This window comes from Lissotriton helveticus, chromosome 2_1 (genome assembly GCF_964261635.1).
Source record: "Lissotriton helveticus chromosome 2_1, aLisHel1.1, whole genome shotgun sequence".
Taxonomy (NCBI): Eukaryota; Metazoa; Chordata; class Amphibia; order Caudata; family Salamandridae; genus Lissotriton; species Lissotriton helveticus.
In genome coordinates, this window is record NC_136059.1 from 1,685,182,719 (window position 1) to 1,685,304,614 (window position 121,896).

A 121,896-nucleotide genomic window follows, 5' to 3' on the forward strand; every position below is an offset into this window, starting at 1 on the left:
CCTCAGAATTCGATGAACAGCTTTGACCAACAGAATAATGCGTCGTCCAGGTCAGCTCAGTACTATACTGACGACTATTACACCAAACACGAAAATGAGGGTAACGATTGCTAGGACAGCCATGGACAAAGAGAGGGAGTTATTTCAGTTCCAGTAGATCAGAATGGACCTTATGTCAAGGTAATTACGTCAGGAGTGTCAGAGCCATTTCTGCTGGATACTGGTGCTACAAAAAGTTCTATCATGCACTCGAAACTTCCTGGCGCACCTTTGTCTGGCGAAATGAATGTTTCAGTAGGTTTCTCTGGCGCCCCTGTTAGAAACCCGATCTCCAGTCCTGTATCTCTTTCTATTGGCCCATGCGAAGTAGAAGCACCCCTCATTTTGACAACAGGTTGCGGTGAAAATTTGTTAGGCTTGGATTTGCTAAAAAGGTTATATGCGACTTTGTACTGTTCACCATTGGGAGTACAACTTACTTTAGGTAAGAAAGTCATTTCTCCAATGTATGTGTCAAAAGAAAATATTGCAACTGAATTGTCATCACTTCCTGATATACTTTGGGCTAATGGCTCTAATGATGTAGGTCGTTTGGAGATAGCACCGTATGTCATAACATTGAAAGCCAACGTTAGGTTGCCACGCATTCCCCAATACAAAATATCTAGCGAATGTGAAAAGGCGTTATTGACGATTGTTTATGACCTGATTGATAAGGATGTCATTGAAGAAACGACAGGAAATGTTTGTAACAGTCCAGTCTTACCGGTTTTAAAGCGTACGGATCCTTCACAGCCCCCTGTGTATAGGTTCGTGATCGACCTCAGAGAAGTGAACAAGATAGTTATCCCACAGTTTCCAGTTGTCCCCGACATTACTGCTTTATTGACGATGGTGCCAGCTTCAGCAAATTGGTTCTCGGTGTTTGACCTGAAGAACGCTTTCTTCAGCATCCCGATTGCTGAGGAGAGTAGAGATATTTTCGGATTTAATTTAGGAGGACGAAGTTTCCGCTTCAAGTGCGCTCCTCAAGGCTATTGCGAAAGCCCATCAATATTCAGTCAGGCCCTGAAAACACAACTAGACACGATTGTTCTACCGAATGGTTCAACTCTGATTCAGTACGTAGACGATCTGCTGATCGCTGCAGACACTGAAGAGATTTGCAAGAAAGCTACGTTATCATTATTGCATCACTTATGTGACATGAAGCACAAAGTCTCTCTCTCCAAACTACAATTTTGCCGACAAGAAGTAACCTACCTAGGTCACATCTTGTCGAAGGAGGGAAGGAGACTGACACCAGAAAGAATACAGGCAATTGCAGAACTGAGTGCCCCAAGAACACAGAGAGATGTTCGAGCTTTCTTGGGCATTACATCGTACTGTAGACAATGGATACCGAATTTCTCACTACTAGCTAAACCCTTGCTGGCACTACTCTGTAAAGACACGCCAAATCCTATGCCTTGGTCTGAAGATTGCCAGACGAGTTTCCACGAGTTGCGTGATGCATTGTGTTCGGCTCCTGTGTTGGGAAACCCCAACTACAGTAAGCCTTTTACATTATATGTCCATGAGAAGGAAGGTTGTGCATTATCAGTTTTAACACAACATTTTGGGGACAGACAGCGCCCATGCGCGTATTTTTCGGCAACTCTAGACCCTGTGGCTAAAGCCCTACCAAGTTGTCTGAGGGCTACCGCCGCAGCAGCTGTCTGCATCCGGCAATCCGCTGGATTAGTCATGAATAATACTCTGATCGTTATGGTTCCGCATGCAGTAGACATTTTACTAAACAGGACGAAGACACAACACCTTACCAGCGCTCGACTATCCAGTTACGAACTTACGCTGCTAGCAAGTCACATCCACATAAAGAGGTGCGATACACTGAATCCCGCAACGTTATTACCCATTCCGACAGAAACAGACAAGATTGATAACCATGACTGCTGTTTTAGTACAGAAGAAGAGACAAAAGGGAGAGTAGACTTACAGGACACTCCCCTTCCTGAATGCAACGATACTTTATGGGTTGATGGTTCATGTTTCAAGCTGCCGAATGGTGATACGACTGCCGCATATGCCGTAACGACATTACACACCATTATAGAGACCGCGCGCATTTCCCATAATTCTGCACAAGCTGCAGAGCTAATTGCGCTTACCAGAGCATGTGTAATAGCGAAAGGAAAGCGAGTGAATGTGTACACTGACAGCCAATACGCCTTTGGTGTGGCTCACAGTTTTGGGAGATTGTGGCGTGAACGTGGGTTTCTTACATCACATGGTGCAAAGATACAACATGGTCAGCTAGTTAATGAACTCCTCCAGTCACTGACCTTGCCACTACAAGTTGCCATTGTAAAATGCAGTGCACACAAAAAGATTCAGGATGATGTTGGCCGCGGGAATGCATTTGCAGACGAGGTTGCAAAAGAGACTGCAAGGAACACAATGAGTCGAATGTATGTTGTAGGTCCCGCTAGATGGATTACTGATGTAGGAATGTGTGAGGACACCATCGAAAGCGTGAAATCTATACAAGCCGAGGCAACTGAGAAAGAGGTGAATGAATGGAGAGAAAGTAAGGGTAGGTTAGATGCGAATGGTTGTTGGGTCGAATTGTCAGAACACCAGCGATGGCTATTACCTAACGCATATGTACTTGCAGTAGTAACAATGGCTCATGGATTTGCGCACATCAGTTCGAAAGGAATCTGTAAAGTATTGGCCCCAGTATGGCAAAACAGCAATATCCCGAAATATGCAGAGAATGTGGTCAGAAACTGTATGGTATGTTTGAAGTACAATCCCGGTAGGGGAACCCCAACTCCAGCTGGTCATTTTGCGCCTCCAACGTATCCGTTCGAGGTTTTGCAGCTCGATTTCATTCACATGGAGAGATGCAACAATCTGAAGTATGTGCTCGTTGTTGTTTGCGCTTTTTCCAGGTGGGTGGAAGCGTACCCCCTTAAGGACAATACTGCCTTGTCAACTGCCAAAGCTCTTGTCAAAGAGTTCTTCCCGAGATTCGGCATGCCTAGAATCGTCTGGAGTGATAATGGAAGTGAATTCGTAGGACGCGTGATGAAGAGAGTGTGTGCATGTTTAGGCATACAACAAAAATTCCACTCTGCGAATCACCCCCAATCAGCTGGATTGGTAGAGTGCTACAATGGCACTTTAAAGCTCAAATTAGCCAAGATCCAAGCCTGTACAGGTCTTAAATGGCCTGACGCCTTGCCTCTGGCACTCTTGTCAACCAGAATGACAGTCCATTCCAGGTTAGGACTTAGCCCCCATGAGATAGTGTTTGGCCGCCCAGCCAACATCTGGGGCGTGCCAAGACCAAACAAACTCAGCGAAATAGAGCACCCCGTACTGCTTGACTATTTGTGCGAATTGACAACTAAATTGCGTGTTTTACACCAACAGGTTCACAGTTCCTCTCCACCAGCCTCTGACGATCCAGGTCACTCCATCGCACCCGGCACGTGGGTCTTGGTGCGGAATTTCCAGCGCACAAACAAGGGACAGCCGAGGTGGACCGGACCTTACCTGGTACTTCTTTCCACGAGATCAGCGGTTTGGGTGGAAGGCAAAAAGAACTGGGTGCACGGGACCCATTGTAAACGGGTCCCTCTGCCCCTTCCATACGACCGGTGGGTCAACGAAGGAATTGCCGACTCCGAGACAGAATCCATACCTCGCTTCATCCCTTTCAGCGATGCACGTTTAAAAGAAACTGGTACCGAAAAGGAGAGTGATCATATTTTACAAGGACTTGTGCCACCGTCTATGCAGTTGGACACTACCGAACCTGAGACATTGTTTGAAGACCACACCGTACCTGGGAAACAACAATATAATCTAAGGTCAAGACAAAGAGACTAATAAAAAAAAAAAACGAATGTGATTTTCCCTTCCCCCAAGAACTATTTTTGATTTTCAGCTCTCTCTCACTCTCAGGAAACTTGCTCATTTTTGATTTTCGAACCGCCATCCGGTTCTGCTGCTAGGGTCGCGGTTGAAGGCTGGGGAGTGCAACTGGGGACGTCTAGGTCAACGGTTCTGGTTGGTCCAAGGGAGTTACCCCGGACTGAACAGAGCGCACTCCCTGGCAGAACCAACCTACCACCGCGGGCAGCAACTAGAGGATGGAGTTTCCTAGGGTAAAGAGACCTACCAGACTCCCGAACATTGAAAGACAACTATGCACTGTACTGGCCAAAAGAAGGTTTTTGATAACATGTATTTTAATGTTGTGTAGCATAACGATGTTTTTAACTGGTTATACTCTATTCGTATTCCAAGTTACTTTTTCAAATGACACCCGGCCACAGCCTCCTCCTACTATCTCTCCACACTACTTTCACCCTCTACCTGAACACGAGTCTGCCAGAAGACTCGAATTTGTAAATAACTCATTCATTCGACTTCTACACCAACACCAGTCCATAATGAACACGTCGAACTGTTGGATATGTGGACTCATGCCACACACAACGGATAAGGGTATCCCATACTTCATCCTGCCTTTCAGTTATTATGGTTCTCTGTGGGCTTTCCAGACCATGTTCCTATTCGCCCTAGAACCATACCCGACCCGTTCTACTGAAAGTGATTCCAGTAACAAGGCACTAATAGCAGGGATAAGAAATATGAGTAGAGAGTTCGACACCTATCTTACGATTCCCAAAGATGAACTCACTCCGTACACTCGTTGGAACGTAACTAAATATGGGGTTTACCTGAGTAAGAGCCAGACAGCAAAGAAATCCCGCCCAGTTTGGATAGTACCCAACCGAGGTCACTTATGTTTACAAGGTATCGGCAGGGATCCCAAAGCACAATTAGGAAAGAGTATATGCACGGAAACCTATGTGTTCGCTTCCCGAACTTCCCCTATACTATTAGCAGCCAAAGGCACGTATTTCGTCTGCCATGACCAAGCTTACACCTGGTTGCCCCCTGACTTCTCAGGTACATGCTTTATCGCATTTCTGCTGCCTCCCACCTACACGGCCAGAGCAGATTACCATCGGACAAGGACAGCTAGCGGTGTCGTGAGTAAAGACAACACCGCGGGTCAGGAATTCGCTGACTTCGCAAAGGGTTTTCTGCCATTTTGGGGGCCTATGGTGAACAGCAGGAATATTCGCCAGTTATCGAGGATAGTTGAATCCGCCGTGATTACAACGGCCGGAGCTCTTGGCAAATTGACGACCGAACTTCAGTCGGATCGACTTATGACCCTTCAGAACCGAGTTGCCCTAGATATCATACTCGCCGATCGTGGTGGTGTGTGTAGAGTGATCCAATCCAGTTGTTGCATTTTCATCCCTGATAACGCACCGACAGTGTACCAGGCCATCTCTAAGTTACACGAGATATCTGGTTCCCTTCACGTAGAAAAAGGGGACTGGTCCTTACTAGGGTGGTTCTGGGGACTGATCGCTACCTGGGGATGGAAAACACTGATCTTCATTGGGATGATCTTAGCACTTCTGTTTATGTTCTGCCTGTGTGTACAGTGCGCTCCTGCATTATGTGGCCTCTGTGCTACCTCATGTGTACGGAAGCCTGTGTCAAGGGACGAACTGAGCAACAGAATGATGCTACAGCAGCATCTCCACGAATTCCTTCATACAGACTTAGACTCGGATTAACACAAATTATTGCCTTATATGAGGGCAAAAGGAGGGTCTGTGGTTCTGAAATTCTGGACCCTACCGTTGTCCCGGTATCGAGGTCCGATACCCGTATCCCGAAACATCAACGTACCAGGACGAATTTGGTATCGACGAACCGATAATGATTAGGACATCATTCCTATGCATTTGCATCATGATCGAGACATGCTAACACCCCCGAATCGTAGTTTCCGTCCCGACCCCTCAGACACCATTTTGTAAACGGTATCCATCTTGTGTCTTGCCCTCATGATAAGTCAATTAAAGGTCGAGCTTGATCTAAAAGGACACGTCCACCTTCCCTGACTTCCCCCTGACCTGTCCCAACTGACTCCCTTGCCTCCAGCCAAACCTGTTTGGGCAGCTCCTCGCCCAGTGGCCAAACACGATAGCATCAATGCACAACATACCACAAACCATTCACCTCTTACAGATCATGTTTTCTACACACATACACACCTGTCCACGCTCCCTGTTTATGGCCAGTTTTATGACTAGGAGGTGCCTTCTTTTATTGGGGTTTCACCGATATCTGATGGGAGTTCCGGGCCTGGCTAGGTAATCTATCACGAATTGGACATCTAAAATACGGGCTTGCCTACATGACTTCGCTCTTTTGTATTATTGTAGAAATATGTATATAGCCATATCATAAACTCAAGAATTCTTGCTTGCAGCTATTATTTTCGTATATAAGGAGAAGGCTGGTTCTGTAAAAACGAACAGTCTCCTGAGAACACATGACCCGTGCTTGTCGTGCTTCTAGGACACCTGTTACTTGGTAGCTATCAATAAAACTTGATCTCTGACTGCGACTAGAAGACTCCGTGTTTCTGTGGTCCGAAACAAGGGGGAACTCAGAGGTCTTCGGGTGTTATTCCCTGACACCACCGGGTTCTTAAAAACCCGGCACCTCATCCTTTGTTACAGCGTTTGCTGCTGGAAAGTTTATCCATGAATAGAATACCTCTGTCTGCCGATATTCGTGTGCTTCAATTACGAATATGACTGTACCACCTCTCCGTGTCAGCCCATTTTCTATAAGTTTGAAAGTTATAGATTTCCTTATGTTGACCGGGATGAGTTTTGCATCCGGGTCTTGCTGTAGGAGACTGTTGTCAGCCGCTAGGAGTTGAGCTGCTATTCTAGCTGTCTCCCTTTCTTCTTCAGCTTGTGACATTCTAATGTCAAGAAAGTTATTTTATTTATTTGCAGATCAGGTTTCTATGGAAACAAAGATTAGATGCACAATATTTTGGAACAGTGTATCCTTCAACGTTGAATAAACCAAGAACCATACATAGGAGTCTCCTCCTACTAAGTTTGGCGGATATAACCTTTCACCCACTCCAGACGTCTTTGGAGTATTAGGGGGAAAAAAGGGGTCTGTGTGAAAAAGCACGACTGAGTTACTCTAATGTCTTACGTTAGATTTATCGCCTATCCAAACAGTTGGGCGCCATGTAGTGTAGTTCCTATTATCCCAATAGGCTCTGCGCATTGGAATAATATCTTCAATAGTATAGACGTAGGACAGAGGTTAACTAGGTCTTCTACTGTCGATATTAGACTTAAAGTTTTAATGTTTGCCAGCTAGCTCAGAGTTCACTAGAAACTTTCTCGAATAGACAAGGAGGAGTTTAACCTCCCTGGATAGACAAGAAGGGATTTAGTTTCTGACAACCATAGAACATCACAACTTTGCTCTCCCCTAATCAAGAGTGTATCTCTAGAGTCGTGTGAAAACAAAAGACAACTTATTTTACTCAGTCAGTTCAGTGCATTCTTAGTTTCACCAGATTGTAGAGAAAAGGAAGAGACGGGCGTGTTCAATAAAAAGATGTTATTTATTGATCAGTCTCTTTTATCATACAAGAGAAATGAATCGCTATAATTGCAATACTTATTGTTAAGTAAAGTGCATACAGTAATAACAGAATTATAAAATAATACTGTAAAAGCATTGATATGGTTTCTTAGCCATATGATACTTAAAATGGATAAAATAGATACATACATATATACATTGACTAATCGTACTCAACTGGTGCTTCTAACTACGCCTACCCCAATGTACCTGACCTAAGCCTAATACGTGGGCGGGAGTAGATAAGTAGCAGTTTAAGTTAAGTTTGCTTTGCCAAGGGTCTGCTTCAGGAATTCTCTGTAAGGGGTTATTCAGTTCAGTACCTGGGATTTAGAAGGCTGGAGGGCTGGTATCTCTATCTCAGGTCTTGATATCCCAGCTGCCTGCAAGAGCGGCTGGAAGCGCCGGAGCTGGATTTCTCGGCAGGAGAAAAGGCAGCGTCTCTCTCTCAGCGCGTCAGAAAGGAGGGGCAGCGTCTGTGGGCTTCGCTGTCAGCTGGGCTCCTCGGCAAGTCTCGCTGCTCCAATCTTGTCACCACCTCGTGTGTTTGCTTAAGGCAATGTCGGTATTATTTATACCTGAAAGGTGCCGAGATTGACGTAAGGATGGACATAAATACGTCAATAAGGATGTTATACGAAGCTGGTCGTTCGCACATTCTTTACTGAAGTTCTCGGCTAAATCAAAACAATGGCTGTGGGGATTTCCCAGGTCGTGGTAGGTTTGATTTGTTTTGAGAACACCGTATGCCTATTAGGGGGCTGGAGAAATAGTGCTTGCCTAATGAGATGGCATGCGCTATGACCTAATCAGATAACGGGCTTCTGTGCCTTTGTGTGGCTAATCAGATAACGGGTTTCTGTGCAGTTGAATGGCTGCTAGTTAATTATTAACCAGACAAGGGTCAGAAATAGGGGGATCGATACAGTACCCATAGTAAATACATCACAAGTGCAGCAAGTTTCTTTGAAACTGGAGCGTTGATATCTGGCATGGACCCACCTCCGGTGGTGCATGCAACCCGTCGTGAAGAGTGCAGCTGTGCCTTAAGGTGGACTAGGGAGCAAAGTATCATTTACATGGCGTCTTGCACCACCTGAAGGGAATCCTGGCATGTAACGTCGATATCGTCGACAGTCATAAAGACTGTTGGAGTTATTGCTATCTACTGACACCTGTGTGACTTGCTGAGAACCCTGACGGTTTGACGAGGGGTCCCGCCAGATAACCGTCACCACAGCGTAAATGGCCAGAACAGGAGGATGTGTGTGTGTGCTTTGGAGGTGCCCATCTGGGAGCGCAATATGAAAAAGAACATTGACATTGGCATATAGTTAAAGAACTAAATATTGAAAATGCCGAAGTATGCTGGTAATATGTAAAATCTGAAATAGGGCATTGCCATTGGCCCATGATCATCTAGTACTCTCTCCTGTTTCTGTGCAGGGACCAATGAAGATCCAGGTATGAACTTAAAAGCACAATCATGCCAGTGACGTATTATTTATGAAGCAAGCAGAAGAAGGCATACAACCGAAACGCGTCCTTGCAAATAAAGTTGTTTAAAAGGGACCCTGTGAGTGCATGTTTCTTTGAAACTGGAGCGTTGGGATATATATATATATATATATATAATATACATTTTATATATTATATATATATATATATATATATATATATATATATATATATATATATATATATATATATATATATATATATATATATTTTATGGCTATGCAAAAAACGGGACAGCCCAGATATAGAAGACTAAAGGAGTTAGTCCTACTTTTATGTCTGGCCTGTCCGGTTTTTGATTCTCAAATTCTGGTCACAATATGCGAAGGCGTTTTCTTCTGACTGATAAAATAACCTGTTGACAACTCTACTGCATCCAGGGAGTTTACTACAAGCACCTGAAATCTTACCCCAGAAGGATGCTGGCAGTGGTATTACCACAGAACCAGGCGCGGTGCGTCCATTGGGGCGGGGGTCGTAGCCCCCCCCGCCCGCAGCTCCCTCGGCGTCTTTGAACTTAAGTAAACTCTCAGTTTACTTAAGTTTAAAGACGCCGAGGGAGAACTGACAATCATGTCAGTCAACATGACGCCGGACCGCCCGGTCCGCGTCATGTTGACTAACATGATTGTCAGACCAGTGGGGGGCAACAGGCATCAGCACAACACAAGTGCGCATGAGTGGGGACGGAGGGCACCGTGCCTACTCATGCGCACTTGTGTTTTGACCTGTTTTGACCTGTTTGCGCATGCCCATTAGGAGCTGGGCGTGCTACGGGCGTGCTACGGGCGAAGAATAGCCATGCCCTGGCGCTGCCAGGATTGGCTTAGAGGGGCTGTACATTTGGTGGTGATCCTGCCTCCCGTCTGTGTGTGGAGGCGCTGCGCTCCCTCATCACACAAAATGTCCCACTGCGAGGAGGGTTAAGGGTAAAGAAGGGGACCGTTCATGTATAACCATAATTATTTAAAAAACCACAGACCCTCCTGTGATGTAACGTAGAATGTATTGCCTTAACATCAGAGCGTGGAAGGCTGTGTTTCTATGTTTACATCAGTACTGTCAAGAACAATCTGCACCTGGGGTTTCACAGCTGGCGAGCTGTTCTCTCTGCGGTTTGATTGGCTGGTACCAGGGCTATTGTTTCAGTAATAAATCCACGAACTGAAGAGTCCACCTATCCAATAAGTATCTTTTAGGCGTTTGCAGGACATAAACCTGGCCTGAGGAGCGGTGAATCGCTTTACATAATGAAAGAAGAGATATGCAAAGCGAGTAGTCTCAAATATAATGACACCAAGTCAAAGGGAAATCCCTGGGGTATGCTCGTTTGCTTAATATTTATCAACCATGGCAGTTACACTCGAGTATTAGTCCCGCGAGTTGCAGTACTCTATTATACTATAGTGTCAAAATAATAATAATTTCCACAGAGAAATAAAGTTTGTTAACACTCTATTAAAATAAAGGGCGATATTTATTTTTCCATACAACAATACACAAAAAGTAATGTTTAAAATTTCAAAGCAATATTCTTTGAAAAGTAAAAAAACATACAATCAATATCTCACGTGTTCAATAATTAAAAATACAAAACAGAATGGTACATATATCCCACACTCGTAATTCATCAACAATAAAACAAGATATCACAAAAATACATTATAAAATCAAAACCCCTATTATAACTATGGCTCATGGATATTTTTGCCACTATAGATTACTAGATCCAATAGCCTATGATTACTTTCACTTTTGTACACCACTGTGACCAAACAATTTGTATATATACATCCAGTGTGTACTGGGCTTCCCTTGGATTCTCAGATTTACAAAATGCGTCGACACGTTTCGGTGCAGTACATCTGATATTGTGGCACCTTCCTCAGGACTTCTTGTTAGGGGTTTCCTGTGTCAAGAAGATTTCGAGTTTTGGTTGCTCTATTTGGGGGACAAAGCAATATGTCAGTATCCGTTTTCTTTGAGATTATATACTATTCTACATTCATCGGTTATCTCTGTTACTTGAGTTTAACCTCTACAGGGAATACTCATATACCTCTGTATCATATAGTACGGGAATTCTTCCTTTTAGCTCTAGACTTGTCGTGGCAAATACCATGTCCCATGTTCTAATACAGTAAAAATGATGTGTTATCTCTCACAGATAGTGTCACATTCTATTTCCTGCTATAGTGCTTAAGCATTTGAACCATTGTCTAAAATAGACAGTATTCCCTCCAAATTCATTTCACTGTGGGAACCATTACCATGGGTAATCCAGGTACATAGGGAGTGGTTGAGATAACCCCAGTGAAACCATAGTACTCCAACCTCTGTCAACAGGGTACTGCCCCCACCCGGCGATATGGATATGGCGAGGTGGTGTATCTAATCCCAGCCCCTATGACGTGCTGTATACCGTCACCAGTCTCTTAAAGTTATTGCCCGATAAGAGACATCTATCTTTGGTCAGGGACTGATTGTGCGACGGATAACCCAAATACTTCAATGGTATAGAATAACCTGACAAGGGTTCTAGTATTCTCACCTTTAAATAGTGGGGCACCCTCTCTCGTGTAATCGCTCAAATATAATGATACATTGGGGCAAGTAGGAAGGTGGGGGCACGGAATGTTAGGGCCACTGTTTGGTTTTAAAGTGACCATAGCTTATTTTTATGACATGAAAAATACAAATACACTGCGGCACCCGCTGGTTGATATCAGGCACAGCAACCTGCCGGGGATACTGGTGGATGGGGGAGGGAGAGGGGGGGTGGTCCTGGTGGCTACGAGAATGGATGAATTGAATTCTATTGATGAAGGGTAGATGGATGAATGTCATGTGGGAGAGTTTGAATTCATGGCTGCAGGTGGATGGGTGAACGTCATGGATGCAGGTGGATGGATGAATGTCATGGATGCAGGATGGATGGATGAATGTCATTGATTCAGGATGGATGGATGAATGTCATTGATTCAGGATGGATGGATGAATGTAATGGATTCAGGATGGATAGATGGATGTCATTGATGGATGGATGAATCATGGATGCAGGATGGATGGATGAATGTCATTGATGCAGGATGGATGGATGTCATGGATTCAGGATGGATGGATGAATGTCATTGATTCAGGATGGATGAATCATGGATTCAGGATAGATGAATGAATGTCATAGATGCAGGATGGATGGATGAATCATGGATGCAGGATGGATGGATGAATGTCATTGATGCAGGATGGATGGATGAATGTCATTGATTCAGGATGGATAGATGGATGGATGAATCATGGATTCAGGATGGATGGATGAATGTCATGGATTCAGGATGGATGGATAAATGTCATGGATTCAGGATGGATGGATGAATGTCCTTGATTCAGGATGGATAGATGGATGGATGAATCATGGATGCAGGATGGATGGATGAATGTCATTGATGCAGGATGGATGGATGAATGTCATGGATTCAGGATGGATGGATGAATGTCATTGATTCAGGATGGATAAATGGATGGATGAATCATGGATGCAGGATGGATGGATGAATGTCATTGATTCAGGATGGATAAATGGATGGATGAATCATGGATGCAAGATGGATGGATGAATGTAATTGATGCAGGATGGATGGATGAATCATGGATGCAGGATGGATGGATGAATGTCATAGATGCAGGATGGATGGATGAATCATGGATGCAGGATGGATGGATGAATGTCATGGATGCAGGATGGATGGATGTCATGGATTCAGGATGGATGGATGAATGTCATTGATTCAGGATGGCTAGATGGATGGATGAATCATGGATGCAGGATGGATGGATGAATGTCATGGATGCAGGATGGATGGATGTCATGGATTCAGGATGGATGGATGAATGTCATTGATTCAGGATGGATAGATGGATGGATGAATCATGGATGCAGGATGGATGGATGAATGTCATTGATGCAGGATGGATGGATGTCATGGATTCAGGATGGATGGATGAATGTCATTGATTCAGGATGGATAGATGGATAGATGAAAGATGGATAGATGAATCATGAATGCAGGATGGATGGATGAATGTCATTGATGCAGGATGGATGGATGTCATGGATTCAGGATGGATGGATGTGGTGGAAGTGTAATTAGAAGGTATGCTCCGCTCGCTCGCTACATGCCGCTCATCCTGAACTTTTACGGCGCACCACTTTCAAATGTCACCAACCGCCCCTGCACAGAACTCATCATTTTCAATGAGGCCAGTAACTCCTGTTACTGGGGCCATTATAATTAACGGGCTACTCGTAAAGGAGGCCATATAAGGGTGTCACTGTTTTCTTAGCTGCCCAGGCCAGCAATTTCAACTTGACGTTGTGGTGTACACCAACACGGCCTGAATGTACGCTTAAGCCATCATGACAACCGGAAGCACTTGCTACCATCAGGTGCCTACCACATATGTATGTTTACCAGGCAGTAAGCGCAGGTACCAAGTGATAAAATATGTAAATAATACGTTGGTACCCCCATGGATTAACCCACCAGAAATGCCACAATATATTATAGCTGACATGCGCCTCCACTGATGATACACCTAAACAAACGTCATTAGATTCACACAACCTAATGACATTTACAGTCCAACCCAGATTACCCAAAGGCGCTGCTATGCCATAGCAACGGCAGATTGGTCGCTATACATGGGCTTATTGACAGTAATTGCAGCTGGCTACCTACAAAGGGTTAAATGCGAGCCCTGCCATTCGACAGGACCTTCCCCCTCAGAGTGCAGTATAAATTGGCGGGAGACGCTAGCATCCAAAAACTCATTACTGCCTGAAGGCAAACGCCGGCAGATACGCAAAACTCACCGCTGCCCTGATGGCATAACAGCCTCGGCAAGCACCTAAAACCCGCTCACTGCCGGCTGGCATTAGCCGCGGCAGGCACCCAAACCTCAACACTAACAGAAGGATCTACACGGACAAAGACGAGACTCTCGAAGGAAACATGCTGACAATTCTGCAAACACTACTGACCGCTACCCGCGGCCCATCACTGAGCTGACCATGTGATGCAACCTCAACTGTGACAAAGCGTCACACACCAATAAGACAACCTAAACAGCGACTACAAAATTCCAAACGAATATGGAGTAATGAGGCTATTGCCTCGGTATCCAAAAACTCACCACTGTCAGAAGGTATCTGACAGGAGAAGACAAGAAACAGGCTGGCTGCCTCGGTTGAAGCGCAGAGCAGAGCGCTCAGGCGGGGAAAGGCGGCCAAAACACAGTGGAAAAGATGAAAACCGTGGTACTATTTACAGCTGCCCTGGTGTGCTTTTCCTGCTTCGCGGGTAAGTCCTTCATTTTTTCTAAATCTATAACAGTTATAAATGAAAGGGTAGGAGTAGCTGGTTAGCTAGAGGAAAGTAGTACATTTAGCTTAAGGCAGAATATGCCATGGTGATACTTTATTTGACGAACTCGTGTGATATGGTGACAAATTTTCAACTATGCCCCATTTGTCGGATGTGTTTGTGTGTGTGTGTGTGGGGGGGGGGGGGGGGTATTCTTCCCTAGAAAAAACTGTACGAAAGAACTTGTTCATACATCTGTTGCTGTTCTGACCTTTCTTTGACTGCACATATATGTCAATTTGACTGAACATGCATGGTTCACATTCTGTCCACATGATTTGACCAGATTGTGTCTGTGTCAGTGCTTACTCTGGATGGTGATAATTTGTTTGGAGCTCAAATACAAAATGGGAACTTAGTCTAATAAAATAAACGTGAACACAATTTCAACTCACAGCCACATAGTTTGGCGTGAAAACCAACGGGGGAAAAAATTGTGCCGCACCGGATTTATCAAGATGCATGTTCCGAAGATGTGATTGGCCACTATTGCGCTAACAAAACTATTTTATTGCAACACTAAAAGTTGAGCAAATGGACAAAGGTGACACCGTGGTGGCTTGCTTGAGATTTGTACTCCTTTCAACTTGTAGACAACTGAACAAGCATAAGTCATAGATAATGTATAATTTTGTGAAAAGTACATCCATTACACATGGGCATAACACTTAATATTCTGTTTGCCCCTCGGTTGCACCCAGTTTTAGTTTGATTTATTTTTTATTAATTAAAGGTCAGGTCACACTATTAGTAGATCTCGCCTGGCCAATGGGCGTTTGCCCTTTTCACACTCTGTTCTCCCATTTGCATAGGCAATAAGAAGTTGGTGCTCCGAGCAGAGGTAGAAGTGAGCGGGATCTGATGGGGTACGACATGCCCGTACATTTTTAAAACAGTGCCCCTACTTTTTATTAAAAAAACAACCATCCCAGGACGGTTAATCCTGACATTTGTGATACCTCTGTTGTAGAGGAGGGGAAATACAGACAGCTAAACAAGAAACAAGGGCCATATGTATCAAGCCAAATTGAATTCGCAAACGCCGAAATTCGCAGAATTTCGGCGTTTGCGAATGCAATTTGGACTAATGGTATGTATCAAGTAAATCTGCTTGAAAAATAAGGAATTGCAAAAATTGCGATTCCTTATCTTGCGATTGCATTTAAGGAATCGCAAATTTTGCGATTCCTTAAATGCAATGTAAGAAGCCAATAAAAATAGCTAATTGGCCTTAAGGAATCGCAAATTACCACCAACTTCTAGTTGGTGGTAAGTTGCGATTTCCTTTGAAAATGCATATTTTTTCATTTTTCAAAGTGCCATGTGACACACATACATGCCCTTAGGGCATGTATGTGCGCCACATGTGCACCTATGCAGATTTCAGGGGTGCAACAGGGTGTCCTTTAGACACTCCTGCACCCTTGAAAATATTCACAATTTGCGATTCGCTAATTGCGAATCGCACATTTCCCCTTCATTTCTATGGGCCTCCTGGCCCATACAAATGAATGGGAAATTATTCCTTAATTGCGATTAGCAATTTGCTAATCGCAATTAAGGAATCTTAAGAAATCGCTAAAAAGAAGCCAATTTCTACATACATACCATTTTGCGATTTCTAAATAGCGATTCCTTAAAAATCGCTATTTAGGAATCGCAAAACGGAATGTTGATACATATGGCCCAATCTTTTTGCAGGGGTGCCTGCTGCCTGAAAGAAATGAAAATGTGCACATTTGGTTAATTTGAAAATATAAAGGCTGCTTGGAAGCCAGAAATAATTTATTTGGAGTCACTTGAAGCTTGGTGATGATTCTTTTTGTGAGGTATTGTGAGGTGATCAACTGTGTCTCTGGTCCTCAGATGACCTTGAGGGGCATCAAGTCTGTCACAGAGCGATATTGGATACCCTCTTGTCAATTAATGGCTACAAGTGATGTTCGTTACCCTCCCAGGAGAGACAGCCAAATCATCGAGTAGAAAAGTCATGTAAGAGACAGCTTAATAGCCCCTGGACAGTAGAGCAATGCTAGATCACAAGGGGATAGTGTTACTTCTGTTTATATCAACAGCGTCATTGTCACGTTACATGTGGCAAATATGGCGCTATACTCAAATTTCCAGTTCTCTCATTGCAGCTGGTCTTTGTGCAGCGCAGTGTTGCGCGATTCTTAGTAAAACTTCTCCTTCATGATTGCAGATAGGGAGTGTTTAAGTGGCTTCAGGAAGGAACAAGATTTAGAGGACATTCTGCCCATTTAATGAGTGGAATAGCCTGGGGATTGTAAGCAAATGGCTCTTTTGCATGTCCAACTCCATTTTTCTGGCCTGATACTGCTGATGTTAACCCCTTCCATGCGTCGGATGGCCCCCGGACGTCCGACGTCACAGTGGGCGTGTGCGGAGGAAGACCGGGGTCCATCTGAACCCCGCCCACTCAATAAATCACCAGCAACGCAGCGCAATTCGCGCCGTGGTCAAGGTGTTAAGACTGTACATGGATAACCTGCTAACCAGGACCAAGTACAGGTGTTCTAATCCTTAAAAACATGCCAAATTGGCTATAATCCCTGATTGGGATATCTAACTTACCTATAAGTCCCTACCATATGGTACCAAGTGTTCCTTGTGCTAGTAAGTTAAATGTCACTAGTGGACTACAGAACTTATTTGTAACAATATTTACTGTACCATGTATTGTATCACCATTACAGTAAACATTTAACACGTGGCTCCAGACTGCCGATGCAAACTGGATGTGCAGTTTTTAAACTACCATGTCTATTATTCATAATAATTAGGTCACCCCTAAGATAGGCCTTAAATGCTCTTTAGGTAGGGTGCACAGTACTTTAAAGTAGAACATGTATGTTTAATATTTTACATGCTCTAGCAATGAAAAACCTCCAAAGTCCTGTTTCCCTGCAGCAAGACTGTCTCATCCACAGTCTAACACTGGTTCACTCTATTACATTTAATAACTGCTAAATTCAGTTTGTGAGTATATTTTTGTGTTGTACAGGAAGATTGGCGCTCAGGCTAAGTTATGCGTCTGTGTGATAAATTGCGTGTATGTACGGTGCCAACCGGTCGAGGGAACACACCTTGAAACCCCCGCATGTATTTGAGTCCAGAAGCCAACAATTTCAAAGCAAAACACAGTCCAGGGCACAGGTAATGAGTGTCAAAATTAGTTCCGTACGATATAGTTAACCATACAGGATGTTAGATCCACACCGGATGAGTAGTTTCACGTGTGTTTAATCAATCAGAAATGTGCGAGAAACCAGCCGACACGTGTTTCGTCACATGTGGGAGTGATCCTGTGACTTCTTCAGGGCTGAAATGGCGTAGTTGGGATGATGGTCCTATATCCGGTGATAATTCCATCCCAGCTAAGTCATGTGCTCTGGATGCGGAGTAATGAGGAGGGTCGGGCGGGTGTCGAGCCAACCTGGTAGCCGGTAAACATTGACAAACCGGCTTGCTGAGGCGCTCCAGGGGAGCTGGAAGGATGAGTATGTCTCCAGGTGCAGACCTAGAGGTGTGTAGGTCAGTCTATTTCCGGCCGTGAAGGGTTCCGCAGCCTGAACACTGGACTGCCTCCCTCCACTTTCATTCCATGGAACCCTTCAAGACCGCATATAGATGGACCTACGCACCTCTAGGTCCGCACCTCGAGGCCCACTCATCCTTCCAGCTCCCCTGGAGCGCCTCAGCAAGCCGGTTCGTGAATGTTCACCGGCTACCGGGTTGGCTCGACACGCGCCCGACCTTCCTCATTACTCCTCATCCGGAGCACATGACCTATCACCGGCTACATGACCATCATCCCAACTACGCCATTTCAGCCCTGAAGAAGTCATGGGATCAAACTCACATGGGACGAAACACGTGTCGGCTGGTTTCTCGCACATTTCTGATTGATTAAACACTGCTCATTTGTGATACCTCTGTTGTAGAGGAAGGGAAATACAGACAGCTAAACAAGAAACAAGGGCCATATGTATCAAGCCAAATTATTTCGGCGTTTGCGAATGCAATTTGGACTAATGGTATGTATCAAGTAAATCTGCTTGAAAAATAAGGAATTGCAAAAATTGCGTTTCCTTATCTTGCGATTGCATTTAAGGAATCGCAAATTTTGCGATTCCTTAAATGCAATGTAAGAAGCCAATAAAAATAGCTAATTGGCCTTAAGGAATCGCAAATTACCACCAACTTCTAGTTGGTGGTAAGTTGCGATTTCCTTTGAAAATGCATATTTTTTCATTTTTCAAAGTGCCATGTGACACACATCCATGCCCTTAGGGCATGTATGTGCGCCACATGCGCACCTATGCAGATTTCAGGGGTGCAACAGGGTGTCCTTTGGACACTCCTGCACCCTTGAAAATATTCACAATTTGCGATTAGCTAATTGCGAATCGCACATTTCCCCTTCATTCCTATGGGCCTCCTGGCCCATACAAATGAATGGGAAATTATTCCTTAATTGCGATTAGCAATTTGCTAATCGCAATTAAGGAATCTTAAGAAATCGCTAAAAAGAAGCCAATTTCTACATACATACCATTTTGCGATTTCTAAATAGCGATTCCTTAAAAATCGCTATTTAGGAATCGCAAAACGGAATGTTGATACATATGGCCCAATCTTTTTGCAGGGGTGCCTGCTGCCTGAAAGAAATGAAAATGTGCACATTTGGTTAATTTGAAAATATAAAGGCTGCTTGGAAGCCAGAAATAATTTATTTGGAGTCACTTGAAGCTTGGTGATGATTCTTTTTGTGAGGTATTGTAAGGTGATCAACTGAGCTGTGGGGTGTGTGGTTTTAATGTATAGTTATAACATATATTTGAAGCAGGCACATTCTACAAAGTAATGAGATCTATATTTTGGAAGTAACATTTTTATCTGAAATGTAATTCTTTTTGCACACTGTGTTGCAGCGTATCTTATACGGTGTGTAATGCAAGGGTGGAAGCAAAACTGTACCCCAATATTCCGGACATCACAAAATGTAAACACCCCAAAATGTCACCTGTGCCCGTTCTCCCATTATAAGAAATTGCTCTAAAAGGCAGCCTTCTCAATATCAATTTAGCAGAGTAGCAAAAGCAAGCAACTCCGATCACTCAATAATTGAGTTCTAGATCAAGGAAAAGATAAAGGATTTATTGCAAAAATTTAGAAAACAAGCAATACAAAATAAATGCCATAAAGGCTCAAAATGCAGAGCTATACAGAATAGTCATAAATCAGTATATTTTCAAAAAGAGCGGAAAAATCAGAAAAGTGTAGAAGAGCACATTCTCAGTAACATAGGAAGTCTTCTGTGGGTTACCCCCAAATCCATGTGTTCTTCTACACAATTCTTGCATAATAAATAAGTAAAACAGCTATTCCTGGTGTGGCCGTAAGTAACAACTCTTTAGCAAATAGCAAGTGTGGACTGTGGCTCTCTAGTCACAGACACAGATATCAGTAGTGATCACAATAACAAATAGAGGTTTCACAATATACAATAATTTATTTATCGCTGATTATTTTAACTTGCATTAATTGTTAATTTAGGGTGTGTTTCATTTATAAGCAGTTAACTGAAGGTATAGTTGTGGAATCGTTTGGTCTTTTTTAGCCTCATCTTTGCTCCCATCCTGACGCTCACTGAACCTATCCCCATTGCACTCAGGATCACAGTACCCTGTTTAATGCACTTCAACAACTGACTCCGAACTGCAAAACGGTTTTGGTGCAACATTCGCATATATTTTTGGTTCAAAATACTTTTGCACACAAAAGTTGATTGTATCTATGTTGTGGGGTGAAGTGCTGCCATAATCTTGCAAGCACTTTCACAAACATTTAGGAAATTTGAAAAATTTAGGAAATGTGGACCTGATTCTGGTTGGAAATATTGCTTAGAAAAAATAGACATTTATTTAAATTTAGGAAATGTGCAGCAGTTAAAATAAAGTACACCACAGTAAGCCAGAAGATTTTAGCTCGACCTGCAGGCACACTATGAACCTAAATGTAATTCTAGTGTTTGCATCATTATACTGTGTAAAGCCAACATGTCTTTAGTTAAAGGGTTATGCTATGTTCACTGATTGTGAATCCTAATGTCTCTGGTCCTCAGATGACCTTGAGGGGCATCAAGTCTGTCACAGAGCTATATTGGATACCCTCTTGTCAATTAATGGCTACAAGTGATGTTCGTTACCCTCCCAGGAGAGACAGCCAAATCATCGAGTAGAAAAGTCATGTAAGATACAGCTTAATAGCCCCTGGACAGTAGAGCAATGCTAGATCACAAGGGGATATTGTTACTTCTGTTTCTATCAACAGCGTCATTGTCACGTTACATGTGGCAAATATGGCGCTATACTCAAATTTCCAGTTCTCTCATTGCAGCTGGTCTTTGTGCAGCGCAGTGTTGCGCGATTCTTAGTAAAACTTCTCCTTCATGATTGCAGATAGGGAGTGTTTGAGTGGCTTCAGGAAGGAACAAGGTTTAGAGGACATTCTGCCCATTTAATGAGTGGAATAGCCTGGGGATTGTAAGCAAATGGCTCTTTTTGCATGTCCAACTCCATTTTTCTGGCTTGTTACTGCTGATGTTAACCCTTTCCATGTGTCGGACGGCCCCCGGATGTCCGACGTCACAGTGGGCGTGTACGGAGGACGACCGGGGCCCATCTGAACCCCGCCCACTCAATAAATCACCAGCAACGCAGCGTAATTCGTGCCGTGGTCAAGGTGTTAAGACTCTGTACATGGGTAACCTGCTAACCAGGACCAAGTACAGGTGTTCTGATCCTTAAAAACATGCCAAATTGGCTATAATCCCTGATTGGCATATTTAACTTACCTATAAGTCCCTACCATATGGTACCAAGTGTTCCTTGAGCTAGTAAGTTAAATGTCACTAGTGGACTACAGAACTTATTTGTAACAATATTTACTGTACCATGTATTGTATCACCATTACAGTAAACATTTAACATGTGGCTCCAGACTGCCGATGCAAACTGGATGTGCAGTTTTTAAACTGCCATGTCTATTATTCATAATAAAGCATTTTTGACAGGCCCAAGCCTTCCTTTTTATACCTTTAGGTCACCCCTAAGATAGGCCTTAAATGCTCATTAGGTTGGGTGCACAGTACTTTAAAGTAGAACATGTATGTTTAATATTTTACATGCTCTTGCAATGAAAAACCTCAAAAGTCCTGTTTCCCTGCAGCAAGACTGTCTTATCCACAGGCTAACACTGGTTCACTCTATTACATTTAATAACTGCTAAATTCAGTTTGGGAGTAGATTTTTGTGTTGTACAGGAAGATTGGCGCTCAGGCTAAGTTATGCGTCTGTGTGATAAATTGCGTATATGTACGGTGCCAAGCGGACGAGGGAATACACCTTGAAACCCCCGTATGTATGTGAGTCCAGAAACCCACAATTTCAAAGCAAAACACAGTCCAGGGCACACATAATGAGTGTCAAAATTAGTTCCGTACGATATAGTTAACTATACAGGATGGTAGATCCACACCGGGTGAGTAATTTCACGTGTGTTTAATCAATCAGAAATGTGCGAGAAACCAGCCGGCACGTGTTTCGTCGCATGTGGGAGTGATCCTGTGACTTCTTCAGGGCTGAAATGACGTAGTTGGGATGATGGTCATATAGCCGGTGATAATTCCAACCCAGCTAGGTCATGTGCTCCAGATGAGGAGTAATGAGGAGGGTCGGGCGGGTGTCGGCAAGCGAGAAGGCACCAGTGTTCCTGCAGCTCATCTCTTCATATAGGCGATCCACAGTGACTTCGGTGTACCCGCCGGCCACGCCTGAACACTGGACTGCCTCCCTCCACTTTCATTCCGCGGAACCCTTCAAGACCGCATATAGATGGACCTACACAACTCTAGGTCTGGTTTAGAGTGACCTGAGGGGGTAATACCTCAATTCCATAGCCACACCCAGGGGTGGGCACAAAGAGCTCTTCACAGAGGATGTAAGGTTCGACCACGTTGGTTTTCGGTGGAGAAGTGCAGTGTGGGGTTTTTTGCAGTTAGGCAAACAGCAACTGCTGCATAAGTGGATAGGGTTGCCCCTGGGAATAGGGAGGGGCTAGAGTCATCCCCCACCCATATGCTAGTGCCAGTCATTAATATGGCAACACTGGGCAACTTTTTCAGAACACTGCTGAACCTTTGCAAGACAGAGAAATTCCTGCACCTGCTGTTGAGACCCATGAGGAGAACCCTAATGGTTGGCCCTGCTCCCACTTGTACCAGGACAAAAAGGTGGACTCCAAGGGCCATTTGGCTGACCTTCTGTTAAGCTACAGGTACACAAAATCTGCAAGAAGCCTTTTCCTGGAGGAGCCCAGCTTACCAGTTTAAATTGCACCAGCTGTGGACATTGCTGCAGGATTCCCCTGGCGTGAGTCCTGACCCCCCCAAGTGCTGTTCCTGAAGTCCTGATTTCTTTGGCTGGCGTCAGAGTGTTACTCCTCATGCCTAACTTTAAAAGTGGGAACTTCTTGACAAATTTTCTTCAAGTGAACTGGCGTCAAAGTTGCATTGATGACTTTGAATACCTTGCTGGCTCCAGCCTTCAGCCTTGCTCCGCTCAGAAATTCCGAGCTCTAGAGAGGCGTTGATAACCAACTGCCAACAATCGACATCCGATCGATGTCAAGGTTCATTTTGGCATGAATCATGAACTTCTCCAACCTGAAGCCTTAACCCATTTTGTTGACGATTGCATTGGGACACTGTTCTACTGCACACAGTTGAGCCCTGCTTCAGGTTCAATCTGCTGCCTTCGTGGCCAACGAACCGATTGATGACCTGTCAATGTCCAGAACAGTTTCTAAGAAACTAAAGTAACTCTTTGACCAGGATAACCCAGTCCCTGTATCTAACCAGTGATCAACCATGGTCGGCTTCAACTTCTGACTTTTCCCTGGTCTACCACGATCAATAACTGCAGTTGGCGTTGGTGCTTTTTGGAGCTCTTTTCTTTTCAAACTTAAAAAATGTATAACACCTGTTCCACTTATTGTATTTTTGTCATCATGATGTCCCTTTTATCATTAAAATATTCTCTAATGTTATAAATTGGAGTGGGATTTTTATTGTAGTGTGTTTTAGACTTTTTAATGGTTTTGGTACTTTTAATGCTTTACACATTTTTTAAGTTAAGCCTAACTGTTCTGTGCCATAGCTAGTTGAGGTTGAGCTCACGTTTAAATTACTAAAACCTTTACTGGATTGAATAAGAACAGTAACATTAGTTCTTGTGGTGGACTACCATTCACCCCAATGAATAATCCACTTTCTCACAGTGTTCCATACCTTTATGGCTTGTGCAGAGTACTATGAGATGTTTTTCCACTACTGATGTACAGTGAGGTATGGTGGTTGCTAACTGAAGTGTCCAGTTATCATGGCATTTGGACAGCTTATTTGGAAGAACTTATGACCAATACTACATACTACTCTTTGAGTGATACAAAATGCAGTGAAAATTATGTGGCAAGCAAATTGTACGGCAGGCGCAGTGGTGCGTAGTTATGTGTTCCTTTAATTCAAGATGAAACAAAAAGATAACATAGCTACTACATTTTGGACACAGTGCAGTCTGAAGTATGTAGACCAAAAGATCAAGATATTGTCTATTTGCTTAGTCTAGACATGACAGAACAAGCTCACTTATAATTATGATTCAGTGTCAGTGTCAAATAAGCTTTATTCGAAATCACATAGTGAGTCATAAAAGCTACAGAATTATTACATTGTCTAAGTTTAAAAACATTTCAAAAATACATAGGAACACATGGATAAAAAACTAAGAGAAACATCCTTCTATTATCAGTAAAATATCTACAACAGCTTCCTACATCTAATAACAGCCAGTAAAAACCGTGACAATACTTCACATATCAACAATCTGGGAGGGATTGCAGGTAAATAAAAGCTGGTCAGCATTGAACAAAACCAAGCGGTTTTAACAGGGGCTTAATGAAACTATTCCTCAAATCTGAGTAATATTTGCAGAAAAAGAGAATATGCATGGTACTCTGCATAGATGCTTTATCACATGGGCATATCACTGGTTCATGCAGCCAGTTGTTGGAGGTAGGGAAACAGGTTAAATGATGAAAAATGTTCAGCCGAACCCATGTCAAAACAAATCTATGATGCAGATTATATACATTAACTTGACACAGTTGCATATCGTAGCTGGTAGAGATCAGTTGATTCTTCAAAACAGAGGGTTTATTAATCTCAGAGGATAACCTCAATTACTCTAGTAACGAGTAGCATTTTATTTTTGAGTCAATCCTCTACAATAAAACGGCTATAATAATGATGATTCCTTGTGGGAACATGAGGAGACGAGGCTTGCCTTAGTGTTTTCAGGTGGAAGAATCATTTTTTTTTTTTGTAAAAGTAGATTTTATTAGTTTTGCAAAGAAGAATAAAAGTAAGACATACAAAGAAGCAGCACTGTTACAGCAATATAGACAGGAGCTCTTAAGAGCCTCAAGGGCAACCTATGAAGCCTCTCATAGCAGCAAATCCCAGGAAGCGAAAGAGTCTGTAATGACGTCGCTGGGAGAGTCCAACCAGCAGGCGCCACTTAATGTTCCTGTCGCATGTTCCTCGAGGAGGGGAAGCTGCCTATGAAGTGTCACAAAGTATATGTAAGCGTATAGAGTCCATCCTCCGCGCCGCAGTGCCGCAATAAAGAAACCAAAAGCCCCCCAACTCCCCCCCATCCTCCCGTCCCCAAGGCCCCCCTCCCCTCCCCCCCCCCCCGGGTGGTAGCGCCAACCTGCATCACATCACACAGTACATACTCAGCATTCGTGCGGTTAGACTTGGAAGAGATGAAGTACCCTCAGGGCCGGTGGACAGACAGCCGAAGGCAGACCCTTCGACAAAAATCTTACCAAGGGTCCCCAGCGGAACATAAAGTTCTTAAAGTTGCCCACAAAGATGTCCGCCATTCTCTCCATGCTCATCAGCCTCCATAACTTTGCATGCCATAATGATATTGCCGGGCCGTCGGTTTCTTCCAAGCCGCAGCTAGCTTTAATTTAGCTGCCCCCAAGCACAACCACATAATTCGTTTATCTGCGGTCGTCTGATGGTCCAACTGTGGGTCGCGAAGACCCAGCACTACAAAGGATAGCGAATCCGGGATCGGATACCCCAACATATCCTTGATGTGAGATAGGATTTCGGCCCAGAACGGTCTAATAATCGGACAGTCCCACCAGATGTGACGAAAGTCACCCAGAAGACCGCAGCCCCTCCAGCAGCGATCCGTAGTCGCCGGAAATATACGATGAAGTTTGGAGGGGTAGAGATACCAGTCGAACATGGTCTTGAAGTGGGCATCTCGCAAGTCCGCCAAGTGGTTGTGAGACTGAATGTCGCGCCAGAGAGCCCTCCATTCCGTCTCTGCTATGTCCCTACCCAACTGAGTCTCCCAATGGTCCATATAGCGAGGACGAGGAGAAGTCATAGTGTCAAGCAAAAGTTTATATAAGAAGGAGATCGTACCCTTCATTGTGGAAGTTCGCAGTAAGAAAGCTTCGAATTGCGAAGGGGGTCTCGTCGCAGCCTCTCTCAGCCCAGGTGAAGTTGCCCAGTGGATCAGTTGGGCATACCGATATCGTTCCTCGGGTGGCAGGCCATAATCCCGCATGCAATTTGCAAAGGTGAGGGGCACCATGCCATGAAAGAGATGCGTCAGGGCCCTACAGCCTCCCTCCCTCCATGGTCGGAAGGGTCCCTCCTGGAGTGCCGGCGGGAAAGCCGGATTGAAGTGCAAAGGAGTGAAGGGGGAGGGGAACGTCGTCCAGCGGTCGTCCCCCGTTACCGTGTCCCATACTTTTAGGACTGTGCTCGTGGGCGTGCTGATGTACGCATTTTTAGGCCTATCGGATTTGGGCTTCCATGCCAGGTCCCAAATCGCCCGTCCTGCCACACTTCTGTCCATGTGCAGCCAGTGTTTGTCAGATTCTTGCTGTGACCACTCCACCAACACCCTCAGCTGCGCTGCCTTATAGTACAGGTGCAGGTCCGGGAGGCCCACACCCCCTTTCTCTCTCGGGCGCCGCAGAATCACGTAAGAGAGGCGCGCTCGCCCGCCTTGCCATATGAATTTCAGGAGGAGAGTCTTCAGTCGTCGGAAGAAATCCACCTCCATCGGTATTGGGAGGGCCTGGAATAGGTACAGGAATCTCGGAAGGAGGACCATTTTGACGGCGTGGATCCGACCGAGCCAAATTATGAATTTCGGCTTCCATTTGTTCAATTCCCCTCGCACCGCTTGCAACATGGACGGAAAGTTTGCTGCGAAAAGGGAGCCTACAGAAGGTGTCAGGCGAACCCCCAGATATAGCAGAGAGGTCGTCGCCCACGACAATGGCGTAAGCGACCGTAGGCCCTCGACCTCAGCCGGCGGGAGCGTCAGGTTTAAGATATAGGACTTATCAAAATTGACTCTGAAGCCAGCCACTGCTTCATATTCAGATAGCAGAGTATGTATGTGCGGCAGGGAGTGTGCCGGGTCCCCAACTGAGAGGAGAACGTCATCTGCGAAAAGGGAGATTTTATGTTGTTCCCCCGAAAAGGGGAGACCCTGTATCTGTTCCCTTTCTCGCAGCGCAATGGCAAGAGGCTCGATACTTAAGGCAAAGAGCAGCGGCGAGAGGGGGCAACCCTGTCTTGTACCCCTGGTGTGAGCAAAACTAGCGGATCGATGACCGTTTACCATCACCCTGGAGCAAGGGTTGCTATAATTCGCTCGTATCATGGTGAGAAATTGGCGCGAAAAACCAAAGGCCTCCAAAGTGCGGAACAGAAAAGCCCAGTCCACTCGATCGAAGGCCTTCTCCGCATCCAACACCGCCGGAAGGCGAAACCTCGTGGCTTTCTCAATGAGGTGAATCACCCTCCGCAAATTATCGCGTGTTTGACGTCCCTTGATAAACCCAGATTGGTCCGGGTGGATAATGGCCGGCATCAGATCCCGAAGCCGGTGTGCAAGGATTGCGGAATATAACTTGGCATCCACGTTGAGAAGGGCGGTAGGACGAACAGCAGGACGGGTCCTTCCCTGGTTTAGGGATTACCGAAATCTTGGCCTCGGCCATAGAGTTCGAGGAGCGTCCCGAGGTAGCCATTTCGTTAAAGAGTGGTACTAAAAACTCGCAAAGCTCCGTAGCGAAAGATTTATAAAATAGCGCCGTGTAGCCGTCCGGCCCAGGAGCCTTGTGAAGCTTAAGGTCCCCGATGGCCTCCATCACCTCCTCTCTAGAGATAGGGGCTGCTAGTAGGTCGTTCCATTCTTTCGACACCTTTGGTATGGGAAGGTCCGTCAAGAATCGATCCTGCGCCGCCTGGTCCAGGGAGTCACCCCTGTACAGCACCTCATAGAACCGTCCGAAAAGGCGTGCCTTGTCAGGATCGCCATGGTGAAGCGCACCGGAGGGGTCCCGAATGCCTCCCACATATTCCCTTTCCCGTTTATCACGCAATTGGCGCGCCAGATGGCTACCTATCTTATTACCCTGAGAATAGGAAGTGCGACGCAGCCGGAGCAGCGTAAGCTCAGCACGGTTAGCATAGTGCGCCTTCAATTTACCCCTAACCGCGGTCAGCGGTCTCAGAGTAAGCCGAGACGGATTGGCCTTGTGGGCCCGCTCCAATGTGGTCAGCTCCGCTTCAAGGTCCTCCCGTTCCTTCCTCCGCAATCGATTAAGGCTGGCGTTAAGATGCAGGCACGTGCCCCTTATGGAGGCCTTACAGGCATCCCAGGTATTAAAGAGGGAGGTATCTGAGATCGGATTGAGGGCGTGAAACTCCCTCAGAGCTTTACGCAGTTCCCTACAGGAGGTATCATCCCGTACGAGTGCCGGCGGGAAATACCAATTCTTCACACCGTCTCCCCCGGACGGCCAGAGAAGCGTCAGGACCAATAAGCTGTGATCCGAGACGGAAAGGGGGAAAACACTAGCTGCTCGAATATCCCCTCGAAGCGCTTGGCTCGCAAAAATATGGTCAAGTCTAGAGTAGGAGTGATGGACATGTGAGAAAAACGTATAGTCGCGGGATTGGGGATGCAGGGCTCTCCAGCTGTCAATCAAGCCTAGGTCACCAATCAATTCCTGAGTCTCCAATGAAAACACTCCCGCTCCCGCCCTCTGCACCCGCGAGCTATCTAAGGCCCCATCCCACACCATATTAAAGTCACCCATCAGCACTACCAGCCCTTCAACAAAGTCCCCCGCTCTATCCAACAGGTCTCGGAGAAAGGCATTTTGCCCCGAATTGGGGACATACACCACTACAAAGGTGCATTTCACCCCACCAAGCACCCCCTTAACCATGAGCCACCTCCCGTCCTTGTCACCGCTAATCTCTAAAGGCTGAAAATGTAATGAAGCTCGAAAGAGAAGTGCCACTCCCCTATGTTTGGTGGAGGCAGAAGCCCTATAAATCAGTGGGAAGTGCCTATGACGCAGTCGAAGCTCATCCTTACGTGCCAGGTGAGTTTCTTGGAGCCCCACAACATCCAAACTGTGATCAGTAATGTATTTCCAAATCTTTTGGCGTTTTTGGGGGGAGTTAAGACCTTTGACGTTCCACGTCCCTATACTAAGCGGCATACTGGGATACCTCACCCACCATAAGCCAACCATTGCCAACCATTGCTAACATCTCCTCGTCCCACCTCCCACCAAGAAGCCCATTCTCTCGGTCCAACTGACCCCCCACCACCATGGCTCCATAGAACTGTGAAGTCTTGCTAAGGGGCAACAATACGTCATCAGGAGTACACTTCACCCAGTTGACCAGAGCCCGGCTACACATTCCAGTTGGGAACCCTAAGAGGTCAGCCATACAGATGAAAAAGCACCATATATAATCACACCAGGCACTACCACCCCCCACACCCCCCATCCCCTTCCCAACCAGACCCCCCCAACAGTTCCCACAACCCCCCTCCCATCCCAATCCCCAGACCAAAAACAAACAAAGATAGAGATACTCAACAGGCTCAACGATGCGTCCCATCAATCAATCAATCAGGAGTTTGTTAAAGCGCGACTACTCACCCGTAAGGGTCTCAAGGCGCTAGGGGTGGGGGGGTTGGGGGAGTGCAGGTTCCATTCCATCAAGGAGGGGGTCTGTCGAAGAGCCAGGTTTTGAGGTTTCTTGCGAAGATGGGGAGCGATGTTGTCTGTCTGAGGTGGAGCGGAAGGGCGTTCCATGCTTTGGCCGCGAGGAAGGAGAAGGAGCGGCCTCCCGATCTGGTCTTTCTGGTGCGGGGGACCACAGCGTAGGAAAGCTGGGCTGATCGTAGGGTCCTTTGGGGTGCGTGGAATTTGAGTCCGCTGTTCAGGTATGCTGGTCCGGTGCCGTGGAGGGCCTTGTGTGCGTGGGTGAGCATCTTAAAGGTGATTCTCGCCTCGACGGGGAGCCAGTGGAGTGTGCGCAGGTGCTGGGAGATGTGGCAGTGTTTTGGCAGGTTGAGGACCAGTCTTGCGGCGGCGTTCTGGATGTTCTGTAGCTTGCGGATGAGGTTTTTGTTTATTCCGGCGTAGAGTGCGTTGCCGTAGTCGAGTCTGCTGGTGACCAGGGCGTGAGTGACTGTCTTTCGGTGTTCGAGGGGGATCCATTTGAAGGTCTTACGAAGGAGGCGGAGGGTGTGGAAGCAGGAAGATGAGACAGAGTTGATCTGGCGGTCCATTTTGAGCTCGGAGTCCAGGATGATTCCCAGGTTGCGTGTGTGGTCTGTGGGGGTTGGCGGGTTTCCGAGGGCGGTGGGCCACCAGGTGTCACTCCAGGCGTCGGGGTTTGGGCCCATGATGAGTACTTCTGTTTTGTTGGTGTTTAGTTGTAGGCAGCTGTTTTTCATCCATTTGGCGACGGCTTCCATGCCTTCTCGAAAGTTGCGTCTGGAGGTGTTGGGCTCGTTGGATAGGGAGAGGATGAGCTGGGTGTCATCTGCATATGACACGATGTTGAGTCCGTAGGTTCTGACGATGGGGGCAAGTGGAGCCATGTAGACGTTGAAGAGCGTCGGGCTGAGGGAGGAGCCCTGGGGGACTCCGCAGGTGATAGGTGTGGGGTCCGAGAGGAAAGGGGGGAGTCTGACCCGCTGCGTCCTGCTGGAGAGGAAGGAGCAGATCCAGTCGAGGGCCTTGTCCTGGATTCCTGCATCGTAGAGTCTGCGTATTAGGGTGCGGTGGGAGACTGTGTCGAACGCCGCTGATAGGTCGAGGAGGATGAGGGCTACTGTTTCTCCTTTGTCCAGTAAGGTGCGGATGTCGTCTGTTGCGGCGAGGAGGGCGGTTTCCGTACTGTGGTTTTTTCTGAAGCCGGATTGGGAGGAGTCGAGGATGTTGTGTTCTTCAATGAATGTGGCGAGTTGGCTGTTGATGGCTTTCTCGATTACTTTCGCTGGGAACGGGAGCAGGGAGATGGGTCTGTAGTTTTTGAGGTCGGTGGGGTCCGCTGAGGGTTTCTTTAGGAGGGGGTTGACCTCGGCGTGTTTCCAGTCGTCGGGGAATGAGGCGGTCACCAGGGAGCGGTTGATGGTTTGGCGGAGCATGGGTGCGATGGTGTTGGCGGCTCTGTTGAAGATGTGGTGGGGGCAGGGGTCCGTGGGGGCCCCTGAGTGGATTGACTTCATTGTCTTCAGTGTGTCTTCGGTGGTGAGTGCTGTCCAGTCATCAATCGCTGGTTTCCGGGTGTCGGGGGTGGTTGGTGAGGGTTCAGTGTGTTGGTTGTCTTCGTCGAAGTTGTCGTAGATGCTCTTGATTTTGTGGTGGAAAAAGATGCTGAGTTTGTCGCAGAGGTCTTGTGAGGGAGGGATGTCGGTAGACTCGCTGGTGGGTTGGGCGAACTCCTTGATGATGCTGAAGAGTTCTTTGCTGTTGTGTGCGTGGGTGGAGATTCTGTCTTCAATCGCTTTTTTCCTCGTTTCTCTGATGAGTTGATGGTGGGCGTTGGTGGCGGCTCTGAAGTTGTTGTGGGCTTCTGTGGATTTGGTGTTTCTCCAGGCCTTTTCGAGGCGGCGGCATGTGCGCCTGGACTCTCGAAGTTCGGTGGTAAACCATCTGGCTTTCTTGGCACGGGTATTGTTGTTTTTCTTGAGGGGGGCTATGGTGTTGGTGCTGTCCGAGATCCATCTATGCAGGGTTCGGGCTGCGGTGTTGGGGTCGTCGTTTTCCGCGATGGTTGGGGTGGAGTTGTTGAGTGAGGAGGTGAGCTGGTCATCGGTGATTTTGGTCCAGTTTCTTTGTGGAAGCAGGTGCTGGTGTCTGTGGATGGTGGGTGTTCTGAAGGTGAAGTGGACGCAACGATGGTCGGTCCATGGGAGTTTGGTGGTGTGGCTGAAGGTGATGGAGTTTCCTGTAGTGAAGAGGGGGTCGAGGGTGTGTCCTGCTGAGTGCGTGGGCTCGGTCACAATCTGGCGGAGTCCAATGTTGTGGAGGTTGTCCAGGAGGGATGTGGTGTTGGGGTCCAGTTGATTGTCGAGGTGGAAGTTGAGGTCTCCCAGCAGGGTGTAGTTGGTGGATGCGATGGCCTGCAGGGAGATAATGTCCGTAATGGAGTTGGCGAAGGGTCCGCGGGGTCCAGGGGGTCGGTAGATGAGGGTTCCTCGGAGGGCGGCGGTGGGGCTGGCCAGTATCTTGAAGTGAAGGTGTTCCATCAGTTCTGTGGACTCGTCAGAGAGTGTGCTCAGGCGGAGGCTGGATTTGTGGATGATGGCGATTCCTCCTCCTGGGTGGATGGGGCGGTCCTTCCTGGAGATCTTGTATCCTTGGGGGATGGCGATGGCGATGTCCGGTCCCGAGGTGGTGTTGGTCCAGGTTTCGGTGAAGAATGCTACGTCTGGGGTTGTGCTGTCGAGGAGGTCCCAGATTTCTGTGGCGTGTTTGTGGAGGGATCGGATGTTGAGGAGGATGCATTGCAGGGTCTTCGGTTCGGTTGTGTTCTTGTGGGCGGGTTGTGCTGGATCCGTGTTCTTGGCGGTGCTGCAGGTGTGCCGGCAGCGGTGACAGCTGAAGGGTCCATGGGTGTCGGCTGGTGATGCTAGCTTGCAGTTGTTGTTGCAGCCTGGGTTGAGTGCGTGGAGTGCTGCTGGGTCGTAGCGTTGGCGGGGCGGAGGTCCAGGGTTCCTGGTGCTGGTCGCGGATGGGTCGCAGACGAGCGCAGACGTGCTTGCCTTTGACGCACCTTCGGTGCACCAGCGGCGCGCCCGCAGCCCGCGGCCGCACAGCGGCCGCGCAGTGGCCGCCATTAAGTAGGGGTCGGGAGGGCTGGACAGCTGGGAGGCGGGAGCGGGGAGGGGAGCTGGATTAGGCCGGTCGTGCTGGGGGGGGGGAGGGGCCGCGGGGGCAGCAGCGGCAGGGAAAGGTAAAGGGAGGAAAGAAGGGATAAAGAAAAAAGGGAGAATAAGCAGAAATAAGGCACAAAAGAGCAGAGATGCAGAAAAGAGCAGAAAGGAGAAAGATAGAAAGGGTAAAAAAACGAGTGAAAACGGGTGAAGGAGCAGAGGGAGAGAAAGGGAAAATGGGCAAAAATAAGGCACAAAAGAGCAGAGGTGCAGAAAGGTGAAAGATAGAAAGGGAAAAAAACGAGTGAAAACGAGTGAAGGAGCAGAGGGAGAGAAAGGGAAATGGGCAGAAATAAGGCGCAAAAGAGCAGAGGTGCAGAAAGATGAAAGATAGAAAGGGGAGAAAAAGGAGTGAAGGAGCAGAAAGAAAGAAAGTAGACAGAGGTCCACTGGACCACCAGGGATGAGGCGCAGGGAAACCTGCGGGTGGAGGAGGGCCTCGATCACCAACACTCAAGAGTGCAGGGGCAGGGGCACCTCACTTAATGGTGGAGCTGCGAGGGTGGGAGATCAATTTCACTGACAATGAGTCAGTGGTCTTGCTCGCCTGTCCCCGCAGTGGCCGCCATTAAGTAGGGGTCGGGGAGGGCTGGACAGCTGGGAGGCGGGAGCGGGGAGGGGAGCTGGATTGGGCCGGTCGTGCTGGGGGGGGAGGGGCCGCGGGGGCAGCAGCGGCGGGGAAAGGTAAAGGGAGGAAAGAAGGGATAAAGAAAAAAGGGAGAATAAGCAGAAATAAGGCACAAAAGAGCAGAGATGCAGAAAAGAGCAGAAAGGAGAAAGATAGAAAGGGTAAAAAAACGAGTGAAAACGGGTGAAGGAGCAGAGGGAGAGAAAGGGAAAATGGGCAAAAATAAGGCACAAAAGAGCAGAGGTGCAGAAAGGTGAAAGATAGAAAGGGAAAAAAAAGAGTGAAAACGAGTGAAGGAGCAGAGGGAGAGAAAGGGAAATGGGCAGAAATAAGGTGCAAAAGAGCAGAGGTGCAGAAAGATGAAAGATAGAAAGGGGAGAAAAAGGAGTGAAGGAGCAGAAAGAAAGAAAGTAGACAGAGGTCCACTGGACCACCAGGGATGAGGCGCAGGGAAACCTGCGGGTGGAGGAGGGCCTCGATCACCAACACTCAAGAGTGCAGGGGCAGGGGCACCTCACTTAATGGTGGAGCTGCGAGGGTGGGAGAGCAATTTCACTGACAATGAGTCAGTGGTCTTGCTCGCCTGTCCCCGCAGTGGCCGCCATTAAGTAGGGGTCGGGGAGGGCTGGACAGCTGGGAGGCGGGAGCGGGGAGGGGAGCTGGATTGGGCCGGTCGTGCTGGGGGGGGAGGGGCCGCGGGGGCAGCAGCGGCGGGGAAAGGTAAAGGGAGGAAAGAAGGGATAAAGAAAAAAGGGAGAATAAGCAGAAATAAGGCACAAAAGAGCAGAGATGCAGAAAAGAGCAGAAAGGAGAAAGATAGAAAGGGTAAAAAAACGAGTGAAAACGGGTGAAGGAGCAGAGGGAGAGAAAGGGAAAATGGGCAAAAATAAGGCACAAAAGAGCAGAGGTGCAGAAAGGTGAAAGATAGAAAGGGAAAAAAAACGAGTGAAAACGAGTGAAGGAGCAGAGGGAGAGAAAGGGAAATGGGCAGAAATAAGGCGCAAAAGAGCAGAGGTGCAGAAAGATGAAAGATAGAAAGGGGAGAAAAAGGAGTGAAGGAGCAGAAAGAAAGAAAGTAGACAGAGGTCCACTGGACCACCAGGGATGAGGCGCAGGGAAACCTGCGGGTGGAGGAGGGCCTCGATCACCAACACTCAAGAGTGCAGGGGCAGGGGCACCTCACTTAATGGTGGAGCTGCGAGGGTGGGAGAGCAATTTCACTGACAATGAGTCCCAGAACAGTGCAGCGCACCGTGAAGTCACTGGAAGGGGGGTGGAAGACCTCAGGAGGGTCTCCCAGGGCCTCGGTCCGGGGCGTCTTCTCACAAAGTACTTGCATACCCACGGAACCAAAGAACGCGGGCCCCTCCGGCACCTTAAGGCCTGCATCACTCAAGTCAGGCCGCTCCAGAGCTCTGCTGCGAAGACGTCAACGTCGCCGAGGCCACGGAGGCCACTGCCTCTCCTCTTTCCTGCAGGCTGGTCGCTCGATCAGGTCGCCCACGATCCGGTGTCGACCCCACTCTGTGCCAAGAGGAGGATCGATGTCGCCGCCTTGGTGAAGGGCTGCCCACCCTCGACGCCGGAGAATCAGCCTCGATGCCCAACAGTTCTTTTGCCACTTGCAGCGAGCGTATCTGCGCCAGCTTATTCTGCCAACGGAAGACTATGCGGAATGGGTGGCCCCACGAGTAGGAGATGTTATGGTTGCGCAGGAATGCCGTGACTGGCCTGAACTCCCGCCGCTTCTGAAGAGTCGTTGCTGCTAAATCTTGATAAAGCTGCGGATGATGGTCCCGGAACTGCAAGGAGGGAGTGTCACGTGCCTTCCTAAGGATTCTCTCCTTGAGCTGAAAATCATGGACACAGACTAGGATGTCCGGTGGCGGACCTCCTCCCCTACGTGGCAGACCAACTCTGTAGACCCGATCCATCCGAATCTCAAGTACCGCCTCGTCGTCCAAAATCTGACGGAAGAGGTCCTGGACGTAGCCGCGGAGGTCCCCTGCTTCTCCATCGCACGGTACTGCTCGTATGCGAATGTTGTTTCTCCTAGAGCGGTTCTCTAAGTCCTCCGCATGGGCCTGCAGGTCCAGGTTCTGTTCCGTGAGTCTCAGGACGTCCTGTTACAACTGGTGGACATCATTTGCCATGCTGAGATCGTGGTCCTCAAGTGTGGCCACTCTTTCTCCCACTGCGTCCACGTCCCTCCGCACCTCCCGGAGATCAGAAGTCAGTTGCGCTCGGAGATCTGAGATGTCTTCTTTAATGGACTTGAAGAGGTCGGTCATGAATGCCTTGGTGGCCGGCGCCTCGTCATCAGAGCATTTAGGAGAAGAGCTTGGGCCGGGGGAAGCTGGTTGCTGGGTGTTCTTAGACTGTCCATCCCTCCCATTCTTCCCTTTGCGTAGAGCGTTAGACATCGTGGCCCCCCTCCGTGCATCTTGTAGGGCACCACGAACTGTATCCCTCCGCCACCAGAGAAATCCACACAAGGGCTCGGCAGAGTGCCCACACCGGCGGCCCAGGGTACCCGGTACAGACTCAGGTCGCAGCACAGGCAGAGGCAGTCAGATCAAGCAGAGGCTGTCGCAGTCGCCCCAGCTCGTCCCCCACGGCCAGGGAGGACGCAGCGTTGCAGATAATGCGCAGAGGAAGACAAGCGGGCAGGAGCCCCACAGTCCGCGATGTCGGTAAGGGCCACGGCAAGCCAAGTCACAATCCTCGGGGGGCCACCCAACCCAGCCCGCCACTCGATCTTGCTCACTCCCCCGACGCACCAGCGCCTCAGGTCCGGGGCCCAGGGGGGATGGGACGGAGAACCAGCAATGACGGGGCCTCTCAAGTGGTGACTGTTTGGGCCCGTCGCAGCAAAGCACGCTAGGCACTCCTTACCGGACCCCCAGATAGCCGAGTCTGCAGTCGCCGTCCTCGACTGCTCAATCCAGGTCTCCCCCGAAGTACCCTGCGGTCTGGATCCGTCTGTCGTCACTTGCCCAGGTACGGCCTCTCGCTGTTGCCGCCACGCGGCCCGATCCCAGCCCGCGTCCACCGCAGTCGCTGCCACCGATCTGGAGCACTCTCACCAGTGGGGCCGGGCACTCGCCCCTCGTGCAGCGGCAGCGCTCAGTCCGGAGCTCCGCTCTGGAGTATGGGCCCAGGGAGTAGCGCCGAGCGCCCCCCCAACTAGGCCTCAGACCACGGCCTCGAGTGGATAGGCAGCCGCCCTCAGCTCCGGGCGCTCGCCGGCAAGAGGCTCCTCCCCCGCCGGGGAGACTCGGGGGAACCAGCGCCGCTCCGGCGTCCACTCTCTGCAGCCCAGTTCCAGCGGCCCCCACCTCAGTGTCCAGGCGGGCTTGCCCGCCTCTACTGCCCAGGAGGTCCCGGGTCTCCCTCGTGCGCACTCCCCACCGCACCGCTCCAGTCCCGGGAACCTCCTCCGACACCGGGCCGCGCTGACGACTCCTGCGTCTCTGGTTCGCTCTCCGCCGATGGCCACCACTCTACAACAACGTCCGAGCGGTCAGGTGCCCGAAATAACTCTGGAGCCACGCTATACAAAGCTTCTGTAGGGCCTGGGGCCGGAGGGGACCTGAAACACGTCCTACTCCGCCGCCATCTTGGCCACGCCCCCAAGAATCATATTTTAATGACAGTTACCTGAAGTATGAGTCCGAGCCCTGAATCCTTATGTATGCCTAGGTCTTCTACAGATTTAAAGAGTGTTTAGCTGGGCCCAAGAAAAGGTGGCCAAGGAAAAGACATGGTAGTTAGTGATACATTAGTACTTGGGAGCATTTCTTTCTGGTCATGGTTACGTTTAAGCTAGTTGAGGAACATTCAGATCTCAACTTTGGTTAGAACATTGGAAAGTTGAGCGCTCCATTGTAGACAGAGGAGTGCTCCAGGCTTCTAATGGCTGGTAGAAGCCCAGAGGATCACCATTCCAATGTTTGTTCACAGCGGTTGCAGTGAACAAAGACCTCACGGAGCCAGAGGGGATTTCCACCCCTCTCTGGCTCCGTGAGCCCTTTGTTTAACAAATTAGAGCATTCTGTCCTCTAGGGATGGAATGCACTAATAGCCTTTATCAGCCGTTAAAGGCCCTCTATCTTGTTAAAGACCCTCGCCTTTGGCTCGTGCCTTTAACGCTGGAGCGGGCCTTTTTTTTTTTAACTTTCAAAAACCTTTATTGTCATTGAATCAGTCATACACAGCTCTAGGCCTACAACCCAGAGGCCGGCCGCAGTTGCAATGGAGGTCGGAGACAAACATAATCAAGAGCGGCACAGCAATGTTGCCGACAACCCGGGGGTCCAGCGGCGATGCAGCAGTCTCGTGCAGATAATTATTCGCAGGCATCCTAAATGTATGGAAGCCCTCCCTGGCTAGGAAGAGTGACTCCCCCCCTACCCGTCTATCCCCGGGTCTACTGAGTTCCGTATTCGTAGTTAACAATATCTAGGTCTGTTGACATGAGCTGACACAAGGACAAAGAAAACAAACAAACCCTCCTCCCGCACAACCATAGCCGCCCTGACCATCCCTGGAAATTCTGTAGCATCTCTACGCCTCTGTCACCTCTGCATCAACTGGCGCGGGCCAACACTGTCATATCATGCCTGCAGTCGCTAGCGCTGTCTGTGCCTCTGCCGCGAGGGTAGGAAGGATCGCACTCTCTATGGCTGGGTCCCCCGTCTTGGCCGCAGCCCTTAAAGTATATCTAGTCCTCCCCCATGTGGTGCTCAGCGTCTGGTGTCACCGTTTCACCAACTACCGCTGTCTCTGCCCCCCCTTTGGGCTCCCCGCGCTCAAATGTGTTAGATACAAACCCCAGAAGTTCTTCGGTCGGCTAGTTGGGGGTAGCAGTTCGCTGTAATGTTCTGATTGTGTGCAGCAATAAATCATGTCATGCGCCCATCTCTTAGTTGTCGGAGGCGGACCTCTCATCCAACAGTACACCACTACTCGTCTGGCCATTAACATTCCCATATCTGCCAGCCGTCTCATCGCTACCGGCAGATCTTTGGAATATCCCAGCATCGCCAACAACGGGTCTCGGCGCAGTTCTACTTCCAGAATCGCGCTCATCTCCTTAAATATGTCATCCCAGTATGTCCGAATTGCCAGACATCGCCACGCCAGGTGCATGAAATCGGCCATCGGTGTATGGCATCGTTCACATTCCGCTGTTTGCCTAAGGCCATACCTGTGCAACCTTTCCGGAGTATAATACACTCTTTGGAGAAACTTAAAATGAATTAGTCTATGTCTCCCGTTTAGTGATATCTTCCTGGTATTCCCGCAGCAGTACCTCCACATGGCATCATCTATCGTGATTTGAAGGTCTCGCTGCCACTACACCCTGGCTTTCATGAGGTTCTGTTCCCTGTGAGAGATGGCCGTCCTGTACAAGGTAATTATCAACCTACGGGGCTCCACCGTTTTAATGACATGTGTGAGCTCCGGGATCTCCGGCGGCTCCGTGAGATCTGGGCCCAAAAAGTCTGATAGCGCGCTTCGCACTCTACGGAATTGGAAACGAGTCAGTAATGAGGTGGCGCTGCTGCCAATCGACACCTGATCCCACGTCTTCACCCGCCCCTCCGCGAACAAGTCTCCTGCTCTAGTAATGCCCAGCTTGCGTAGGGCCTGCGTCACCCCTTTTTCTGCCATCGGCGCAAGCCACAACACTCACTCCAGAGGCATGTCCGGGGAGTACAGTATTTCACAGTTCTGTGCATGTTTCAGGGAGTGCCAGGCGTGATTCGTGGCTGTTAGAGAGTCCAGAATGCCCGTTCTGCGGTCAATAGGCTTGAACACCATGGTCGGAAGGGGAAGAGGATCCGCAAATAGGTGTTCCAGACGCACATGGGGGATATTTGCCTCACTGTGTATCCACGTATGAAGATGCGAAGCTTGCGCAACTCTGTAATATAGTTCCAAATCCGGTGTGCTCAAGCCACCCATCTCGTATGGCAGCGTGAGAGTAGTCCACTTCGCTCTGGGTTGCTTGCCGCCCCATGCCAATTTAATCATGAGCTGCGTGATGGCCTTGAAAAAGTTCTTCAACAGAACCATCGGTAACGCACTGAACAGAAATAGAAACCTAGGTAGCGGCACCATTTTCATAATGGCTATGCAGCCCATCAGAGATAGTGGCAACCCACACCATTTCTCCACATCATCTTCAAGTCTGTTGTAAGCTACTCCGTAGTTCTCTCTCATTAGAATTTCTGAGTCCGTGTGTAGCTGTACCCCTAAATAACGTACCGATTCTTGAGACCAATGCAGCGGATATTCCGAGTCAAAGCGGCTGGTAGCTGGGGTTAGAGGAAAGGCCACTGACTTTGTCCAGTTAACCTTCAGGCCAGAGAGAGCGCCAAAGCGCACCACCTCCCTCAGTACAGATGCTAAGTTGTTCTCCGGATCGCGAACATAGAGCAATGTGTCATCCGTGTATGTTGACACTACAATCTTGTGTGCCGCGAAACCGATGCCTTTGTGCCAATGGTACTCACGCAGTGCGCAAACCAGAGGCTCCGCCACAGCGCATAAAGTAGCGGCGACAGTGTGCAGCCCTGTCTAGTCCCTCTGCCAATGGAAAAGGAATCTCTGACCAGGTCCCGTATGCGTAGCCTCGCCGACGGCTCGTGGTATAAGGCACCGATCATTTGGAGAAACGGTTCGCCTAGGCCCATGCGTCGCAGTACTCGGATCATAAACGGCCACTCTACCGAGTCAAAGGCCTTTTCCATATCCAGGAACACAGCTATGGCTTTCGAGTCCTGTTTCACATGTTGCATTACGCCAAGAACCGTTCTGATATTATGCGTGAGGTCCCTGTGAGGTATGAATCCCGCCTGCTCTGGTGCGACCAGCTCGGGCGTACAGCTTGGTGTCCACATTCATGAGCGACAGGGGTCTATACGAGCTGCATTCGTCATAGGGCTTACTACGCTTAAGTATAGTAACCAATAGTGCTTCCCTCATTGACTGCGGCATACTGCCTTCCACACAAATATCATCAAATAGTTTGGACAGATGTGGGATCAACTTGTCCTGGAATGCTTTATAGAAGCTCACCGTGAGCCCATCAGCGCCCGGAGCGCATGCTCGCCAGCGCTTCCATGATCTCATCTTTACTTCTAGGCAACATGAGGAATTCCCGCTGTGTATTCGTGAGCATGGGCAATGCAATATGCTCCAGGTAATCCGAAATGTCGTCCTCCAGGTTTTCACATTTCGACGAGTAAAAATCCCTAAACCGCCTAGCTATCTCTACCTCCTCCGTGACCACTCCACCCACAGCTGTCTTCAGCTCTGATATCAGTGTCTTCCCTCTAGTGCCTTTTAACAGTCTGGCTAGGAGAGAGCTGCGGCGTTCCCCCTCTCCATATGCCTTGGCTGTCACGTATTTCCCCATGTGTTGGACCTCCCTATCTGCCTCTTCGTTATATTCAATGATCAACAGTTTAATCTCCTCTAGAATCTCAGCGTTAGGACTCTCCCGCTGCCTTTTCTCCAGAGTGGCCAACTGCTTCTCTAGCAGCGTTAGACGAACCCTGATTGATTTGAGGACGCCAGAGTGTTTAGACATGGCTATGCCCCTTATATATTTAGAAAAATCGGGGCCCCTGCCTAAAAGGATAAACCCTGGCAAGGTAAAACACTATTTGAAAACTAGACCATGTACACCGGGTTTTGTGTACTGGAACTCTAAAGTAAGCTAGACGTTGCTGTCTGATAGATTAACTTACACTAAAACAGCGTAATTTGAATTTTTTATTTGTTTATTTATATTTTTATTGATTTTCTTCCTCTAATTTTTTCTCTTTTTTTCTCCTCTGTACAAAAAGTGCATTGATATATTTTCATTTCATCACTATTTGACAATCATACATTTATATCATAAAAATTACAATCAATTTTGTTAAAAAAACAATTCAAAGAAGATAACAGTTTATATATGGATATACATCAATTAGCAATTTCTGATTTTGAGTTTGTAAATACAGTATCTATTCCCTTCCAACGCGTTTCGGCTTGTGGCCTTCCTCAGGAAATCTGTATTTTTGAATACCGCATGAACTTCATTCTGTATTCTGGAGATGGATACTCTGGCTGTAATTGCAATCACGATGGAGCGAGATTCGAGATTCACGCTGTTCTATTTTGACTAAGCCTGAATTAAGGACTAGGGCGCTATGATATTCCGTTCCTAATGCAGTAGGGTTTGTTTTCTCTTATCCGTCAGGTATATTAGTGGGTTGTCTTAGGGGATGCAATGACCGCGCTCCTATATAGTTGCCTAGATGTATGTACCAAGACTGGCTCCCGTTCGGTTCCTCTTAAAAATTTATAATGTTTGCTTATATAATGGCGAGCATCCTTATGAGACTAGGTCCTGCAATCAGGCTAGATGGCTCCGCTACGGATGCTTACACCGATCTCATTATGGGCTTTTACTTTTGGCGTCTGTGTTGATGCCGGTTTCCAAAAGGATTCTTCTAAGTCTTTTGCAGTATTTACTCGTCTATGTGCGAACCGACGTGAATCCGGGTCCTGCCGTCGAGCCTGGTGACTCCGCTGGAGTCACCAGGCTCGACGGCAGGACCCGGATTCACGTCGGTTCGCACATAGACGAGTAAATACTGCAAAAGACTTAGAAGAATCCTTTTGGAAACCGGCATCAACACAGACGCCAAAAGTAAAAGCCCATAATGAGATCGGTGTAAGCATCCGTAGCGGAGCCATCTAGCCTGATTGCAGGACCTAGTCTCATAAGGATGCTCGCCATTATATAAGCAAACATTATAAATTTTTAAGAGGAACCGAACGGGAGCCAGTCTTGGTACATACATCTAGGCAACTATATAGGAGCGCGGTCATTGCATCCCCTAAGACAACCCACTAATATACCTGACGGATAAGAGAAAACAAACCCTACTGCATTAGGAACGGAATATCATAGCGCCCTAGTCCTTAATTCAGGCTTAGTCAAAATAGAACAGCGTGAATCTCGAATCTCGCTCCATCGTGATTGCAATTACAGCCAGAGTATCCATCTCCAGAATACAGAATGAAGTTCATGCGGTATTCAAAAATACAGATTTCCTGAGGAAGGCCACAAGCCGAAACGCGTTGGAAGGGAATAGATACTGTATTTACAAACTCAAAATCAGAAATTGCTAATTGATGTATATCCATATATAAACTGTTATCTTCTTTGAATTGTTTTTTTAACAAAATTGATTGTAATTTTTATGATATAAATGTATGATTGTCAAATAGTGATGAAATGAAAATATATCAATGCACTTTTTGTACAGAGGAGAAAAAAAGAGAAAAAATTAGAGGAAGAAAATCAATAAAAATATAAATAAACAAATAAAAAATTCAAATTACGCTGTTTTAGTGTAAGTTAATCTATCAGACAGCAACGTCTAGCTTACTTTAGAGTTCCAGTACACAAAACCCGGTGTACATGGTCTAGTTTTCAAATTATGCCCCTTATATATACTTTGAAAGCCTCCCACAATGTTTGGTAGCTATCAACCGATCCTGCATTCGTATCAAAGAAGACGTCTATTTCTTCCACAATCTCCCTCCGGAACTGTTCATCTAACAAAGAATAGGGAGGGAACCTCCATGTGAACGGGGGTATCCTTTTGGCAGGCGAGTGCAGCTCTAGCAGCACTGGGGAATGGTCTGAGAGGGTATGTGGTAGCACTGTGCAAGACTTGATACCCCTCACTATGGCAGGTGACGCCATCCAATAGTCGATTCTAGTGTGAATATCATGAAATGCGGAGTAATGTGTGTAGCCTCCCAACTCAGCATGTCTATAGCGCCATACATCCTCAAGGTCTAGCGCAATGAGCTCCATGCGCAGCGTTTGTACAGCAGCTGACGGCTTACGCGGGGGACCAGCTGACCTATCCAGTGCCGGGTCCAGTACTAAGTTGAAGTCGCTCCCCCATAGTATCTGTGCAGATGTGTAAGTGCGTGCTGTAGATGCTAATGTGCTGTAGAAATCCGGGGAGTCAAAATTAGGGCCATAGACATTCACTATTACAAAATCCAATCCCTTCCCCTTGCACCTGGAGATAACATATCGCCCCTCCGGGTCAGCCTTTAGAAGTGTCTGGGTTAGCGTGGTCCTTGGGTTAACCCAGGTCAGGACTCCCCTAGCATGTGTTGTGAACCCGGCTGCTGTGGAGCTACCCGCCAGCCCCTTGCTAAGGAGCATTTTACTAGCTAACAGCAAATGGGTCTCCTGAAGGAGTGCTAAATCCACCCTTTGTCGCTGCAGATAGCTCAGCACCTTTCTTAGTTTGCGGTGGTCGTTGAGCCCCCTCACGTTCCATGTGAGAGCACAGATCGTAGTTGCCGGATCTTTGGGGCTCAAGTTACTAGTAACAGACAGCCCTCCCAAATGTATATTGCTTGTGAGGCTTCTCAGGTAGTGTTCCAAGTACAGGCGGTATGTGCGGTAGGAAACCCAAATCCCCCCCCCCCTCAACTGTGTGCAACAGAAATCTAGAGACCTCCCCCAACCTGGCCTGGCCGATCCCCTTCCCTCCCCCCACCCCCTCCTCCCGAACTCCCAACTGGAATAAGAAGAACCCCGTGGTGCATTGCGCGCTGGGGCCAAGGTCGCCTAACAGCCTTAGCAATTTAACATTACACATTGTTCTTCTGGAACCATGCCCCCGCTACCGCCACACCATGCATCCAGCACCTAATGAGCGTTTGGGTTAAACATTTGATAATCAACCACGTATCCCAACCCAGCCCCCCCACCGAAGTCCAAAGCTGGAGCCCTCGTACATAGAACTGTACGGCGACCACCAGTGTGCAGCAACCTCCCAGGGCCTCGCCAGTCCCAGCCGCTCCCGCCCTCTCCTACCCCCCACCACATATGCTACTGCCTAACGGTGTCCTTCATGCCCCATGTCCGAGGCTAGTACATGCAATTAGGCTAGGGGGGGTGCCTCCCCCGATCAGAGGCAGAAGAAGGATAAAGGAAGGATAGAAGGGGGTGTGGGAGGGGGAAAAGGGAAACAACATCAATGCGGGAGACGTGTCGTCATAGGCAAGACCTACCGGCCTTGCAGGCAGCCCAATCATTCCTGCTCATCCAGCCGGCTGCTGTCTTCTCTCTCTTCATTTGAACTTCTAGAGCAGTTAGACTGGTCCCTTGCCCAGCTCTTCATCGCTCGCTGTAGTGCAGTCGTGTCCGTGAATATGTGTGAGTGACCCTGCTGATTCACCCTAAGTTTCGTCGGGTACAGCATTGCATAGTCTAGGCCGAGGTCTCTAAGCTGCTTCTAGTATGGTATGAAGTGCTTGCGTGCCTCCTGTACCCTAGCGGTGAAATCCGGATATAATGAAATGGCCGATCCCTCATATTGCAGAGAAGGTTTTGACCTCGCCAGCCGCAGAGCAGTGTCTTTCGCGATAATGAAGTAATTTTGCGATTATAGGACGGGGGGGCGCCCGGGCACGGCCTCGGACCCAGGGTGCGGTGCGCCCTTTCCACCATGAACATTGTTGAGAATGCCCCCTCTCCCAGGAGAGTTGTGAGAAGTCTTTCCACAAACGTTTCCATGGGGCCTGTTAAGGTAGTTTCCGGTAACCCCGTGATTCGGAGGTTACAGCGTCGTGAGCGGGCTTCCAAATCCTCCGTCTTGTCCTGTAGGGTTTTCATAAGCTTTTCTAGTTTTTTGTGTCCCGTGTCTAGTTCCGTCTGGGCTTCTTCAACTTCAGTGACTCTACGCTCCGTCATGTCGAGTCTTTCTCCGTGCTTGTCCAAACGTTCTGCCATGCGGTCCATCCTATAAGTTAATGCGTCTATCTTAGAGCCCAACGAAGATATACTTGTCTGTATACCCTTCTCCATCGAAATTAGGAGTGACTTGGTGTCCGATCCAATCGCCTGTTCATCCTCCGGTGGCGCCGCCGCATGGTCCGCTGCTGGAGCTCCCTGTAACTGCGAGCGCCTCTGCGAAAAGGGTCATTTATTCTGTGTTTTGTCTCCTTTCACCATCTTTCCGGGCTGTTCTTGTAGCCGTGCTTGGGGAGCATCTTGGGCCAGTTCCCGCCGGCTATTCAGGTCAGGTTGCCCAAGGTCTCAGCACCTCTGCTCTCCTCTGTCATACTATGTTGTGGGTCCAGGCCCCAATTCTAGATCGCGTGCTTTTGCCACCACGCTGGTATCTGTCGCCGCTGAGCGGATTGTTCAGTCGTGTCCGCTCTACTTGGGGGTCTATTCCTTCCCGGCCAAACCACCCCAGCCCAAAATGACCACTTTCTCGTTGCTCGTTCTCTGTCCCCTGCGCGGGCAGGGCGCTGCTGCCGCGCTGTCTCCCTCCGTCAGGCCCGCCTCTGTCCAGCCGCAGGGGGTGGGGGGGGCCTCTTTGTAGGGCCTAGGATCTCATAGCGGTTGCTGGGTCTCAGGTCTTCTGCACCCTCTCAGCCTGCGCTCAGAAGTACTCCTGCTGAGCTATGACGCAATTCAGAGTCGCAGTTTCCACAGCTTTCAAGCACTGGTCTTATAGCAAGAGACCAATCTTAGCATACACTCCACTCTCGCGTTTGGGCGTCCGGGGTATGTCAGCCTCTTTCTGCTGGGTCTGGCAGCGCTGTGACTATCTCTATAGGGATTCAGTGTCCTTTTATGCCTCTGCTCTTTTGCACTTTCCAGGCCCAGACCTGAACCAGGAACCGGGCCAGCTCCAAGTCCCTGCCCCACAGCTGCTACTCTCCTGGTACTCCCGTATGCACTGCCGCCGAAGATCAGGGCGGGAGTCCGCCCGCGCGACCTCTGGTGCCACCGCTCATGAGACCGCTCTCACCTGCCGCGGTGGCCACTCTGCGAATCTCGGGGGGGTCCGCCTTCCTCCTGGGCCGGACCGCCCAGTATCACTGCCTCTGTCCGCACGTCACGTACGCTCCCCGGGGAGGCCGGCAACTGTGGTCCGAGGATTCAGGGCCTGCCAGCTCGTCACCGGACGCAGCTTCTCTCTCGTCTCCTGTGGCTCTCCGACTCGGCAAAGCGGGCTCCGCAGACTTCCAGACGGACAGAGGGCTCTGGGGAGGGCAGGGAGTACCGTTAGTTTCGCTCAGGTGCAAAATAATTAAGGATCTTTGTCAAGGCATGACGGAGCTGAGGGCTCAAGCGGCCATCACGGTTGCCGGCAAGCTCCGCCCCCGGAGCGGGCCTTGGCTGGTAAAGCCCATTACGTCTGGCTCTAAGGCTATAGAAGACACCTGCAAAGGGTACTGTACATGTGAGCTCTGTGGAGCAGGTGAGGGGTGCTAGTAGGCTGAAGTACACGTTAAAGAGGTGGGATTCTGGTGTACCCTGGAGGTGAGAGGGTGAGTTAGAGAGCAAAATGGAGTTAAGGAGATCTGATTCTGTCACAAAGAAAGGATGGGTTGGTTTCAGTTTCTCGTGTATTAACAAGGAGTGGTTTATGGTGTCAGAATCGTCTGATGGGCCCAGAAGGACAAGTGATGCACTTTCATTTGTGCCTGTCTGCATGTTTTAGGTCATTACATGTGAAGAGTAGAGTGACATATATGCATGTATATTGTCAGCTGCGGCCAGATGTCCATGTGATTTGAGAAATTCCAAGATTACCGTGGGTCACCCCTTCATGTAGTTGTTAAGATCTTGAAGTTTCATGGCCCACCTTTAGAATAGGAATGCTGCTAATTTGCCTAAGTGGCTGAGCGAGCTAAGCACTTTCTGTTGATGTATTGATTTTCAGGTCATGAGTTCAAATCCTGGCAAGGCCAACTCAGCCATCCATTCTTCTAAGGGCAGAAAATATTTATTACAACTCATAGAAATGTGCATTATGGAGCGCTATATAAAACCTATTTATGTTGTTTGCATGTTTGTGACAACATTCAGGTTATTTATTGAGGAGTTGAAGAAGAAGTGGTGTAGTGTCACAGTAGCCAAAGCGTCGATTTGCTCCTTTTAGAAAGATAGTGAGCACTGGTATTCAAGGAATCTGATAATCTTCCAAGTGGGAAGAGAGTTATGAAAATGTATGAACGTTATAGGCAGGAAAGTATTGAGGGTAAGTCATTTTCTATATGTCCCGTGTGTGTGGTGTGAGTGTTTGATTGGTTCAGATGCTCCATCCATCACCACCCTCTCTTGTACCGCTTTGTCGCCGTAAATATGGGGCAGCGCTAAAACTAAGAACAGGGAAAACCTGGTTTTATCCTGACACAACAAGGAGCAATGTTTAATTTTGCCTCATTTTTGCTGTCTCTATGTGTGCTGCATTGTGCAGCACATATAGAAACAGCAAAAAGTGATTGATTGTTTATGCGCAGGAAAAGGTGTCCCTTCCTACACATAAACAATAATAATAAAAAAATTGGTGCAATTTCTGTGTTTGCTGCATTAAGCAGCACACATAGAAGTTAAAAAACACAGTTTAACCCCTTGGCCCCGGTGGTAATTCCGCCGCAGTGCTGGGGGGGAGGGGGGTCGCGCTGCGCCGCCATGCTTGTGACGGAACCACGCCGTTACTAGCCATGGGCGGGCTGTGCTTATGACGGCATGGTTCTGTCACGACTCCGCCCACTCACGAAGTCGCCCGCACAGGCGGGGAATCAGTGTCGTGTGGGCGCATCGGCCGCGGCATGACGGAACCATGCAGTCAGGAGCACACGCCACCCGTGGCTCGTGACAGCATGGTTTCGTCAACAGCATGGAAGGGGTTAAGATTGTTCATGTGCAGGAAGGGACGCCTTTCTGCACATAAACAATAATTCCCCTCAATGCAGGCACTCTTGCACTATGGCACAATAGTGCCCGCATCAGCGCTAGGCATCTAAATTAGCATCAGCGCAGGGGGGAATGCAAGGCTGTACCGTATTCTTGTAAATAGGGTGCAGCCCTGCGATTCAGAAGTGGCGCAGCGCAGCTTTAAGCCAAGGAGGCTAACTCCGTGCTCCGCCACTACCTTGTAAATAGGCCCCATATTTTCTTAAACCTGATCTTTCGCCTTCTTGGGAGTCAGTGGAGATTCAACGGTACAGGTAAAATACTCAGGCAGATATTTGGCCCTTGCTTATCAAGGTGTAGTTTTGTTGGTACATTTGTGTGTATTTTTAGCTCACCTTGGAGTTTTACCCTGTCTTTTTCATGGCACGCTAATATGGTTATTTTTTGCATTTATTAATTATTGTATGGCTGAAAGCTGAAACAATAAATTGAATTGTTATGTGGTTATTTTTGGGTGTAGTGGTGTTTTTTTTAACATCGTATATAATTGCTATTTAGTGATTTATGTATGCCGACTTGTTGAACTGGGTGTAACAGTCTCACCATTTATACTCTGGACATTGGTGTTAATCCTGAATATGAAGAAGTGGTCCTTGAACCACCTTGCTGTTCTCTATTTGTGGTGCATGACAATAATTTCACTGTGGTGAAAAGGGTATGGACAATGTTGTTAATGTATCCTGCCAGGAATCTGTTGCTGACCTTATGGTCACTGATTTGAATCCTGGTGGGACAATCTAGCCTTTTTTCCTTCAGAGGTTGATAAAATGAATACTATGGTGTTGGGTACCAATACGTATCTGTTAATTATTGCCAAGTTGCCCCAAGGGATGAATGTGCACTTTACAAATGTTTGTTATGTAATGGTATATTATGGTATGGTTTGTAATGGTATGTTACGTAATTGCAGACTAAGAAGGAGTGGTGCATCGCTGTAGTTTGGGATCTAGGGTTAATCTGTTTTTGTGGTTTTCTATCTTGGGGCAATACATTTACAAAAGACAATGTGTGAGAAAGCACACATTTGGTAAGGAGCATTGGAGCAGCAAATTGCAGCTGCTGGGTCCTCCCAAAAAAGAGAACGAAAATGTTTGAGTGTGAAGCAGTGCACAAGGTTGAGAGCAAGAAAACATCACCACTCTGATGGAGTGCTAGAAAATAACATTCCAGAAATGCAAGTAGTCAAGCGAGATGGCGCACCCGCGGACTCTGACCACTCTGGCAAGGACGGTGGTACCTCAGGGGACTGAACTTGCTAGTAATGATTACAGGCTCCCGCTGGGAGAAGGTTTTCCTGTGTATGTTTGGACTGCGGCTTGCTTTTCGACTGCATAATTGCTACTTGCTATATTTTATCAATCCTGGGATGGTGTGGGGTGCCGGGGGCGGTTTAGGTAGCTCTTCTATAAGGGCTTTGCCTCCTAAAGTGGGAGATGCTAGGGGAGGGAGTCTGTTGGCTGGTTGGGTAGTTGGGACTGTTGGGGGAGAGGTTCTTGGGGATCCATTGGAGTGGGTGGCCGCTGACCTCCCGTTGGGGGTTGGGGCGCTCCTGCACCGCGACAGGTACTTCAATGTTGTTGAGGTATAGGGGAGGGGGGTGGTCGGTTTGCTGGGAGTTGGGTTGGGGTTGGGTCAGGGGGTTGGGGGAAGGGGGATGCACGATGTTTGGGTCCACAGGGGCAACTTGTTCACACACGATGGTTCACCAGGTTCGAATTATGTCATATGGGCAATTGCGCTCTCCTACGCCCGGGCGGCTGAGCTCACTTACATTTGATGGCGGTTAAGGGTCCTACAATGGAGCTCCCCAGAGCTACGTTAAAAATTGTGAGTTGGAACGTGAGGGGCATGCTCGATAAAATCAAAAGGGGGGCTGTACTGCGACAGGGGAAAAGGGAGAGGGCTGATGTCCTCCTGTTACAAGAAACCCATCTCCTCGGTACGAAGACTTTGAGTCTGCAACGATATGGCTACCACCAGGTATACCACGCAGGCTTTGCCCGGGGGTCCCGGGGGGTGGCGGTCTTGGTCCACCGTAGGGTTTCCTATACCCATTCCTCACAGTGGATAGATGCCCAGGGCAGGTATGTTTTCATCAAAGGAATGATTGGCGAGGAACAAGTGGTGTTTGGTATTGTGTATGCTCCCCCCCCCTTGCAATGGTCTCTGGTGGAGAAGCTGTTTGCGGTCTGGGCTGAGGTGCCGGACGTCTTGTCAGTGATAGGTGGCGACTGGAATGATGTAATGGATGGATCTGCGGATCGCTGTAGGCCTGATGGCGGACAGCTAGTGGCTGCCCCTACGAAACTGAGCGATATGGTAAGAGGTATGGGATGGATGGATGCCTGGCGCTGCCAACACCCGCACAGTAGGGAATTCACTTACGTGTCTGCGGTACACCGTTCCTTCTCGCGGTTGGACTATTTGTTTGTCCCGCGCGCCGTCATTGTAAGAGTGGCGTCGACTGCTATTCTGCCCAGGGGGCTTTCGGACCATTCCCCCGTTACAATTGATATCCTCCTTGACAGACGGCGACAGCCGTTTCGATGGCGCCTCTCTACCTGGCACCTGCAACGAGATGATTACCAGTCCCATATGCGTGAAGCAATTGCTCACTACTGGGAAGACAATGAGGGGCAGGGCTCGGACGCGGTGACCCTCTGGGAGGCCATGAAGCCAACACTCAGGGCGTGGCTTGAGCGCCGAGGGAGATGGCGGCGTGAGCCCGGAGCTCCGTGCCTCCTTCCCCACAATACTCCTGAAAACGGGGCCAGAGAACCCGCAAGTGCCCCGGAGCCGGTGGCGGACCTGAGGGAGACTGGCCGGGCGAGATCTGAGCTGCTGGCGGCGCTGCAGCGCCGAGATCGGCCGCCGGTCGCAGCGGCCGCCTGAGTGAAGGGAGAAACGGCGGCGTGCAAGATGGCGGCCGCGACGGAGCCTTGACTGACCGAGGGCGGCGCAGCGGTCCACACACCCGGAGCACACGGTGGGGGCGCGGCCGCCGTCTGGGACGGTCCCAACGGCGATACCCCCCGCAGCGGGAGGAGCTCCTTGACCCTCGGCTGCGGTGCGCGGCGACCGCGACCGCTAGGAAACAGGGCCGCCAGGTATGTCACTGCAGGCGGAGCTCCCAGGCGGCTTCATTAGCCAGGAGAGCGGAGAGACGACCTCCGACCCAGCCCTGGGCACTGAACTTGATGGCGGGTGAGCGGGGGCAGCCCTGAGAGGTGGGCCACGAGGAACGGGAACTACTGCAGCACGGCCCGGGGCCCCCCCCGCCCCCCACCTCCTTTTTCTCGTTGCCCCCCCGCCGCGACTGAGCGCATGGTGGTTGGAGACGTAGCGGAGACGCCCTGCAGGCCAGCAGCGGTCCCCCGACAGCGCCAAACTCCCGATAGCGCGCCACACTTGAGCTGCTAGCCCAGGAGAGGGGAGACGGTATACCATAGTCCCCCAGGGAGCGAACTGCACGGCAGGCGCTGCTTCTGGAGTGCGGCAACAGAGCAGTGGGATCCCGTGGCGCACAGGAGCCGGCCACGTGGCTGAGGCCCGAGGGAAGAAAGAACGAACATCCACAGCCCCCGGGGGCCGAGAACCACGGCAGGCGCCACTGCTGGGGTGTGACATCTGCGACAGCGCGACCCCGTAGCGTACAGGGACAGGCCGTGAGGCCGTGGCCCGGGGGGTCTCTGCCAACCAGGCAGACCGAGCAGGACGAAGTCAGCCACAATGGGGAAGCCGAGGACTAAGGCGGAGGAGGCTGAGCCGTCTGATGCGGCGGAGGGGGGCCCCACCGGGCAGACGGACCTGCAGCGTTTACAGGACCGGATACTGGAAGCCATAACGGCCACTCGAGACGCGCTCCACAACGATATTGCGCAAGTGGCGTCGGGACTGGGCTTGCTCCGGGCGGACCACGACAAATTGAAAGACAGGGTCAAGGACGCTGAAACGGTGATCAAGGACCTGGCTCCGGCTCACAAGGTGATGGAAGGGAAGCTAACGGAAGCCCTGGACCGCATACGCACCCTGGAAAGGCGGGCGGAGGACGCGGAAAATAGAAGCCGGCGCAGCAATGTGCGGATCGTGGGCGTACCAGAGACGGAGGGGGCGAGGGACATGGTTGCCTACATGGAGGAATGGATGAAAACAGTGGTGGCGCCGGAAGGGCTCTCGCCCTTCTTCACACTGGAGCGTGCACATAGAGTCCCCTCAGGGCCTCCCAAGCCCGGGCTCCCACCCAGGCCGATCATAGCCAAGTTGCTTCATCACAAGGATAGGGACTTGCTCCTGCGGAGAGCTCGAGAGGATGGCCCCTTCCAGATTGCGAACAGCAGGGTCACGCTTTTCCCGGATTTCACCTTCGAGACACAGAAGCAGCGGGCCTCCTTCCTTACAATCAAAAAGGAGTTGCGGAATGAGGGGATTGCCTACTCGTTGCTTTTCCCAGCCAGGCTCCGAGTGGTGGTGGACGACAAGGCGAGCTTCTTTAACACATCAGCAGAGGCCTGGGACTGGTGGGAGACATACAAGGCTGGGACGGACGGCGCCAGAGCACGGGGGGAGCGGGAGAAGGAGCGGGGGCGCTCGCCACAGCGGCCGCGGAGGTCGAGGAGGCTGAGGAAACGAGGGCAGGGGAAGATGGGACCAACGGCCTCCCAGACCGAGGCAGAACGGCAGGCCGCACTACTGGAAGTGGGAAAGCTGAGTCAGGCGGAGGGCCCCGGTTCTGGGGGGGCCTTGGACTCGGACGCTCTTGTATCGGCCTCCGGCTCAGAATCGGACCTTTCTGAGATTCTTTGGCCTGGAGGGCCGCTGGTGACGCCGCAGACGGCGGACGAGATCCTGAATGTCTGAACTGCTGGCGGAAGACTATGGGTAATGTTTGGGAAGCTGGGAGGGGGACCCATGCCTAAGTATATAGCGGGCGCCGGGGCACACCGGGGACCTCGTAGCAGAGAGGACATGGGGAATTGGGGAGGGAGCGAGGAGCTAGGCGGCGCAGCCCCCCTCTGGACAAGGCCGCACTCCGTAGGCCCTTAAGGCACCCACGGCTACGGCTGTGTAGTTACGACCTGGGTCGATCAGGTGTGGGAGTTTGGATGGGGACTGATATCTTGGTATTGGGGCCTATTCTGGGGGAGGGGGGGGGTTCCACAGTTGGGGATTGTTTACCCTTTTTGAAGTTATTGACCCTGGGTACACCACGGGTAGGACTGCTGAGATGTTTTGTTTTGTTAAGGGGGGGCATCACCACCATTGAAGGGCGGGAACTGGAGGAAATGTGTCGATCAGATCGCTGGGACAATGGCTAATGTGAATAACTTGAACTGTATTACCTGGAATGTGCGGGGCCTACACACTATGCAGCGCATACACAAGGTACATGCCTATTTAGTGCGGAGGGGAGTGCACATTGCCATGCTGCAGGAGACGCATTTTACACGGCAGGAGGGGGCAGCGCTGCAGAGAAGGTGGCGGGGACAGGTTTTTCATACCAGCTACTCGGCATATGCTAGGGGGGTCCTAATCTGGATTAGAGCAGGCACACCTTTCCAGCTCACGCGCCAATGGGTAGACCAGGAAGGGAGGTATGTGGTGGCGGAGGGGAAGCTGGAAGGTAGAGATGTGGTCTTAGCTAGCGTTTATGCCCCGAATTCGGACCAGCTGGCTTTCCTCACGACACTGTCAGGTACGCTGGCTCACTCCCTGGCGGGCCCGGTCCTGATGGGGGGTGACTTCAACTCCATTACGGACCCTTTGTTGGATAGGTCCCGCCCCCCCTGCACGATTCCCCGGTACACAGGCTATCTAGAGGTAGAAGGGAGTGGCAAGAGAGTTGGGAACTAACGGATGTCTGGAGAGGGCAACACCCGGCTGACCGGGATTACTCATTCTTCTCCGGACTGCACGACTTGCATGTCCGCTTGGACACGATACTCTGCTCCCGGGGGGTACTGCCGTGCGTCACGGGATCGGAGTACCTGTCGAGAACGATCTCTGACCATAATCCACTCCTGATCCGGCTGGCTTGGGTGGCGGGGACACCCAGGATCCCGATCTGGAAACTACGGCCTGAGACCTTAGAAGACCCCATATTCGAGGCGGCCCTGGCGGAGGGGGTGGCCTCATATTTCGCGGAAAATGAAGGGACGGCGTCCTCCAGGGCGATGGAATGGAACGCCTTTAAGGTAGTGGTGAGGGGTGTCTACATCAAAGATTATGTAGGTGTGCGAAGAGTATTGCTGGGCGATCTGGCTAAGGCGGATACTAGGCTGAGAGAAGCGGAAAGGGAGCGGCCCGGACACCCTGAACTCCAGGAGACACTCTGCGCGGCTAGGGAGGCGGTAGCGGTTGAGGTGGAGAGGCTTCGAGCCTTTGACTTCAAGAGGTATGTGCTGCGCTCCCATGTGGACGGCGACAAGGCGGGCACCCTTCTGGCGTGGCTTTCGAACCCCACTAGACGGTACACTCCCATACTCCAACTGAGGGATACGTCGGGTGTAGTACAGCACACTCAGTTGGGCATAGTTGACGGCTTCCGGGAGTATTACGAGGGCCTATATAAGAGTGCCCCGGGAGACCGGCCGGGCCTGGCAGAACCCTTCTTGACGGGTCTACCTCTACGACGGCTAGAGGCAGAGCAGGCGAAAGACCTGGGCTCGGACATTGAGTTAGGGGAGATCAGATCGGCGGTGCGACGCATGGCACGAAACAAGTCGCCGGGAATAGACGGGCTCCCCATAGAATTCTATGGCAAATATCTAGATATCCTGGCCCCACGACTGTTGACCGTCTATAAAGAGGCCAAGGCAGCGGGCCAACTACCGCAGTCAATGCGGGAGGCATTGGTGGTCCCACTACTGAAGCCCGGCAGAGAGAGTAGTGACCCGGCGTCCTATCGACCACTCTCTATGCTCACCGCTGACTATAAGATCCTGAGCTCCATACTGGCAGCGAGGCTCCTGCCACACATGACGGACCTCGTGCACGAGGACCAGAATGGTATTATACCAACACGCAACACCACAATCAACATTAGAAGGCTTGTCCGCCTCATAGACGGGTTGGACGGCGGAGCTGGGACGGAACTGGTCCTTTCGGTTGACATCGAAAAAGCCTTCGACAGTCTAGAGTGGGACTACCTCTATGCTGTAATGGAACGGTTCGGGCTGGGGACCGGCTATATTCATTGGACGAAGGTCCTTTATGCGGAGGCGATAGCGAGAGTAAGGGTGGGATCAACGGTGTCCCTCCGATACCCGGTTGAACGAGGCACTCGACAGGGTTGCTCTCTCTCGCCGTTGCTATTTGCACTGGCTATAGAACCGCTGGCGGCTCAGGCCCGGACTGGGCGGCACTTCCGTGGAGTGCAGGCCCGAGACGGGCAACATTTCATCTCGCTATATGCCGATGATTTACTGCTGTTCCTCCATGACGGCGTTGAGGACTTGCAGGGAGCGGAGGCGCTGTTAGAGAGCTTTGGACAGATGTCGGGCCTGAAAGTTAACTGGCCCAAGACGAGCTTGTTCCCGCTGCAGGAGGGCGCTGCCCAGCCGCACCACCGATCAGAAGTAGCTTGGGAGCCTGCCTGTATTAAATACCTGGGGGTCCAAATTTACCATAAGGCGGAAGACTTGCTAGAGGGCAACCTGGGGCGATGCGTGCGTGGATTGAGGGGCTGCATGACCTTCTGGGCCACATTGCCGCTATCGGTGGCTGGCCGGATCTCCTTGCTGAAGATGGTTGCACTGCCAAGATTATTATATTACTTCCGGACGCTCCCGATCTGGCTACCTGGCTCCTTCTTTAGACTACTTAAATCTCTGATCACGACATTCATTTGGGGCGCGGGACGGTGTAGAGTGGCGCTGGCCACGCTCTCTCGCCCGAAAGATGAGGGGGGGTTAGCGGTCCCGGACTTCGAGCTTTATTACCTAGCGGCCCAACTGCAGGTCTTCACGCAGGAGGTTGCAAGGGTGTTTCGGGGTCCGGAGGATGGCATCTTGCGGGGAACGCCCAGGCATGTCCTGGCTTATATTACTCTCCAACAGCGGCTGGACAATAGGGATTTATCGCTGGAGCAGCGCACGTACCGCCACTGCTGGGACCGGGGACAGAGGAGAGCCGGTATTCGGCGCCCGTACGCACCGGAGATCCCTCTGGGCATGTTAACAGCCCTGCCGCATGGCGGGGACTGGTCACATCTGCAAGGATGGGAAGAAGCGGGCGTGCAGGTGGTGGGGGACCTGTACGAAAATGGCGCGCTGATCCCGTTTCAGGAGTTAATGGAGCGATTTGACATCCCAAGAGGGGGATTTTTGCTACACGCGGCGGTAACCAGGGCAATGCAGGCCCACTGGGGCACGGGGCTTGAGGAGCCCGAGACGGCAGCAGCGTGTCAGTACACTATGATGGCGGCGGGAACACTCAAGGCGGTTACATGCCTTTACAATCGGATGATAAGAGAGAACATTCCTCCTCTTGCATCTCTGAAAGCCAAGTGGGAGGCGGACCTGGGTAAGGACATGCCAGACACGACATGGGCACAGCTGGTCCGAAGGGCCCGCAACAGCACAAGAAACGCTAGATTCCAACTAATCCACTACTACATATTACATAGGGCATACATGACTCCGGGAAGGATCAGGCGATATTTCGGTGCGGAAACAGCGTCCTGTCCCCGATGCCTAGCTGAGGGGGCCGAATTAGTGCACATGCTGTGGGCGTGTCCGGCCCTGCGGGGATATTGGCAGGAAATAGGGGTGGTGCTGAATGAGGTGACTGAAAGGACCGTAGACTATGGACCAGCGGAATGCATCCTGCACTGGTTTCCCCATACCCCCAAAAACAAACTCACGAGCAAGTTCATTGATATGGGACTGATGGTGGCTAAGAGGGAGATCACTAGGAACTGGAAGGCGAGGTTGGGGCCAACTCCGCGGAGGTGGCGGCGGGAATTCTTGAAGTGGGCGGCGGCTGACAGCTCATATAGATACCAGATTGCGCGTAGGTCCCCTAGCCAGACGGCGGCAGATACGGCGACCGCTTGGGAAGTAATGGTGCAGGCACTCCGGGACAACGAGGCAGATGAGGAGGAAGAGGCCCCCGAGGCAGGAAGGGAGACAGAGACTAGCTGAGGCCCCGAGAGCATCAGATACACAGGAGGACAGGTACTGGTACTCCAGGAACAAACGCTATAAGTGCCTTAGATGGGTGGTGGTGACTGGGGTGGGATGAGGGGGGAGTTCTGGGTTTTTGCGCGGGGGTGGGAGTTGGGGGTTAGCGCATAAGTTAAGTAGGACTGTAAAAGTAGTCATGCACACGATCAGGACACCGATTACTCCTTTGATCTGGACATCGGGCATGTGAGCGCAGAGATATCAACGCCGCCCGACCCCCGGGTTGTGGGCATACCGGCTGTGTACTGACCACCAATTCATATTGTATATCTGCTCATTCTTATGAAACTACTTGCGCATGTATGGGCCTGTACAGGCATGACTGCAATAAAAATTATTTAAAAAAAAAAAAAAAAAAAAAAAAAAAATGAAGCCAACACTCAGAGGAGTAGATATAGCCTGGTGTGTGAGGGCCCGTAGGACTCGGAAGGAGGACCTGGAGAAGGCGGAAGACCGCGTCCGCACTTTGGAAGCGCGATCTACGGAGACGGGGGCAGAGGAGGATACGCGGCGGCTCCTGCAGGCGCAGAATGATGCTGCTTCCCTATTGCTTGAGGAGTCGCGCCATATATGGCTTGCAACGCAGAGTAGAATATACCAGTGGGGGGATAAATCCAGCTCCATGTTGTACAGGCTGTGCCAGGGTGCGTTCCAGGCTCAGACGCTGCCGGCGCTGACGGATGAGACCGGGACCCCTATCACTGATCCTGAGGCCCTGGCTGCCAGCTTTGCGCACTACTATGAGGCGCAATACGCCCCCAGAGACTCCCTTCCGGCGGCAGATGTAGACAAATTTCTGGTGGATCTCCCGCCGCGGGGGATCTCCGACGAGGAGCGTGCTGATCTGGAGCTTCCATTGTCTGCGGAGGAACTGGGCAAAGCGCTGGGCGAGCTGAATGCAGGGAAGGCCCCTGGGCCGAACGGCTTCCCGTGCGAGTTTCTACGAAAATACCACCTTCAGTTAGGGCCCCATTTCAAGAAGGCGTTGGATGCTGCTAGGGAACGAGGTCGGCTGCCGACGGATTGGAGACATGCCGAGATAGTGGTGTTCTGCAAGCCGGGGAGACCGCCGGATAGACACGAGTCATACCGCCCTATCTCTCTTCTAAATATAGAGGCGAAGATTCTGGCGAAGGCGCTTGCCAATCGCCTCCTGCCTCTCATTACCGCTCTGGTCCATCCGGACCAGGCTGGTTTCATGCCCCACAGGGCCACTAGGCACAACATCAGACGGGCCCAAGTGGCTCTGGAGATGATGAAAGCCACCGGCACCCAGGCGGCGCTCCTACTGGCTGACATCGATAGGGCCTTCGACTCGCTGAGCTGGACATACCTACAGGCACTTCTGCCCCGCTTGAATCTTGGTCCTCACTTCCTCTCGTATGTGCGACTACTGTATACCAACCTGATGGCGTCCGTGCGGGTGGCGGGTGCGATTTCAGACGCCTTTCCCATCGGGCGGGGCACCCGGCAGGGCTGCCCGCTCTCGCCATACCTGTTCGCTCTTGCAATGGAACCCCTTGCGGCATGGGTGCGAATTGATGTACAAATGAAGGGGTTCGAGTGGAAGGCTGGGCCGTCAGACCGCATCGTGCTATATGCGGACGATGTACTGTTTTTTCTTACAGACCTCGACAGGTCGGGCCCCAGAATTCTTGAGATTATGAGAGTGTTTGGTGAGGTGTCGGGGCTGAACCTCAATGTGAGGAAGTCTGTTTTGTTGACACTGGGCGGCGGGGTGGCTCCCGGTGCCTGGGCGTCGGTTCTACAAAAAGCGACTGGAGGCCTTAAGTACCTAGGGGTATTCCTGACTGACATCCCCGGGGTATCATGGGAGCGTAATGTCGTTCCGGTTTGGGACAGAGTCCGATCGGACATGAAGACGTGGTCCCGCATGCCCTTGAATCTTTATGGCTGCTCGGCCATCTTTAAGATGGTCGCCCTCCCGCGCCTGCTCTACCAACTGCAGAACCATCCATATCCCATCTTGCCACAATGGTTCCGCCAGGTCAATTCGGTATTGGGCCGTTTCCTCTGGGCTGGGGGGGCGGTGTGTGTGGCCCTTCGCACCTGCTTCCTCTCTACATACTGCGGTGGCCTGGCGTCTTCGGACATTCTATCCTACTACCAGGTGTCCCATCTCTTGATACTTAATGAATGGTGGTATGGGGATCGGGGCGACCCGGCGTATGCTCTGGAGAGGTACTTAATGGAACCCGACACCCTGCACACACTTCTTTACTCGGCAGGGAAAAGGAAGAATCTCCCGATGGTTACGCAAACTGTCTTTCAGGTCTGGCGTCGGGCACTTAGACGTATGGGGTGGTGGAATAGGCTGACTGGGGAGACCCCGCTGTGGCAGAATGGCCGCCTGCCGGCCTTGTTGACGCTGTCGGGGTTTCGTGGCTGGGACTCAATAGGAATTTCGGCGTTGGGACACGTTATGAGGGGCACGACCCTAAAGTCCTTCCAGGAGTTGAGGGACGAGTTCGAAATGCCGAGTACCCAGTTTTTCAAATACCTGCAGTTTCGCCATGCTATTTCCCCCGCATTGGAGGGGTTGGACTCCCTACCAGAATTTAGTCCCATAGAGGCTAAATTGTTCATGGGTGAACTGACGGAGAAGAAGATATCATGCATATACCAATCCCTAGTCACACACTGTGCGTCCTCCCTGGATGGCCTCCGGTCCAAATGGGAGAGAGATGTGGGCGTCATTGATGAGGAAGGATGGAGGGAGGCTCTTGCGGCTCCGAGGGAGGCGGCTGTCGCCGTGCGGCTGCGCTTTATCCAATTTAAATACCTACACAGGGCTTACTACATGAGAGAGAGGCTGTGGTGGGCTGGACTGATTGCTTCCCCTGACTGTCTGCGGTGTGGTAGGGAAATGGGCACGTTCTTGCATACGGTGTGGACTTGTGGGGCCATGGCACGATATTGGAAGCGTATTTGGGACTGCTTGGATGAGGTTCTGGGCTGGCAGCTTCCGCGCACGTCGCAGCTGGGTCTTCTGCATGTCTTGGAGCAAGTGGGCGGCAACGTCTATAAGAGGCATCTTTTGCTCCTGGGCCTTACAGTTGCTAAGCGAGATGTGGCCCGTGCCTGGAAAGATCCTGGGGCGCCCCCGATTGGGGTCTGGAAACGGGGCATGGACTATTGCATGGGACTGGAACGCCCCGTGTTTGAGGCCTGTGGCTGCCCCAGAAAACACTATAAAATCTGGAAGAGGTGGGCAGACTATAGGGGGCTGTGGCTGGAGCCGCCGCCGCAGCAGGATATGCTGGTGGATCAACTGTCATGAGTGCCGGGGCAAGAGTGAGAGTGCATCAATATCTCTGTACGGATTCTGTTGTTTTAAATCCTGGTGACCATCGTGAACAGGGCGGGAGTGGGAACCGGGTGGGGGGATGTTGGGGGGTTGGAGGGGGGGATCCGGGAGGTTAATGTCATTTGTCTTATCCTGCTTCTCATGCTGATTGCTGCCACTGTGATTCATGATTATTTGCTTACGGCCTCTCCAGTGTCTGGAGAGCTGTGAATGTTTCCGCAATCCCTATCTGAAATGTCAATAAAATCTGGTTTTGAAAAAAAGAAATGCAAGTAGTGGAAGGACCTAAGTAATCTAATCAGAAAACAGTAAAGAATAAAAGCTTCTGAGGCGAGACAAACAAAGTATATGGAGGAAAGCTGTTGAATAAAAAAAGCAGGTAAAAGAAACAAGAAAGCCACTTAATCAAGCTCAACGGCTGACGGAAAGCCTACTAGATGTAAATATTTTGAGATATTAGCCACAATAGGTCTTTAACGATGACAGCTAAAGCTGTTTGTAGGCGAGACCTAAAAATGTCTATGCTTTTTAGGTTGAGCCTAGAGCCAGCGCGCATACTTTACGAGGCATGCTGTAATCTGTCTGTGGGCTTTAAACATGCCCCCACTTTTTGATTGGTTGCTTGGTCTGTCTGTAAAAAAAAATCGATTGCCTTTATGGTGCACAGTGTTCATTTACCCCGCTTTGCGTCTGTTTTGTTACCGCCCTGGGGACTGACCCTCCTACATGGATCCTTTCACTAGTGACTATATGTTTTCTTTTAGTGTACTACTTTTTCTTTCCGGCGCCTCCTCGTCACTTGTGGGTGCATAGCACTGCATCCAGAGCTAGTTCCTTTAGTCTACCCGTGCCTTTTCAACAAATCATCCTGCTTGCCACTTCAAAGCTTCTATTCTTAATTATAAAAAAGATTTTAGGCGTGCCTTCATTTATTTATAAACTGCGCTGCTTTAACTTTACATTTAAATAGCGGAGCTTAGCGCTCTGCATGGCGCAGTGCAACTCCTCCCCTGTTGCTTCCCCAGCATCGCCAGGCAAAAAATGTGAAAACACAGAGCTCACGCCTTTGAATATTGTGGTCAGGCTACACAAGTTAATGGAGTTGTAGCATTGGGCTTCTTTGGGTTACTATTTAGTTGCTTTTGGGCTTCAAACTTGTGAAAAAAATCTGGCATAACTGTTGGGGAGTTCACGGCGTCTGGTTGTCGTCATCTGCAGCCCCACCCTGACTCAACCCAGCTTACATGGTGGCCCGGGCCTTCAGGTGGGTGGGTTGGCCTTCGCACAGCTCCCCGACTCCACTCATTAAAGTGCTGTTGCTTGAGGCATCTAAGGCAACCCCTTCTCACCAGTCGCTCGTGGGACGGCCCTCAGCTTGGCTTAGCCCATGGCTTACTCCTAGGCCATACCGCAGGATAGGCTGCTGTGTCTTCAGCATCATATTTGCAGTAGTTACTTCAAATGCATCTGCACATGTGTTTGTGTTGTCTGGAACTGCTTTTTTTCTCTGTGTAGCGTGATAGATGCAGGGGGATGTATGGACAGTGACAGGCTTCTGTGGGTATTGATGCAGCACAGCTTAATGTGTGTAGAGCAGAGCAATGTTTGGGGAATCAGACCCTGGCACATCCCATATTGTGTAGTTTTAAGATGTATGTATGGTGCTGTTTGTGGGTGGAAGCACTGGAATGACATGGAATGTTAAAGGATAAGGCTATGTTTGAGTCAAGTCGGACATTTTAGTGTCAAAGATATCTTATGTTTTTTAAAACCTACTGCTCTGCTGATTTCTGCAAGTGTTTTAGTCAGGTAAATAACAGATGTCATTATTAGCCAAGGTAGTGGTATTCAGTGCATTTTAAAGACAGTGGGGCAGATTTACAAGTCCCCTTGCGCCACTTTTGCGTCCCTTTTCCCATGTAAAAAGTGACGCAAAAGTGGCGCAAGGGGCTTGTAAATCTGCCTGAGAGTGTGTTATGCTGGTATTAACATCTGTTGATTCGAAGGTACACAACATTAGTAACAAAACTGCTTGTTTGGATCTCTCTTCCTGCTGTGATAACATACATTTTCGAAACTGAACAGCAACCAGGGCAAGCTCTGCGTGTATTTGCTGCTTAGCTAAATACTTTTCAGGTCCCAAAGGCGAGACCTATTGGCTAGGCCAATGCTTGTTTTAATCACAGCCAGTCCTACGTTCTACAGCAAGGCAGTCCTATGCGACCACTATGTTGTTACCAATAGGCAAAATATCACTTCGTTTGGTGCAGCAAATATCCTTCCACTGGCAGTAATCCTTAGCAGTTTTTCTTACCTCTGAAACTATTTTAATATGACATAAACAGACATTTCACAATACCACATGTGTTTGTATCCTTACATTTGAAGGACGTGTTACTAAATAATATGTTTCAAGGTCATCTTACTAAATAACATCTTTCCATCTTGTGTCCAGATCCCGGGGATGCATTAACAAATGAAAGAAAACCCAAGTTAAGGCGAGGTAAAGATTTTGTTCTACCTTATTGTTTCATTGTCAGCTGTTCTGTACACGTAGGAGTTATGTCTGAAAAAATAATTATTGATATAACACAAAGGCAACATTCCAACTATTTCTCTGCCACCGGTTTCAATTAGGCCTATGTGCCTCACTATTTACGTATAAAGATCGGTTATTCTGCTTTCAATTGTACTGTGGCGGGCGACACAGAGAAGCGCAGTGCGGCGGAGCAGGGGCGGGTAAGGGGTGGGGCAGGGTGGGGGGGGGAAGTCGACAGACTATGGAATAGGAATAATGAAATAAATAAATAATACCTATTCCGTCGTCTGTCGACTCCCCCCACTGCCGCCGGCACCCCAACCCACCACGCTTACCTGTGCTGGCCGCCGCTGCAAATGTAACGAACAGACTAGTTTTCTTCTTTCATTTTTGTTTGATGCAACCCAGTGCAAAATGTTTACTTGGGATTCTGCTCCGATTTACTTTCCAGCGCAAAACCATATTTGTCCAGGAAAGTAGCCCCTAAATAACACAGAGTAGCACTAGTGCTGCCTTGCATTGAATTGCCTCAAGGGGGCGTAACATGGGTGGTTTAGAGGCAATCCCATCCATGGCTTTTGACACAAAGCCCTATCTACTAAGTACTCTTTTTTTAAAAAAAATGTTATTGAGATTTCATAGGCTTAACAACATACACTAGTGTCATATATAAATACTTATTTCAAAATATTGAAAAGGAAGGAGTTGATTTGAGTCCAAGATACAAGATAATGCAGTATTATAAATATACATTTCATAATACTCAGTAGTGCAATCATGAAACTCCCATAAATACAGAAAAGATCCTGGTAAATTAAAGTGCAAAGTGCTAAATCAGGGTGTATATCTACATATATACCCTATCCCTCTATACCAAATGTAACAAAGGTACAAAAAAAAAATCAACTTGAACTAAAGTGCAAAGTGCTATACCCGAACAGATACTTACACGTATATTTTATCCTTTCATATCCACTACTCAATATTATCTTATAGTTCAAACACACGCCAATATTTCTCATACTTTCTTACTGCTCCTGATCTTATTGCCTATTTCTTTTCCAATTCTTGTATTCTGGACAATTTTGATCTCCATGCATTAAAAGTAGGTACCTTCTCTGTTCTCCACAATTGCAGGATTAAAGATCTTGCTGTTAAAGCTGCAATAAACAAGCCTTCCTCGTGTAATGAGGTAGCAGGACAGCAACCCAAAACTGCAGTGGATATATCGAGTGAGATAAGGGGATCAATTATAATTTTAGGATATTTCTTGATCTCCTCCCAGAAGCTCTGGATTTTTGGGCACTCCCAAATGATATGCGTCCAAGTTCCTTTTTCTGCACAGCGGAAACATTTGTCTTCCATTTGCGGGTATATGTTATGAAGGAACGAGAATGTTCTATATATCAACCATTTTGAATAGAATTGCATGCGTTTAAAGTTTGCCCCTCTGAAAAACAACTGCATTGAGTTTATTAAGCCTATTCCAGGTTGGTTTAAGAATCTGTATACCTTCCCTTTTCTTCCATCTATCCCTAGCTTTTTCATACAGTGAAAGTGATTTATTGTCATCAAAGATTTTAATCCAGTTACTAATTTTTCGTTGTGTGGGGGAATTAAGGGCTTCACTAATAATAGTTTTATAACACAATCTTTCCATATCTAATTTTTCCAATATGGATTTCAATCTAATGAATGACCATCTTAAGATTGTGCTTGGATGTTGAAGCCCCGTTTCAATCTCCGCCCAGGTTTTCCAACAGTTCCCCTAGGTGAAATCCTGGATCTGGATATACCCGTTTTCTTCCCACAGTTTTTGTATATTGTTCTCTAACAGAGCTGTTTCCCCCATGTATATATTCGAGAGCCTAGTTGAGATATTGATTCGTAAAATATTGTAGTGTGTTAAAAGCTCAGTTTTTTGTTTAAGTAACCATTGTAAGGTCTTATAGCGCACTTTTTTCGGGGACTTAGTAACTCTTGTAGGATCTAATATTTTATACTCCCTTAGAATCTTTTTCATAAAGAAGTTATCTACCTCTTGAGGATCTAAAAAATTAAATCTAAAACTGTGATGTGCAAATGTCGCATAATAATAATTTCTGATATTTGGAAGAGATAGTCCTCCATCAGCAACAGAACAGTTTAAAGTGCTAAGTGCCAATCTTGGTATCTTGTTTGTCCATAAGAAAGAGGAGAACATACTGTCTATTTCTTTAAAAAAAAAAGAGGTCTGTATTGCACAAGGAGCAGCACTAACAAGAAAATGGAACAATGGGAAAATAGTAATTCGAATTAGTGCAACTTGTCCTATTATTGATAACGGCAACTGATTCCATCGTGTTAACTGAGAGTGTACCTTTTTCGAGAGTGGAACATAGTTTAGTGAAAAAAGATCTTCTACTCTCTCAGTTACATAAATCCATAAATACCTCTTTGGACAGGTGTTGTATGTCTGTCTAAATTCCAATAAAAGAGAATTCATACCGCAATTGCATAATATAATTTCTGTTTTGGACTTATTGATCCTATACCCCTTATTTTTTCAAAGTCTGCAAAGATTCTCATAACTTTCGTCTGGGTTTCTATCTTTGGGTTCAGAAAGAGAACAATATCATCAGCATATAATTTTATGTTCGTCATTCCTTGAACTGGAACCGTATGGGCTCTTTTTTTCCCTAATTGCAATTACTAATGGTTCTATAAATAGAGCAAATAAAATCGGGGATAGGGGACAACCTTGTCTGGTGCCTCTATTTATTTGGCATGTCCCTATATTCATAGAATTGATAAAAATTTGGGCCTGTGAATTCATATAAAGTTCCAAGAAACAAAATCAAATGCTTTTTCAGCATCTAAAAACCAAATCTGTGGCTCAACCTTATTGGTGTTAAAATAATCGAGTGCCTCTAATAAAAAATGTGTATTAGTATAAAGCTATCTCCCTGCTACAAAACCGCACTGATCTGTTCCGATGAGCAATCCCACCATCTTGTTTAGCCTGTTGGCAAGTAATTTAGTGAACATTTTGTAATCTGTATTTAAAAGGCTTATCGGCCTATAAGAGTTCACATTTTCGCTATCTTTATCTTTTTTTAAAATACTAACCACTACTGCCGTGCGGAAAGATGCAGGTGGGTCGCCCCCTTGTAATAAATAATTTGCAAGTCTTAAAAATTCGGGGCAGAGGGCTGTAGACAATGCTTTAAAAATTTCAGGAGGAATGCCAATCTCTCCAGTAGTTTTACCATTGGTCAAAGAGCTGATAACCGCATCCAATTCTTCCTTCGTGAATTCGGCTAGCAGCAGCTCTTTGATATCATTTTCCAAAATTGGAATTGGCAATTCCTGCAGAAATTCATTAATCATTTCTGAGTAGACCTGGTGTGATGTCTGATAGATATCTTTATAATGTTCAAGAAACACCTCACCTATTAGTGGCATAGTTTTTAAACAAGTTTTAGTTACTTTGTGCTGGATACACTCGACTCTGTTTCGGACTTGCTTTTCCTTTGCTTGCCAAGCTAACAATCTTCCCGTATACGCGCTATCTTCATAGCTTGTCTGAAGTAATATTCTACTTGCCCTATCCCCTAAGTCATAATAGAATCCCCTCATTCGTGTTTTTGCATTCAGTATTTCTTGCCTATTGTCCGAGGTCCTATTTCTAAAGTATTCTTGATTTGCATGGGCCAGTCTATTTTCCATTGCCATTCTGTCCTCCTTTCTAGCCTTTTGTTTTGTTATGTCTTTTGAGGTAATTATGCCTCGCAGTGTAGCCTTAAAAGCATCCCATGTGATATTAATGGGGGCAGAGTCCTTATTTATAACAAAAAAGGAAGTAATCTCCTTCTCTAAATCTGTGCACCATTGCTTATCTGCTAAATTAAGTTTATTAAAATATCACCTTCTTGATGTTTCTTCATCTTTCTTCCCTAAAAGGGTTTCCATCTTAATGAGGGCATGATCTGAGAAGGCATTCACTATATGTTCATATTTACTGATTTCCATATTATGGGAGGTTAGAAAAAAGTCTAGCCTTGATGACGAGTCATATTTTGCTGAATAACAAGAGTACTCACGTCACGTTTGGTCGGATTGTTAAGCCGCCCGTTGTCTAAAATATCTAAATCTGTCTTACAACTCAAGAGTGCATTGGCTACTTGCAGTTTATTTTGCCTTCGGTCTTTTTTTGTAGAATCAACCACTGGATTTTGCAAGAAATTAAAATCACCTCCCCATATGATCTGACCAGGTATACCTGACAGTGCTTGTTTAAACTGTAAAATCGGGAGCGGGTCATCTACAACTGGTGCATAGATTGTAGCAAGTATCATGTTTGTGTGGTTTATTTGCCCATGTAAGAATGTCCATCTGCCCTTCGCGTCTGAATGAGATGCTTCAACCTGCAATTGGACATGCTTACCTATGTAGATGCTCACACCCCTCTGAGCTGTTCCTGACACAGCTGGGCAATAAAAACCCGCCCAGTTTTTCAACATTTTACTAGCATCTGCTGAGGCTCATAAATGTGTCTCTTGTACAAAGATCACATCTGGATGGTGACCTTTTAGCCAGCTTTCTATTGCACAAGTTTTACGCCTATTGTTTAAACCGTTAACATTAAGAGACAGGATTAGCAGTTTACTCCTATTCATGATGTAGCGAAAAAGGGTAAAATATGGCCTGCTTTATCCATACACCCCAAGGCATCTAGTTTAAAGTGCAACTTGTGCTATATGTGCAAAGATACATTTCTAAAGTGCAACTTGTGCAAATGTGCAAAACGCATAAATAAGTGACCGCTTAATTTGTTAAATCTCTTCTTCTAATAGGACAACAATGGACTAAAATACAGGGCATTGAGTTGTGTCAATTGCGCAAATCTACCATACCCAATATGAGGGTTGGGCAAATCATACGAAAGAGTGCAAATCACGCATTTAGACCAGCATATTACAGTACAATTTGTATCAATTGTGCAAAAAGCTATTTAAAGTGCAAAATCAAGCAGCTATTAGACCAATCAGCCCAAAATACTACAGTACAAATTCTAACAATTATGCAAAAATGGATTAAAGTGCGATATTCAATGTGCAATATGTGCAATGATTCAATTATAAAAGACAGTATCCTTCCTTAGCAGCATTCCGTATCCTTTTCCTTAACTTACTAAAAAAAAAGAAAATGATATCTGTCTATGAACTCTCTTTTTCTAACTGCTTCACCCCCACCACCACCCCATCCCACCCTCCCCGAAAGAAAGAAAACCCCAGCTTGTCCCACTATCCTTACCTCTTCATCCCTCTTTTTATTGGATGCCATCTTGCTGCATCCTGCTGCGCCCCCTGATTCACCTCACACCCGTCCCTTGAAAAAGCCTTATGGTCACAAACTCTCTTTTTCCTTTATACATTTATAAGAACATCCAAAAGGTGTTGGGCTTCCGATATTTCTGTAAAGATAAACATTTTTCCTTTGGCTATGACTTTTAATTTAGATTGCTGCACAATCATCGCCTGTGCCCCTTTAGCTTTAAAAGAGTCAATCATTTTAACAAAATCCTTACATCTATGGGCAGAGGCTGCTCACATGTCAGAGAAGATTTTAAAGTTTTTAATTTCATTGGTGGTAAATGATCTCCTTGATATTGCCACATGTAGGATTTGCTCTTTAATTCTATAATCAGAAAAGTTTATTAGGATGGTTCGTGGGTATTTAGGATTTGCGGGTTTATGCGCAGGTACCCTATGGGCTCTCGTGATTGTGAGGTCTCCTTGTAATTCAGGTATTGCTTTTTTCAACAGAGACTCAGTCCATTTCATCATCTCAACACTTTCCAGGCCCTCCGATATTCCCACAAGGCGCAGATTGCATCTTCTGTTATAATTCTCTAGTCTTGTAGCTTTGATTCCATCTGGCTCTTATTCTTGATCAACACCTGGAGATCTTTTTGCATAATGACGACGTTATCTTCCAGGGCAGAGACACGAGCCGCGTAATTCCTGCAGTATAATTGTAAGCATTTCCTGTGTTGAGGTGTCTTGGTCAGATCTTTTATTACCCAGATTTTCATTGTCTCTTGAAGTGAGGGGTGTCTCCTTCTCCTTTCCCTTTTCCTTTTCCGACTCTGATCCTGGGTTAGATACAGAATCCGGCAAGTCTGTCAATATCTCTTTCCCAACTTCCTTTTGCGCTGTCTGTAGAGGTGCTTGAGCTACTTTAATCGGTGGCTGGCTAGTCGGAGGTGATCCCCCATGAATAGCTGTACTTGCTTCTAGAGCCTCTGGCCCTAAGTTCAATTCCGATATAGGCTGTGGGTTTGTAGCTTGAGCGGGGAGGGGATGGGCCGGGGTAGATATGTTTTTCTGGCCTTGCATATCCTGTAGGCATATTTCATCTTCCGCCTTTTGCCCCTCCCTGTTTGGTTGTGGTGTACTTGTAGGTTTCCCCCGTATCACAGGGGTTTTACTGAAGAGAGGATACTATTTAGATTTTGCCGAGCTGTCATTCTCTCTGCTAAGAATATCCCCTACTCCATCTCCCTCTCCTTCTCCTCCACCTTCTCCCCCCCCACACAGCCAACATACTTAAATCAGCCGAGAGCTCCGATAGGGTCTTTTCTTCCTCCTCCTCCTCCGATGTTTTGTCAAAATCATTCTGCCCAGGCAATTTATTTTTCTCAGCCAGCGCCAGTACTTTTGCTTTTAAGTTAATTCTTTGCTGGGCATTCCTTCTCCCTCTCATAGCACCTTTGGACGCTAGGACCGGTGTTGGTGTCGGAGGTGATTGACCTGTTTTTAAAAAAACCTTTCCTGTCCCAGCTTTAGAAAGTTTATTCCGCAGTTTTGCCACTGCTTTTGTAACTAGCGACATCTTCTTTTTTTTCTAGTTCTTTTCTCCCCCAAGGCAGAACACAATGCAAAGCACTACTGGAAAGCTGAGAGGGGGGGTCACCTCTTTATCACACCCTTAGAGAGCTTAGAGAGCTTTAAGAAAACTCTTAAGTGCGTTTTAAGGATTTAAGATATGCCAGCCCACTGTAGACCTGCAGCTTCATACAGCTTCATCCTGTCTCGCTCCATGCGATGGTTAAAAGAGGAAATTGACGAGGTATTAAGAAATATAAGAGTCACTCAAGTTGTAGAAGTAATGTCCTCTCCCCTCCCCCCCTACTGAACAGGGCCGGACTGACTACCGGGCGTTTTGGAATGCTGCTGAGCTGGGGGCTGATTTCGTTGATGAGGACCTGCGTGTGCTGAGCGAAATTCGTTTTGCTTTGTTTATTTCAAAGCCCACGCAGGTCACCAACGAAATCAGGCCCCACTGCAGTGAAATCAGCCCCCAGCTTGGCAGCATTCCAAAACGCCCGGTAGTCAGTCCGGCCCTGCTACTGAAGGTCCAACTACAGGCTAAACATTTTGTGCTCTCTTCTTCACCCCAGCCCGGTATTACTGACTCTGCCGATCGTACAACTGTAAGAAGAACCTCGCTGGTGCTAGTACTGCCTGGTGCTGGAGCACAAATGGTGGGAGTTCACTTGGTTCACTGGGTTAAAGAGTTACAGGCAGGGTTAGAGGCAAGAGGGCAGAAAAACAGGCAGGCAGGCGGCAGCAGAGTATGGAGCGATCACCGCCCGGTGCGGGAGCTCTGATGGAAGAAGTTCTCTGAATTAAGGAGTTACACACCGGGTTAGAGGCCAGAGGGTGGGTAGGCAGGCAGGCAGCAGCAGCGTAGAGACTATGGCGAAGTAGAGCAGGCTTTTCAATGCTTTTCAATGCTGGAGGTACTAGAAAAGCCGGAAATGAGCAATGGCTAAATGCTTCAAGGCTTCAGGCTCCAGAACAGGTAGATAGGCGGGCTGAAACACGGAGTCCAGGAGTACAGAGGGGCAGGCAGCCGCAGATGACAGATGGCAACAGCAGTCAACAACAATGCGAACACTCTCACGTAGTGCTCCGACACGAAGAATACCTCAGCAGGATGCCTCGTCTCTCTTCTGGGCCCCTTCACTCCCTCCACTCAGCACTTTGCACTCCGCAGCTCGGCATAGCGTCAACGTCTCGCCGGTGTAGCTAGCGCAGCCTCGCTTCTCAGTGTGTGCCATCCGAGCAGGGCCGGTTCCAGGATTTGCGAGGCCCTGGGCTAAAATGGAATGTGCGAGGCCCCTCTAATGTAGATAAGTGGCCCCTTGCAAGGAGACCATTCACAGACATTGTGGGAGGACCATTGTCCAGCATTTTGCCCCCCCCCCACAGTTTTAACTTTCAGCCCACAAGCATTTCTCTCACCTTCAGTTGATAGGTGTGAGAATTGCTTGTGGGCTAAAAGTTAAAACTGTGGGGGCACAAAAAATGCTGGATAATGGGCCTCCCACAGTGTCTGTGAATGGGTCTCCTTGCAATTGAAGGGAGCTTCTCCCTCCCCTATGCCTCCAGACACCATCCCTGAGAGGCCCGGGGAGGGGGACCCTCCGAAGGACCTTAATTGCAAGGCGACAACTTTCTTTGAAATAGATCGCCAGGGAAACAACAGGACACATCACCAGTGCGTGGCCCCATGATGGTGGGCTGAGTGCGAGGCCCTGGGCAGCTGCCCATGCCTAGCGCCGGCCCTGCATCCGAGCCTTAGGCAGAGCTCAGGCGCGCCTATGCTGAATTCAGGCACAGAAAGCTTCAAGTTACTAGAGACCCCCGTTCAAAATTCAGAGTCGTCGGGGAAACATCGGAGCTTCGAGAGAGCGGCAACCATTCCTCAGCAGCTCATCTCGTGGGAGGTACTTCGGCGAATCAGGTGGGTCACGTAGCCATCCTGTACTAAGTACTCTTGTAGACAGGGCTTTGCATCAAATTCAAAATGCTTCGTTGAGGCTGGCATTAAAAAGAGAAATCAACATCCAACTTTGGTTGCTGCACTGTGTCGGGTGAGTTGCTAGTAAATCTACCCCTCCGAGCAGTTCTGGAGCAGTCTACTATTGTCCGTGATGGAAGATTGATCCTTACCAAGATGGTATTTGTCTTCCAACCACTCTCTTTCTTCTAAATATATTGATTACCGGGATGCAAATGTTCTTCTAGGAGTTTAACTCCCTGATATCTGGAGTGACGTGGACAGATGACAAGACAGTGTAGGTATGGGAAAATTCTGACTTCAGCTAACGGATTCTGATTATACTACATAGCTGCTTAACTAAAGAAAGTGGCGAGGTTGGACACATTGGTAAAACCTCATGGGTCACACTTTTTGGAAAATGAGATCTGCCCATTGTCGTTATGGGAATCACTGCCAGACATTACAAATTGGCAACAGACTTCCCTACTGGGCCTTTCAGAATGCTGCAAATCAACAAATTAGGAGAGGTGCTGACCAAACGTAGGGTGTCGATTTGTTGGGAAACAGCACACAACCCGAAGATTTCTTATTGAAGGAGGGTCTATAGTTTGGCTGTGGCAGAGATATACATTTTTATGACCCAGGCGCAGTGATGACCTAGAAAAACATTCCAATTGGACATTTGTAAACATTCGGATGGTAAGCCTCCTTGAGCAGCAGTGACCAAGTTTTGGACTACATGGTTTGACATTGGGTTATTTGAAACTAATGCTGATTGGGCATGGTACCAGAGTATTAAGGACTAAATATTGTCTGACCAAAATATTGAGTCCCACATATTGTTCACAAAAACATCACCCTACTGGAATCAATATTAAAATATCTGCCTCTAATTGGATAATATTTTAGCAAATGATCTTTAGAAAACTATATTAATGTAAGACTATATTTTTGTCAACGATATTCTGACATACAACGCATGATCGATCATAACATAGGGCGATCATGAACATTATTAAAAGCTATTAAAATTGCTTAGTAATGTAAGGGAGAAATGGAGGAAGCTCCCTGGACTCTGATTGAGGGTAAAAGGATTTGCGGTCTCAACTTAAGTAGTACAGAGTTGGTAAGCATCAGAGATAAGTGACCCCCTGATTAGATACATCGAGTGCAGGGAGATAAATGCTGCAATTCAAGTTATAATAATACAGTTTTATGTGTCCAGAATTCACAACATGTGTGTACTGTAATGTTAAGTTACACTTTTGTGTGTAATCATGTCCTGAACAGAAGCGTGAACAGCGAAACGTGAAGTTGAGTTTTGGTCTTGGCCAGTCGGTTAAGTGTAAGGATAAAGCACAATAAGAAAAAAATGAATGAAGTTTGTTAAGGAAAAATTCTTTTGAAAAAGTGTTGCAAAAAGCAATAATGTCAACTGACTTTTTGTGTTTTAACACCACATTCACAATTGTATAACTGGCAGGATATATTGCTGTAAGGCTAAACTCAACAAAAATAGCTTGAAAGCTTCTGGCATATATTAAAACAATATGATATATGCTCACTTGTGGTTCTCTATCTAAAATGGATGTTTAATCCGAATCGCCCTGTAGTGATGAGCACGAGCTTCATGCCAGGCCGAGTAACAAGAGATATAATTAACAACCATTATTGCCCCGCAGCTGACGCTATTAGCACTCCGTTAGTGGTCCATCTCACCACTAGCTACGAGCCAGTATTACCACCAAAAAGCGCCACTATGTGCTGGGGGCGTCACAAAGGCATTCACCTCGAAGCGTGGTAAGTAACCATTCGCAACACTCCCTTGGGGGACTGCCCATTGTCTCACACATACTGGGGGTGCTGAATGCAGTGTGTGCCTTGGCCTGGGTGTGTCTGAAAGGGCCGAACGCTGTGTGTGGCTTGGCCTGGGTGCGTCTAAAAAGCACTCGGGCCGAAGAGCGTTGGTGTGGGTCATAAAAAAATAAGAACAGCGGGAAACAATCATTCAAGACTCACACAATTCTAATTGTTAGACGGTCGCCGCTGGCCCTCAAGCGGGGGCACACACGACTGAGCGTGTCTTTGGGGACAATTACTGCAGCCTCTTATGCGCGCTGTTACTGAACTATCTCATTAAACCAAATTACACGCGCCTGCTAACATCAGCCAGGGCTATAGCCGGGCTCAGGCGGCGGATCACTACACTAATTACATGCGCCTGCTAACATGAACCAGGGCTGCAGCTGGGCCTCAAGCGGGGGGACACGCGCCTGCTAACATCAACCAGGGCTACAGCTGGGCCTCAAGTGGGGGAACACGCGAATGACCGTATCTAAATACACACATTACACACATTCTATTTCATACCCGGACAACGTCGGGACGGGCTGCTAGTATGCATATATAATGAAATTCCTGTTTTCTTGTTGTAACTTTGGGTCTATTCCTTACATAGGTGATACCAATTGTATGTCTTGTATCTGGGAGAAGTTAGTGTCCTTAAGAAGGTGGTCCTATCTTTTTTTAATCACCAAAACGTGTCAACGTATCGATTTGTAATACATCTGGTAAACACCAGGATGCAATAGTTGATCATATGGATGATCAGGCATCTGGAGAAATGATTGTAACAGATTAACGTTTTATAAAGACCCATGCTGTTGTCTTGTATATTCTCCCATTTTGTATGTTTAATTTGTAATTGTAATTTGCTTTTGTTTATGACATAATGATTGTATTTTAAAGTACTGTATGTTGTGTGCCAACATTATATGTTTTCTACAAAATGTATTGGGGTGAGTATGCATTGACTCAATTAAGCTGTTGCATGTGCTGTTACATTATATTAAAGATCTTACTAATTTCATACAATCGTGGCACTGAATTTAAGTGGGATTTGGGGAGTTAACAAATATGATACGAAAAGGAGGTGTGTGAATGAGTGCATGAGGCCTTGTATGTGTAATTGAGCATCCAAAGGGAGAATGTTTAACTTTATAAATACAGTTTGTGTACATTCTTCTTTTTGCCATAATTTAAGCTTTCCACACATTCATTATCAAGTAATTATTCCCATAGTTAGTACATGGCTAATCTTGACTGCACAATGTAATTCTAGTTACGTTTGATCTCTATTTAGAATGCCATGGCGTAGCAAAGTACCTGGACTTTAATGTAATGTAGTTTAGGTGGAACTATAGTAACCTCTTTCAAAACTACAAGGAAACTTTAGTGGTGCCAGGATACACCCCTGTTTAAATCCATTCCTACAGTTATGTTATATTATGGATATGTTATGTTGCCTGCCTCCAACCATCATTTGGTTTGCTAACTTCTCACCCAGGTTCGGAGGACTCCATCACGAATCGGAGACTGTGCATTGTAAGGAGTAGGAAGGCGTATGAGGATATTTGTTGTTTTATAAGTTGCTTAGTCGGAGCCAGATCTCTAGACCGCTGCATGCTGTTTGTTTTGCGCATCAGAGGTCCACTTCGAGGTCGTCTTCGGGACATGCTTCTTGATTCAAGATGAAGCATAAGAAGAGGAAGCATTGGTCTCGACGTCATTCAGAGAAGGAGTCTGACCCAAAGTCGTAGTCTCCAAGTCGTCGACATCGGAGGGATTATGTCTCTCCTTCACCTGCTGTGCAGGATCCGGAAGGTGAGCAATCGCCTGTCGGGTCACCGGAGCAGTCACCGGCTCGAGTATTGAATCTGTCCCCGATGTCGATTCAATCTCCAACTCGAGAGGAGGAAGAGGCTCCCTTGCCTGAGGTTTCTACGACTCCAGTCCATCATCCCGAAGAACAAGTTGACCCAAATCCGGTGCCTTCTCAGGAGCTGCCTGTGGGTTCATACCCTCCATTTCCAGGCCCGGGGCAAGACCCTATGCATTATTTAAATGCAATGTATGGAGTCTTCTTGAGAGCCATGTACCCCTCTGGAGCACCGGTTGGTCCCATGGGTCCGATGGCCTTTAATCTGGGAGTCCTCAGACGTATGCTCTGGCGCCGTTCATGCCTTTTATGCCAGCATTGTCTCCGTCTTGGCATCATCGACGTCGATTCCTTCATCACCGGCGCCGGTTCAAATTCGACCTCGATTGCTGCAGCCTGGTCCTTCGGCACCGAGCTTGACGCCGGCACCGGCTCCTTTGGAGTCTGTTGCGGATCCGCCGACGCCGATCCCGAAGGTGAGGTCGAGACGGGAAGCTCAACGGCTTCTAAAGGAACAGAGATATAGAGAAGTGGAGATTGAAGAAGGTGAGCTGCAGGAATCTATGATTTCCTTGATGATCTGAGGGAGGCTAGTGGTTTAGAACTATCTCCGGATTGGGAGCTATCCTCTGTTCCAGATGCCCCATCAAAAGATGTGGCTCAATATCATGTATTCATCAAAAAGGCAGCTGAACTTTTGAATTTAAATTTGCCCACTGCGGAATTTAAATCAAATATTTTAATGGAAGTTCTCCGCTCCCCATCTTCAGTGGTAGAGCCTATGCTTCCTTTTAATGAGGCGATGACAGAGCCAATCCAGCAGTTTTGAGAGCTGTCGCGAGGAGATATAGGGTGGCTCCTGGAGACCCGGACTTCTTATCCTCCCATCCTTCACCCGAGAGCTTGGTGGTACAGGCAGCCTGCTCCAAGAAATCTGCAGGTGCCTTCCGTCAGGTGCCTAGTGACAAAGAGTCTAAAAAGCAAGACCAGTCGGCAAAGAAAGTATTTTTCTTCAGCTAGCATGGCTCTCAAGTCAACGAACGCCACTTGCCTTTTAGGGCATTACATCCATGTTCTGATGAACTCTGTGAAGCAATAGGTCCCTAAGATTCCTGAGGAGGACAGGCAGAACCTTGCCTGAGGTTTCTACGACTCCAGTCCATCATCCCGAAGAACAAGTTGACCCAAATCCGGTGCCTTCTCAGGAGCTGCCTGTGGGTTCATACCCTCCATTTCCAGGCCCGGGGCAAGACCCTACGCATTATTTAAATGCAATGTATGGAGTCTTCTTGAGAGCCATGTACCCCTCTGGAGCACCGGTTGGTCCCATGGGTCCGATGGCCTTTAATCTGGGAGTCCTCAGACGTATGCTCTGGCGCCGTTCATGCCTTTTATGCCAGCATTGTCTCCGTCTTGGCATCATCGACGTTGGTTCCTTCATCACCGGCGCCGGTTCAAATTCGACCTCGATTGCTGCAGCCTGGTCCTTCGGCACCGAGCTTGACGCCGGCACCGGCTCCTTTGGAGTCTGTTGCGGATCCGCCGACGCCGATCCCGAAGGTGAGGTCGAGACGGGAAGCTCAACGGCTTCTAAAGGAACAGAGATATAGAGAAGTGGAGATTGAAGAAGGTGAGCTGCAGGAATCTATGATTTCCTTGATGATCTGAGGGAGGCTAGTGGTTTAGAACTATCTCCGGATTGGGAGCTATCCTCTGTTCCAGATGCCCCATCAAAAGATGTGGCTCAATATCATGTATTCATCAAAAAGGCAGCTGAACTTTTGAATTTAAATTTGCCCACTGCGGAATTTAAATCAAATATTTTAATGGAAGTTCTCCGCTCCCCATCTTCAGTGGTAGAGCCTATGCTTCCTTTTAATGAGGCGATGACAGAGCCAATCCAGCAGTTTTGAGAGCTGTCGCGAGGAGATATAGGGTGGCTCCTGGAGACCCGGACTTCTTATCCTCCCATCCTTCACCCGAGAGCTTGGTGGTACAGGCAGCCTGCTCCAAGAAATCTGCAGGTGCCTTCCGTCAGGTGCCTAGTGACAAAGAGTCTAAAAAGCAAGACCAGTCGGCAAAGAACGTTTTTTTCTTCAGCTAGCATGGCTCTCAAGTCAACGAACGCCACTTGCCTTTTAGGGCATTACATCCATGCTCTGATGAACTCTGTGAAGCAATAGGTCCCTAAGATTCCTGAGGAGGACAGGCAGAACTTCAATGAGGTTCTTGTTGATACTCAAGCTGCTGCTCACCAAGTCATCCAGAGTGGTTTGGACACACTGACTCTGTGGCGAGAGTCATGGGGTCATCTATTGCCAGCTGGAGGGCAGCTTGGCTGAAGACTTCTGAATTTTCTGCTGATGTCCAAGCTACTTTAGTAGATCTGCTATTTGATGATTCAGGGCTTTTTGGCTAAAATGCGGATGCTGCTTTGGAGAGATTCAAGGATAGCAGAGCAACAGCTAGATCTTTGGGCCTTCAGTCCAGAGGTTCTGTGAGTAAGAGGTACAGAGGATTCGGAAGGTCGTACAGAGGCAGACAAAAGGCTCGTCCTCGAGGACGTCAAGATTCCTCCTCCTCCTCTTCCCACCCCCTCATACCTCAGCAAAGCAGCCCTAGATCCACCATTCCGGATCATGTGGGTCCTGTAGGGGGTCGGCTTACCCATTTTCTGCGAGATTGGGAATCGGTCACATCGGACCTTTGGGTTCTCAATCTCATGGAGAATGGGTATGCTTCCTTTTCCGGAATTCCCTCTGAATTACCCTCCTTGCCAAGGGTTTTGCATAGAGGAGCACCTGCTACTTCTGCAGGAGGAAGTCCTGGCGTTACTAAGAAAAGGTGCAATAGAGGTGATTCCGGAGCAGGAAAGGGGTCAGGGATGTTACTCCCGGTATTTCCTGATCCCAAGAAGGATGGCAGACTTCGTCCAATCCTGGACCTCAGGGTCTTGAATCTTTTTCTGAAACAGGAGAAGTTCAAGATGCTCTCCCATGCGCAGGTTCTTCAAGCGCTGCTGGAAGAAGACTGGATGGTGTCGATCGACTTGCAGGATGCATATTTCCACATCCCAATCCTGAAGTCGCACAGGTCGTATCTCCGTTTCACGGTGGGTTCGTAACATTACCAGTTTGCGGTCCTTCCATTTGGTCTTACTACTGCACCTCGAGTCTTCACCAAGGTGATGGCTGTGGTGGCAGCACATCTCAGAAGGTCAGGGATACCACTATTCACTTATCTGGACGATTGGCTGATCAAAACAGAATCTCCAGAGAAGGTGCTCCATCATCTGCAAGTCACAACTCAGTTGTTCTACAGATTGGGCTTTTCGATAAATGTACCCAAATCTCACCTGGTGCCCTCCCAGCGCAACCTGTTCATAGGGGCTGTACTGGATACTACTGTGTGTCGGGCATTCCCTCCACTACAAAGGATTCGCGACATACAGGAAATGATTTCTTTATTTTACAGTGGAGCGGTCGTTCCAGTCCTAAAGGTCCTTCGTCTGCTCGGTCTGATGGCTTCTAGCATTCTGTTGGTCAATCATGCATGCTGGCACATGAGGGCACTCCAGTGGTGTCTCCACAGGCAGTGGTATCAGCGCAAAAGGGGATCTCAGGGAGTCTGTGAGGATCACCAGAGAAGCTGCAGCGGATCTGTGTTGGTGGAGCTTAGAAAGCAATCTGTCTCAAGGAAAGCCCTTCCATCTGCCTCCATCGGTGGCCACAGTGATAACGGATGCATCCACTCTAGGGTGGGGTGCTCATCGGTGGGATCTAGAGATCAAGGGTCTTTGGTCTCTAGAGGAAAGGATTCTTCACATCAACCTTCTAGAGTTGCGGGCTATACGTTTGGCGCTCAAGGCATTCCTCCCTTCCCTTCGCGGTCGGTCGGTTCAAGTCCTAATGGACAACACGACCGCGATGTGGTATGTCAACAAGCAGGGAGGAGTGGGGTCGCAGTGACTTTGCAGAGAGGCACTGCGTCTCTGGTCCTGGGTTCAGGACCACCAGATTTGTCGGATGGCAAATCATCTGGCCGGAGTTCTGAACGTACGTGCAGACAGTCTCAGTCGGCAGTTCTTGGCCGACCACGAGTGGAGGCTTCATCCGGAGGTGGTTCGTCACGTCTTTCGGACGTGGGGAACTCCTCGGGTGGACCTGTTTGCCACTCACGAGAATGCTCACTGCCTGTCATTCTGCAGTCTCCAGTATCCGGTGCAGGGAGCTTTGGGGGACACATTTCAGTTGAGTTGGGACTCAAAATTCCTTTACGCATTTCCTCCCATACCCTTGATTCCTCGGGTTCTGAGGAAGATACGGCAAGACCGGGCCCAAGTTATATTGATCGCCCCGGATTGGCCAAGAAGGTTGTGGTACACAGATCTTCTCCACCTCTACTCGTGCCCTCCGCTCCGTCTCCCTCTCAGGGCAGACCTCCTCTCTCAGATGGAGGGGCAGGTTCTACACCTCCAGACGTTACACCTTCATGACTGGAGATTGAACGAGACAACCTGAATTCTTTTTCTCTCCCACATGACGTGGTGGATGTCATTTTATCAGCCAGGCGTCATTCCACCAAGTCTATCTACTCTTATAGGTGGTCCAAATTTGTATCATGGTGTGGGGAGAAGTCCATTGACCCGTTAAAGGCTCGATTGTCTGACATACTTCAGTTTGCACTTTCTTTGGTTCAGCAAGGGTTTGCTGTAGCTACGGTCAAAGGTAATCTTTCGGCCTTGTCTGCATTTCTCTGTCTGCTGGATCAGCCGTCCTTATTTAAGTCTCCTATTGTTTTAAGTTTTTTAAAGGGCCTTACAAATACATTTCCTCCTACTCCTTTTATTGTGCCTCAATGGGACTTGATTCTTGTTCTTACTTTCTTAATGGGTTCACCTTTTGAGCCTTTGCACAGAGGTCCGTTGAGACTTTTATCTTTTAAAACGGTCTTCCTGATTGCGATTACCTCGGCAAGGAGGGTAAGTGAGCTTCAAGCTCTTAGTTCAAAGCCCCCATTCTTGACCATTCATGCTGAAAGAATGGTACTCAGGACCAGGGCTGCTTTTCTGCCTAAGGTGGTAACCCCTTTCCATCTGGGGCAGTCCATTACCCTCCCTACCTTCTATCCTCCCTATCACCCTTCTAAGGAGGAGGAGAGACTTCACCTCTTGGACCCTAAGAGGGCGGTGAGCTTCTACCTGGACAGAGTTGATGACCAGCTCTTCGTGGGTTTTGTTGGTGCCAGAAGAGGCAAAGCAGTGCACAAGCGCACACTATCAAGATGGATTGTCTTGTGTATCAAGATATGCTACTCTCTGGCGGGTAAGGAACCTCCTAAAGGTTTGAGAGCTCATTTTACTAGAGCAAGGTCTAATACATCTGCTTTGTCTAGAGGTGTGCCTGTAGAGGACACTTGTAGAGCGGCGACTTGGGCCTCCCTCCACACTTTTGCGAAGCATTACTGCTTAGATTCTGAAGTGAGGAGGGACGGTCACTTTGCGCGTTCCTTCCTCCAAGATTTTCTGGTATAGGAGAGTGGACACCCTCCTCCTGGAGTGGGACTGCTGTGGGAATCTATTCACAAGGTGAGGAATCCACAGGCAGATGTATCCATCAGAAGAACAAGTTACTTACCTTCGGTAACGCTTTTTCTGGTGGATACAGTATCTGCCTGTGGATTCCTCACTGGCCCTCCCGCCTCCCCGTTGTCCACTCTTCTATACCTGTATTAGTGACATTGTTTTAATGTATATATTTTATTATCAAAGGAAATGTGTTGTTACAATTGCTTTCCAGCATTGACTGCACAATGTGTGTGTTACCTTGATTATTTGGTACTGTGTACATTGTGTATATATCTACTGTTGTTGGTCCGTCCGTGTGCCTCGAAGGCACGGAAAAAAGGGCGGAACTGATGTCATCATGCCGACGGAGTCCTATTATGGAGTCAGTGACGTCAGCGGAGCCGCGCGCGCTGCCGTGCGTCTGTGACGTCGTCGGCGTGAAGAGCTACAAAAGAATTTCGGAATGTTGCTGACGCAGGGGGATATTCACAAGGTGAGGAATCCACAGGCAGATACTGTATCCACCAGAAAAAAGCGTTACCGAAGGTAAGTAACTGGTTCTTCTGTGTCAATCCAGATGAAATGCTCTGACCATGAGCCCTTATCCTCTTGCAGACAGAATTAAGATAGAGATAAGAAATGACCACCTCCAGATGGCCACAAGCTCTTTGTTGTCAAACTGAGATTGCTAGTTGACCGTGTTGAAGATGCTGTGTTCACTCACAGTTCTAAGGATTTCCCCTATCTGAAAGATTTACGGTCTTCATCTGATTTAGTTACTTCCTTAATACACCTTCTGCTGGGATGGGATGCAGACCAGAGAACTTGCTGACCAACCATTCCTTACCCCATACAATGCCAGCCCATGTATGTGGGGGTGAGGCTAAAAGGTGGGTTCTCTGGGCCAGCCTCTGGGATACACACTCTTCCCTGGATGATCCATTCCTCCCTCATGCCACAAGGCACCATGGATACATTGAATATTGTGGCAATACTTTTAAAAAAGAAATCAAGAATGGAAGTTTTAAAAATTGTAGGGAATGCCCTTGCTTATTGTACATTACAAAATCTATTAAAAAATACAAATACATTTTGGCAAAATTTATCTTGAATGGAGATGCCTTTTAATAGATTAGGTACATCACAGAATGGACTGGAACAAATAGATCACAATGATGCCAGTGTAAATTTGCAGAAACAGCTGCACTTTCGGATACATGTCAAATTTAGACTTTGCACCAGTTGGTCCAAATGTTGGCACATCCAGCAGCGGTCCGCACAGGTAAGCGTGGGGTGGGGGGCGGGCGGAGGGGATGTTGACAGACAGCAAAATAGGATTTATTGATTTAATTTTCCTGAGTCCCCCCTCTGTCAACTTCCACCGCCCCGCACTGCCCCACCACGCTTACCTGCATGGACGACCGCTGGGCGCATCATCGCACTAGCCTAAAGCCATTTATGTAAAGCCAAAAATGTTAATACAACTTGACACCAGTGCACCACATTTAACTTGGCTCAAGGTAACACAAGGGAAAATATATAAGCGTGAGCTAAGGTTGCAAAATGCCAGCTCATAATGAAAGAGGTATATGTTTATGAACCGAATCTTCAACGTCTTTACAACTCTGTGTTGGAAACCCTAAATCTGCCAAATATTTAGTGAACAACTAACTTAGACTTTTAGGAGGCAGAAGGCTCCTAAAACCTAGGATGGATGGTCTTGCTTGCGTTGATTGTATTTGTTGTGGTTCTCCAAACTGTGTCCAAGAGTTATGGTGTTTGGATGTGCACTGAACAATTCTTTTTACTTGACTCTCCTGGTGCATTGCCATACGTCGGAATTATAAATCTTCTAAAAAACGCTCACATGTTATACTAAATTGCCTATCCAAAGAAAATATGCCTTTGATATTTTCTCAACAATCCTTTGCTCTTTTATATGCAGCATTCTTTACCAAGAAATCTGTACTGCTGAACAGTGGAGAGGAGTTGAGGCATAGTAAGTTCTTTTTACATTTGATGGCCCTGAATGCTATTAATATTTAATTTTCAATTTGTTGTTGATTTCATTTTATAGGTATTTTCTGGTATCAGCAGAAACAGCCGGTCTTTGGGGGCTAATTATTGATATTCCTCTTATGGTATTTATTTTTACCTCCAGACAGATGCTGTAATCTAGCCCTCAAATGTAGCGCCCTCATCACAAAATTACAAAGCACTAAGGGGCATATTATCAAGAAACGGCGCTAAAATTATCGCCGCTTTAGATGCAGAAAACTGCCGCTAAAGCGGCGATAATGGACTTGAAATTAGGCCCTTGAGAATTCCAATAGAAGCCCATGTTCTGGTGTCAACATGGGCTTCTATTGAATTCTCAAGTACATATTATCAAGACCATTATTGCCGCTTTAGCGGCAGTTTTCTGCCTCTAAAGCAGCGATCATTTTAACTCCGTGCTTGATAATATGCCCCTAACATTTTCTCCATTTACCACCTAAAGCTTCCTGGGCCAAGAACAGGACTACACACTAATTTGCCCAGTCTTGATAGAGTTATCCGTTTATGTATATACTGAGGCCAACTAGTCTCTGTTAATGCATGACAGAAGAAAAAGGGTTATTCTATTGCCCTCTAAAGAAGCCTGTCTAAGCTCCTCCGATGCTTCTTGGATAGTGCTCCAAACCTCTAGAACAAGCCCCGGAAAGGTTTCATAGCTTCTTCTCTTTATATATATATATTATTAATATGAAGGGGATTTGCCCTAGTGCTCCAACCGCATCTGGTCAGAGACACTGGAAATACAAAAAATAATGCAGCGGAATGGATCAGGAAAAGGATTATTTTTTTAAGGAAAAGTAAATGAATCCCTCACATGGAAATTAATATCCGAACACTTCTTATTTAAAAACCAACACCAGAACGTGGTCCAAAGTAGTGTTTATATGTATATATATTTTTTGAAAGGGACAATACACACAAATATATATAAAATAATTCTATATACAAACAACAACACATATATCTATACAACAACATCAATCCTAGTTACCCTGTTTGCTATTACGGATGAGAAAACATTCCAGAAACAATAATTATCACTCGCGATCTGTATACAATGAATGAAGATAGCCCTTGTACAAAGCACACCCGAGGGGACATTTTGGCCCTCTTTCATGTGACCCACATGATTGAGCCGTACCGGCGCAGATGATTCTTCTTTACCGCATCGTTGTTAAGTGCTTCGTTTGATCAGGAAATCATTCTGACCTTGGAACTCCGACTCTGGGAGTTGCTGGCGCCTCCCCCTACTAGCGAGTTTCGTCACTGGGACGTGCTACCATGCTAGAGATTTCAGAGGAATAAATAAATTCCATATTGGACAATTGTACTTCAGGCACTGCGTTATCCGCGTCTTTGTGACAGTCGGATTTTTATAGAGGTTTCCTTTTGCCCCAGTCCTGATGAAGCTCAAAACATACGGGCTGAAACGCGTCGACTCCACAGTCTGGAGAAGCCCTCTAAAAGTCTGAATTAATTGTAAAGAAATTGATGCACACTCCAATATTGAAAGAGGGCCAAAAATGTACATTCGGTTGTGCTTTATAAAAGGACTATCTTCTTTCATTGTATAAGGATTATGAGTGATAATTATTGTTTCTGGAATGTTTTCGCATCCGTAATAGCAAACAGGGTAACAAGGATTGATGTTGTACAGATATGTGTTGTTGTTTGTATATAGAATTTGTGTATAAATATTTGCGTGTATTGTCCCTTTCAAAAGAATCTATATAAATATAAATACTACTTTGGACCGCGTTCTGGTGTTGGTTTTCAAATAAGAAGAACTTTTCGGATATTAATTTCCATGTGAGGGATTAATTTAATTTTACTTCACAAAATAATCCTTTTCCTGATCCATTCCGCCGCATTATGTTTTTGGATTTCCAGAGTTTTCGCTTTATATTGGCCTGAAGAGTAGACTGTTCTCAACGTCTCCAGATTTAGAGATTGACAGAAGGAATACAGTCCTTCAGGGTGGCTGAAAACTTTACAACTGCTATCCTGTCGTTACTCTGCCCATCAAATTTAGAGAGGATCTCCTGCCTAATGGTCATCTCTGTACTTTGAAAGAAACCACCAGCACAGCCGTTTCTTTCAAGGTACAAAAACGTTTGTGACTGGTCACTGCCGGCTTTGAAGACCATTCACAAAACTTTTAACTTTGTTTTTCAAAAACAGATTCCCAAAGCGGGAGTTTGTTTCTGAAAATAAAAAACAAAGGGGCATATTTACGACCCACTATTTCCCCAGAAACATCCCTTTTTTGACGTTCCTGTGGCGATACGGGCTTTGCCTTATTTAAAAGGCAATGTTAAGCCACTTATCGCGGCTTAATACTGCCTTGTAAATAAGGCACCTTTTCACGCTATACTTAGCATGAAAGAGGTAGACAATGGGTGTTGTAGTGGGCATTCCGCCGCAACACCCATTGAATTTGAAGCTGCTCATATTTTCAAGGGTGAGAAAGCAAAAAACACACAATTGATGGACGGAATGCAGAACAAATCAAAACATTCACCCCAGTCAAGAGATCTGGGTTAAATCCATTGTTCTTTTGCTCACCATACCACCCCAGTTTAGACCTGACCATATGCAAATCAGTCTTGACCCTGTGCCTCATGTGAACAGTCCAGCCCGAACTGCCAAGCCAGGTCCTCACTGGACCGGAAACAAGCATCCTAGGACATATTTAAAGGGTGGCATAGATATGGGATAGAGCCAAATTTAAGATAAAAAAAACCTGTGGAAATATTTACAAGAAAAGTGACGGAGCTCAGCATTTGCCTTCTTGGCTCAACGCCTTACTCCGCCACTTTTGAAATGTAAGGCTGCACCATATTTACAACAATAAAGTGCAGCCCTGCGTTTTACCCTGCAATGCCATTAATTACAGCTGCCTAGTGCCAACGCAGGCACCCTTGCACCCCAAGCAGGGATCCACCCACTAGACACCAGGGAGGGGGGAGCGTTCCCTTGGGCAAGGGCTTTTGCTTCCCCCAAATTGCTTTGGTATAATTTAGTCTTTATCTTATTATTTAATTGCTGCATAATTTACTAGGGTGGGGGCTGCCCATAAAGGGCATGTCCATGCCCCCACCCCGCATACAGCCTTTCTGCCCCCCCTGGGGGGCAAAAAGCCCAGTATAAGCCAAGGATTTTTTAAAATTATTATTTGTGGTGGGGGCTGCCCAATATGGGCATGCCATGCCCCCACCCACCCCCGCAAAAATGACAGCCTTTCTGCCCCCCAGGGATGCAGATGGGGCATTAGCCCCAAATCTGCTCCCCGGGGGGGGGCAAAAAGCCCAGTAGACGCCAGGGATTTTATGGGCAAATTTTAATTAGGGTAGAAGCATTGGCATGCCCGTTTTGGGCAGCCCCCGCCCTAATTAAAATTTGCCCCAAAAACTCCCTGGCGTCTAGTGGACTTTCTGCCCCCCCCCCCTGGGGGGCAGATGGGGGCATGAGTCCCCAATCTGCCCCGCTGGGGGGGGCAAAAAGCCCACTAGATGCCAGGATTTTTTTGGGGCAAATTTGATTTAGGGTGGGAGCTCCCAAATCGGGCATGCCCATGTCCCCACCCCCGCAAAAATAACAGTCTTCCTGCCCCCTCTGGATGGCAGATGGGTCACTGGCCCCCAATCAGCCCCCCGGGGGGCCAAAAAGGTCACTAGACGCCAGGGATTTTTTTGGGCACATTTTAATTAGGATGGGGGCATTGGCATGCCCGTTTTGGGCAGTCCCACCCTAATTAAAATTTGCCCAAAAAACTCCCTGGCGTCTAGTGGACTTTCTGCCCCCCCCCTGGGGGGCAGATCGGGGCATTAGCCCACAATCTGCTCCGCCGGGGCGGGGGGGCAAAAAGCCCAGTAGACGCCTGGAATTTTTTTGGGGCAAATTTGAATTATGGTGGGGGCTCCAAAAATGGGCATGCCCGTGCCCCGCCCCCTCCCCCGCAAAAATAAAAGCCTTCCTGCCCCCTGGGGGGCACTGGGGCAGTAGCCCCCGATCTGCCCCCTGGGGGGGGCAAAAAGGCCACTAGATGCCAGGGATTCTTTTGAGTAAATATTAATTAGGGTGGGGGCATTGGCATGCCCGTTTTGGGCAGCCCCACCCTAATTAAAATTTGCCCAAAAAACTCCCTGGCGTCTGGTGGACTTTCTGCCCCGCCTGGGGGGCAGATGGGGGCATCAGCTCCCAATCTGCCCCACCAGGGGAGCAAAAAGCCCACTAGACACCAGGGAAAATTTGGGGGCAAATTTGAATTAGGGTGGGGGCTCCCAAAACGGGCATGCCCATGCCCTCACCCCCTCCCCCACAAAAATAAAAGCCTTCCTGCCACCCTTGGGGGGCAGATAAGGGAAAGGGCTTTCAAACTGCCCCCCCTGGGAGCCAAAAAGGCCCCTAGACGCCAGGGATTATTTTGCGGCAAATTTGAATAAGGGTGGGGGCTCCCAAAACGGGCATGCCCATACCCCCACCCCCTCCCTTGCAAAAATAAGAGCTTTTTTGCTCCCCCTGGGGGGTAGATGGGGCAGTAGCCCTCAATCTGTCCCCCTGGGGGGAAAAAAGGCCAATAGACGCCAGGGATTTTTGGGGTAAATTTTAATTAGGGTGGGGGCATTTGCATGCCTGTTTTGGGCAGCCCCACCCTAATTAAAATTTGCCCAAAAAACTCCCTGGCATCTAGTGGACTTTCTGCCCCCCCTGGGGGGCAGATGGGGGCATTAGCCCCTAATCTGCCCCGAGGGGGGGAGCAAAAAGCCCACTAGACACCAGGGATTTTTTGGGGGCAAATTTGAATTAGGGTGGGGGCTCCCAAAACGGGCATGCCCATGCCCCAGCACCCTCCCCCTGCAAAAATAAAAGCCTTCCTGCCCCCCCTGGGGGGCAGATGGGGCAGTAGCCCCCAATATGTCCCCCCGGGGGGGCAAAAAGGCCACTAGGTGCCAGGGATTTTTTTGGGCAAATTTTAATTAGGGTGGGGGCATTGACATGTCCGTTTTGAGCAGCCCCTACCCTAATTAAAATGTGCCCAAAAACTCCCTGGTGTCTAGTGGACTTTCTGTTCCCCCGGGGGTGGGGGGGTTGGTACTTTCCCAAGATGGCCGCCGAGCCCGGGGACAAAATCTAGGATGCCCTCCCTCCCCCCCCCCGAAGTCTCCACAGTACGATTTGGGCCATTTCCTGTTGCAGCCACTATGCCTACCCACACAAGTGAGGTACCATTTTTATTGGGAGACCTGGGGGAACGCTGGGAGGGAGGAAATTTTAGATTCACGCAGATTCCAGAACTTTCCCACCCAGAAATTTGAGAAAAAAGTGTATTTTTCTGCGAAATTTAAGGTTTGCAGGAGATTCTGGGTAGGGGAATGATGGGGGACCCACACAAGCCATACCTTGCTGGACCAGGTGTCTAGTTTCCAGAAATGTATGGGTTAGGTAGGTTTCCCTAGATGGCTGCCGAGCCTCGGGCCAAAATCTCATGGGACCCCCCTTGAAAAACCAGGTTGGTTTGTGATAGGTAATTTTGATTTCGCCTCAATAGGTTTTGGGCCCTTGCCTGTCGCGGGTCCTTGACCCACCCACGCAAGTGAGGTACCATTTTTATCGGGAGTCCTGGGGAAATGCTGGGTGGGAGGAAATTTGTGGATCCACGCAGATTCCAGAACTTTCCAACACAGAAATGTGAGAAAAAAAATAATTTTTAGGTACAATTTGAGGTTTGCAGGGGATTCTGGGTAGGAGAATGATGGGGGACCCACGCAAGCCATACCTCACTGGACTCCCCTGGGTGTCTAGTTTTAAGAAGTGTGTGGGTTAGGTAGGTTTCCCTAGATGGCCGCTGAGCCCCAGGCCAAAAACTCATAGGACCCCCCTTGCAAAACCAGGTTGGTTTGTGATAGGTAATTTTGATGTCACCTCAATAGGTTTTGTGCCCTTGCCTGTCGCGCTTCCTTGACCCACCCATGCAAGTGAGGTACCATTTGTATTGGGAGACCTGGAGGAAGGCTAGGTCGGAGGAAATGTGTGGATACATGCAGATTCCAGAACTTTCCACCACAGAAATGTGGGGAAAATGTGTTTCTTTACAATTCTTTAGGCTTGCAAGGGATTCTGGGTAATAGAACCTGGTGGGAACCAGTCAAGTCACCCCATCCTGGATTCCTCTGGGTGTCTAGTTTTCAAAAATGTATAGGTTTGCTAGGTTTCCCTAGGTGCCGGCAGAGCTATGGTTCAAAAACTACAGCTAGGCACTTTGCAAAAAAGGGTCATTTTTCACTGCGAAATTGAGGTGTGTTCACGTTGCGTTTTGTGCCGTTTCCAGTTGCGGGCACAAGGCCGACCCACACAAGTGAGGTACCATTTTTCTCAGAAGACTTTGGGGAACGCGAGGTGGGTGGAAAATTGTGGATCCAAACTGATTCCTGAACTTTCCACTACAGAAATGTAGATGAAAATTTGTTTTTTTGACAATTTTTGAGGTTTGCAAGGGATTATGGGTAACAGAACCTGGTGGGAGGCATTCAAGTCATCCCATCCTGGATTCCCATGGGTGTCTAGTTTTCAAAAATGTATAGGTTTGCTAGGTTTCCCTAGGTGTCGGCAGAGCTAGGGTTCAAAAACTACAGCTAGGCACTTTGCCAAAAAAGGGTAATTTTTCACTGCGAAATTAGGGTGTGACCACGTTGCGTTTTGCGCCGTTCCCTGTCGCAGGCACTAGGCCGAAACACACAAGTGAGGTACCATTTTTCTTGGAAGACTTTGGGGAATGCAGGGTGGGTTGAAATTTGTGGATCTATGCAGATTCCAGAACTTTCCACCACATAAATGTGGGGAAAATGTGTTTTTTTTTACAATTGTTTAGGTTAGCAAGGGATTCTGGCTAACAGAACTTGGTGGAAGGCAGTAGAGTCACCCCATCCTGGATTCCCCTGGGTATCTAGTTTTCAAAAATGTATTGGTTTGCTAGGTTTCCCTAGGTGCCGGCAGAGCTAGGGTTCAAAAACTACAGCTAGGCACTTTGCAAAAAAAGGGTTATTTTTCACTGCAAAATTGAGGTTCTGACCACGTTGCGTTTCGCGCCGTTTCCTGCCGCGGGCACTAGGCCGACCCACACAAGTGAGGTACCATTTTTCTCAAAAGACTTTAGGGAATGCGGGGTGGGTAGAAATTTGTGGATCCACGCAGATTCCTGAACTTTCCACCACAGAAATGTGGTGAAAGGTAGGTTTTTTAGACAATTTTTTAGGTTTGCAAGGGATTCTGGGTAACAGAACCTGGTGGGAGGCAGTCAAGTCACCCCATCCTGGATTCCCCTGGGTGTCTAGTTTTCAAAAATGTATAGTTCTGCTAGGTTTCCCTAGGTGCCAGCAGAGCTAGGGTTCTCAAACTACAGCTAGGCACTTTGCCAAAACAGGGTCATTTTTCACTGCAAAATTGAGGTGTGACCATGTTGCGTTTTACGCCGTTCGCAGGCATTAGGCCGACCCACACAAGTGAGGTACCATTCTTCTCGTAAGACTTTGGGGAACGCAGGGTGGGTGGAAATTTGTGGATCCACGCAGATTCCAGGACTTTCCACTACAGAAATTCGGGGAAAATATGGGTTTTTTGACAATTCTTTAGGTTTGCAAAGGATTCTGGGTAACAGAACCTGGTGGGAGGCAGTCAAGTCACCCCATACTCGATTACCCTGGGTGTCCAGTTTTCAAAAATGTATAGGTTTGCTAGCTTTCCCTAGGTGCCGGCAGAGCTAGTGTTCAAAAACTACAGCTAGACACTTCGCAAAAAAAGGGTACATTTTCATTGTGGAAATGTGGTGTGTTCACATTGGGTTTTGAGCCATTTCCTGTCGTCGGCGCTATGCCTACCCACACAAGTGAGGTACCATTTTTATCGAGAGACTCAGGGTAATTCGAATTTGTAAAGCAACTGTACCTATTGATTTTTGATGCATTTCTGCCTTCCAAATGAAAGACATTGTGAAAAAAAGAAGTCATTTTGAAAAATGACAGATAATTCTCATGCTAGTATGAGTATTCCCAATTTCGAAAATGTGCAAATATGTACTGTTTCTAAACTCTATAATTTGTTCCCATTTCTGATATACATACGTGTCTTTCATACCGATTTTTCCATGTATACATTGTCCCACAATAATTGCTATATACCCGGTACATAATAAAAAGCCATTGCAAATTGCTGCTCAGTTTTTGACTCTGGGTTCGTCTGGTTTTTGGCAAACCTACAAGTCCTATATATCCCCACAACCAGGAAGGTCTAGCGGATGTAACGGTATATTGCTTTCAAAGAGCTGTCATAATTACAATAAGTTACAGGTGAAAATGTTGACACAAAAGGCTGGTTTTTCCAACTAAATTTCAATTTGTCCAATATTTAACTGTTAGTTTTTATAAAGAAACCTTGATGGATCTACACAAATGACCCCATGCTGAATTCAGAATTTTTGTCTACTTTTCTAAAATGTATAACTTCCCAGGATCCATTATTGCTTTCAGAATCATTTTTACCATTAACTGGAAGGAGGTTGAAAGCACATAAAATAGCTAAAATAGCCTATGTCCCACAAAAATGCCAAAACTGTGTAAAAAATGTTGGCTTTCTGACAAAGGTCTGTCATTCCCTTAAAGCTGGGAAAAGGGTGACCAGCCCCACAAACCCTTTTTTGATAATATTTGCAGGGAAAAACCCAGACGCTTTCATTTGAGCCCGTTTTTCCGAAAACCCTCAAAATGTTGCTGTATTTTGGCTAATTTCTGAGACCCCTCCAGGGGAATCCACAAAACCTGGGTACCTTTAGAATCCCCGTGAGAGAAAACAGGCTTAGCACGGGGGGGGGAATGTAGAATGTGAGCAGGGGCCTCTGAGCCTCCCATATCTCAAGGTATTCACTGACCCAGAGGTGGGAGGCCCCCCCACTAAAGGATTTGAGGGCCCTCTGCACCACAGGGGTTGCAGGTGCTCATGTAAAGCCCCTGGGTCTCAGATGCAATGCAATGGATTTGACGAGGTAGAAAGTTCCAGTGCTCGAACATGACCCAATTGTCCAGAGCTCTACTGCACAGCAGAGTTTCCCTCTGCATACAACAAGTAATCAGGGCCTAAAATGGTCTCATTTATATTTGTCTCAAACGTCTGTATGTGGAAACTAATATGGGCTGGAAATTCTGCATGTGCACATTTTAGTCATAAGAGTTCTCAGTAGTGCTACAACTATTATACCCCTGGAATGTTTTGTAAATTCTAATGAGGTTAGATATTTGCTTTGAATGCAGGAGTAATCCTTTGGCAGCAACTTCCAACTTGTTTTGATATGTGAATCGGGCTGCAATTGCTTTCCCTGAGCAAGGTCTGAAAATATCGGGGCATGGAATGGTTTCCTTCAAACTGTTGTGTCCTGCTGGACACAGTTTAGTGTTTTATCAGCCTCTTCCACAAGGGTTTGTTCATACACCCATCCAACACAGGCGTCACCGGTCAAGTGACCCTGCCAATAAAAAGAGCCAGAGAGCACATGCTTGTGGCCAGTTTCAGTACCCTACTAACGGCGTCTGTGTCAATCATTTATCAGCATGTGGGCCTAGGATCCACAACACCACATTGACGATGAGCGAGCCTGACCCACGTGTATGCTGGTTGCTTCTGTGCTCTATTTTTTGTGGGGAAGTCTTACCCAAGGCGACTTGCACCTACTGCCTGCTTGGCAATGCCTGTGACAGAATGAGCCGAGACGGCGGCCACCAAAAGACTGAGTCCGAAGGCATTCACAGGTGATACCCCTGCAGCCACCCGTCTGTTTGCATGGCTGAATGAATCAATGGGCAGTGTGAAAAGTTACAGAGGTCAGCGCCGACAGGAACAAGCATTGGCATAGCCAATAGGTCTCGCCTTTGGGACCTTATGTGTTTATGTAAAGAATAAAGCTTGCACAAGGGTCCAAGGGGAATGAGATTAACGACCCCTTAGTACCCTATCCCCCAATCTAACTATGCTAATAACAAAAAGGGGTACTAATGGTCTGGTAGCTTAGGGCTAAGAGAAAGGAACCACAGTGGCACATCCTATATATTGTGTGTGTAGTTGCACAAAAAAAAAAAGTAGTGGAAAAGAAACCCATCAGCCCACCCAATGGCGGAGCATCATCATCTGGGATTTGATAAAGCAACTGGTATCTGTTTGAGTATCTCACTAGTTGTTATCGTGAGATAACCCAATATAGATCCACCAGTGATGTGACAGGCCAGAGTTAGAAATTCAGAGATACAGTGGTGCTGAGGATAATGTGCAGTGTTGAAAAATGTGAGAAAAAGTGAAACTAACGTTAAAATTGACTAATATGATGCCAAAGAACAACTTTATTATGCGGTCATCATAATGTCAAAGATAAAAATAGTGTTGGATGGTATGAAAAAAAGTTAACTATCTTGTGATGGTTTAGGAGGTCGACATGTTTCAGCCAACTGCGGTCGGCAGATAGACCAGTGGCTTTCTTCAGGACCAAATTCAAAACACTACTGCAACATAATGTGAGAAATTATATGAAGTATAACACAAAGATTCATCCTACCATGTGTTAAGTTCCAAAGTGTAGGAGTAAAGCCTCTGTGCTTGGATTCTTTTCCTAAAAAATAAACATACAATACATACAAACACAAACATAATGTAAGGATGCCACTGTGGAGACAAGAAAATAGCCGCCAAACTTTATGGTGTAAACAATGTTTATATCAGCCGTCTGATCCAAAAGGTATATCAATTGACTCACCCAGAAAAATCTTGGGATCAGGCCTCACCTCTCCTGGCACTCGCTCAGGCAATGAGGCCCCGCTCTGTGGAAATGTGAGAAAGATGACAACGGACAAAATATTATCCCAGCATTCCTATCACATTTCTCAACCAACCTTGGTACTATTATATTTGCAAAATGAGGAGGGGCAGTCTCTAGCAGACCGTCAAGCAGGAGGCAAGCTCTTTTCCAAACCCTTGCAGATCCTTTACAAGTTGAAAGCAAAGTACATAAAGTTCCTTTCTCCTTCCTTTGGCAGTAAGGCAACCACTGCAGGCCAATCCCCCAAGCAGCGCTTCAGCTTGGGAATAGTCTCTCCTCAGTTTCTTCAGGTTCCTCTCCTCAGTAAAGGTTTCTTCTTGTATTCCAAAAGTGATCAAATTTCATGGGGTCAGGGTCCCAATATTTATACCCCAAAATCCTTTGTTCTCTGAGGGGAGAGGGGCCTTTGCCCAGTCCAAACCAGTTCTGAAGCACTCTGTTTACCAGACTTCTCCTTTCCTTTCACAGTGCTGGGCAGGCACATCAGACGCCCCACTGGAGGTGGATCCAGAATTGTGGAAGGCAAGTACAGTCCTGGAGCACTTTGTTTACAGGACTCCTTCTCTTCTTTTAGTGTGCAGGGCAGAAACATCAGCCGCTCCCCAAGGGGTGGAGCCAGCATTGTGGAAGGCAGGCACAGCCCTATTCAAGGTTCAGGTTCAACTCCTCCCTCCCATCTAGATGCAGATCTCTCTATTCACCACTGGGTGACTCAGCCTGTCTCCTGGAATTCCCCAGCCCTGTCACTCACAAAACCAGACATAGGAATACACAACCTAGCAGAGGCAGGTTTGAATGGTTAGACAAGCAAATACCTACTTTCTAAAAGTGGTATTTGCAAACACAGAATATTAAAATAAACTTTACTAAAAGATGTATTTTATTATTCTGAGTTCAGGCATACTAAACTCGAATTTCCACCATGTTCTCTGAGACAGTTAGGATTATAAAATGTAAGAACTCTAACAGCCCATTCTGGCCTAGGTAGAACAGGTAGCCTTGCAATAGTGAATAACGAAAATGGCCGTAATTCACTATTAGGACTTGCCACACTCATCAGGGCTTGTCCTACCTTATACTTACAATGCACCCTGCCCTTGGGCATACCATAGGGGTGACTGATATGAAGAAAAGGGAAGGTTTAGGGACTGGGAAGTGGGTGCACTTGCCCAGTCAGACAGTTCCAGACTGCATGCAGGCTCTGCAATGGAAGATCTTAGACACATTTTACAAGGCTGCTTCTGTGGGTGGCACAACCAGTGCTGCAAGCCCACCAACAGCATTTGGATTTACACGCCCTGGGCACACTCAGTGCACTAGACTAGGGTCTGACAAGTAAACCAAATAGCCAAACATGGAACCACTGATTAATACATCAATTTACAATATGGAGCACTTGCACTGTGGCACTGGATTGCAGTGGCACAGTGCCCAAAGCATCTAACACCGGCAAAAATACATGAGTCAACAGCAAAAATGGAAGGGAGACTCACGCCAATGGTGCCAGGTCTAACAGGAATGTAGTAATAATTGTTTCCTCTTGTGTAGGCAACATTTGTTTGAAGACATTACCCCCTGTCTCTTGGCCTAGGCAGCACAATTAACAATGTTTAGTTAAGAATCTAACGTCCGCTTGGTGCTTCATGTTAAAACTAGGACTGGTGTTGTTTAAGTTTGTTTCACTTTTCATTTTTGTTCACAAACTTTTTTGTGGTTGATTAGAATATAACATTGTGCATAAATGGGTTTTCTGTTAAGGGAAGGTCTCTTTTCCAAGACATGAAAAATATTTATTTGCTTTGCTAATCTAAATAATTTAAAATAAGCTAAATAATGCGATAAGAACCCTAGAATTGATGGTCTGGGGTATTCTCTTTAAATTGTGCATACTAGCCCTTCTGGACATATTCTTTTTTCTTGTGTAAGCTCCAGAGGAGGGTGCCCATAAAGGACCAAGAGTGCAAATTCAGAGATGCCCCGAAACCTGCCCCCCAAAACTTGACAGCATGGGCAGAAGCCTGGTCGAAAGAGACCTCTCCGAAAGTAAGAAGCAATGTTAAATGGAAGCGGCTGCACCAGCAGCCGCCTGCTGCACCGAATTGCTACTGTTGGCCTATCAAACAGTGTGACACACGAGGAGACTAATCCTTTCAAACATGTATGAGCCTGGGCAGGATCCTGCACTGCAACAGCGCAGCCTCGAGGTGCAAGCACCGCGCCCTTGAGTGAAGAGGAGGTGGAAAGGACTTTACCCGCTATCAATAAAGCAAAGGAAATCTCGGAGAAGGAGCCCCATTGGCCTCAAACGTGGAAGGAGATCATATTCACTCAAACTGCACCAGCACCGCCCTGCAGTGGGCCAGAGACTATTCAGGGAGTGCCCCCAAAACTGCCTTAAGATTGCATCGCACATCGGCCCATTACGGGCATAAGGAGAGTTGCATGTCCCTGCATGACAAGCTGCCACTGACACAAAGGACAAGGAGACTCGTCTCCCACAGTGATCCTGAGTTCCACATGAAATACCTGGTAGAGGAGAAGAAAGGTATGGAAGAGGCTGCAGACCGGATCCATCAAAGCGCACCAACCTCCACGGCCATCCATGAAATGGATGACGTACCCGAGAAGATGCCCAGTCCCACAAATAGGACCGGACCTGAGAGTAGTCCGTGACAGCAAGCAAGTAGGAAGAAGAGAGCGTGGCTTGGTGCCACATTGTGAAGAAGAAAAGGAGTGGAGAAAAAGGAGTGTGACGGTTCTGTCACCCTCAGAACGGATGACCACAGCTGCGCAGAAGAAATTAACAAGGTTATGTTATGCTATGTTAAATAAATTTGTAGCGCGCACAGCTACTCAGAAGAGTGTCCCAGCGCACGCAAAGGCAAAGGCAGAAGGTCCCAGAGACATGTCTAAAAGAGAAATGTGATCGGGGAACTCCTAACCCTCTGAACAGTTCGTCAACTACCTTGTCTAAATTATAGTCCCAAACTAAATGTTTGTACTTAAGACTCTTTATTCTGTTTGAGCGTTATGTCTTTAGGCAGGCTCTTAAATTCAAAACAACAACACACGCTATATAAACTAGAGCTCTTACCAGTGCGAGCTTCCAGGGGCCTCTCTTTCTGCCGTCCTTCTCCCAGTCGGTGTTTGGATGGACCAAAAAAACAATAGAAAAGAAAACAAGGCTCGGGTTATTTGTCCTTTTTGGTTACACATAAAAAAAATAGGGAGGGGTGGTGTACCGTCACCAAATTCCTATTGTGCTGTGCCTAGGTGGGGTGGAAGACATTTGGTATACTTTAATGACCCCTGACTCGCTCCCACAGCCCCCGTAATAGCCCGGGCATGCAGGTTGCACTTGCCTGCTACCACGACCCTCCTGGGCCGTGGTGAAGGGAGACCCCGCCTCCTCCTCGTCGGGGAGAATCGTGGTCCCTGGCGCGGGCTCCTAGAGCGGTTTTCTCTTGCTGGGTCAGGTCCGGCGTCACGTCTCTCCAGCGCTGGTTCCTCGCTGGGGTGAAGCTCGTGTCTCTTCCGCGCTGGTTCCTTGCTGGGGTGAAGCTCCTCGTCCTCCGCTCCAGACCCGCGCTGAACTCCTCCAGGCTTCTCCAACTCTTCTTCCCGCGTCTCTCTAGCCGAACGCCGAGTTCCCGGTCCTCCGCCCTTTTCACCCGTCTCCGCACCTGTGTGTTGCTCAGCCACTCGACCACCAACCACACTTACGGTCTCGTCTTCCTTGGCGGCCATATTAGGTTGGTCGGGTGCGAGCTCAGAGGGTCCGAAACCCTCACATTGCCTCCCCCTTGAGAATGGACGGTCGGGCCATTCAAGGACTGGAAATCTGGATAGATAGTCCACATTTGTCTGTAGCTTTCCTGTGACATGTATGGCTTCAAAGGTGAAAGGCTGTAATGCAAGGAACCATCGTAAAACTTTCGGGTTAGAGTCTTTATGTAGAGATAGCCTAGTCAGGGGAGCATGGTCAGTTAATACTAAAAAGGAACGCCCCAAAAGATAATACTGGAGTGCTTCCATGGCCCATTTTAGTGCTAAGCACTCTTTTTCAATGATTGCATATCTGGTTGCCCTGGGGAACTATTTCCTACTAAGATACAAAATGGGACGCAAGTCTCCTGAGTCGTCTGGCTGGGACAATACGGCGCCAAGATCTCTCCCGGATGCATCCGTTTGAAGGACAAATGTTCTCCTAAAATCAGGGCAGGTAAGTACCGTGGATGTACAGAGGATCGTTTTCATCTTTTGGAAGCTCTCTTCTTGTGGTGCTAACCATGGAAGGTGTTTCCCTGCATGTTTTTTGTGAGCAAATCAGTGAGGGGACTAGCGAGTTCAGAGAAGTGTGGTATAACCTTCTATAATACCGCACTAACCCAAGGAAGGAACGTACATCTTTCTTACTGGTGGGACGGGGGATTCTGGAGATGGCTTCTATTTTTGTCACCTGCGGTTTTATACACCCTCCACTGATGGTGTATCCTAAATAGTCTATGCAGTCTGTTCCAAAGGTGGTTATCTTGGGATTAAGGGTGAGTCCTGCTTGTCTTAAGGACTGTAGTACTGCTTCGAGGTGTACTAGGTGTGTCACCCAATCTGGGCTGTATACTACAATGTCGTCCAAATAGGCGACTGCAAATTCGTGGTGTGGTGTTAGTATTGTGTCCATTAACCGCTGAAAAGTAGCCGGGGCCCCATGGAGCCCAAAGGGCAAGACTTTGAATTGGTACAGACCTGTTGGCATAGAAAAGGCTGTCTTTTCTCTAGCTTCCATCAGGTTTAGGGACGAGAACTACTGGAGAGGACCAGGCACTGTTAGAAGGTTCAATTATGTCGGCTTTTAACATGAACTGTATCTCTTGGTTAACTGCCTCCCTCCTTGCTTCTGAAATGCGGTATGGTTTAAGTTCAACTGGTTGCTCTGTTTTTGTAATAATGTCGTGTTCGACTAATGTGGTTCTCCCAGGATTACCAGACACTACATTGGCATATTTATCACATAATGAGAGCATTTGTTGTTTTTGCTTGGTTGTCACTTGGGATCCTAGCTGAACGTGGCTCCCTTCCTTACTTTCCTTAGGGTTATAGGATACTTCTACAGGTTTGTCCACAGTAATGTGGTGAATGGGAGTGCCTATATGTGAGGTACTTGGAAGGGGTTCTTCCCATGCTTTCAATAGGTTTACGTGATATATCTGCCCCTCGTTCTTTTTGTGGGGTACATCTACTCAGTATGTTACAGGTGTTACTTTGTCCAAAATTTTGTATGGACCTTGCCATGTGGCTAAGAGTTTTTTATTACAGCTAGGTAACAGTATAAGTACTATGACTCCTGCCTTAAACTCTCTAAGGCTAGATTGACGGTCATAGAGGCGTTTTTGCCTGTTTTGAGCTCCTTCCATATTTACACGCACCTCTTCCCATAAGGAAGATAAGGTGTCCTTAAGGTTGGCTGAATATTGCAACAGAGGTTGGCTCTCATCTTCCTCCTCTGTTCACTTTTCCACCGCCATGTCCAGAAGCGTTCTGGGCTGTCTCCCAAACAGGAGCTCAAAGGGGGAGAAGCCTGTTGACTTCTGTTCATGGGTCCTGATAGCAAACAAGACAAGGGGCAGCTTCCTATCCCAGTCTCTCCCTGCCTTATCAATGCTTTTTCGTAATATGGTCTTGATCGTGCGGTTGTATCTTTCTACCAGCCCATCAGTTTGGGGATGGTAGACCGATGTGCGTATTTGTTTTACTTTGAGGATGGTACAAACTTGTTTCATTAAGTGGGACATAAAGGGGGTGCCCTGATCAGTTAACAATTCTTGAGGGAACCCTACTCTGGAAAAGAATGTGACCATTACATGACCTACAGCTGAGGTGGTAGTGGAGGATAAGGGTATGGCTTCTGGATATCGGGTAGCGTAATCCACCAAGACGAGAATATACTGGTGGCCTCTAGCAGAGGGAATGAGAGGACCTACCAGATCCATCCCTACCCTTTTAAAGGGTACATCAATGATGGGGAGAGGATGTAGGGGAGCCTTCGGGATAGCTGGGGTATTGATCAGCTGACAGCGAGGACAGGTGGTGCAATATCTGGCTACCTCTTGGTACACCCCTGGCCAATAGAATCTAGGTAAGTATTTAAGGGTGTGTTCTTTACCGTAGTGTCCACCCCCTGTCTGACTATGAGCTAGCGACAATACTTGCTCTCTGTAAGATCGTGGAACTAACAGCTGTTCCTTTCTTTCATCCCCTTCATGAGAAACCTGGTACAAAAGACCCTTTTTTACACAAAAGAAGGGCCTACCTTATCCGGTTGGTCTTCCTGGAGCTGGTTCCAAGCGTTTTGGAGCGTGGTGTCATCCTTTTGAGCGGCGCGGAAGCCCAGTCCTGTCTCTTGTGATGGGTCTGGGGAGGTAAAGATACTAATTGGTAAAACTGTTTTTTCCCAAGCATATCTGGCTCTATCGTTTCTTTTTTCGCTACGTTTTTTTAAAGTTTTAGGAAGTGGCGCTACTATCTCTTCTTCAAAGAAAGGGACACTTTTCAACCATAGAGTCAGAGGGGAAGACGTTGCATACGTCTGTAAATACTCATGAAACCTGGGAAGGTCTGTCCCCAACAGGACTGTCTCAGGAAGGTTTGGAACCACCCCCACCTTTCTGAGCTGGGACTCCCCGTCTATGTCTAGCAGTATCTCAGCAAGGGGATACAGTTTCTTATCACTGTGAACACAGGTTACTTGTATGCATTATTCTTCCACTCATTGTGACTCCCTTATCAAGGAGTAATCAACTACTGCGTGGTGACACCCTGCATCTAGGAAAGCTACCACTGGTCTCCCATTCACGTATATGTGCTTTTTAAATCTTTCTGGAGGTTTTCCTGTCACTAATACCCTCCCTCGAGTATACCCTACTTCCATGGGCTCCTGTGAGGAAACACGTGAGTGACAGTTGCGAGCTATGTGTCCCCACTCGGCACAGTGGAAACACTGAGGTCCTGGTAGGGCGGGAGAGGGTACGGGTGGTCGGGGTCTTGGGTTAACTTGTCCCTTCTGTTCTATGGGAACAATGCTGGGTCTAACTGGGACTCGTGGGAGTCCGATTTGTGGTTTATGGGATAGGGCCTTTGTTGGACCTGCGATGGGCAAGCCCAGCACAAAGGGGGTAGCTTGGCTCAAGTGTCAAGGCAGTGAAGGCTGTAGGGCTAAGCCGGCTCTGACCCAATAATAACCCCCTGCACAGTCACACCAAAAAGAAGGACACCACACCACTGCTGTAGAAGAATACGATTCCTTTATATAAAAGTTCTCTGCTGTAAATAGGGATCAAATGGGGAAGCACATTCACATTTCATTTGTTACAGCACTCTGGGATTCAGGTTGAGAATAAATACAGTAAATAGGACTTCAGGAACACTGGTGTTGCATAAATATTAGGAATAGCTCTATCAATAAATAAAATGAATATCAGGTTTATATATCACCAATACATGGAATAATAAAGCCTGGTTCATTTAAATGCATAACCACATTTTCATTCTGGTATCGCTGCCACCAATTAAATAATTCAGGAAGTTTACATTTGCAAGATAAACCCACTTTGAAAAGGATAACAGTACTTGTGGAATCATGGGGAATGCATGCGGGCTTCTCTGGATTCACGGTGCACTGGGGACTCTTTTATGTTCACGCGGGGCCCATGCGCGTGTACCTAAAGACAAGGAAACACGGTAAATATGACATTTGGCCCTCCGCTGCCACCGGGGAAGGATGTCCGCTTGCCGGTGTGGTTTACTTGAGCCTACGGCAATATCGCAGGCACCAGGGTAGCACAGTTCGAAGTCAGTAGACGAACGAACGGCTGCCAGCGGGGTCACTCAGTCTCAGCGCTCGCTCAAATCAACGCCGGTGCACAGTTCCTTGATAACGCGGCACCCCTCCAGGGGAAACGACCCACCTCACTACGGCTGCAATCGAATAGCGATTCAGTTGGGGCACAGCACTTCCTACGCCAGCATCAGGGTTCTCAGGGGCTTCACGGACCTCCCTCCGACTTCCTCATACGGGGGGCTGGTCCCGCCCACGGCAACAGTTTCCCGGGTCTCTGGGAAAGGGCAGGGACACTAATCCCGCCCAATGAAGGCCGGCCTCTCCCCGCCCCGGCGCACCACCTCACCTTCGATCACTGCACAACCAGGAAGCGCGCATCGCCGGTGGGGCTCGGAGACGTCTGAGTCCCCCGCGATAGGCGCTATTCACGAAGGGGGCACTGTGGAAGGTCGCGACTCGACTTTTCGTCACGATTTTGCCACCGGGGGGGGGGAGGGGCGGGGAGGCACATAAACTTGGCCACAGTCTTTTGGGGCAATTAGGCACTAGCTGGGCAGGCGCTGTAGGCGCAAGGTTACTGGAACACGCCTGACTGGAACGCCAGTCAGGAATCAGGCTATTAACCCTTGCCACTCTACTGCCAGTGCTCTCAGCCACCTCAGGGGTCAGCAGGGCAGGTGTCACTCTGGAATCTGAATTACATCTAAAATGGCCGCCAGGGACTGGGTTTTATATAGCCAGTGCCCTGAGGTACTGGCACGAGCCAGAAGGTTCTAGAACCTTCCCTGGCTGTGTCAATGGCATGGCACTTTTGAGGTGTCTTTTGGTCACTCAGAGCCACCGTACTGGGGCTCTGGAGCAACCATTTTGTGTACCTGAGGAAAGTTATGAAATTCCTGTCAGGAAAGCGCGCCAACCAGAAAGGGCGCCAAAACCTCAAAAGGTCAGGGTTCAAGGAGGCTCCAATGGGAGTCACTCACTCGAGGGAAATATGTGTCCACCATTTTAAGGTTAAACACACACAGGTTGCCAACCTCAGTTTTCATGTCCACAGGTTTCGCCAGGCGCCTTGTACATAGGTGCCAGAAACCTTGTGAGCAACTGGGTGTCAAGGAACACCTAGCCCCATGAAACAACACACAAAAAGGTCCTGGTAGACAAATAAAAAGTGGCAAATTTTGGGAGGTTCAGGGGAACAAAAGAAATCATATTGGTGAGGGGACTCTCAGAAGCAGACGGGTCCAACATGCGTCCCCCCCAGCCGAAAGTGGGGAGAACTACCCAACCCCTTGGGAGTCCTCAACACTAAGGCGGAAATACCTGGAGAGACCGTCTGCATTGGCGTGGTCAACTCCGGGTTGATGTTCCACCCGAAAGTCTATTCCCTGTAGGGAGATAGACCACCTCAACAGTTTGGGGTTTTCCCCCTTCATTTGCATGAGCCAGCGAAGGGGTCGGTGGTCTGTCTGAACAAGGAAGTGTGAACCAAACAAGTATGGTCGCAGCTTCTTCAGTGCCCAGACCACGGCAAAGGCTTCCCGCTCAATGGTACTCCACCTCTGTTCCCGGGGAAGCAGTCTCCGTGACAAAAAGACCACGGGTTGATCCAGACCCTCTTCATTGAGTTGCGATAACACCGCCCCAATGCCAATATCGGATGCGTCTGTCTGGACAATGAACTCTTTCGAAAAATCTGGAGCCTTCAGGACTGGAGCTTTACACAATGCTTGTTTCAGAGTGTCGAAAGCTCGCTGGCAAGCCTCCGTCCAGATGACTCTCCTGGGTTGCTTTTTGGCCGTGAGTTCTGTAAGGGGTGCCACGATAGTGCCATACCCCTTCACAAACCGTCTGTAGTAACCTGTGAGGCCCAGGAAGGCTCGGACCTCAGTCTGGGTCTTGGGGGGTTTCCAGGCCATGATTGCCTCAATCTTCGCCTGAAGGGGCTGCACCGTTCCCCGGCCCAACAAGTGACCTAAGTACACTACCGACCCGTGTCCAATCTGACATTTGCTGGCCTTGATCGTCAAGCCAGCCCGTTCCAGGGCCTGGAGAACGGCTTGTAAGTGCTGCAAGTGATCGTCCCAACTGCTACTGAAGACAGCTATGTCATCCAAGTAAGCAGCAGAGAATGACTCCATCCCGGTGAGGATCGTGTTCACCAGCCGCTGGAAAGTGGCAGGAGCGTTCTTGAGCCCGAAAGGCATAACGCAGAACTGGTAGTGTCCATCAGGTGTGGAGAAGGCTGACCTTTCCTTGGCTCCATCAGTCATGGGAATCTGCCAGTACCCTGCAGTGAGGTCAATGGTACTGAGATATTGGGCAGCTCCCAACCGGTCAATCAATTCATCCGCCCGAGGGATCGGATGAGCATCGGTTTTCGTTACCGAATTGAGTCCTCGGTAATCCACACAGAATCGTAATTCTGGTGTGGTGCCAGGTGGGGCAGCTTTGGGTACCAAAACCACCGGGCTGGACCAAGGGCTGTTCGAAGGTTTGATGACTCCTAGCTCCAGCATCTTGGCTACCTCGCTTCGGATGCTGGCCTTCACCTTGTCAGACAGCCGGTAAGACTTTGACTTCACAGGTGGGCTGTCTCCTGTGTCCACGTCGTGGGTACACAGATGGGTCTTACCCGGGACAAGGGAGAACAGCGGAGCGAATGTCCCCAGGACCTGGCGACATTCCTCCTGCTGCTCAGGAGTCAGGGATGGTGAGAGTTTTACTCCCTCCTCTGACCCATCCTTTTCTTGAGACGCAAGGAGGTCGGGGAGAGGCTCTGTGTCCTCTTCCTCCGATCCGTCAGTCACCATTACCAACATGACTTCGGGCCTCTCGAAGTGGGGCTTGAGGCGATTGGCATGTAACACCCGATGCGGATGCCGAGGGGTCCTTACGTCCACCAGATAGGTAGACTTGCCCATCTTCTCCAATACCTCATAGGGGCCTGTCCAACGGTCCTGGAGAGCACTCAGCTCCCCTGGCTCCATCACCCACACCTTCTGTCCAGGCTCCAACTCCACTGGGTGAGCATTGTGGTCATACCACGCTTTCATAACTGCTTGACTGGCTTCCAAGTTGTCAGAAGCTTGCTTCCACAACTTAACCATTTGGCTTCGGAAGGCCAGCATGTAGCTCACCACATCCTGGGGAACTTTCCGGGGAGACTTTTCCCAGGAGTCCCTCACCAGGCTGAGAGGTCCACGTACAGGGTGCCCGTACAAAAGCTCGAAGGGGCTGAAGCCCACTCCCTTCTGTGGCACTTCCCTGTAGGAAAAGAGCAAACAGGGTAGGAGGACGTCCCATTTCCTCCGCAGGCTTTCGGGTAGACTTCTGATCATACCCTTTAAGGTTTGGTTGAACCTCTCCACGAGGCCATTGGCCTGTGGGTGATAAGGAGTGGTGAACCGGTAGGTCACTCCACACTCCTTCCACATTGCCCGCATATACGCTGACATGAAGTTGGTCCCCCTGTCAGACACAACTTCTTTGGGGAATCCCACTCGGGTAAAGATCCCCATCAGGGCCTTCGCCACTACCGGTGCAGTAATGGTTCTCAGAGGAACTGCCTCTGGATACCTTGTGGCGTGATCCACCAGTACCAGGATAAACCTGTGACCGGATGATGTCGGTGGATCTAGGGGCCCGGCAATGTCGATGCCCACCCTTTCAAAGGGGGTGCCAACGACGGGAAGTGGTTCCAGGGGAGCCTTCAGCTTCATCCCTGTTTTCCCACTGGCTTGGCATGACACGCACGACCGACAGTATGTGTCGGACGCCACCCTCATTCGAGGCCAATAAAAGTGGGGGACAAGCCGGGCAAAGGTCTTGTCCTGACCCAAGTGTCCTGCCAAGGGAATCTCATGAGCCAACTCTAATAGGAAGGCTCGGTAACACTGTGGGACTACCAGGGCCCGTGACAGTCCGTGCACTGGCGCCCTGGGTTCACTGTAGAGGAGACCTTCCTCCCAGTAAACACGATGGTTCCCAGACTCGTTACCTGCTGCCTGGGCTTCAGCCTGTTGCCTCAGACCCTCGAGGGTGGGACATTCCCTCTGTCCCTTGCTTAGTTCCTCCCTGGACGGTCCTCCCTCCACTCGCCACTCAGCGGGGATAGGTAGGTCCTCCATCAGACCCATATCCTCCTCCGCGGACTCCGGGTCCACCTCCACAGGTGGCCTATCCGTCTCACGGGGCACGGACATCGAGGCAGGCTCCTCCTGTCCTCGAGATGCTCCCTCATCAGCAGCTGGGTGGGCCATTGTTCCAGGCTCCAACCCATGCGACTTCTCCTCCCGAGCAGCCGCAGACCTGGTACTCACACAGGCCCAATCAGGTGTACCCAGCATCTCAGAATGAGTCCGGTATTCCACCTCCTTCCAAGCATTGTGCTCCATATCATTGCCCAGTAGACAGTCGACTGGCACGGCAGGGCTTACGGCAACTCGAAGTGAACTTGCAACCCCTCCCCACTCAAAGGGAACCTCGGCCACGGGATAGTGGCACATTCTGCCGTCGGCCATCGCGGCTGGGTGAAGTACGCCTGGAATCACCTGCTCTGAAGAAACCAGATGACTCCTTACCATAGTCATACTGGCTCCTGTATCTCTCAGAGCTTCCCCTCTATGGCCGTTGATGGTGACCCACTGCCCATACTTGGTAGTATTTGAGGGCACCTGGATCTTTGGAACCATCTCCCGATCACCCAGGGACACTAAGGTGACACCCGCCCACTCCCCCCCCTTAACTAAGGGCATCTCCTCCCCGAGCACTACACTAGCGACTCCCGGGGCTTTTCCTCCAGTGGGAGGGGTGGTCTCTTTGGGCAGTTCACGTCTCCTTTATAATGTCCAACACCACCGCACTCAAAGCAATGGACAACCCTTGGCTGCTGACTCTGGCCAGGATTAGGGTTCTTTAGCGGGTTAGCCTTAGAGTTGGGAAAGGAACTTTTCCCCTTAAAATTATTTTGGGGGCCTTTGGAGAACTCCTTTTTCTTGTTATCTCCCCCCTCTTTCTTCTGGGGAGCGCCCTGTCCGGACTTCTGAGAATCTCCTCCCGTCCCCCTCGTGGACACTCGGGTACTTATCCAAATGTCCGCCTCCTCAGCAAGCTTACGGGGGCAAGTATGTTTGCTGTCTACCAGGTGTTGCCTCAGCTCGGGAAGACATTTCTCGAGTAGATGTTCCTTGAGTATTAGGTCGTACAACCCTCGATAGTCTTCCACCTTACTACCTTGGACCCACCCATCTAGGGCTTTCTTGGCATAATCCAGGAAGTCAACCCAATTCTGTGAGCTCAGTTTGTGGCTGCCCCTAAACCTCTGCCGGTATTTCTCTGGGGTCAACCCAAACTTTCTGATGAGCGCCACCTTCATGGCGGGGTAATCTACCTGCTCCTCCCGGTCTAGGGCCAATAGGGCATCCCTAACTGTCGGAGGCATGTACCGGTATAATCCACCACCCCAATGCTTCTCATGGATCCCATGGGCTCTTAAGGAGACCTCATAGGCGGTCAGCCACTTGGCTATGTCGTCTCCAGCGGTATAACTGGCGACCACGTCCTTGGGTAAATGAGGCCTGGGCTCCCTGACAAATTCCTTTGACTCGACACCCCCCGGAGTGATGTTACGGGCCTGGAGGTCGAGCTCTCATAGCTTGAGCTCATGTTCCATCCTCCTCCCTTCTCTCTCTCTCCTATCTTCCATCTCCAGCGTTGCCAACTCCCATCTGAACTGTCTCTCTCTCTCCTGTCGGCTAACTCGGTCTCTGAGAACCCTCTTGAGGATACACTGCTGCCCTCCCGTGAGGCTACCTTGGGGCTGATTGACATCTCACCCACCCCCAGGGGACATTCCGCAGTTCCCTCAATGACAGTACCTCTGTCTGACTCCTCCTCCTCTACCGTTCCCTCCGGGTGTGCTTCCACCCAGGCTCGCAGACTAGTACGGAGCTCCTCTCTTTTGGCCCCTCGCCTAACGAACACTCCCCTTTCCTGACAGAAATCCTTGAGCTGTGCCACAGTATAGGTCTCCAGCTCTGACATTTCGAATTCCATCTTGTCAGTGAAAAGTGTGGACAACCACCACGAAGTAGGTTATAAGGATATGAGACTCTGAGGGTCACCTCCACCCACCTCCAGAAGAGAATTTGGAAAAAACAAAATGTTAAATCAGAGGGCCGCTGGGAGAAAACTCCGGGTGTGTACCTGTGACGCACACTGAATTATTATGGGGTACAGAACAAGCACGGCTCGCAATCCCAACCGCTGAGCACCAATTTTATGTTGGACCTGCGATGGGCAAGCCCAGCACAAAGGGGGTAGCTTGGCTCAAGTGTCAAGGCAGTGAAGGCTGTAGGGCTAAGCCGGCTCTGACCCAATAATAACCCCCTGCACAGTCACACCAAAAAGAAGGACACCACACCACTGCTGTAGAAGAGTACGATTCCTTTATATAAAAGTTCTCTGCTGTAAATAGGGATCAAATGGGGAAGCACATTCACATTTCATTTGTTACAGCACTCTGGGATTCAGGTTGAGAATAAATACAGTAAATAGGACTTCAGGAACACTGGTGTTGCATAAATATTAGGAATAGCTCTATCAATAAATAAAATGAATATCAGGTTTATATATCACCAATACATGGAAAAATAAAATCTGGTTCATTTAAATGCATAACCACAATTTCATTCTGGTATCGCTGCCACCAATTAAATAATTCAGGAAGTTTACATTTGCAAGATAAACCCACTTTGAAAAGGATAATAGTACTTGTGGAATCATGGGGAATACATGCGGGCTTCTCTGGATTTACGGTGCACTGGGGACTCTTTTATGTTCACGCGGGGCCCATGCGCGTGTACCTAAAGACAAGGAAACACGGTAAATATGACATTTGGCCCTCCGCTGCCACCGGGGAAGGATGTCCGCTTGCCGGTGTGGTTTACTTGAGCCTACGGCAATATCGCAGGCACCAGGGTAGCACAGTTCGAAGTCAGTAGACGAACGAACGGCTGCCAGCGGGGTCACTCAGTCTCAGCGCTCGCTCAAATCAACGCCGGTGCACAGTTCCTTGATAACGCGGCACCCCTCCAGGGGAAACGACCCACCTCACTACGGCTGCAATCGAATAGCGATTCAGTTGGGGCACAGCACTTCCTACGCCAGCATCAGGGTTCTCAGGGGCTTCACGGACCTCCCTCCGACTTCCTCATACGGGGGCTGGTCCCGCCCACGGCAACAGTTTCCCGGGTCTCTGGAAAAGGGCAGGGACACTAATCCCACCCACTGAAGGCCGGCCTCTCCCCGCCCCGGCGCACCACCTCACCTTCGATCACTGCACAACCAGGAAGCGCGCAACGCCGGTGGGGCTCGGAGACGTCCGAGTCCCCCGCGATAGGCGCTATTCACGAAGGGGGCACTGTGGAAGGTCGCGACTCGACTTTTCTTCACGATTTCGCCACCGGGGGGTGTGGAAAAGTAAATTTTGCCATGTTCTGTGTCCCTACGTGTCCTCCATCTTATGTTATGTGTGCATGATTAATATGCATATGCATCCCCCATGTTTGATTAAAGACGCAATTACAGTTGTGTCCATCCCTAGTATGCCAGTTCCCAGTTCTCGTGAAAGCTACGAGTATTAGGCCTATGTAAAGTTACGTTGCCACGTTTCTCAGTGTGCACGTTATTTCATTGTAAAGTCCCCGTTTCTAGGCCTCAAAAGGGCCCGGACACCAGATTCAGCTCCTGTCTCCTGAATCCTCGCTGAGGAGCGATACAGCCCCCACCTGTATCCTCGACCCTTCACTTACTTCCTGCCTCGCAGTGCCCGGCTCGGCCTGGCTCTGCCTCTGAGTCTGCCAAGAGTATGTTATGATTCTAGTTATCAGTCCAGCCCTCCTTCTCTGCATTCCTAAGCTACTGAATCGCATCAATAGTTTCCGTCACAGTCTAGCCTTTACGTCTCCATGTAAGAGAAATACTGTATTAATGGTCATTTAATATTCCACATCACGCACTACATGTAGAATAATGCATGCACCAGTCTTAGAGTCTGTTAGCCTTTACCCCGATAACTTTTGGATTCTATCAACATGTTCTCTAAACATCAGATACTAGATAGTGGTAGGTACATGTTGCCCTGACTCTCCAGACTTCAGTCTCTGCTCCTAGCACAGAGTTCATAGCCCCCAGCTTCTCCTAGTAACACGTCATTGTCAGTTTGCGCGCACCATTAGGTTAGAGGTCCCGGCTCCTTAGGTAGCCCCCTCCATGTTTCCGCCCCATTTATGACATATTCTGTTACGTTTACATCACATGTCTATGTATACGCCTCCTGTTACACCTACTTTCACCCTTATCTTTCGCGACTGCTATTGACCACACCCACTGCTCCGCCTACTGTATTCATTGTAATGCAACTGTTTTAGTATATATGCTTGTGTACTGTTATTAAATGTTAGCGCGCTCATCCCAGATCCAGCCCCGGCAGCTGCCGGGCCACACCAGTCCAATCCTGCCCCCCTGTCGGGCTCTGCCATCCTATTCATGTGCAGGTTGTCCTGTTCCTGTCCTTTATGCTGTATTAAACCTGCAAACTCCTACTACCTCGAATCTTGACTCTTATTTATTGAGCTATCTGTTATTACTATGTCCAGTAAAACCTAGATCCGGTATTATTTATTTATATACCACAGGGGGGGGAGGCACATAAACTTGGCCACAGTCTTTTGGGGCAATGAGGCACTAGCTGGGCAGGCGCTGTAGGCGCAAGGTTACTGGAACACGCCTGACTGGAACGCCAGTCAGGAATCAGGCTATTAACCCTTGCCACTCTACTGCCTGTGCTCTCAGCCACCTCAGGGGTCAGCAGGGCAGGTGTCACTCTGGTGTCAAGTCTGGAATCTGAATTACATCTAAAATGGCCGCCAGGGACTGGGCTTTATATAGCCAGTGCCCTGAGGTACTGGCACGAGCCAGAAGGTTCTAGAACCTTCCCTGGCTGTGTCAATGGCATGGCACTTTTGAGGTGTCTTTTGGTCACTCAGAGCCACCGTACTGGGGCTCTGGAGCAGCCATTTTGTGTACCTGAGGAAAGTTATTAAATTCCTGTCAGGAAAGCGCGCCAACCAGAAAGGGCGCCAAAACCTCAAAAGGTCAGGGTTCAAGGAGGCTCCAATGGGAGTCACTCACATGAGGGAAATATGTGTCCACAATTTTAAGGTTAAACACACACAGGTTGCCAACCTCAGTTTTCATGTCCACAGGTTTCGCCAGGCGCCTTGTACATAGGTGCCAGAAACCTTGTGAGCAACTGGGTGTCAAGGAACACCTAGCCCCATGAAACAACACACAAAAAGGTCCTGGTAGACAAATAAAAAGCGGCAAATTTTGGGAGGTTCAGGGGAACAAAAGAAATCATATTGGTGAGGGGACTCTCAGAAGCAGACGGGTCCAACAGCCTTAAACTCAGGAGAACAGTGGTATGCAGAAGCCAAATCTACTGCAAGGGTAACCGTTAGGTTAGGGTGCTGTTTTATCCAAGCTCTAGTGCTGAGCAGTAGGGCCTCTAAATATTGTTCAAGGTGCACCTTTTCCGTGAGCTCATCCACAGAGGATACCGTAGGCTGTAGCCAGCAGTTAACTAGTTCCCTAATTCTGTAGTATAAGGCCCTGGGATTGTCCCCTGCTGTCCATTTCTCTCTTCTAAACTTGGAGCGATAGTACACCTGGCCACAGCCTAGCCTCTCTAGTATAGCCTATTTTATGTCTGTGTAACTAGTAACCCCGGCTGGGTTGGCAACCTGGTAGGCGGCCTGTAATTCGCCTGATAGTAAAGGTGCTATGTACTGTTCCCATCTTTCTTGAGGCCATGTGGCTTTGGAGGCAACTCTCTCGAAATTAACAAAAAAATAGTCCGGGTGCAGCCCACAGGCAGTCCCTTGGCAACTCAACCAAGGGGCCTGCCCCAAGTGTGAGGGATGGACTTGACTTTGCCCCACCAATGGATTTCAGGAGGTAGCTAGGCCATGTAACGGAGACCTCAACAGGTCCCAGCATGCCAAGACTTTCTTCAATGGATCAAGTAACACTATTGTCAAGCGCTCACAACGGACTCTACAGACACTCCTGATGTACCAAGTTTGAGCTGTAAATCACTAACTGCATCACAGCGAGAAGCCGCTGGACTGATCAACATCACATAGGTGGACTGTCACCCAACTGAAGTGATGCAGAGGGATCCGGACTTCATCAGCACTGTGCTCGTGTCCAGAGGTACCTGGTTAAATCATGGATGCTTGTCGAGATGCTGGGTGCTCCCAGCTGCACCTGCCCACCCCTATCCTGTGGATTGCCTCTTGAAGCTGTGAGACTTAAGTTGTTTTTTAGTTGTTTTTAATTCCTTCCCACAGGTTGGACTTAGTTCCTGTTTTTAATAAAATTCTGGGAGGAAGGTTGTGTCCTGCTGGACACAATCTAGTGTTTTACCAGTATCTCCCATGCCCATCCAACACTGCCAAAAAAAGGAGCCCCAGTGTATGTGCCTGTGGCCAGTTTTCGTACCCTACTAATGGTGTCTGTGTCAATCATTTATCAGCATTGTGGACTAGGGCCCAAGACACCACACACATCTCTTCTAAACTCTGTATAAAACATCACATCACAATTCTTATAAAACAAGAGTAGTCATGGAGATATATAATGTGTACATGCAAACATCTTCATCATCAACATCTACAACACATCAATAAATTAGCCTTTACATTTTGAACTGCTGTTACTTTACTTTATCCAGGGAAAGGGTTATCCATTACAAATATGTGGCAACAGAGATATAAGCAAAGGCTAAGGGGTATATTTACAAGAATTGCCGCTAGGCAGTTTTGACGTTGTTTAGCAGTTTTTTTTTTTTATAGCTGTCGTTAGCCAAATCCTAATGCTACGTTTGCGAGATATTTACAAGAAGTCGCAATATGGCGTTAGGATCAGCTAGCGGCCGGGAAAACTGTTGCTAACACTATCATCAAGGTGATAGAAAAAGACACGTTGGTGTTAAAAAAGTGATGGCTGGCCAATTAGCGGCAAAAAAATTCACGTTAGTTAGTCCAACATTACTTTTCAGCGCCTAGAGGCTAAAAGAGCTTACAAATACACCTCTAAGGAAAACAATAAACAAAACCATTGGAATGAAGAATGGAACAGCACAGGTCAACTACCCCACTAAGCTCCTCAACAGCCTCAATGACCAGCCAGAGACCCAGGGGAAGAGGAAATGCCAAATCAGGGCCTCATTTATGAAAGTGGCGCATCGCTAGGGAAAACCAGTGATGCAGCACTTTTCATTGCGCCATCCTTTCGACACCATGGCGGCCGATGTCTAGAAGTGCGGACAATCCCCGGGGCCGGAAGGCCTCGCTGTGCCTGTGTCTGAAACCGGGAGTGGGGGGTGCATTGGAGGCATACCACATTGGGCCCGAGCCTGTGGGCCACAACTGTAGAAATTGAGGCGTCGGCAATCACCCTTACCTAGTGGCGGAGTCTGGTAGGTCTCATGGAGACACGTTTCTGACCTGTGTGAGAAGACCGCCAGGTGCAACTTAGAGCTGTGAACAGTAGAGGCCCTCCTGCGCACCGATGTGTCGATGCCCAGAGGAGGAGAAGGTGGGATGGGGAGTGGAGGAGGCTTGGATGTCGTGTAGGGCTCAGGCTTAGTGCCTGTAGGTGGTGCACGCCCTGCACTGAGCAATCCCTGCACTGCAGCGGGCCCACATTGCCGAGGGCACGACACAAGGCGGGCGGGGGAACTCCGCAAACCGGCTCTAGTCGCTGATATGGCCATTGGTGGCAGGGTGTCATAGGGGTCAGTCAGTTCAGGTCCAGGCCCTTGGGCACGCAGCTTAATCTGCCGTTACTCTCTGGGGCACTGGGGAACACAGGATCAGGTCGCTACCTTTAGATCGGAGGAGGCAACTAGGCGGTGGTGCCTTTCCTCTCCCCCTGTTAGTGTGCTCTTGGGTATATGGGGGATATCCATTGGTCGGAAATATAATGTAAATAAGGGTTTCAAGGGAATTAATTATGGACTGAAACACCTCTGCTCCCCAATCACAGTTTACACAACTAATAGAGAGATGCCCAGTCAAATCTAAAAGGAACTGGAAACGGCTGAATGTTGCAAAAATGTAGAAGCCTAATTCTAATAGTTTGCCCACCACCTGGCTAGATTCAAGAGTCCATCAGCCCACCCTTATTGGCGGAGGTTCGTCATCTGGAGCTCAAGGAGATTAAGATCTAGGACCACAGCCGTGAGCCACCTTGCCCCGCTGGGTACCTGACCTCATGCTCCTAAACGGCTCATGACAAGGTGGATGTTCAAACCATATGTACTCTAGTGAAGTGCAGTGCTCAAGTGTGTGAAGATTTAAAAATGACTACTTGGACAAAAAATATGTTTATTAGGAATTATCCAAGTGCCATACTTAAAAAAATATTGACTATCTCCTGGCTATGGCTAATGCGGTCGACAAGTTTCAGCCGTAATGGTCAACTGACCCAGATTTCTTAAGGACCCAGATGCTACGTAATGTAAGCTACTGCAGGAAAAAATTACAACAAGTGCACGAAAAACTGTGTTAAAGAATAAGAATGTTAAGGTAAATCTGTGGCACTCGCCACCCTACCAGGCTGCTGGGGGACCTCCGCAAACTGGCTCTAGTCGCTGATATGGCCATTGGTGGCAGGGGGTCAGTCAGTTCAGGTCCAGTCCCTTGGGCACGCAGCTTAATCTGCCGTTACTCTCTGGGGCACTGGGGAACACAGGATCAGGTCGCTACCTTTAGATCGGAGGAGGCAACTAGGCGGTGGTGCCTTTCCTCTCCCCCTGTTAGTGTGCTCTTGGGTATATGGGGGATATCCATTGGTGCCACCCAAGCGACGATTCCTGGCTAGCATACACCTGACTGGAGGAAAGGGGCCAGCTGGCCACACTGAACTGCACTGCATGTCATACATAGTGCCTGAGAGTCGGGCGCAACAATGGCCCCCCTGCGCACAGGGGCTGCGTCGACACCTGCCTGTTCCTCCGTATTGGTGGACCGAATGGCTGGGGGTCACTGGTCGTGGAGGTAGTTACAGCTGACACACTGGACTCCAAACTAGACTCTCTACTTGTGGCTCTGGAAAAAAAGGTACCTCCCTCGAACAATCACGCACTTCCCTTGCAGGACGCATTGACAAAATCACAGCCAACTTCACCCTGGAGCGCGCAGATCATCGCAAGCTGACTGACAAGGTACGCAACATTGAGCAAGAACTGGCTGAAGTCCACCCTATTACCCTGACTGCAGAGTTGGAAGTACAGGAGCTAATGGCACGTGTGAAGTCACTAGAAAGAAGAGCGGAGGATGTGGAGGGCTGTTCCTGGCAGAACAACATGCGGGTGGTGGGTCTTCCCAAGAGAGCAGAAGGAGCTGATGCAATGGCATATACTGAGACATGGTTGTGTGACGTACTGCCAGCAGGCAGCAGGTGCACACTCCCCATTCTTTGTTGTGGAGCGGGCCCAGGGAGTGCTGGCGAGCAATCCACCGCCGAGGACAGGTCCCAGACCCTTTCTCTTCCGCCTCCTACAGGAATCGTGATGCTGTCCTGAGGGTGGTATGTAAGCTGGGAAGGTGAAAGTGGATAACGCCACAGTACTTTTCTTCCCTGACTAAGGCCCGGGGTGAAGAAGCAGAGGGGGTTGTTCCAGCGACAATGGCTCCACTACGACGTGGCCATCCGGTGTGGAGTCCAGGCGGCCCCCGGATGTGACTCCTCAGACAGCAGATGACCTAATTTAAGGTGTTGACTACCAAATGGAATGTGTGGTGCAGTGATATCTGATGCATTCAGCATGGGCCTCTGGTGCACTGGCTGGGTGCCATTGACGGAGAGATGAAAGTTAGTCTGGGAAGTCTGCCCTCATAGCTGGACAACCACAAGGCGTTATTGCCAGTTTGGACGGATACATGTTGTCCCTCCGCTCTTATGCTGTTCAGTATTACAATACTCACCTTATTGTTTAACATGTGCATATTACAGGCAATGTTGTCCTGTAAGTGCAGCCCACATCTGCAGGCTTTTGACAGGATACTCTGCTCCCTCCCTCCTGAGTTCGCCGTGTACCTCTACATGCCAGTGCCATTTTGTGCATGCTAGTTACTAACATAATCACCTGGAATGTGTGGGGTATGCACACGCCATTGCGCCGCTATGCTATATATTCCCACCTTAAGTGCAGGTCAACCTACATTGCGTTATTGCAGGAAAATGCATATCACACTGCCTGAAGCCCACGAGCTCCAGCGCCAATGGCGGGGTTGGGTATTTGTAATGGATTACTCCGCATATGCAAGGGGGGTGCTTATCTGGGTGTGGCCGGACGTCTCCTTTACAGTGGAAGAGACGGAGATGGATGGGGAGGACCGCTACATATTCATATTGGGGAGGTTGGATGGGAGGTGTTTATTACTCGGGAATGTGTACGTACCTAACGTAGACCAGACAGCCTTTTTACGCACAATCTCCTGTACACTAGCCTGCTGGAACACCATCCCATGGCTCATAGGGGGGAATTTCAATGCTGATCTGGCATTAGACAGGTCTTTTCCAATGCTTTCTCGTACAGTTGCCATTTCAAACGCCCGGGCACTAGGAGATTAGCTGCAGCACCGGCGCTTAGCTGGCACCGGGAGAGTGTTGGATTCGGATGCACGTGTCTTTTCTTTTTATTCTTCGCTGCATGACCTCCATGTCCGCATTGATCGCATTGTGAGCGCTTCAGAGCTGCTCCCAGTTTGTCGTGTGTAGACTAACTGGGGCGCACACATTCGGATCACAACCACCAGCTTCTCCAGTTGGAATGGGAAGACACCAAACAGGTGGTGCATACATTTCGCCTCCAACCTGCAATGATGGAGGATCCTCCTTTTCAGGCATCACTGGGCACGGCCATTGCAGACTTCTTTGAAACAAACGCCGGTTCTGCTGCCGCCAGAGGCGTGGAATGGGAAGCGTTCAAAGTCGCAATCAGAGGGCACTGCGTGAGACTCTGCTGGGGTGCTCACAAACTAATGGATGGTGCTCTCATGCATATTGAGCCCTTCCTCCTAAAGCTGGAGTCTGCCTCAATAACATACTCAAGCGGTACTCGTCGTTTGGCCAATGCATGACATGAGCATATGGACCTACTGGAGCGATTGCAATGCCTGAACATTCTGTCCACACTCATGCAGCTGCAGACCGAGTGGGGCAGTAGCTCGCAAGGCTGGTCCCTCAGGAGCAGGCACAGTACCCTATCCTTTCACTACATTTCGGGACAGCTGTTGTACACTCAGCGTAAGAGCCAAAGGGAGCTCACCACTACACTGCTCTTTATGTGTCTGCTGCAGTGTTCATCTGGCTGATCTAGCGGGGCTATTCGCATCCACTCACTTGCCCACCATTACACCGGAACAGCTGGCAGAACTGGAGGAGTTGATCACACTATTTGAAGTAGGGCAGGCTGTCAGAGCTCTGGCCATGGCTAGATGCCCTTTCTGGATGGGTAGCCAGCAGAATATTATAACACATACGCTCCTGTGTTGGCCCCTCGCCTGCTTGCCCTGTATGAGGATTCGCTTGAAGCCTCCATCCTCCCGGGCGCTCTCCCTGAAGCACTGCTCGTTTATTTTTAAACATTTTCTACATAATCCTGGCCAAAATACAGGTGTATTGGTTGGGCCCCCTCGTGCCCAATCTGGTGCACCCTGACCAGAACGGATTTGTGTCTTCCGAGAACACGTCCCTTAACCTGAGTTGATTTTTCTGGGTGGCCATCTATTCAGCCTCATGTTGGCCTTACTCTGGGTGTACGGTGCTCTTGGAGAAGGCATTTGATATCATGGAATTGGAGTTTCATTTTGCCGCCTTGTCCTGCTACGGACTTGGGGTAATTTTCTCTGCCTACTACGGCTGCTATACACCTCTCCTTCTGCTAGGGTCAAAACAGGCACCCTCGTGTCGGACCCTGTACCCATCAGTCATGGTACCAGGCAAGGGTGCCCGCTGTCATCTCTGCTCTTCTCCCTGACTACAGAGCCGCTCATAGAAGCCATTTGTGAAAGTGGGGTGGAATGGGGTATCCCCTTGGGTGATGGGTCTCATGTGATCTCCCTGAACGCAGACGACCTGCTCCTGTACATCCGGTACCTAAGGGGAACGCCTGTTGACTTGGCGCAGATCCTTAATGATTTTGCATCCATCTCTGGTCTCAGAGCGAATTGGGAGAAATCTTGCTTGTACCCATTCAATCAGGTTTGCCCCAGCCCACACTGGTCATTAACAATATACCTGTGAAGTGCCAGCCCACTATCTTTCGGAACCTTGAAGTATGTGTATATTACCAGTCAGTTGACCTACGAGAGGGGAACATCTCGTGGGTGATAGCAGCCGTCAAGTCTGGCGAAATCTGCCCCTGACTATCATGGGCCGCACAGCGCAACTTAAAATGGTGGTGCTGCCACGGTTAGTGTATTTCTTCACTAAATTGCCAGTGTATATTCAGCCTCCCTTTTTCCACTCCTTCTAATGTGTCATGCACGAGTTCGTATGGAATGGATCGAGGTGCAGGGTTGCACTGACCAAGCTATATTTACCAGTTGGTCAGGGAGGCATCGCAGTACCTAATATGGAGCACTACTCCCTGGTAGCGCAATTCCAGTGGGTGTCCAGATGGGTCAGTGGACTACATCTTGAGAACACAGCTGTGCTTTCGCCAGCATTGATGCACTGTCAGTCCTGGCATTCTTTCATCCCGTTAAAAGAGGTGGGGTGCCCACCTGAATAATGCTGGAAGTGGCTGGTAAATGCTTTAGCTGTTGCTTGATTTTCACGTGCTCTGCAATCCCGTATGTGCAGGCATTACCTCTGCCATGCCACAACTAGTGTGGAACTTTCTTCCTGGCAGGCGGTTGACCTACAGACCCTGGGAACCATATTACACATTATCATTGTTTGCGCCCGGCGTACCTTTCAAAAGGTGCGCCCGGCGCAAACAATATTAATGTGCCTCCAAGGCAGCTGCGACCTTGCGATGCCCTGGGGGCAGCGTATTCATGTGAAAAAACAGAGCAGCTGCTCCGTGTTTTCAAAAAAGCGGATATCTGGGGGGGTCCATGGGACCCCCTTTACCCCCTGTAGAGGGCTTCTCTCAAGGGGCGCACTGATAGTGTACCACCTTTTAAATGACGCACAGTAAGTGCGCCTCCTGAGGGCTTCTTTGACTCAGCGCCCGCGTCTGTAATATGGTGCTGGCGCAGAGTCAAAGGAATTCCCTTATTTGCGTAGGGCACGCCCTAGGTGACCTATACCAAGATGGGCTGCTGGCGCACTTCAGCGCCTTAGTAGAGGACGCTGGACTGCTGCAAGGTTAGCTTTTACTTCGTACCTCGTTACTTACAGCACTGCGAACCCTATGGGGCGACGTGTTCCGGGAGCCTGACATGCATCTCACAATTCAATACATACACGTGATGGGCACAGGGAGGCATCTCACAAACTGGTTTGCTAGCTCACTGCGCACGCACACAGCACACCAGTTGACGTCACTTTGACATTGCTTGGACTCAGACCTAACTCACCCGTACACAGACCGCGAATGGGTGGCTATACTTGAGGGACCCATATTCCTAGAAATGCCAGATTCCATCTCATTTTGTACTATGTATTGCACAGAGCCTTTTTGACCCCAGCTAAGATCAATAGCTACTTCCAGCGTACAGCTGTGGGGCTGCCGGTGAGTACTGGCTTAGCATCATAGCACACTTAGCTGGCGGCACTGGGCGGAAAGTAGCGTGTACCTGGGATGTATGTCTCCTGGGGTTCTTCCGTGCTGCAGCACACATGAATGAGGCAATTCCCCTTTCTAGATTCTTTTTGTGCTGGAAGGTGTCCCTTCCTGCACACAATCAATCAGCCCTAAAATGGAGGCCCCCTTGCACCATAGCGCAAGGGTGCCTGCGTTGGTGCCTGGCAGCCATTGTGCGCCAATGTTGGGGAAAAAGAGAGGAATGTGCCTTATCTTATTGATAGGGCACGTTCCTGCCCTTTTGTTTTGTTGCAGTGCAGCGGCGCTGTCCTGCTCGAAAACTACTTAAATGAGGCCCCAAGTGTGTTTGCATCATTTTTAAGACCAGTAATTTCTGACGTTAAAAAACTGCTAATGGACTTAGCGGCAGTTTTTCTTTTTTTAACGACATACAAGGAAAACCTTGTAAATATAGCATTGTGTGATTTGCAGAAGTTTTTACACTGGAACCCCTACCTAACAAAAGTGGCGCTGTGAAAAATTCACATTAATGCTGACCTTGCAGCAACTTGTAAATATGGCGATTAAAAAAAAGCTGCCATAACATCAACAATTGTTCGCTACGGCGGTGTTAATTCCTGGTACATATGCCTCTAAAAGAGTTATCTTAACTTTGGATGCTCAATGTTGCATGTCACATGACTGGTTTATAATTTGGGTGTATGTGGTTGGTTTTGGCTAAGGTTTTTTTTTATCTCAAGATCGTTACCTGGTTGCCATTCCTTTCAAGAAAACAGCCCGAAATACAACAAATCTAAAAGATAATAGCATCAGTCTGATCTCTTTTCACAGAATGTGTAAGCAAAGGATGTTTTCCTGAATTGGAGGGATGTACGAAAATCCATATCACTAAGACTGACTTCCATCAAGCAAGTAAGAACTGAAAATATTCTACTTTCACTGCTTAATTGACTGTATTACTAGAGTGTGTCAAATTCTGGAGCTGTCTGGTTTTGTCTTTCCATGGAGGGCTTGTGTTTTTCAATATTTTGAATCAAATGCTCATGTCACCTAACAAAAATGGAAGAAACATCTACTGTGACCATGCATCAAGTTTTTGACTCAGGCCTGCAAAAATCTCTAACAGGCCTGGTGTTACACTTAATTGGCTACATGTAACATGGGATGTTTTAATATTATTTACTACATTTGAGCACTTCTGTTCTGTGATGACACAAGCAGAATCCGGTTGAGTAAGGTTAAACCTGTTTTTTTGTCTTCATTGTGCAGGTGTAATGAAAAGGGAAGTCGCAGAGATGTGCTGCGTACTTCGCTTCAGAAATTGTGCTACCAAGTGCTTCAACATCGACGGCCATTTCTAGAAAACAACAGTGCCCTTCATTCTGTTTTTGTCATAATCCGAACTGCACAGCATGTAAATAAACGCAATATCAACTGTGTAGTGCACTTCAGACCAACTCTTGCTAACCTATGTATCTATTTATAATATTTTAAGACGTTTGAACTTTCTTGAAGGAGATCGTGTGCAATTCCTTGAAAAGTATGTACAAGTGCTTGTAATATTTTCATATAAATATTAATAAAATGAACAGCCAACCTTTAGTACTATAGATTATGCTACTATAGATTATGCTGCCATCCGCTGAAGCCACCACATGGGAGCATGTGAAGTCTGGTACTAAGAGCCACTGTTATTTTACTGTCAAAGGGAAACAAGGTTGTCAAAATGCCCTAAACAGA

General features: G+C 48.4%; 1 protein-coding gene and 1 long non-coding RNA gene across 2 annotated transcripts; one reads left to right on the plus strand and one right to left on the minus strand.

Moving 5' to 3' along the window:
• Positions 1 to 10,542: 10,542 nt before the first annotated feature.
• On the minus strand, positions 10,543 to 44,805 carry LOC144819904 (uncharacterized). Its single transcript, XR_013607616.1, has 2 exons — positions 44,688 to 44,805; positions 10,543 to 11,025 (listed from the first exon to the last, which is right to left on the minus strand). It is a non-coding gene; the product is annotated as an uncharacterized LOC144819904 (long non-coding RNA).
• Positions 44,806 to 46,422: 1,617 nt separating this feature from the next.
• Positions 46,423 to 121,678, plus strand: LOC144819903 (uncharacterized). Its single transcript, XM_078677611.1, has 5 exons — positions 46,423 to 46,891; positions 63,359 to 63,406; positions 83,504 to 83,557; positions 120,988 to 121,068; positions 121,426 to 121,678. The coding sequence occupies exons 1-5, from the start codon at positions 46,423 to 46,425 to the stop codon at positions 121,515 to 121,517; spliced, it is 744 nt and encodes a 247-aa protein (XP_078533737.1). The 3' UTR covers positions 121,518 to 121,678.
• The last annotated feature ends 218 nt before the right edge of the window (positions 121,679 to 121,896 follow it).

Excerpts from the sequence above, each read along its gene's own strand:
- LOC144819903 (XM_078677611.1), top strand. The coding sequence starts at position 46,423 with ATGAGACCGCTCTCACCTGCCGCGGTGGCCACTCTGCGAATCTCGGGG. Across the intron at positions 63,407-83,503 it reads AAAACCCAAGTTAAGGCGAG|CATTCTTTACCAAGAAATCT; the intron begins GTAAAGATTTTG and ends TTTTATATGCAG. Across the intron at positions 83,558-120,987 it reads TGGAGAGGAGTTGAGGCATA|AATGTGTAAGCAAAGGATGT; the intron begins GTAAGTTCTTTT and ends CTCTTTTCACAG.